This window comes from Cryptomeria japonica, chromosome 10, assembly GCF_030272615.1.
Source record: "Cryptomeria japonica chromosome 10, Sugi_1.0, whole genome shotgun sequence".
Lineage (NCBI taxonomy): Eukaryota > Viridiplantae > Streptophyta > Pinopsida > Cupressales > Cupressaceae > Cryptomeria > Cryptomeria japonica.
Genome location: NC_081414.1, coordinates 95,590,941 through 95,735,119, shown reverse-complemented (window position 1 = coordinate 95,735,119; position 144,179 = coordinate 95,590,941). Strand labels below are relative to the sequence as shown.

The following is a 144,179-nucleotide window of genomic DNA, read 5'->3' as shown; positions in this document are numbered from 1 at the left end:
CTATCTGAGAGTCCCTCTCTGCTAGTCAACTCTCTAGTTATTGAGCCTAACCCTATAAGTCTGTAATCTAAGTTTGTTGCTGATGAAATGACATCCTAATGAGGATTCATCAAGGTGCCTCTTCCTGTGGTTGCTCAACCTGTGATACTCCCGTAGGTACCTACTCAACCTGGGGAACCTCCTTCTCTAGGACCTGATGCTCTTGATCCACTGGACCTGATCTCCTCCATCTGACCACCCGGATCATCCAATCCATATATACATCTCTAGCAGATCTAGAACTACTCGCTCCTAGTGTGTCTACCATTGCCACTGCTCGGCCATCTCCCCCATCATCATCTCCCCCATCATCATCTCCTCCATCATCATCTCCAACACCATGATCTCCTGCATCTCCTCCATATCCATCTTTGTCATCCCCTACGTCTCCGCCATCATCTCCGCCCCCACCTCCTCTCCCCCACCATCCCTTGGTCGTCTAGGAGCTTTGCGTTGTAGCCTCTCATCATCCTCATCTAGAACTGGCTTTGGCTCATCCATACATGTCAACCTTGGAAACCTGTGTGCAATACAATATATGGCGTACTCATCTATCATACCTGAAAGATAATCCCAATCCAGTGGCCCCAATGATTGATACTTTGCACATGCTTGCTCATATGAAATAGAGGGCCCCCAAGTCGCCACATCGAGTCTCCTGCGAGCATAATGGGTTGTACCCTATGGTATCCCTTGTATCCTACCATACTGTCTCAACACCTTCATACAAAGGAATCACTCGATAACATAGGGTGTGGATTTGATCAAGTAGTGTGTCACAAATACATACGGCATCTCCACTGCATCCTTGGGCTAGATCTCGCAATCTCTGTACAGTCTCCAGATCACAGTATCTAGATCATCTAGTGTCCGTCACCAATACTCCAATTTGCCCATCTTTCACTGGACAATGATGCCTGGATACCCATCAGCATAAGGCCTGCCTACAGGTATATCTATGTTAGCTAATGGTCATGTGATAGGCAAGTTCTCCCAGGCCCATATTTGGAGAACGATCACCCCTGCTAATAATGCAGCCGATCTCTAGTACACAACTTAGTGTAGGTCATGATACAAGTGCACCAGCATGCATGACCCCCAAGCAAATGGGATCCCCTATGTCACCATCTTCTCAAGGAGACAACCCCATCCAACAAATAATCCCTTTGACCTGTGATCAGGACAAAGGAAACCTCCAATGAATCTAGCAAGAACAATGGGTAATGTGGCATAACCTAGCTCTAGCATCTCCTGCCATGCAATGGCATAACCGCATATCTCGTCATCCTCAAACACTTGACAAAGTGTAAATGTCCCACCTTGCTCAATGAGATCGTAATACACTAGCTCGCCCATCACAGGGATGCGCAGTATTCAGTATGCATCCTCGGGTGTCACTGTCATCTCGCCCGTCGGTAAGTGAAAAGTGTTGTTCTCACTATGCCAATGCTCTGCTAAGGCTATCAGTAATCCTCGATTAATCAAGAGTCAGGGCATGTCAAGAAGGGAAGATAAACCACACCTGTTAATGTGGTCTCGCTCCACCTGGCTAAGGCGGGGTATTAGCATCCATGTCTTCAGGAAGCGCTCTCGAGACTGGAGGACACTAAAGTGCTCCTGCAATCAAATCATCTCATCATATCAGTCTCTTGATTTATCTATCTATCAAATCAATCTATCTATCTGTGGTGCGCGCGGCATCCATTGCCCTCGTGATGGCGCTGCCATGGCACCACCACCCCCCCAATGCGGCAATTTTTTTTTAAATTGAAATTTTTCAAAAACCAAACGTTATAAATACATAACATTTTTTTTGGGATGCGAGTTAAAAAAAATCGAAAAACCCAGTTTATAATTCAAAAAACCCATGTCAAAAATGCAAAAAAAATTCAAACCCACATGGCAAAAATGCTAATAAAAAATGATTTTTTCTACAAATAGCTAAATTTATCAAAAATCAACTAAAATTTGACAAAGTTGTTTTTTCTCGAAGTACGTACTAGTGGACCGTAGGATGCTCGTGTCACCGAACTCGCTCGAACCTATGCTGGTGGTATGGGATCGCCATTCCTTCCTCTAGAGCAAATTTTTCAAACAACTAAAATGCACAAATGAAGAGTGGTAAAAGGAATTCACCTTTTTAACTCACAATGGGGCATTTAAGTGGGATTTTTATTCCACTAATTTTTAATCATCTAATCAACTTGGCAGGGTAGCGTTTTCAAATTTCTTATTGAGAAATCAATCGGATCGACTATGAAAATCTGTAAAAATCGGACAATCATTAAAAATCTAAAAATTGTAAAAAATTTCAAAAATATCAAAAAAAATTTAAAATTACGAAAAATTCAAAAACATTAAAAAAATTATCTAATTCATCTCCTGAGGGGGCATCCTCGCATCGATATCTATCAATCAACGTCTGGGGCAACATATCAAGATTTATCATCTCAAACATCGAAACTGCATCATATCGAGATTTATCATCTCAAAATCAAATCAGTATCATATCGAAATTGAATCCGCATCGAAATCAAGATCAAATCTGCATCCTATCAAAATCAATATCAGTAACATCATCAATTGAGTTTTCTTTGAACCAACTCATCGTCACACGTCGCTTCAAAGAGGGGCAAAATGTATACACCTTAAAATGGTCTAAAGATAGTTAATTAAATACGCAGTTATTTGATTAATCTCCCTTTCCGATTAATTGAATTCACAAGCAATTTGATTAATTTCTATATTCATCTACTAGTAAATAAATCTACATGATTTATTTACATACTTCATTTCATATCCTCCTTTGACTAATTAATTCTAAATTAATCAATTCCCCCATATAAATCAATTATAATCCCTAATTAAAATTAACAAACTCAAGTTTGTTGAGATTAATTATCATTTTTCCTAATTATTTGAATTTCTAAATTCAAATGAGCACATGGCTCCTAACTTTTAACCCCCTAACCTAATCCATTCCACTTAACCCTGGGTTTAACTAACCCTATCCTATCTTGCACATCCTAACCTCCTTATCCTAACCTCCTATGGTGTGGATATTCTCCCCTTGAGACACATGACACTTTTGCCACATGTCTCCTCACTTAGACACTTGCCCTCTTATGAGCAAGGCTCCTTGACACTTGTCACCATAGAGATGATAAGTGTCCCTTCCTCCAACCTCTTCTCCAACTTCCTCAATCTTGGCCCTTAATATCTTCATATCAAATCTGGACCGTCGATTCCTGCCACCTCAGCTTTGGCCTTGGAATTCCTATAAATATCCCCTATTTTGGAGCAATAAGGATCCCTTGCATTCATATTTTTAGCATCATTACTATAAGCATTTTCATTTGAATCATCTAGTAATTAATATTTTGGATTAATCATAGCATGTTAATCTAGTTTCTTAGATCATGCATTTCATATCATTTGCATAATCAATCATGATCAAGTAGCTACTCAACTCTTGAGTTGCCACTTTGGAGGTCATTGCTCCACTGAGAGCCAATCAATCCAACACCTTCAAGGTCCTCAAGAATAGAAGAAAATGGGACATTCCAAGGAAGGCTTATGGTTTGCATCTTTAATTTAGTTTTCAATTAAGTTTTCCATTATGTTTTATTGTCTCATTATATGTGTATTCCTTTCTATTTACCACATTTTTAGCATCACAACAGGAAGAGGTAAATAAAATGTCTAACATCTTGTATTCATCAGTTGTTGGTAGTTTGATGTATGTGATGGTATGCGCACAACCAGATATTGCACATGCAGTGGGAGTTGTGAGTAGGTATATGAGTAATCCGAGAATGGAACATTGGAATGTTGTCAAATGGATTCTTGGGTATTTGGGAGGTACTTCTAGCAAGGCATTATGTTTCAAAGGATCAAATGTTGCTCTACTCAGATATGTTGACTCCGATCTGGTAGGTGATATTAATACAAGGAGGAGTACAATAGGGTATGTTTTTACTATAGGGGGAACTATGGTTAGTTGGATTTCTAGACTGCAAAAGTTTGTTGCGCTTTCAACCACAGAGGCTGAGTATGTAGTTGCTACTAAAGCTAGAAAGGAGATGATTTGGTTACAACATTTTCTGGAGGAAATAGGCCAGATGCAGGAGGATAGCCCCTTGTATATAGATAGTCAGAGTGACATTCATCTTGCAAAGAATTATGCTCTTCATTCGAGGACAAAACACATGTAACTCGGGTACCACTTCATACGGTCTATTTTGGAGGATGGCCAATTACGTCTTGAGAAGATTCACAAAAGTGACAATCTTGTAGATATGTTCACGAAGGTTGTCCCATAGGAGAAGCTAATTTCCTCCTTAGTTTCTCTCAGCCTTCTTGACTGAAAATTGTGGAATTAAGGAACAGTTGGATCCAAGAGTTTTATCCAGTGGGAGTTACAAGTTTAGCAATGTCGTCCAAGATCAGTCTCCAAGTGGGAGATTGTGTTGGTGTGGAGCCTAATCAGTCTCTAAGTGAGAGATTGTTGATATGTGGTGAATGATCATGCAAGTACTGTACACTCATTATGTATCCTCGTGAGGGTTTGGGGTCAAGTTGGGCCCCGAGTGGGGGTTTGGGGGCGCAACCCCCGAGGAAAAAAATTCCCTTTTTTTGTTTAAAAAAAAACGGCTTTGAAAAAACCCTAAAAACAACCGACTTTGAGTGTTCACCTAAAAATTGCTTGTTATAAGCGATTGGAATGTAAAGGGCATGGTAATGGTGTTTTACTGATTTACTAGATAATAAGAAAAGATTGGATGGTTGTGTTCAATGGATGTAGCCCATCTTGGGTGAACCATGTTAAATTTTTGTGTTATCTGTGTTATGCATTTTTCTTCATCTTTTGTGTTTGTATCTGCATATAATTGTTAATTTTTATTTACTTTGATCTGCCTAAACCCTAACAACTATTGATGTAAGTGTAGGTTCCTTTTAGCAATTTATGGTAATTTATGTAAGTATTGTAATTCTTTACGTTTCTTAATTAAATCTTTTATGTAAGTATTGTAATTCTTCATGTTTCTCAATTAAGTCTTTTATTAGTTTTTAAGTGTTTTTGAATGAATTTTAATTTAGGTTCTTATCTATAATGCTTATATTTATCTTTTATGTTTTCTCAAGTTTCTGAGTTTTTATTTAGTTATTATGTCAATTCCTTTTTTTTTTTTACATTAGTCCTTCTTTTGTAGTTTTTACTTGTTAGTCTCATCTATCTATAGGCGGAGACTAATGTTTTCATCTCACTCATTAATTTACTTTGAAAAGTATGCCAAAAAATTTATTCTATGCTTTATCTTGAGTTTTTTATTAAAATCATTTTTCTCTCCATTTTTGTATTTTTTGATTGGTCGATTTTTTTTTCAGGTTTTTACTTAATGTGAGCAGGGAAAATATTGGGATGCTTTTCTAATGTTTTGAAGATTGTGATATTGATTTTTATTTTATATTCATTCTTATCCTTATCGTTGAGAAAAAAATGGATTTTACGTAGGGACATTTACATCATTATTATTATTATTATTATTATTCAATAAAAGTGGACAAGCCACTAAACTTTTTTTATTATTACTATATATAATAATTTTTACAATGGGTTCAAAGGGCATACCGGCAAGAAAGAACCCGCAAGAAAACCTCCGGTTGTCGCCTAAAATAAACCAATCTATTCTACCCTTACAAGATAGAAATTACATAGCCAATTGTTCATATAACCCGCCCAAACCCAATCTTTTGAATATACAATGAGGTCCCATAGGACTTTTCAGAATACATAGAACATCATGATTATATCCATCAAAACATAAGCTCAACTAGCTACAAAATGAAGAGCAGGATGCCAACAAAAATCTCCTCGTGAAAATCATGCCAAGACACCAAGAATCCCACATGCTTTAACTAATACTTCGGTCTGGCTTGACAAAAAGGAATGCAAAAACAAAATTGCCAATACATATATAAATGAAGACCCCATAGTCGATACCAACCAAAGGAAACAAAAAGCATTCCAAATAGCAGAAACCAAATATTATCCTTCGTTCTGCAAAAGAGAATATCAAAAAACCCATGGAGAAAAACACCAATATAACATTATACCAAATGCCAAGAGCTCGAGCTCTCCTCCGGAAGAATGCATGTACCTACATAAGGAACAATAACATGTAGTGGAGTTGCAGGAAGAGGAGGGGTAGACGTAACAAAACAAAAATTAACCAAAACATGTAATGCCTTTAGCACAACAAGAGCCTTGTTCACAATTTGAGAAGGAACAAACACTCTCAACCTTTCCAAAGCCTTCAAAGCATCGTCAATGTTGTCACAAATTAAACCCATTCTAATTTCAAAGAGCAACTCCCCACACCGCCCATTATCCAATAAATCTTGACCAGAAAGAAAAACACCATAAGGGAAAGAACCCATATCAAACATGTAATTGTCCAAAGCTGACTCAATAATATCCAAATTATGAAACGAAGGAGCTAAGAATTTAGCTGCCAGAAGGCGGACCAATACTTTATCCAATAACATATCAAAACATATAGTGAGAAATCTGGACACAACTTCAGAGAAAGAGATATAAGCATGAGAACACAACCAACGATTCCCCACCACCCTACAAATTTCAATAATTATTATTATTATTATATAATATAAAAATAACTTATATAATATAAGTTATTAAATATATGTTTGAAATAGTATTTTATAAATAAAATATATATTATTAAATTAAAAATATATATGTTTTTGCTAGGATTTGATAGAGCTTCATTTATTAATAATAATAGTGATTAATGTTAATATTATTTGATAGTAATTATATTTTAATATTTTTTTAATATTTCAATTCTTATCTATTCACTTAATAAGATTATTATATAGTAAGGTTATTGTTAATTATTATTAACTTTGTTTATTTTGATCTTATTATTATTTTTTTAATTTATATTTTTTATACTTTTATAATTTTATTTTTATTTTTAATTTAAATTTAAATTTGAAATCATTTGATTTATTTGTCTATTTATGAAATTATAGTAATAAAAAATAATAATTAGAAGTAGTTCAATCTGTCATTATTTATATTCTAAATTACAATTTGAATTATTGTAGAATCATTATATTTTGAACTTTTACCTCGATGTATATAATATTTATAAAAAAGATGATATTTTATCAACTATATTAACTATCTATGTTCTTTAGTTTTTTTACAAGATTATTATTATTATTATTTTATTAGTTATTTTATAGAAATGTCTCTTTTGTTTTATATCTCCCTCTCTATCTTCCTACCTCTCTATATATGTTTCTCCCTTTTTGTCTCACTCTATCTTCCTCCTACTCCCTCTACCTCTAGACATTTGTCCCTCTATTCATTTATGTCTCTCCCTCTCTATCCCTCTCACTATTCTTAGGCCTCTATATCTATATCTCATTGTCTCTGTATTGAGCTATCTCTCCATACTTCTTGTCCCAAATCTCTCTCTCTCTCTCTCTCTCTCTCTCTCTCTCTCTCTCTCTCTCTCTCTCTCTCTCTCCTTACCCCCTCTCTTACTCTTCCCCACTCCATCTCTCCCTCTCTCCCTATTAGGAACATAACATGAGCTTAATTATCTTCTCAATTCATAGGTTTTATTTCACTCATTGGATATTTGTAAAAGGATGCATAGTTGATTTGAAGATATCATTTCTTCATTAAGCACAAACAACATCACTTGCTAAATGGCCTACCAATTGACCTTATTTAATACATGAGAGTATGCAACTAATAGACCAAAAAAATCCCTAATTGACCTTCCACGCCTCTTTGGAATACATATTGCACACCAAGGTGCAATTGCTTGCTTTAGGCTAATGTGAGATTACTCCATCAATTGTCTTTTTTCACTTTCACTATTGAAATATCTGTATGTTTGTTTCAACATCAAAACAAAAATGGCGGCAAACAAATAGACAGTTTGACTTGAGGTACTAGACAAGACAAAAACCACATAACAACAATCACTAAGTTGCATATGAAATCTAAACAAGCAACACAAAAAACAATAACTCATCAGCTTTTAGCAAATAAGTAGGGACTCCAGCTGTATCATAGCTCTTGTTTAAGTTATTATGATTTATTATTCTTTCTTCTATTTTCAACATTATTATCATGTTTTAATTTTTTAGTATTTTGATTCTTCTTTTTGTATGAGTTTATAATATGTTATAATTATATATTATTAGTAACTTTCAGGTTTTTTAGGATTCTCTCACATGTAAGTTCTACTTTAAACAATACTCATAATAAAGCAATGCCTATAATAGTGAAGCAAATTTTCACTATTATAAGTATTACTTTATTAGTTGTATTGGTTCAACATTCTTTGTTATTAATTTTTTTGGGTATTTCTTTCTTCTTAGATTATTTCATTGTATTATTTAAGTTTTTAAGTTTTTATTTATTTGTATGTGTTTATTTCTTTATTCATTTATCTTAATGTTTTTTTAGAAAAAATAAAAAATTATTGTTTGTATTTATTTAGTATATATTGATTATATTTAATATTAGTAATTTTTCAGTTTTTTATCATATACTATTGATGCCTACCTAAATGGCACAAGGTTAGTCAATGATAAACAACACAAAAGACACGAAACCTATTAGTGTTAGTCAATCAAAAACTAATCTAAAAAGGCATACCAAGAGAGACACTAAAAACATGCAAACATATTTAACTATCAAAGCAAACATGATGAGGCATCTCCAAATACCTCCTAACATGCTCTTAGTTTCTTTCTCCCTTGTTCCTCTCCTCTCCAAGTTCCAAAATAGTGTAGCTCTCGGCAGCTTTTTGCACTATGGATGCTTATGGAGGATTGAGATTGTAGTATAGCTCTAAATGTGAAATGAAAAGCTGATACTAAACTATTGATACTAAAATGATTTATTTTATCCAAGATGACAATACATGAGTTAATTATGCTAAAATGCTCTCTAAAAATGTCTATAGCTTAAATGCATACAAGTTTTCAGGATCTGGATTATGAAGAAATGGGCTCTATTTATAGGAAAAATGGAGCAATGGATGGTTGAGATTGAGCAATCTCAACAAGGGTTAGGATTGAATGATTTCAAATCCATGTGAGGGCTTTCAACCCAATCCCAGGATGACAAGTGTCAATGTGAGATAGGTTGAGAGGGGAGGGAATAAGCATTAAATGCTTGATATGACCTTGGGAGCTAAAGTCAAGGTTGGTTGAATGAATAAACTCTTTATTCAAAGAATAAAACTTTTATCCAATGGATAAACTCTTGTGCAAATGTGAAATGGAGGAATATGGTCAAAACAATAAATGTTTGGGGAGACAAGTTTGAAATAACCATAAATGGTTATGTAAGAGCCATAAATGGTCATGTAAGAGCCATTAGTGGTCTTGGAAGACTTTGGGGGTTAATTTGTTGAACACACAAAGCATTAAATGCTTTTCAAAGACTTTGGAGTCCTTGAGAAGTGACTCCATTTTGCTTAGGAATGTGACAATAATTAGGGGATGGATTAGGCTAATTAGGAAGGGGTTAGAAGAATCTAGAAGAGGATTAGATTTTGCAAGTGGATTTGGTGGGTGAGGGAAAATAGGATTTTATTCATTTATTTCAATAAATGTGTGCAAGTTGCATTTGTAGGAAAATGCAAGTGGGGGGGGGATAATGATTTAAATAAATGTTTTATTTAATTTATTTAAAAGAGGAAAAGGGGTTTTTATTAAATAAATAGATTTTATTTATTTAATTGATTTGTATTTGGTTTAATGAATTAATTAAAATAAATTGAATAATTTATTTAATTAATAGAAGAATGTTTGGAGATGAATTAATTAAATATTTATTTAATTAACTAATGGCTAGTGGATTTTTAATCAAATAAATAGCGAATATTTATTTAATTAAGCTGGACATATTTGTGTGACTACATTTGCCCCTCTTTGAGACGGTGCAGTTTATCGCATCGTTTCAAAGAAAGAAAAACTGGCGTGAAGAAAATGCCCTATAAAATGTAAATTTAATGGGTGGTATGCCCCCTCGAGAGATGGGCCGAAAATTTTTGAAAAATCGGGCGATCTCTCGAAAAAGAATGAAAATTGGCGAGGTGGTAGAAGAGAAGAAATTAGAACTAATGATGAAATAATGGGAGAAAAGGGAGTGAATAGGAAGAAATGGGGGGCTGGGGAAGTTCACGGGGACCACGGCGATGAGCGGGGGGAAGTTACGGTGATGGCGAAGGGTATAAATGGGGTGAAAGGGGTGAAAACAGGATCATTTGTGACCGCGACTAGTTGAAAATGAGAGCTCTGATAGGGACATTTGGAGGAGCGAGTAGCAGCCAGGATGCCGATTCCGATTACCGAACATAGATTCGAGCGAGTCCGACGATTCCAGCACCCAGATGACTATGGACCAGCGGTACGCAAATTCGAAAACTTAATTTTTATGCATTTTTGATAGGTTTTTAGCTGAGTCCAAGTCAAGTCGGAGCAAGAGCGCTGGAACTTTGGTTTTGGCACTTTTGCTCCATGAATGAGCGCTATTGTGCCGCAATGGCGCTATTGTCCCCTTGTTTGAGCGCGTTTGATTTGCATTAGCGCTATTGTATGCAAGTTTTAGCGCTTGTGCACTTCTAGCGCTATTGAGGGCTTAATTGAGCACTATTGTTTTTAAGTAGCGCTACTAGGTGGTTGTTTTAGCGCTTTTGCAGTTTAAGCTCTTCTGCAGAGCTGATTGAGCACTGTTGTTAGGGTTGTAGCGCTATTGTTAGGAAACTAGCGTTGTTGATGGTAAAATAGCGCTTTTGTCTTAGGATAAAAAGATGCCCCAGTTTGGATGAAGAAAAATCTCCCGATGCCAAAGATTGATGGATGGCAAGGTGAAGTGGGAGTTGTTTTGAACCATAGCAGCCTGATGAGACTTAGGTCATTTGTTAAGATAAATGCCCGTTGAAGTCTAGGTGGCCATGATTGCTTACCTGTTGAGACTCGAAGATACTTGATCAAAGTATCTGTTGATAGTCTAGGTTTAAACTTAAGAAAGTTTGAAAACAAAACAACTGATAGTGATTGATGAATGTCCATGTGCAGGAGGATCTGCGCGTGTTGCAGTTACGCGAGCGCCATCCTGCGACACAGGGGTTGCGGGACCGATTGACTCAGGTAGAGATAGACTGCATTGCCGCAACTGGATTATACGAGGTGATGCACATGCCCGTGATTCATATGAATCACGGATTGATCACAGCACTAGCAGAGCGGTGGCACAATGAGACGTGCACCTTCCATTTGGCACAGGGGGAGATGATCGTGACGCTAGAGGATGTGTGGCGCATCCTACGGATTCTGATTCGAGGGGAGTTGGTCACCTATGATAGATCCTGGGGGACTGTGGCAGTGCAGAGGATATTTGATGAGGATGTATATATTCATGATGGCTCGATCGTGTGGGAGGATATGGCAGCACTATATGAGCCTCTTCCAGCAGTTTTGTCAGGGATTGTGGGAGGTTTGTTGTGTCCAGACAGGTGGTCACATGGGTTGGCGGTGGGATGGGGACAGGTTATCGAGATGATGATGACTGAGGGGACCCGATTTGCATGGGGGCCGTGCATGCTGGCGCACATGTATCAGGAGCTTCATGAGGTAGTGTACTGGGGGAGGGGTTCCTTAGCAGTGGGCATGACGCTGCTACATATTTGGGCTTGGGAGCACTTACCAGTGACTCGACCGGTGAGTCTCTGATTCCGTGTAGTAGATCAGCCGTACTTGTTTATGTACAGCGGCATGATGAGTCCGCCCCATTTGGGGAAGGTAGAGTGGTGGCGGCGAGCATGGGATGACCTAGATGTAGTGATATGGCGGCCATACTTGGAGTGTGAGCCATGGGATGATGATGCAGAGGCACTACCCTATGTCTTCATGACCCGATTCCTCATTGGGAGGACCTCCTACCATGTGGAGAGACAGGTGCCTAGGTGAGTGATGAGACAGTTCGGACGGCAGCAGGGACTGCCCAATGGATCTGGAGAGTATGCTCGAGTTATTCGGGAGCGGTATGCATGGGGTCCAGTGCTACCTTATGATCAAGCACTGGCAGAGTTTCGGACACTACAGGTGAGGCCATGGGACCTACGATCGAGGGTCGTTGATGTAGGGGTGATAAATGAGTACACACAGTATCAAGCAGCGCACCCGATCCTACGAATATCAGATCCAGCAAAGCTGATCCCAGCTTTTGAGGATGAGAGGGGACGGAGATGGAGGAGGGCAGGGGGTCGAGGAGATGGAGGAGGAAGAGGAGGAGGAGGAGGAGGTGGTGGAGGAGATGGAGGAGGTGGAGGAGGTGGTGGAGGAGGAGATGGAGGAGGTGGTGGAGGTGGAGGAGGTTTGGGGATGCAGAGTCAGCGGAGAGGGAGAGGTGGACTGCCTCTACAGATCTCACAGGGACCACTGATACCGAGAGGAGTTCAGCTGAGTGGGACGGGGATGGAGAGAGAGATCCCAATGGACAGAGGGGAGGGGACTACTGGAGAGGGTGGTGCAGGGGAGGCAGCTATGGACACCGGGGAGGGAGCCACTAGAGATCTACGGGATCATGTGATATTACGCTTGCAGACGCGGATAGAGGATTTGGAGGTGGAGGTGGCAACTAGGGATGTGTAGCTATTTGCACGGGAGTCAGAGCTGACAGTGGTGTTGCGGGAGAGAGATAGTGTCGTGGAGAGATTGGCGAAGCTGCAGGAGAGAGTGTGGATTGGAGTAGGAGCACAGGGGCCTACAAGGGAGGTGATGAGGGAGATGCGGCGAGCTCAGGCAGAGATAGAGTACTGGCGGGGGTTATATGAGCAGGTGGTGCCAGTGAGTCAGCGAGCTCTCAGTTATTCGCAGATGCGGCAGGCAAGATCAAAGCGATCACAGAGGATGCAGAGCAGTGGGGGTGTGATGGGTCCTTTGAGGAGGGAGAGATCAGGGGATGCAGGAGGGAGTGGTGGTTCGATGAGGCCTCCACGGAGAGATGGATCAGGTGGTGCAGGCACCAGTGGTGGAGCAGGGGGAGGTGTTGGGACAGCATCTAGCCAGAGTGGCATTTGAGAGAGCATTTTTGTAGGCATATATGTATTGTATCATTGTCTATTTTTTGGACTGTATCTTGGATGGCTCTTGGTAGCCGATTTTGTAGACTTCATTGTACTCTGATATATGAGATGATATATATGAGGAGATCCCATATTTTGATGATATGTAGTTGATTATGTATGGATGTTTATGCAAGATGATGAGTTTATTGCTTAGATGGATGTGTGTATATGTATGCATTGATGAGATGTTCCTTATATGCATGTTTTGATGATGATACTGACATATGAATGCAAGTTTATATATGTACGATTTGTTTGATTTTGGATGTAATGCTTTTATGTATGTAATGTCATGATGATGATGATGTATGCTTATGATGATTTATGAACAGGATTTTGGTGTTTCCTATTTTGATATAATGATGAGATGATGATGTTAATGCAATGGTCGAATGAATGATTTTATGTATGGATATACATCTAGATGTTTTTAGATGAATGTAATATGGATAAACAAAATGCAAAGTACAAATGTTTATATATGATAATGCCTAAATGTGTATATGTAATGGATATAAAATGCTATGAATCAATGTTTTGAAACAAATGGATTTTTGATTCTAAATACTTAAATATGTTTTTAAGTAAAAATGATAATGTGATGATACTATAACTAATGTTTTAATAACTGCACCTTAATGCAATTAAAAAGAGTATAATGAATGCAAGGTGAATGAATCTTAAAATGAGCATAATAAGATATTTAATGGATGAATGAATGCACTTTTTCACTAAATGGATAACTGAATGTATGCAATAATAAATGATAAAAGATGATAAAATGATAATGGATAATGGACACTAAATGAATGCCTAATAAATGATTTAAAATGATAAAAGACAATTTAATCCCATGAATGAATCTAATCATTGATGATTGATGCAATGATGCAAAATGATTTAATGAAACTAATGTCAAAAATGAACTATACGCAATGTTAAGTTAAAAATGACATGAATGTACTTAATGCAAGATGCAACTAAATGCGATGATGATATGACCATGAAGAATGCAAGGTTTATAAGACTTTGCATGATGCATTGATGATGTATCAGAGTACTCGGTCGTGATTGTATCCAAGACTAGCTTAATTTTCACATTTTGCATATAAATCCTATATATGAATGGATGAATAAATGGGTGATATGCAACGGTATGCAAGGTATAAACAGATGAGATGAAATGACAATCCATAGTGCTCTATTTTCATCATTGAGCTTTAAAATGTTGGAAGAGAATATAAGCATCTTGACATAATGATTCAAGATGACCTGAGTATTCCTTTCATGGATTGTATATAGCAAGTTAATACAAACGACTTGATATAAGGGTCAAGTCGACCAGAGCATTGCTTGCGGAACAGACAAGGATTATCTCCGTTCATGCATGACTTGGATCGTCCTCCTTGATCTTAGGCTAATCATATCCTGAGACAAGTGCATACCGTACTAAGAGATAAAAACCTTTATCCATTTTGGATGAGGTAGGAGGAACCAAAGGAAGAGCATTGTACCTGCAAACAAACAGTATATACATAAAGAATAAGGATCCTTGGTAATGGTTCATGCCCATATGGTCGAGGTATACGCTGTAGTCAGCAAGTCGTAATGATCCATGACTGCATTTGGCATAAGATCACGTAGCTTGGTGAACTTCCCATGTAGACACCATTAGTATATGCCCCAGAACTTCATCGGAAATAATGCGCAAATGATACAAAACAATGCTGAAAGATCCCGATACAGATAAACGAATGATTCTACTCACAAATCAACCAAGTATTTGATAGCTTAACATAGTTTTCTTGTCAAAGAAAACGTCACTTTTTGTCTTTGTTTTGGTAAGGAAGGATGCATCCTTGTTGAAGACAATTTTGAGTGTTGATGTTGATTGTGTGGTTTGATTGGTAAATGGTCATCATGTGAGTATTTTGTCAATGTTTGTTTTGGTATCTGCATGGATGAGTATGTACAAGGTGTTGCCATGTTTTTGTGTGATTTTCGATGTTTTGTCAATGTTTTTGGATTTTGAATTGTTTTGAATGTTTTTTTGGATTTTATGTTAAGACATTTATGAATGTTTTTGGTATTTTGATGATTGCTTGAATGAAGAACTTGAATGAATCATAATACAATGTAGAATCCACTTCCATCAATAGGTTAAGGGCATTGCCCCTAGTTTTAGACATGACTATGAAAAAGCGGGATGCTTAGATGCATGAAGTATTTATCATAATTGCAGAGAAATAACAAGCCATGGTTTTTGGATGGATGGATGTATGTATGAAGTAGATGTGATCGCAACAAGTTTGAAAGACAATGGAGCCATAGCCTTTACGAGTGGCACCTATTTTCCAGGTTTTCACCACCGTACTTACCCAAGGTGCCACCGGAGTGGTTGTTCACCGTTTGGATGCATGATTTTTCTTTACTTTTTTTGAATGTTTTTGTATTTTCTTCAAGACATTTTTCTGAATGTTTTTTGTATTTTCTGGTATGTAGGGGAGCCTGATGCTCTGTACAACTTAGGTATAAAACCGTTTGAGGTGCATGCTGTTGATTGGATCTGCAAGAAGTTCTCCTTCTGATGTAGCCAACTGATATGCCCTGGACCTGAACACAGCAGTGACAACATATGGGCCCAGCCAATTTGATTCAAACTTGCCCTGATGTTCTCAGTTTGGTTGGTTGTGAGGATTCTCTCGTAGAACAAGATCACCTACCTCAAATGTACAAGGCCTAACTCGGTGATTGTAGCTTCTGCTCATGCGCTGCTGATAGGCTTTGAGATGGTTGTATGCAGCTTGTCGCTTCTCATCTAGTAACTCTAAGTCTTGAAGACAGGATACTTTGTATGCTTCATCATCTATCAGATTATGCAAGGAAACCCGTAATGATGGTATCTCGACCTCAATAGGCAAGATAGCTTCTGCACCATAGACCAAAGAATAAGGAGTTGCACCTGTAGGGGTTCGAATGCTAGTTCGATATGCCCATAGCGTTGGATTTAGTTGAACATGCCAATCACGGTCGGCATCATTGACTGTCTTCTTGAGGATCCTCAATATGTTTTTATTAGATGCTTCGGCCTGACCATTGCCTTGTGGGTAATAGGGAGTGGAAAAGCGGTGTTGGATATGAAATTTCTCACAAAGTTCGCGGACATTCTGATTTTTGAAAGGAAGACCGTTATCTGTGATGATGGACATGGGTACACCATACCAGCAGATGATGTAGTTGAGGATGAATGAGGCGATCTGCTTGCCGGTGACTTGGGTAAGTGGAACAGCTTCGATCCACTTTGTGAAATATTTGGTGGCAGTAATAATGAATTTATGGCCATTGGATGAAGATGGATGAATCTTACCCACAAGGTCAAGGCCCCATTGACAGAAAGGCCATGGTGTCGTGATTGGTTGCAATTCTTGGGCCGGTGCATGTATCAGGTCGCCATGAACTTGACATTTCTTGCATTTTCTGACAAAGTAGTAGGAATCCTTTTCCATAGATGGCCAATAATATCCAACTCGCATGAGTTTCTTGGCTAGTGACGGACCACTTGAGTGAGTCCCGCAAATTCCTTCATGTAGCTCTTCCAAAGCCTTTGTTATCTCATCTTGTTCCAGACATCGAAGGAGAGTACCATCAAGACCGCGTCGGTATAGGGTTTTGGAAATAATGGTATATCGAGCAATTTGGCGAATGAAGGTTTTACGTTGGTTATTTGATTGGTTGGGAGGAAGGGTGTGATCGCGGAGATAGGTGTACAACTCACCGTACCATGGGGATTCAGAACCGACAAGGCGACATATCATCTCGGATTCAAGGATATCATAAGCGGGGATCCAAAGTTGTTCTACCAAGAACTCATAGCGTGTTGAATTTTGTGGAAGATCTAGGAGAGATGCGATGGTAGCCATAGCGTCAGCAGCTCGATTCTGATCTCTTGGTATCTGCTCAAAAGTGATAGTAGTAAATGATGTCTTTAGAGTGTCCACCATTTGCTTATATGGCATGAGTTTATCATCTTTGGTCTGATATTCATCTGTTGCTTGTCAAATGACTAGTTGGGAATCGCCATATACTTGCAGTTCTTGTAATTTCCATTGTACGGCTAACCTAAGTCCTATGATCAAGGCCTCATACTCTGCTATGTTGTTTGTGCATGGAAATGTGAGCCTATAAGACTTCGGGATGCTATCACCCTGAGGTGTGATAAACAGAATGCCTGCCCCCGAGCCGTGCCTAGTGTATGAACCATTAAAATATAGTTTCCATGGTTGTGTTGTTGTGATCATGAATATCTCTTCATCTGGAAAATTGGAAATGAGAGGATGATTGCCTCTGAGTGGTGCATCGGCCAACTAATCTGCAATAACTTGACCTTTGATAGCTTTACGGTCCACGTACTCAATGTCAAATTCACTTAGAATCATCACCCATTTGGCCAAGCGGCCTGTCAATGTTGCTTTGTTAAGTAAATACTTGAGTGGATCAACGTTTGCAATGAGTTGTACTTTGTGTGTTAACAGATAGTGCCTCGGTTTAGTGGCTGCTAAGATTACTGCTAAGCAAGCTCGCTCAATAGGTGTGTAATTGAGTTCATAGCCCACTAGTGTGCGAGAGATGTAGTATACAGCACACTCTTTGCCTTCTGCATTATGTTGTGCCAGTAATACACCCAATGTTGTACTTGTTGCTGAGATATAGAGTAACAATGGTCTACTTGGATCTGGTGGCATCAGCAATGGTGGATTCATGAGATAGTCTTTAAGCGTCTGAAATGCTTGCTAGCATCGGGCATCCCACTGAAAGCGGATGTTCTTGTGTAGCAGATGTGTAAATGGGTGACACTTATCAGCCAATTGTGCAATGAATCTTCGGATGGATTGAAGTCATCCTTGTAATGTCCTTAGCTGACTGATATTCTTTGGAGGTGGCATGTCCATGATTGCTTTTACCTTTGTTGGGTCGACCTCAATACCTTTGCTTGAGACAATGTATCCCAGAAGCTTCCCGGAGGTTACTCCAAAGACACATTTCTTGGGGTTGAGTTGAACATGGTATTGTTCCAGTCTATCAAAGATTTTATCTAAGATGTGGAGATGCCCTTCTCTAGTGAGTGATTTTGCTAGTAAGTCATCCACATAATCTTCCATCATAGTATGCATCATGTCATGGAAGATGGTGGTCATTTCTCTTTGATAGGTTGCTCCTGCATTCTTGAGACCGAAAGGCATCACATTCCAACAATATGTGCCCCATGGACATGTGAAGGCTCTCTTATGTTGATCTTCTCGTGCGATCTTTATTTGATTGTATCCTGAAAAGCCATCCATGAGTGAAAGCATGGCATGTCCTGTTGTCAGATCCACTATGATGTCGATATTTGGTAGGGGAAGTCATCCTTAGGACATGCCTTATTCAGATCTCTGAAGTCAGTACAAATGCGGATGCCCCCTTTTGGTTTGCCGACAGGCACAATATTGGAGATCCATTCGGCATAATCAATTGGTCTAATGAAACCAACGTCTAGGAGTTTCTTGAGTTCTGTTTTGACTAGCACTGCAATTTGGGGATGCATCTTACGAAGCTTCTGCTTGACAGGTTTGGCTCCTTCTACTACGGTGAGGTGATGCATGACTAAATCAAGATCAAGCCCAGGCATGTCTGCATATGACCATGCAAAGTTGATCTGACACTTCTAGAAGAACTCTATAAACTTAGGTTGTTCCTCTGGAGTGAGAAGAGATGCCAGATGTATGATATGAGGATTTTCAAGAGTCCCCACATTGTATTCTTTGGTTTCCTCAATGAGAATCGTTGATCGTTCCTGTTGTGTACTAGCGGGGAGGATGTCAAACCCTTCATCCTCAAGCGCCTCAGAGAGGTTTTCACTGTTGGATACGCTCTTTCTTTTTACTTTTGTCGGATCAAACAGTGCCACAGTGTGGTTTTCACTGGAAGATCCATGTTTTATTGTTATGTTTTTGCAGCTGAAAGGTTTGGGATCCGCCCCGAAGTATGCTGTGCTATTAAGTTCTATGGCGAATCTAGCTTTGTGATCCCCGCTTGGTAGGTTATCCCTTAATTCCAAAAAGTCAATGATAGCCTCATTGTTTTGGAATAAGTCAAGACATGGGGGATTTGGTTGGTTCCATTCGATGAGTTCAGGGTGGATAATGGGCATTACTTCATCGATTAGGTTAAGTTCGTTAGAGGTATCAGTGAGGGTTAAGATGTTATGGTGAAGGTCATTGATGGTACTTTCCCTGTCAGAATCAGGCGTAGGATGAGACGTAGGGTCTGTGGAAGACGTTTCCAGTTCAGAAACCCAAGTGGTCTTTATCTGTGCTTCTCCGTAAACAGGGATGTCTTTGCGTGGTGGAGGTGGTGATGTGTCTTCCTCATCTGAAGTGTTAAGTTGTACAGAATCAAATTCCCACTCATGTGAGTCAGTCTTTGAGTCACTTTCTAGCATCCGATTATTATACCATACTGGGATGTCCTTGGAGTTAAATACTGCAGGTGTGATTGGTCAATGTACCTTTGTAGTGATTGGTGCTGCAGGAAGGTTGATGGGGATTAAAGGATCCAATATGGGGAGTATCAGTAATATTGACTTGGTGGCTTTTGTTGGTACTGCTGGTGCCATGGATGCTACTGCGGGTTCTAATACAGTTGCTGCTGCTAATGGTGTTGCTGATGGGATTACGAGTTCGTTTGGTGGGATGAGTGGCATTGGTGATGGTTGTGTTAGGGTTTTGAGCCTCAGTGGGGCAGGCGGGATGGTGCTTGATGCCGCTTTGATAATGAAAGGTGGCCTTTTGGCAGTAGGCTGACATAATGGTTTGCTGGGTTTTCCTTTGAATTTTAATTTAGGAAAGATCTCTTTTTCAAAGCCTAGGCCTATATTACCTTTGGGCTTGAATTCCGGAAGTAGAGGTTCATGTCGTCCTTGTTTGCAATAGCCCAAAGCGCTCTGACCATCATACCCCATTCTTTGCATAATGAGGAGACCTCTGCCATACTGATCTGTAGGAAGTGTGACTCGCGGTACATCAGTGATGACGGGATCTTTATAGATCCAGTCTGCCAAGTCTTCATCTTGAGTTTCTTCTTCTTGACTCTTTCCAAGGATGAAAGGCGTCAAAGTACATGCTAGCATGACTATTGGTTGTTGGAGTAACTGTTGTGGTTTACCATGTGTTCGAGGAGAAGTGGGCATTTGTCCCACACAAAAGAGTTGACTCAAGTTGTATTCCCCAGGACCTTCCTCTGCTACTTTCATTTTAAGCTTTTCTTGCTTCAGTATAGTGGTGTTTGAACTGGCAAGAGAGGCGGGACTTATATATGATGTGGAGGAAATGGCTTCTCTGTTATTAGGAATGGTAATCTCTGGTTGATGGCTGATATTATGGCAATATGCAAAGGGATTTGCATCGCCCAGGATTGTGATCTCTACGCCGTTATGTGGGAACTTGATACATTGATGGTAGGTAGATGGAACGACTTGCATGGCATGTATCCAAGGTCTCCCTAATAATAGATTGTATGGCAGAGGAAGGTCCAGAACCTGACAAATGATGTATTTTACCACGGGGCCCACTTGGATTGGTAGTACCACAGCTCCTTTGGATGAACGTTTCGCATCGTCATAGGCTTTGATTGTGATCTTCTGACGAGGATCCACTGATTCTACTACATATCTCAATGTTGTGACCAACTGTAATGTACAAATATTTAGGCCTGCTCCATTATCGATCAAGACTCGCTTGATCCGATGCTGGTTAATAAATCCTTCGATGTGGAGTGAAGCGTTATGCGGTTGCTGGAAGGAAAAGTTGTCACTTTCGAAAAAAGTGAGACAAGGTGATGACTTTAGACTTCCAACCATGGCTTGAAATTGGTCTGTATTTAGATTTGCAGGGACCGACGCTTCTTGGAGTGCTTGATCCAAGATAGTTTTATGAGATGGCGATAGACGCAAAAGCTCTAAAATGGATATAAGCGCAGGGGTTTTTTCTAATTGTTCCACAAGATTGTACTGCTTTGGGATGGAGGGGGTGCCTTGTGGAGCTGCCTTGATGGTAACTTTGTCGCGACGCGTAACAACATTACAATTTGAGTTGGGATTTTTGAAGGTTATGGTTGCAACTTGTTCACTGGCATCATACAGATGATTTATAGTGTAATTATACGCAGCCTGTGTATAATCAGTAGTATCAGTGCCTCGCCTAGAAGTGGAAGGACCCCTTTGATCTTGTGATGGAAGTGGATTTTTGAACATCAGATGATCATTATTTGTTGTTTTTGGGTCATGTCCTTCAATTTCAATTTCTCCTCGATCGATAAGATCCTGAATGAGATCTTTTAATCGATGACAATTACTTGTCTTGTGCCCTCTTCCTTGATGGAATTCACAGTGTTCAGTATCTCTCCACCAGGCCGGTTTGACCTGAGGCTCATAGTTTGATAGTTTAGGTAGAGTGACCAAATTTTGAGAAATGAGTTGTCGCAATACTGTTTCAATGGGTTCCCCTAAGGGAGTGTATGTGTGTTTCTGTTTTTGCTGACGAGGTCTAGGTTCATCGTGAGATGTGATGCGACCTTGATTAGAAGGAACATTTATGTTGCTTTGAGGTGGAGGATTTTGTCCTGCAAACCGAACCACAAGTTGTGCATTTTGGATAGTCCAGGCATCAACAACCCCATCATTGACGATATTCTTGTTTTTATTCCAGAAGTTTGGTTTATCATTGTTGAAGCGTGGGCGAGGACCATCTTTTGGTTCATTAAAGATTTTGATGAGTCCTTTCTTGATGAGTGCCCGTTCACATTTTAAACCCTTGGTGATCATATCATTAAAAGAGTCTATGTCTTTGACATCCAGGTGAAATTCCATTTCTTCATTTAAGTTGGAAATGAATATTTCCACTAGTTCTCATTTAGGTAACTGAAGAGAACATCTGCTAGACATTTGACGCCATCGTTGTAGGAATACTGAGAATTGTTCACCTAGTTTTTGTTTGGTGTTGCACAGATCAGCCATGGTGATGTCGCGTTCAATGTTATGAGAGTAATGAGCTAGGAACTTCTGGATGAGTTCCTCAAATGTTCTAATGCCTCCTGGTAGTCGGGAAAACCATGATGTGGTTGTTCCTCCCAAGCTTTGGGGAAAAAGGCGCATTAGGTATGTGTCTTCATATGCTACTTCAAGACAAGTGGAATGAAATTCTCTGACATGATCACGAGGATCTCCCTTTCCTCTATATTTTTCAAATTTGGGTGTTTCGAATCCTCGAGGAAAGGGTGGCATATAAAGGTTCATATCAAAAGGATAGGGATAGATGTCATTGAGTGAGAATTGGTTAGTCTTGACACCACTATGAAGTTGTTGGGCGAGATTCTTGACTTGTTGCCCCAACATCTCCATTTCATTTGGAGGAGGAGGTGGTGGGTTACCTCGAGGAATGTTATATCTGATGGGATCTCTACCTCTTTCTTCTTCATGGCGAATTTGTCTTTCTAATGCTTGTCTTAATTGGGCAAGATCAAAGTCTGAGGGGAGTTTGGCTCCTTCTTGAGCGAGTTTTAAGAAGTGAGCATCCGCATTGCTCCTGAATATTTCATCAAACAATTTGTTAAAGAGAGGGTTATGCTGAGCCCTTTCTATTGTTGCAGGAGTAGGAGTACTTGGGTTTTCGTCATTCGCATTTCCTCCAAGTGCTTCTTGGAATTCATTGAGATTTTCCTCTTCTTCTTCTTCTATTTCTATTTCTCGTTGTCGCGACTGTGATCGGGTTTGAGCCATTTTGTTTATGAGTCTTTGTTGAAATTGCATGAAAATGATGAGGAGTTTTTGATGAAATGAGAGATTGATGATTGGTGAATTGTGTTGCATGTGGATCTCTAACACTTTTAAGGTAGATGTAACCGAAATTCCTTCTTTGAATTGCTTGTTTGTTTGATAAGATTTGATGTGATAAGGTGTAGAGAAATCTGAGATGTGTTACAGATTGAACTACCTAGTAATGAGAGGATTCACTCATGAACTAGTTTTAACCTGCGTAGATGTGCCTCTTAGGATGAGCTTATCCTAGATGTAGAATCAATCTAAAAAGTGATGTGATGTGTTTGATTTCAAGCAATATCTAAAAGAGAACTTGGGACAAGAACCTCTTAATGTTTTGAGAGTTGGGACGGATTGATGATGAAGTGATGATGTATGAGTGAGATGATGGATGAAAATATTTTCAACTTCAATAAAAATTTTGTGTTACAAATGGGACAAACTCTATCTCTTCCCTTTCGGGTGTTGGTGGTATTTCTCGAGTTGTGTTGTATGTGATACAGACGTTTGGGAAGAAGTTGGGATTAATCTTTCCTACTTGATTTTTGTGATAACTCAGAGCTCTATATTGCATAAAAGCTTTGTGGTTCAATGATTCTAAATCAAATTCGTTTGTTTTACCTTGAAGGTATAGACATATGCGATGTAGAAAGACTCTATGGGAGACAAAGATTTGTCGATTGATATAGAAGAATTTCCTCCTTTTGATCAAAGCCTTTGAGCTTAATGGTCTTCTTTTCAAGTTGATATTCTGATGACACTTCTTCTTTCTCAAGATGTGAAGAATGGTCATAAAATTTGATTCCTTGTTGTTTTGCACTTTGTTTTTGATGTGGTTGTTTGGATGAATACTTTTGTTTTTGAAAGTGATTTTTTGATTTGATGTTTCTTTGACAAGAAAACAAAGCAAGCACACAAACACAAGAATGTTGCCTCAAAGGCACAAATGAGTATGGGTCTAGATCAACCCAATCCTTGGACTTGTATATGACCCTTCCTTTAGATGTATTTTAAGGTGTATTTCCAAAGCCTAAAGTCGGCTCAATTTGCACTAGGTCTTTAAAACGAACACACTTCAAACACTTTTTATCCCTAAGGTCAAATGGCCAGTTGTGATAAATTTAGCCCACATCTTGATATTTCTTCGACTTTGGTACTACATACCTTATGAATCCTGCCGTGGCAAGTAAGGATGTGATATACTAAGTCTTGCACGAGCATAGCAAATAGATGATCCCTATGATGGGGGAGTCACCACTTTTATCAAGCCACAAGTGACTTTTCAAAAAGCTATGTTTCTACTCAAGGAAATATGTATGGTGAGTATCTTGGGAGCAAAACCATCTATGCTCTTGCACTAAATTATATTGCAAATATTCTCAATCAATAGAACGGGTGGGCTACTACTTAAAGGTGTTTAGTCATGTTCGATGTTTTTGGACATAAGTTCATTCTGCAGTGACTCACTTAAGAGCCTTGTAACTGGTGGTGGGGCCCATTTGTCCTTTCGGCCAGTTACACTGTAGGAACAACTATACCCAAGGCTACAGCTTTCACTCTCACCTGATTTCTATAGCGGCTCGAAGGATTTACCGCTCGAGGTCGTGCCCAAGAGTATCAATCCCTTGGCAGGCCTCTCTTAAAAAGATAAAAAAATTGAGTGTTACTAACACTTTTCTCTTGCACCTAGGACCACGAAAGCCAAGGGAGAGGATAGTGTGTGTTAGAGGTAGGACCACTCGACCGACTCTTTGCACAAGTGTACCAAACACAAAAGACACTTGTTCTTTTTAATCCATCATTTCAAAATGTGGTCTAACTATTTGTAGATGTTGCTCCAACAGCCATGGTGTTCTTTTTAACTTTCAAAGGCAATGTGTTTTGTAATCTAGAATTTGGAAATCCTAGTCAACTTAACAAAAAGCACGTTTTGCTTGAAGTAAATCGCTTGCAAGAATTGGAACAAGTGGATTGTAAGTTTTTATTTGCACCAAAATTTGAAGTGTGGCTTGTAAATTTTAGGTCCGAATTGATGCAAGGAAATCAAATTTGTGTTGTTGATTTTAAGCACCAAAAGACAAGTTATCCTAACTAGAAAGCAATACAATTTTGTGTTTGTCAAGTTTTTAAGCACCAAAAGACAAGTTTGTGATTTTTATGGTGAGTTTTTAACCTGCGCAAACAAAAAAAATGTGTTAGTAAAATCGATGTTCAAGGGGGGCTTCCACAAGCCTAAGAATTTCCATTTTTGTGGTTACAAGGCGATTTGGATGACACTCTGTTACAATAGCGCTATTCTGCGTTTAAACAGAAGCGCTATTTTACACAGAAGCGCTGAAAGAAGGGTAAAACCAGAGAGGCAAAAGTGCTGAAATATTTTCAATAGCGCCGAAAGAATGACAAAAGCGCTAAAACAAATCCAAAAGCGCTGAAACTTGGACCATAGCGCTATTGTAAGAACAATAGCGCTAAAAGAAAAAGTGTCGATAGCGCTAGAACGTGTTCAATAGCGCTAAAGCGCAACCTGTGTGACACTTTCAACAATCAAACATGTTAGTTAAAAAAAAAAATGATATGTTTTTGGTGCTTGGATTCACGTCGGGTTCACCAAATGATGCCTACCTAAATGGCACAAGGTTAGTCAATGATAAACAACACAAAAGACACGAAACCTATTAGTGTTAGTCAATCAAAAACTAATCTAAAAAGGCATACCAAGAGAGACACTAAAAACATGCAAACATATTTAACTATCAAAGCAAACATGATGAGGCATCTCCAAATACCTCCTAACATGCTCTTAGTTTCTTTCTCCCTTGTTCCTCTCCTCTCCAAGTTCCAAAATAGTGTAGCTCTCGGCAGCTTTTTGCACTATGGATGCTTATGGAGGATTGAGATTGTAGTATAGCTCTAAATGTGAAATGAAAAGCTGATACTAAACTATTGATACTAAAATGATTTATTTTATCCAAGATGACAATACATGAATTAATTATGCTAAAATGCTCTCTAAAAATGTTTATAGCTTAAATGCATACAAGTTTTCAGGATCTGGATTATGAAGAAATGGGCTCTATTTATAGGAAAAATGGAGCAATGGATGGTTGAGATTGAGCAATCTCAACAAGGGTCAGGATTGAATGATTTCAAATCCATGTGAGGGCTTTCAACCCAATCCCAGGATGACAAGTGTCAATGTGAGATAGGTTGAGAGGGGAGGGAATAAGCATTAAATGCTTGATATGACCTTGGGAGCTAAAGTCAAGGTTGGTTGAATGAATAAACTCTTTATTCAAAGAATAAAACTTTTATCCAACGGCTAAACTCTTGTGCAAATGTGAAATGGAGGAATATGGTCAAAACAATAAATGTTTGGGAAGACAAGTTTGAAATAACCATAAATGGTTATGTAAGAGCCATAAATGGTCATGTAAGAGCCATTAGTGGTCTTGGAAGACTTTGGGGGTTAATTTTTTGAACACACAAAGCATTAAATGTTTTTCAAAGACTTTGGAGTCCTTGAGAAGTGACTCCATTTTGCTTAGGAATGTGACAATAATTAGGGGATGGATTAGGCTAATTAGGAAGGGGTTAGAAGAATCTAGAAGAGGATTAGATTTTGCAAGTGGATTTGGTGGGTGAGGGAAAATAGGATTTTATTCATTTATTTCAATAAATGTGTGCAAGTTGCATTTGTAGGAAAATGCAAGTGGGGGGGATAATGATTTAAATAAATGTTTTATTTAATTTATTTAAAAGAGGAAAAGGGGTTTTTATTAAATAAATAGATTTTATTTATTTAATTGATTTGTATTTGGTTTAATGAATTAATTAAAATAAATTGAATAATTTATTTAATTAATAGAAGAATATTTGGAGATGAATTAATTAAATATTTATTTAATTAACTAATGGCTAGTGGATTTTTAATCAAATAAATAGCGAATATTTATTTAATTAAGCTGGACAGATTTGTGTGACTACAACTATTATATATTATTCTTAATTTTTAGTTTTTATATAATATTATACAATATGTTATTATTACACAATACTATACTTGTGTTATATTTGTAAGTATATATTTTTCTAACCTTATAGTATCGGCTATTTTTTTAGCCTTGTAAGTATATATAATATTATGTTTATATTTGTATGGATTGCTATATTTGTTTATTTATCATTAGTATGATTGTAAAATTCCTTATTTTATTTCTATCTTATTATTCTTTTTATCTTTTGTGTTCCTCTAATTTTTATTTTCTTATTTTTTATCATTCTTGTCATCCCTTTCACTTTCTCCTTTAGGTATTCCTCGATCCTTTGGCCACCCCCCACTCTCACCCTCCTCTCTTATTTTTTATATATCTTGGATTGAAACTTAATTTTTCTCTTCTAGCATTCTTCATCCCAATGATAGATCACAAAGTGTGATCCAAAATATTGATGTTAAAAATAATAACACAATCGATCTAGAAGCAAGAAAGAACATGATAAATTTTATTGATCATTTTCAATTTTAATGACTACAATTTTATTTTATTAGCAAGTTTTAAGGTTGTGTTTTTATGTACATAGATGCTTTGAACCCTATATGGTTGTAATTATACATTCTAAATAACTAGCACATATATCTTATAAATAATCTATATTTAAAAAGTTGATAGATATCTTTTAAAAAATCTATATTTCATTTTAATATTATTATTTTTAAAATATTTTTAATTCGTTGTTAAAGATGGAACATGTAACATGATTATACTAGGAGTTGCATGTTTTTTTCATGAAATGGATTGTTGATAGATTTTGTTTTGTAGAGTGGATGAAATTGACAAATAGTGAAATGATTGACAGATGGTTTCCATGTTTGGAAGTTTAGTCCTACTTCTAGATATTGATAGTTTAGATAATATGAATGGCTACCACAAAACAAAATTGAAAAACTATATCTCAATGAAAATCCAGATCTTGAAAATCAACCATATAGAACTAATCCAATGGACACCACAAATTCATAATCTTTAAGCCCATTGTAAATATTTGTTAGCTTTCTTAGTCGTTATGAATGATCATGAAATAAACAGGGGGATTGTAGCTTCCAAAGTTTTATATTATCCCTAGATAAAAGCCTTTTACCATGATCAAAATTAAAGTTGCATGTGTGTGCATGATAATTCTCTTCTCTGTAAACGTGTTTGATTGTAAAAGTCTTTTATTTGTTGAGCTAGGGATAACATTATTTCAATTTTGTTGATTTCTAATTGTCAATCCCTTTTTTCTTATTGCATTTATAATAGTATGAGAATCACCTTCTATTTCAACCTTCTCTATGCGTAGGTGTGAACAAGTTTGTAGCCCTAAAAGGAGTGTCATAGCCTCTACTTTTTTATTTATTCGTTATCTAAGACCTATCAAATGCTAGACCAATTACATGCTCCCTACCAAAATTTAACTTGCTTATTACTTATAAAACATTTAATTTATTACATAATATAATACAAATAATTTTTAATTGATAATTGATAATTATGTTATAGTATTTATATTATTTATTTTTATAGATATTGTAAAAATAAAAAATAAACATACTTTTCATTTTGCTTTAAAAAATTATCATTAATTAATTAAATAGTATTTCTATTTTTTTATTTTACTCTAATTTTAAAAATAATTTAATATAGTAAAAATTGTAATGCCCCCACTATGAGGCCCAGATGACTTAAACAAAATAAACAACCAAAATGTGAATAATTTTTTTTTAAATAAATTAAACCAAACAAATGCATAGAGTAACATAATCATACACTTGATAAAGATGATTAACATAAAATGTCTAACAAGAGTCCTCGAGGCTCCACAATGATGTTACTCAAGGTAACATAACCATACAAATAACATAAATGAAACTTCTATAAATATGGTATCACCGTCCAATACAAAGGAACATGAATCATAATACATTGCCATGAAAATATACATGTGATCTTTGTTTACATTGCAAGGTATCCATAAGGGTATAAATAACCATGAGTAAAACAATGAAATGAGTACAAAATTTGGAACATGATGTAGGTCTTCAATCTTCTCATGAGCCATCACGATCAAGATGCAAGTCAAACCAAAACCCAATGGGTACGAATAGCACTCCACACAACCATGTGGTACCATCAGGTCCACCCCCCATGCTAGGAGGTATCAGCCAGACCCAAGAGACGAAGGGAAGAACAAGATGATCCAAGGACTCGCACGAGGCTCACAAGGCTACAATCACAAGAAACCCACCAGACAATATCAAAGGAACTCACAAGTACAACAACCAACTTCTAGAGGCCCAAAGAATTCACAGAGGGGGAAACCAAATAAGCCACTAGGTATGTGATTGGGAAGAGTGTCATCACTAGGCTATCATGAGTTACCCTAGTAGGTCTTCACTAGGTACCGACCCCTTCCTGGGTTACCCTGGTGACCTCTCCCGACCCCCGACCCCATAAAAACTCTAGTGGACCACACCAACCTTTTGAGGGGACAAGATTGGTGGACCCCATTCCAAGCCTTCTCAACTTACCCTGAACCTATACAAGCATTTGAAAGTAAGAGAGGCAAAAAAGTTTATCTTTTTAATGTGAGCTAACTACCCACCCCAATTCATTATGTTATGTTTTCACTTGATTACAAACTTTCATTGAGTTACCCTAGTGACCACTTTCGGGTCTCGGCCCCCAATGAAAGCTACTCCCCCAAGATTTGCACCTAGGAATCCAAGCAACATCGAAGATCAACCAAAAAACACAAGATGGGAAATCACCAAGATACCATAGCAAGGCTTGACTCTCTTGCTAGAATAAGATAAGATACAGGGAGAATCCAAGGTAGGCTAGAGGAAACACCGTCTAGCTTCTAAAACATACAGAACTTGAATAAATTTCATCAAAAGAGAAGCATGACTTAATCAATAATGAATTCCATAAACTCCCTCCCAAAGCCTCCATAAACTAACAGCATAGAACAACTCAACCGAATATCCCCACAAGGACAAAAAGATCCAATAGCAAAAATAAGACCTCAAAATGCCAAGGATAGAAGAATTTAATACAGATTACTAAAACCACAATAACAATAATACAACAAAGTATTTCAAAACATCATTAACTTCATTTCTCCAAGGTTTTAAGAAGAGCACTATAACTTATTTTACTCTAAATAATTTGCTCAAATGATCTAACATTACATTATGCAATAATTAAAATAAAATATTCCATTATTCCTTTATGCTTAACAAGAACAATCAACATTTGATTAAATGATAGAACCAAAGTATACAATATATATATATATATATATATATAAAATCTAGTTCAAAAGAAATCTTTAATTTTTTTCAGTCAACAGCTGAATCTGAGAATTATAATACAAATACCATGAAATGAGAACTGAGATTCGTCTATACTTCACAAAATAAACTTCCATGAATATATATATATATATATATATATATATATATATATATATATATATCCTCCCACAGCCGTGGGAGAGACCCACGTTGTGGGTTCAGCTCCCCACAATGTGGGTAGAGCCGCCCACAGAGTGGGAGCTCCCCACATTGTGGGAGTTCCGCCCACAGCCGTGGGTCCTCCCACACTGTGGATCGGCCCCCATAGTCCCATGGGAAACATCCCACACAACAAAACATGCACAGAACCCAGTTAAAACAAAATATGATATTAATAATTCAGTATATATATATATATATATATATATATATATATATATATATATATATATATATATATATATATATATATATATATATATATATATATATATATATATATATATAATAAAAAACATCAACACAAACAAACAGAGATTTCAGAGAGAAATTCTACAGGGAGGAAATTTAAATTATTTTTTTAACATCATGAATTCATATGCACAATTGTCAGTAATTTTATATTCAAACTCCAAATTTTCTTTTGTTTTCTTTAAAACAAGAACAATCAACAATTACGATCAAGATCACTAAATGTAAATTTTTCTAGAGTTCCAATTTCACCCAAATACACAAATAAATTTCCAGTAACCCAATAATCCCCCTCTAACAGTCAATCCATGAGGATTTTCTCTTTCCAAAACAACCACAGACAAATTTCCTTCAATTAAAAAAATAATTACTACATGCAAGGTGTGGATCTGAAATCCCTACCTCAAAAATGTCGTTTGGGAAATCGTGTGTAGAAGCAAAAGCCACAATCTTCCAGATGATCCTCGGTAGCCGTACCTGAAAAGCCAAACACACAAACCAGAAACTTCACCCAATAATTTCAATCCCCGTTCACTATTTCTTAGCAAAATTCAATTAAAACTCCACTATTTCCCCAAATTCTTTTTTTTTAACCAAATTTTCCCCAAATCTGTTTCAAGTCATTTCCAAGAAAAAAAAACATGCACACATAGAAAACTTCACGGCAAGAACTTGTGCATATATTCCCCCAAAAAAGGAGAATGAAATAATTTCCCAAATGTAACTCCCCAATGCATGCGAGAACTCCCAATTAATTAAATTCATTAATTTCTTTTGCAACTCCCTTCATGCAAACATAATTTGGAAACAATTAAATATAAATTATTTTTTAAAAATAATTTTTTAGAGCACAATAAAATACCAAGTTAAATGTTCAGTTTAATTAATCATTTACAACAAGGGTAAAAATAAATTTAATTGATTTAATTTAATCTTGCACAATTTGAATTTTGTTAATTAAATCATTGATCAAAAATACTCAAGTACTACTTGTTTATAAAATTAATCTTTTTCGCAATATTATTTAATTAAACATTAACCAAACTATAAGATGACAAACTGCAACTAACATAACACAAAGTCACAAGGACATGACCAGCAAATACAAAGATAACTATGACCACAAGGATACCTGACAGGAAAAACTCATTCCAAAGGACGATGGTTATGACTAGGGTCTAACTGATACTCCCATTTCCACTTTACCATTGGGTTGTAGAGCACGCTCAGACTTGAAGATTCAGGTGGAGTCGATGCTTGGTACCTGCAACTGCATAAGCAAATTGTCGAGCATGTACATATAAACCATATAACAACATATCGTGAAAAGGAAATGGAAGCGACGTAAGTTGCCCATAGAGAGAAGTGTGGTGATTTTCCCCTTCACCCAAGCACATCAGAGATAAAATGTACTATATGGTCAGAACAAATAATCATCGGTAAACATAATGATTAAATCCTAACATCACATATATAAACCATCTCAATGATCATCTATCTAATATAGCATAGATAACATCAAATAATCATAACATAGACAACAGTATGAAAATTGTCATTATTCCAACAATCCACCTAGCATAGAGTATAAATGTCACATATTAATCCAAAAGACGTAGACAAACACCACATCCAAAACCAAAACCGATCAATACAAAAAGGGTCGAAACCACACAGAAAGCTCAAAACCACAAAGTTTGACAAGCCAAAAGAGAGAGGGCACTACAAAAATTATTTTAAGAATAAAATTCTTATAGAAAAAATAATAAGAATGAAAAATTCAATAAATAAAATATGCAAAAATAATTAATGAAATTAATATAAATTATGTACCATAAAAGAAATGTTCATTGAAACTTTTATATATCTTTTAATTTTACTTTGAAAAATTATTATTAATTAGTTAAATAGTCTTTATTTTACTTTAATTTTTAAAAATAATTTAATATATACAAAGTTAGAGTGTGGATTCTCCATGGTTAAGCTTGAATTGTAATATTACAATTTGATAGTAAAAGAGGACTAAATTTTAGTTCGCTTTTTTACTGTGCAAAACAGTGTCCCTTTATATATTCATTTAAATAATATGATGATAACCAATAAAAATATTAACCAAATTTTTCCTATAAATCCAGTTCCAGTTTGTTAGATAATAATATTATTTTATAATTAATTTTATGAGTTCTTACTATTACATAGTTTATGGAGATAATGTCGCTCAGTGAATGTGAAATATAAGAATTGGTTGGAAGTACATGGAAACTTGAAAATAGTTATTTGAATTCCACAAAACTGTCATCCGCATTCACGCCCTCAAACTTTCAAGTATTATTTTTTTTAAAAAAATTTGTTTATTGAAATGAACACCTAAGATTTAAATTTTGAGAAAGATTTAATCTTATATTTTTATGTATACAAAACAAGGGACGTAAAGCGTCATGTTCTTGTCAATAGTGTTAATAGAAGAGGCGAGAGAGATCAATATATAGAGAAAGATGTCCAAAAGGGGAGAGTAAGAGGGATATGGCAAAATAGAGATAGAAATGAGAGAATTAGAGAGGGGGAGATGGAGAGATAGAAAGGTAAAGATATGGGAGACGATTTATATAGAGAAGCAGAGAGAGGTAAATATATACATAGAGAGAGGGAGAGAGAAAGAGAGAAAGGGGAGAGATAGAGTGAATAAGAGAGAGATATCTAGATAATGAGATATAGATAGAGAGGGAGAGGGAAGATTTGAAGAAAGAGTTGGAGGGGTAAGAGTGAGAAATAAGGATAGAGATAGAGAGATAGATAGGGAGAGAGAAATAAAGACTTTGTGTGTGAGTGAGAGAGATATAGAGATAGAAATAGGGAGGGGGAAACATGGTGTGTACATGTGTGTGTGCACACGCACGCATGCATGTGTGTTTGGATGTGTGTGTGTTTGTGTGCGTGAGTATATGTATGTATGTGTGTGTGTGTGTGTGTGTATATATGTATGTATGTGTGTGTATATATATATATGTATATATCTATATGTATATGTGTGTGTGTATAGATATATGTGTATATGTATATGTATATGTATATGTATATATATATATATATATATATATATATGTATGTATATATATATATATATATATGTACATATATATACATATATATATATGTACATATATATATGTATATATATGTATGTATGTACATATATGTATATATACATATATATATATATATATATATATAGATACATACATATATGTACATACATACATATATATACATACATACATATATGTACATACATATATATATATATATATATATATATATATGATTTCAAAAGAGAAAGCATGCATCTTTAGAGTTTATTGTCCCATTCCTAATCTTACCCTATTTCAGGAAACCTTGCACAAAGCCAAAAGAAGATGCAAAGCTAGAGGAGAACCCATTTGGGCTTTCAAACCTACGATTGGTAGGGCCTCCCTTCCCAACCCCTCTAGAAGTAGCATTTTATCCAATCCAATATTCTCGAGGGAGACCATATTGGAGGTTTGTCCCATCTCCCACCATGCCCTGGCTCAAGAACTTCTATGTAGAACAAGAGGAAGATGTAAAGCCAGAGGACCGAAGTGGGCAATCAAGTTGATGGCTGGAAAGGAAGTCCATCCTATCCCTTCCAGAAACAGCATCCCTCCCAAACCACTGGTCCTGGACATGGCCATAATGGAGAACCTAGCTAAGGGCTTCGTCCCTGTAGGAAGAAACACCCCTCTATGCACCTACCCAAGCAAAAGTTTTGGTCTTCCCCAGCAAGCCACCCCGAAAAACAGACACCTAGTTGTTGCTCTTCCCCTTCTCCCCTACATCACCATGAAATGACAAAACTCTAGCAAAATTAGCAAGTCCCCGAAGCAACAGCATTTCAAATTCTCTTGACTTATTGATTTTTTATTTTTTATTTTAAATATATAGTTATTTATTATTTTGTAAATATCAAAAATCTTATTTAAAACTTAAAATGATAATTATTTATAAATATTAGTTACTATTTACTATTTTATTTATAAATTATATAATAAGTAATTTTAAAAATAACTCTTTCAATTAAAATAATAAAGAATGGAAAAAAAATGTTTAAAAAGAAAAAATACAATTAATATAGGTCTTCTATAAAGATATCTCTCGAATCTACTATTTCATAATTACAATGTACGAAAAATATTTTTTTTAATTATTATGTAGTTTATCTATCATTTTGGGTTTAATATAAAAATTTAACATTTAAGGTGTAATGTGTTGAAAAATATTATATTTCAATAAGATAGTAATATATTAGTGAACATTTTTAGATCTTTAGTTGGAACCAATGGTCAATAACTACACCATATCTTCCTTAAAAAATTACATCCTATAACCTAGAAAACTAAAACCATGTACTCTAATTTCCCAAGTTAAATGTACTATATAACATAACCATCGCCTACTCTTAAATAATTAAAATAATCATCAATTTCTCCTTAAATGAGATTCATATGGAGTTTTTATATTGTTACTAGGGGAAAAACTATATCACCAAGAATAATGATGACCGCCTAGACAAGAAAATCCATGTTGGCAATATAGATTTACAATTTTGTCCTTTGACAAGTGAATTAGTTTGCATCAATGGACTAAAACTACTAGTCTTAAAAACCCAAAGAATAACCTTACCTCTCCCCCCCCCAACCCCCACCCCCCCCCCCCCCCAACTCTCTCTCCCTCACTCTCACTCCTTACCTATTTTTTAAAATTTATATCCTAAAACCTACAAAATTGAAATTCTATACTCCAATTTCTCAAATTAAATGTAAAATATAATATAACCATCAACTATTCCTCATTAATTAAAATAATCAGTAATTTTTACCTTAAACGGGATTCTTAAGGAAGTGTTCAATAGTTGCAAGGGAAATAAACCTATGTCACCAAGAATAATGATGACCACCCTTTACAAGGAAACCCCATGTTGACATTTAGAATTACAATTTTATCCTTCAACAAGTGAATTGGTTTACATCAATGGATGAAAAAACTACTAGTTTTACAAATCCAAAGACTAACCATCTCTCTCTCTCTCTCTCTCTCTCTCTCTCTCTCTCTCTCTCTCTCTCTCTCTCTCTCTCTCTCTCTCTCTCTCTCTCTCTCTCTCTCTCTCTCTCTCTCTCTCTCTCTCTCTCTCTCTCTCTCTCTCTCTCTCTCTCTCTCTCTCTCTCTCTCTCTCTCTCTCTCTCTCTCTCTCCCCCTCTCCTTAACTTATATTTAAAAGAGTAACCTTAATTCACTCTTATACACCTTTAGATTTAACATTTAGAATTTAAAAAAAATTCTCATAGGTAAATCATTCAAGCATTAAATTAGAGCAATTCTTGCTACATTATTTATTCCAACATCATCTACGGCATCCCCTACATCTTTGCTTATTATATTTGATCATAACTTACAAACATTCATTAAAATCTAGCATCCTCAAGGGTTTGACAAAAGGGTGCATTCTTGGTCATTTCAAAACTCTCAACCACATAGCCACATCTTTATACAAAAATATATTCAAACATCCAAGAAAGCTTAAAGACATGAACATTCAAATATTTATAAAGATTAGATCCACATGTCTAGATCTCAAATATGTATTAATCTAGATGATATATGTAGGTTCATGATTGATCTCACAATTGTAAAACTATTCTATAATAAAAATAAAAAATAAATGACTATATGAATATTGAATCATTCATTCAAGAATTGGAATTTTCTTAGATATTGACAAATCATTTTCACAACTCCAATATATTTTCATTTAATTTAAGGCTAATTAGGTCCTTATTTATTTATTTCATATTTTTAATCATATATTTCATCATTTTATTTTATAAGGGTAAATGTTCAAGTTTATGATTATTTAATTAGTTTATAATCTATTAAAATGTGTGTATGCATATGTGAATAATGTATGCATGTATACATGTCTATGTGTGCATATATGTAAACAATGTAAACTTGATTTAAAGAAAATTAAGGTAGAAATAAAATTATTTATTTATAATAAATATTAAATAAATGACAAATATTTGTGATACATGTACATACATAATTAGTGAACACATTCTTGGAAGCAATGGTGGATGGTCTTTTATCATGTCCACCTATGCTAATTGTGAGGTGTCATTATATTTTTTGAGGAAATTGTGGGTATAAATTGAAATGGGTTTAAAACCCAATTATTTCGAAATGAGATCATTTCAAGGTGTTGGTGGGGGAATGCCACAACATAGTGTAGGGGCACATGTTGATCCAAATTGACCCATTCTTATTCCACCAATCATTGCTCTTGCTTTGCATAGTATTCCTATACCCATTCAACATCAAGATATGGTTTTGACATTAGGGACATTGAATGTGCTCTATCTAACCAAGATACCCACGACAATTGAAGTTAGTGGCATGGCTGGAGCTTGCAGACCACATTGGAGCTTTGTCCCATCTGCGACCCGCACCCCCGCGAGGCATGTGGTGGGTTTCGGTGAGATGTCGTGGGGTGGCAGGGTAAGGTTATAATGCAGATTTTATTCGATCTCAGCCATTGATCGAGATTATCAATAGCTATGTTTTAAATTGGAGCTTTGTCCCATCTACGACCCGCACCCCCACGAGGCATGTGGTGGGTCTCGGTGAGATGTCGTGGGGTGGCAGGGTAAGGTTATAATGCAGATTTTATTCGATCTCAGCCATTGATCTAGATTATCAATAGCTACGTTTTAAAGGGCTATTAGAGGAGATTGTTGATGTCATCCAACTGTCTGTTTGTGTGTGAGAATCAAGATTAACAACCGTTATTCAAACTTCATCAATTTGAACGTCAACGGCTAGGAGGTGGTTGCTGACAATAGGTCGATATTAATTGTTTGCCCTATCGATGACCCAAATTTGATTTGAATTAGATCCAACTACACTAGAATGACGCCATTACTGTGTCCAAACTCTGCAAACATGTTTCAAGGCTTCCCATGTACACATTTATGACCTACAAACGACTCTCCACTTCTGATAGAGAACAATCAGATGCCTGTGCAGGCCAGGGTCATCCTAATTTTAAGGGATTTCCAACCTGCTCAACTAAAGATAACATTTATTCTCTTCCAGGTGATCAAATGTACATGCACAAAATTAGATTTGGATCTGATCAACTTTTCACATCATCTCTGCAACTAAACCCTAGTCCGGTTAGGGTTTAAAACTCCAATGTAAAACAAAGCTGTGCCTAAACTATAAAGACAATCTTGTAACATAGTTTAGGGGTTCTTCCCTCGGTTCTCTTATAGAAATTCATGTTTTTATGTAACTGTAACCTTTTCCTTGACTTATATCAGTAAAATTCTCTATTTTTAGCTCCCTCCAGTGCAAAACAAATTTGTAAAGCATCTTACCTTCTTATTTGCATGCATTTTTCTTTGTATCTAGATTGTATGTTGTGTTAATCTCACTCATAAATTTCGCAATGTGAATATTTTTCTATCCTTTCAGCATTCTATTGAGTTCTAACCTTCATATAGGCTTGAGGAGACTAGTTAAGATAGGAAGTTGCATATTGGTTTATTGGTTTATTGTGCAGTCATAGGTAGGGAGAATCACATTGGTGTATCGTGCAGTCATGGGTAGGGAGAATCACATTCTAATCCTGGTGCATCATTCTCCTTTTTTTCATGTATTCATTATTTCATTTTCTTCTACAAGTCACTAGAATAGGTTTAGAGGTAGTCTTTAAAGTGTAGGGTTGGTTCAACACTACACCCTAATCAAAGAGGAAGTCGGCCTTCTCTGGAGATTCAACCTCACAATGCAATGTCCCACACTTGGAGGTTGTTTCCATGTTTTACAAGCTTGTTTGAGTTAATAGCTTAGACAAGGGTGCAAACTTTTGTGACAACGGGTCCACTGGTTCATTTTCCCGTCCACGTGGATTTTTCATTGAAACTTAAGTTTTGGTGCAACTTCTAGGAGCCATAATTTTTTACTTGGGTGTCCACTTTGCTATTATAACATATCATTGGAAACCTCGCAAAAAAAGGTGCAACACCAAACACATCTAAATATCTATTTGTCCAATTTTCAAACTTTTTTGGGGCTTCTAAGGTCCTCAATTTTGAGTTTGAAGTTTCATTTAAGAAATTTCTCAGGACAAAAACTTTAATATCTTCCAAACATTGCAAGAAATTAAGATGATTCTTTCACTAGTCATTTTATTTTTTTCAATTTCACTCCTTGGGGTCATTTTTCCTGTCCATGCAAACTCAAATAAGCCAACTTACTGAAAATAGCAGGTAAATATTTTCGATTGTTTCAAGCTTATAACTATCCTACACCTCGTAAGTGTCAACATGGACTCCAAAACAACTAAAAGAACTATAAAAAAAAGGAAAATACAATATTTTTGGGTGATGCAAGATTGTCCTTACACTATTGGATGCTCTTGCATCAAACACCTTGGGTCATTTGAAAAGTTACCTTGTCGGATCTCTAGTGTTCGAGGAAAAAAAAGATGGTCATTCTTTGTCCTAGACAACCATGATGAATCTTCAACAATCCATCCTTTCCACCTAACCAAATACTCCTCATATTGTTTGTTTCTTGTGCTTCTACCCGAAGGGCTATCCAAGATGTCTTCTATTTCTTCCTTTTTTGAAGTAGTTGTAACAATATTTCACTGTGCTTTTCCTAATTTATTTCCAATGCCTCCTTTATGATACTCTATCAAATTTGCAATATTAAACATAGGTGAAATGTTAAGTCCACTTAGCAACCCAACCTCATACACATTTCTTAAATCATACTTCTTCAGGATTCTACATGGCCCAAATTTATTCATTTGCAACTTATTATATGTTAATATGGGAAACCTCTCTTTTCTCAGATGAACCATGACTTCATCTCTAATCTGAAATTCCTTATATCTCCTCTTTTAAACTATCTTATCCTTGTACTAAATATTCATCTTATTAATATGCTTTCTCATATTTTCATGCAAATTTTTTTAGGTGTTCCGCAAAGTCTTCAAGTTTAGCTCTCTTCTTTTCTCCTTTATCCATCTCCCTTAACTTTGAATTAGTTCTTCGACTACTTCCACATACAATATAGAATGGTGATTTACTAGTTCTCTTGTTGACATAATTAATGTAGGAAAACTCTGTTTGTAGTAAATTCAAATCCCATCCTTTGGGTTTATCTCCTACTAAGCATCTTAGCAGGTTACCCAAAATCCTATTCACCACTTCTAGCTACCCATTGATTTGTGAATGACACACTAAATTAAACTTCAAATTTGTCTTCAAATTTTTCCACAATGTCCTCTAGAAATAATCAACAAACTTGGTATCTCTATCTAAAATGATGCTCTTTGGTCAACCATGAAGTCTCACCACCTCTCTAAAAAATAACTTTGCAACATGATCAACATCACTAGTCTTCTTACAAGGAATAAAATGTGTCATCTTTGAGAATTTTTCTACCACCACGAAAATGGAATCATTTCCCCCTTGAGTCCTTGGAAAATAATGATCAAAATCATTACTAATAGCCTCCAATAGCTTCTCTAGTGTAGGTAATGGTTGATATAGCTATATATTCTGCCTAGTTCCTTTTTCTCTCTAACATACTCTACAATTTTGGACAAATTTCTTCACATCTTGCTACAATTGTGGCCAATAATATTGTTCCCCAACAAGTGCAATAGTCTTATCACGACCAAAATGTCATGCTAGTCCTCCATTATGCTTTTCCTTAATCAAGTTCTCTCTCATGGAACTTCTTGAATGCACAATTAACTTCCTTAAACAACATACCATCTTGAATTATGTAATCCAACCAATTTGTTCTATCCAACGTAACTGGCTTCATACAAGCCTTCCAAGCTTCTACAAAATTAGGATCCTTGAATATAAACTCTTCAGTTTGTTGAACCCAACCACTTCAACATGCATTCTTGTCAATAAATTTTGTCTCCTACTTTAGGCATATACAACTCTGTTAGATCTTGCACTCTTATGTTTCAAAAAAATGTATTACTTTGCAAAGACACAACCCATTTCAAATGTCTTTGATTTAACTTTTCTTGACTATTCAAACATTGTAATGCTTGATAACCAATAAATAAAACAAACTCTTTTGGCAAAATATAATGTCTCTATTTTGTTTAATGTTTGAACTATTGCATAAATCTCCTGATCATAAATAGAATACTTCTTTGCATCATTTAACTTCTCAATGAAATAAGCAATGGGTTTAGCTTCTTGACTCAAAACAACCCCAATGGCATTGCCACTAGCATCGCTATCTACCTAAAAATACATTATTAAAATATCGAAGTACCAAAACAGGTTGCTTTGTAACTTTCTACTTCAACATATCAAAACTCTTTGTTTCTCTTATAGTCCTCTTAAACTCTATTTTATCCTCTCTAATTGTTTCAGTTAGGGGTGCAAAATATTACTAAAATTCTTGATTAACTTTCTATAAAAACTAGCCAAACCGTGAAAAGCTCTCACCTCAGTAGCGCTCCTTGGGGTAGCCCATTCAAGGATAGCCTTTACTTTCTCTAGGTGCATTTTAAGACCACCCAAAAACTCTTCTATTACTTTGTTCATGAACTGCATGATGTTATTGGTCCTTTGGTTAGTCCTAATGACATGCCTAACAACTCTTACAAGCCCTTCTTGGTTTTGAAGGTCATTTTCTATTTGTCTCCTTCCTTCATCCAGATTTGATGATATCCTCTCTTTAAGTCTATCTTTGTGAAGTACTCAACTCCACTCAAACAATCTATAATGTCATCCATCCTTGGCAAGGAAAATCTATAATTGATAGTAATCTTATTTATAGCTTGGGAGCCCATACACATTCTCCATTCTCCATTTATCTTCAATGCTAGTACTATAGGTACCGCACATGAACTCAAACTTTCTCAAATCAACCCTTTTCTGCAACAACTCTTGCACTTGTTTGTTCAATTCTTCACTCTCTACTGGAGTCATTCTATGGGTTACCTTATTTGACAAACTAGCTCTAGGAATCATGTTCATTTGATGATTAATCTTTCTCGTTGGTGGTAAGTTGCCAAGTACAATATCCTGAAATGCATCCAATAAATTTGCTACTTCTATGGATATATCTTCTACTTCTTTGTTAGCTTTAGGAATTAAAGCAAAACACAGATGCGCATGCTTCATGCCATCTATAAATTTTCTTCCATCAACTAAACATATTCTTGCACATTTTCCTCTATCTCCTTCAATGACTTTAGCTTCTATCGAACTCCATCCTTTATCAAAGAATAGATATTTGCATACCCACCATGTACTACATGATGATCGAATTTCCATGCTCTCCTTAACAACATATGATAGACATCCATAGGCATAATACCACATAATACCTCATCGTGCTAGTTTCCAATATTGAACTTTACCAAACATTGTTTGTTGACCAAAGCTTTGTGGTCCTTCTACAACCAAGCAATTTGATACATATTCAGATGCCTTCTTCTTCCTAATTTCAATTTGCTAACCATTTCTTCTAAACCAAGGTTATCAATACTATCACCATCTATAATAAGATTGCAAACTTTACCATTGGACTTAAATCTTGTGTGAAACAAAATCTTCCTTTGGGTTGGTTCTTTTTGATCATTTAGCAAGCCTCTTCTAGTAACAAGAACCTCTCCTCTCTCTACATCTTCAAAATGTGAAGGTTCGAAATCTTCATCTACATGGGAAACTTGTGCATTATCGTCAAATTTTCTATTTTTCCTCCCTTGATGTTGAGGGCACGCATAGGCTCTATGTCCTTCTCCACACTGGAAGCATGTTTCACAAAAGCTTCCTCTTCCCATCTCTCACTCTCTTCCCCTTCCTCTTTGATCTCCATTATTTTGATCACATGAATGGTAGGCATTATTTCCCTTCTGATTCTAACTACTACTAGATTCTTCACTCTTCTTTTGGTCTTAATTTTGGCCTCCATAAGACCATCCACTAGTCCTTCCACCACAACCTCTTCCATTTTGCTTGTTCTCAAATCTTCGGTTCCAATTCTCTTCAAACTTCAAAGCAAACTGATATGTATCCTCAATGGTCGACATTCTTGCCAAACTCAAATCTTCTTTAATGCTCAACTTCAACCCATTTATGTAAGGGGAAACTTTCTCCTTTTTAACCTCAAAATAGCCTATTCTGATAAGGACTCCATAAAACTATTAAGTATACTTTATGACAAATTTTCCTGCTTGCTTGTACCCTTGCATCTTCTTTAGCAAATCAAGCTCATATTCAAAAGGAATGAACCATCTCTTCAATTTTTCCACCATCCAATCCCATCTCGTTATTTTATCTTTACCTCTTCTATTTCTTTATAACTGAACTTTTGTCCACCAAATACTAGCATGACCCTTTAGCTTAGTCTTTGCAAACTTGACCCTTTTTGGATCTTCTACCTCTTTATACTCAAACCAATCCTCCATATCATTGATCCGATTGATTAATTCTTTTGGCTTTAGATTTCCAAAAAATGTAGAAACCTTGATCTTTGGCCTCTTCCCATCCTTGCAAATGGTGCTAAAAAATCTATCTTCTTCAGGATTTTTTGATACTTGTTCTTCTTTGAACTGTTCTTCAGATTCATCTGCACTTTCATCTCTTCCTCTAACATCAACTCCTCTACACAGATTCTCTTGTGGTGCTTAAACTTATTTTGGGGGGGCTCTAAAACCCTTGTTTGTCACAAAAAGATTTCTTCCACCACGGCTCCTTCGTGGGGGTATTTTTCTCACTTTTCTCACAAACCCACAACCACAATCTTGGTGCAAACTACCTCACGTTCGACAATGTAATATAATACCACTTGATGAAGGATAATCCCCTTACAAACCCAAACACCTAACAATAATAGAGAAACAAACATAAAATGCAATAAACAAACAATTGGTTTCTAGTACCTAATGAAATGAGAACTACAACATTCAAAAATTTACATGTTGTAGCCAAATGGGCTTAAATCATTACAAAGAAAATTAACTCTCTAAGAAAATCCTACAATCTAAAGCTACAATTTGTATTGATGGGTTTGTCCTATAAACCTCGTTTAACCTCTTTATTAGCACCAATAACCACCTTAGAAAGTGTGACTTTTCTTCTTTTTAGTGCCCAACAATCTAGTGGTTCATTTTCTTGCTCAAATGGTATTTTCATCAAAACTTGAGCTTTAGTGGCACAACTTCTGGGAGCCATAATTGTTGACTCAAGTGTCTGATTTTATATTATGATATATCATTGAAAATCTTACAAAGGGATCTACAATGTAATGCCCTCCACAAAAACCCTAGAGAAACTAACACATAATCTAGGAAAAGTAGGAATATTTTTTTTTAAAAAAGATAACAACATATTACACTACACTAATTCCATAATTACATAATGAATTACATGCATAAATTGATCATATCAATGAAATGCATAAATGAAAATAACTATACTAACAGATAACACTCTTAACTTCATTACATTTTTCCAACCTTTCAATTTCCAACTTTCCCTAGGGTGTCATAACTGTATGCTGAAAAGTGTGGAATCTGCAAAACATGACACAAACAAATCAAGCACACCAATGAAAAATTATGTTAGAGATAAATGAAACATAAAACATAAGTAAATGAGACAAATGCTATAAGCAAGTCTCATTGTTCTCTATCTCCAAGGATCCTTCAAATCAAGGTGGCTCTCAGCTTGGAAGAGCACTTGATCTCTAGGATGACTACCTAAAGAATGAGGGATATATGATAAAAGATCTAAATGCAAGTGCAACTAAGATCATAGCATGATATGGATATGAAAAGCTATGATATGGTGCAAGATGATGAAATTAAAATGAAGATTATCCTAGTATGATATGGTATCCTAACATGATAATGCTACAATAATACTAAGTTATGATAATGAAACTAACATGCTATGATAATGCTATTATACTATGCTAACATGATATTTCTAATACTAGAATGCTCCTAAATGATTAAACTTGAAAAGAGAGGCAAATGAGACTCCTTGATAACCTGCACACAAGAAAATAGAATAACCTGGATGCAAAAACCTCGGATGATGATAATGAAGGAAATGAGATCTATGTATAGAAGAAATAGGGAGTTGGATGGTTAAGATTGAGTAATCTTAACAAGCATTAGTGTTGAATGATCTTCAATCCATGTGACACTTTCAACCCAATCCTATGTTGACAAGTGTCACCATGAGGAGGCTTGAGAGGAGAGATAAGGAGCATTAAATACTTGAGGGGACATGATGGTTACCCTAGGGGGTTGGGTTAGGGTTAGGTTAATGGATATTCCTTTTATCCAATGGATAAATGAATGTGCAAGGGTTAAATGGTTACCTTAGTCAAAGAAATAAATTCTTTGAAGAGACCCATGAGTTAAAAGGATGGTTAAGTTAGAGGAAAGTCTCTAACAAACTTCAAAGGTGAGTTAACCATAAATGGTTATGTGAGAGCCTTTAATGGTTTGGAAGACTTTAGAGGTTAACCATTTGAAGACATAAAGCCTTTAATGGTTATTGAAGACTTTGGAGGCTTTTGAGAAGTGACTTCCTTTTATTTAGGAATGTGAAAATGATTAGGATAGGATTAGGCTAAATTGGAAGTGATTAGAAGAATCTAGAAGGGGTTTAGGCATGCAAGTGGATTTTGTACGAGAATGCAAGTGGGAGGAATTTTGGGATTTTCAATTAAAATAAAATCATTTATTTCAATTAAATGGTACAATTTGTATTTGGATAGATATTTAAATAAATATTAATTTATTTAAATGTGAATGTGAATTTTGGATTTTATTTAAATAAATCTTAATTTATTTAAATGAGAAAAAGGGGGATAAAGCATTAAATGCTTGAAGACATTGAGGGAAACCATTAAAGGCTTAAGAAGACTCTAAAAAGAAGCCATTAAAGGTTTGAAGACTTTAAGGGAAGCCATTAAGTTAGAAGACTTTAAGGGAAACCATTAAAGGCTTGAGAAGGCTCTTAGAAGGAAGCCATTAAAGGATTGAAGACTTTAAGGGAAGCCATTAAAGGTTTCAAGTGGGTGAGGATAAATAGGATTTTAAATAAATTATTTATTTATTTAAAATAGTGGTGGAACTTGCATTTGTAGGAAAATGCAAGTGGGTGGAGGATAAAGATGATTTAAATAAATGTTAATTTATTTAAATGTGAGAGATGGGATTTTGGGGGATTTAAATGTGAGAGAAGAATTAATTAAACAAATATGATTTATTTATTTAATTAATGGTCTGAATTTGGTTAAGTGAATTAAATCATATAAATTCAATAATTTATTTTATTAATAGGAGAAGTGGGTTGGGACGAATTAATTAAATATTAAATTAATTAATAGTTGAAAAAGGATGAAAGATTAAATTCATTGAATTTAATTAATAGTTGGATGAATGGTAATTAAACAAATATAAAATTCATTTAATTAGGTGGACAGAAAGAGGTGTCTACAATAACGCCATTACTGAATTACAAATATGATAATATACAACATTCATAAATGTGCAATGTCCATATATAATGTATAACAATGTTCCATTAACAACATTACATAAGTCATCATTAAGATTACATATTACATCATGTACAAGTATCCTATTACAAATATACATCATCTGTTGCAAATAGGTAATCACAAAATACAACTACTCCTTAATACAAGATCTGAAGAAATAAAAGTATCCAACATGCTCACGAACATCCAACACAGATAAAATATCCCAATGAAAAAAAAGGCATCAACCACCTGATCATGTGGAACCAAAAGGAACCACCCCTGTGCCTAGAGAATGATATAAGGCCCCACACACACTAAGCTTAGAATGACACCTAACTCCTAAAGGACACAACTAGAAAACATAACAATTATATGCCAACATAAAAACATAGGCTCAAATAAAACAAAGACTAATACAAGAGACTTCCATGAAACAAGGCTAAGACTCAAGACACACATGTAGGGGAAAGTGTCATCACATCTCGTCATCAAGGTTTCCCTAGCAATCTCTTTGGATCCTAGCGCCAAGTGACGCCCATGCAGAACCAACTCAACCTCTCGTGAAGACAAGGGAGTATAGTCTTGCCATCAAGGCCTTCTGAATCTCATCTTGAGCCTGTACTAGCACTCTAAGGCATGAGTGGGGCACCAAAAACATTTTATTATCTTCTTAATTTGAAAACTACCCAACCCCTAAATAAATTAATTGACGTTATCACTTGTTAACAAATATGAGATTTCCTAGTAGCCACATATAGGCCCTAGCACTCACTTGGAAGCCACTTCCCCTAAGATGCTCCTATGATCTAGGGTAGAAAACTAATTACCAAAATATCTCATAATCATCTATAATGCATGATCCAAACTGAACCATAATCTGATTTTCCAAACACAATATAATTTCCAAGAGAGTATATCATATGCAATATCACAAATTCCATCCAAATGACCAATAAATCATTCTAGAAAAACATCACAATAATCTCAAGTCCAAAAAATCAAGTCTCTAGTCTGACACAGAATGGCAAAAATTAAATCAAAATTCCCAAAAAGACCAAAATACCAAAATTACCCAATTTAGCACATCTGATAATTCTTTAAGCACATATGATAAATGAGTGTGGTGCATATAGTGCATAGATTAGTGCATACAAAACATAAATTAACACATCAAATAAATAAATTAGCGCATATAAAACATGGAAATCATGACACAGACAAATATTAAAATCAAAATCCAACACTTAGAAAGCCAAATCAAAAGTTCGGACTTAACTCCAAACGATACAAAAGGACATATAATATCAACAAAGAGCAAATAATCAATCTAAGTGATCATAAATAATCTCAAGAAACTATTTAAAGAATAATCCCAAAGCCAAACTTACAATACTAAAATTTTCTTACACAGAAAATACATAATTAAAATCTTTGAGAAACACAATACAAAACTCTTTCAACGAAATCATTCCCAACAAAATCCCAAAACTAAAATGTGTGCAAATATATTTTCCCTTAATATTATTTCCACATATTTTCCTAAAGTATTAGAATTCAATTTCCCATAAATAATAATGATTAAAATTCTGATTATACAATTATTAATTTCTCAATTTCCTCCCCAAAATTTTGGAAAACAATTTCAAACACGGAGAAGACAATCTTTCCTTTTTCAAAACAAAAGATACAAAATTAAAAATTCAGAAATAAATATCTCCAACCTAGAATTAGAAGAAAGGTCTAAAAATCTAAAAGAAGAATTGAAGTGCAAATCCGCAATCCAAAATACGCTAAAGAAAATCCATAACGAGCAAGCAATTCTCTAATACGCAAACCACAACAACCAATAACACAGAAATTTTCTTTGAAAGCCAATAAGAAAATCTCCTTCCAAAAACTCCCCGAATATTCTCGAAAATACAATAATGCAAAACTTCTCCCAAAACTTCCACACACCTTCTCTAAAATCCAGTCCATGCAAATAATAATGCAAAACTCCCTTAAAATTTCTCAAAAAGCCCTAAATAAAACATAAAGTAAAATCCTAAAAATAATAGTAATAATAATCACAAAAACCTTGCATGCATCAAACTCAAATAGAAATTCAATGCAAAGCATAAGGCTCACTCCAGTTCCACCTTCGAAAACGAAGAGAGAATAATTAAAAATAATAATTACTAAATAAGACTTCCAATCAGTCAATAAATCTAAATAAAATAAAATAAAAGAATAAATAATTAATTAGTAATTAAATAAAAGTCTCCAAATAAAATAATCAATTAAAATCCCAATTAAATATAAAAGCTCTAAATAAAATAAATAAATAAATAACAATGAAATTTCCAAAAGACTCCAACAAATAATTTCAATTATAATAATTTATTTAATAACATTAGACTAAAATGAATATTATTTATTAAATACATAATTAAACTTGTAACATTATTGATAAATTAATTACCACAATATAACCAACCAATATAATAATTAAATAAACAACACATGACAACTTAACCAAAATGGTAGAACTGACAAGGTATTTGCTAGGCCTAGAATGTGAAAAGACATTATATCATTCTTCGTTATCAACTTGCCATTGGGATTAGAGGCACGCTCAGACCTGTGAAGCCAAGTGCAGTTGATGTCTAGTACCTGCAATCTTGCATAACACCAAACATCTATGCACAACATATATATAATACAATCATGGAGTAGACACATTGGTGGTAAGAGAATTGCAATGTCACACCCTACTCGCAATGAGTGGTATGACATTGTCCCTCCATGTTGTAAAGCGGAAAATCAAACCCTAGGTGTTCCCCCACTCCAAAGAGAGAGAAAGGAGGTCACTAGGATTGACGGTTTTCACTTAGGAGAGACTTCACATTCAAAAGAGGGGTTGAAACTCACAGGATCCAATCCCACACAATGCAAGATTGAATTCTAAATGAGTTTCAAGGGTTGAGACAGCAAGGATACCCTCTTTTGTAAAGAATGTAGATAGAAGGATTGAACTAGGAGTGTATGTAAAAGTAAGAAAGATGCGCTTGTAGACGGAGATAGGGACACAGAATGAAGCTACGGACCTGAAATTAGCAATAAAATGTTGAGATGATGCTGTCCTACAAGTTTGAGCAAAATTTGACGGGACGATGGCGCCCGGAGTGCACACGGTCCTCCGAAAAATCCGCGAAACGAAGGGGGATTTGTTCGTTTCTGCACAAGGATTCTAGAACTTCAATTACAGCCGCGTACCTACAACCTACACACAAAAAAGAGAGGACGATTGGGGGGTTAGGGATTAGGGGTTTGCCTTCAGGTCAAACCCCGATTTTTGGAATTAACCAAGAAATGAGAATGTTGTAAATGTAAATGTTTGTAATGTAATCAAGTATTGATACCTTGTTGTAAGAATGTTTGTATTCTTACATGCGAAGGTGTAATGATGTTGTATGTTGTATGTGATCTCCTCTTCAATGGTTGAATCCTTGTCTTGAATGCAACACCTAGCCTTGAATGGAGACTTAGAATGCTCAATTGCTTGAAGGAATGATTGAATGTTTGAATGTTTGAATGTTTGAATATCACTTCCGCCTCTTGCATACATATTATTTCTTCTCCTTTTTTCTTTCCCTCTCAAATGGGAGGGGAAATGTAGTTTATATACTTGTCAATTAGGGTTAGGAGACTGATTTTTCCGACCTTAGGCCGACCTAGGAGCATTATTTTCCAAATTGCAAACTTGAAGACCCGATGCCCAATAAGAGACCGGGCCCAAAATAGGGCCAGGGACCAAGGCGCTAGGCGCCATGGTCCCACCTCCCGGGACAGCAAGGTGCAAGAAGGATCAGGCCAAGGTGCAGAAAGATGCAGTTTTTGATGTCGTAAACAGGTTTCAGGGTCTCCATTCAGGTTCAACGTTGCGCCGCCATCGTGAAGACCCAAATGCAGTCGAAATTGCAAGTGTCACAATTTTACGATGCTACACATGTACATACAATACATCATAATGAAGACACATCATCAAGAACATCAAGATCATCAATATATCCAATATAATCATGAGGTAAAGTTAACACATAACATGATAACATCATAAGTCAACATAAACCACTAAATACACATAAATATCCAAACATAAATCCTAACATAGTTTAGAGTATATCATCATCCATATAAAGCATAATGTATCATCTGTCAACATGTAATAACTATCATCTACCATTAACATGATCAAAATCATAAGCATCTACTAAGAATATCATAAATGTATCTCAACAAGTCCATAAATGTCTAACAATGTATCAAAATAAAAGTGTATCAAGGAGGGGCACTACATCCTACCCCCCTAGGCCTAGGCTTACTCCTGGAAACCTTAGAAAAAATAGGGGAAGAGCTCTCTCATCCACACTGCATCCTCCCATGTCATTGAAGACTCATCATTTGGGTCGCATTGGTCCCTTATCTACTCTATGTCTCGATCCCTGAGGGTTAGCCCCCAACATTGTAGAATGTGCACAGGTTCTAAAGAAAGTTGCATGTCCTCTACTTGCAAAGAATTCCATTCCAATACATGTGTCACATATGGGAAATAAGGCCTCAAAACTGATACTTGAAATACATCATGGATGTGTGACAAGCTAGGCGGCAATGCTAAATGGTAAGCTACAGGACCAATCCTCTCTAAAACCTCAAACGGACCAACAAAACATGACACCAGCTTAGAGCCTTTTCCATAATGGATAGGACTCTTTCGTGAGTGTACTCTCAAAACATCTTATCTCCTATAGAAAACTGTCGATCCACACAATGAGCATCTGCATATTTCTTCTGTCTATCTTGTGCTACCACTAAAGGCTCCTCAATATGAGTCACTTGTTGCTCCATCTCCTATAACATCTCAGGTCCTAAAATAACTCAATCCTCTAATCGATCCCAACACAAAGGCGTATGACAAGGTCTACCATACAAAGCCTGAAAAAGGGGCATATCAATGGAGCTATGATATCCATTATTATAAGAAAAATCCACTGAATACAGGTGATTCTCCCATCGAGATTATTGATCCATGACATACATTTGAAGCATATCCTCAAGAACCTGATTAACTCTCTCTATCTGCCCATCTGTCTCAGGATGATATGCTGAACAAAAGTTCAACTGAGTGCCTAAGGCATGCTGAAGAGAATTCAACAATGCTAACGTAAATACAAAATCTTGGTCAGATATGATTCGACAGGGAATCCCATGCAATCTCACTATACCTTCCATGAAAACTTGAGCCACTATCGCTGCTATATAGGAAGGACAAATCGGTGAGAAGTGTGCCACTTTGGTCAACCTATCAACAGTAACCATAACGGCATCATGTCTATGAGAAGAAACTGGCAAGCCAACAATGAAATCCATCGAGATAATATCCCATTTCCAATATGGAACCAAGTTAGACTGCAACAATCTGACGAGATCTTGAGGTTCAACCTTCACCCTCTGACATTCCAAACAACAAGACACAAAATCGGCTATATCACGTCTCATTTCGGACCAATGGTACAACTGTCGAAGGTCTGTGTGCATCTTCTTGACACTTGGATGTGCCAAATAAGGTGCATGATGTGCCTCTGTCAAAATCAAAGTTTGAAGTCCTTCTACAGATGGGACGTAAATACAACCTAGATAGCATAAAAGACCATCTGACTCCAAATAACATCCTACATAACTCCCTTCCAATGCTCTCCCAGAGTCCACTTCTGCTTCCACCTCCTAATACCAAGCATCCGAAGGAAGTGCTCTAAGAATCTGGCTCCTCAAATCCATACTGAGAGTCATCTCTGATAGCTCATGTCTCATATGGCTCAATGCTTCTGCTACAATATTCTCCTTCCCCTTAATGTACTTAACCTCAAAATTATACTCACATGGGAACTCAATCCATCATTGCTGCATGGCATTCAAGTTCAGCTACGTAAAGATATACTGCAAACTTTGATGATCGTTATGCAACTTGAACCCATGACCAAGAAGAAAATGTCTCCATCTCGTCAATGCATGAACAATTGCCACCAACTCCATGATGGTATGATGAATCAATAAGGATCTGATCGATTACTGAGAGGGGGGGTGAATCAGTAGATAGAAAACTGACATAAACTTTTCACCAAACTCAAAAACCTCTCAAGACAAACTCAGAACTGACAGGTTCAAACACTGAACTACAAACAACAATATCACTATCAAGTAAACCGGTTTGACTGTCATAACAGAATAACAGTAAAACAACTTTGAAACTCTTCAAACCTTTTAATCAAAACATCAAAATACTTTATTGACAAAAGTAAAAGCACATTTTAGATTGTTGTCGATCATCATATCATATCTAAGTGGATTTAGCAGTTAAGAAAATTAACCATAGCAAACATAACCACAAAAACATTCACCACTTGACACAATGATTTTGACGTGGAAACCCAAATGGGAAAAACCACGGTGGGGATGAATACCCACAAGTATTCTGAACTCTTCTGAAGTTCGCCCTGTTAGGAGCCAAGCCTGTTAAAGCTTTACAATAAGTCTTGTTAAGAATAGATCATGTTAGGGACCAACCAGTTAAGGGATTGATAATTCCCTATTAGAAGAAATACCCTATTAGGAGTAACCTTGGTAGAGGATTTTAAATCCAAGCTAATGGATCACCTGGTTAGAGGATTTAGATAACACTAAGCTTGTTATAGCTTACCCAGTTAAGGGATTTGACTGTTGTAATTGTTAGAGAACAACAGGGGTTTGTTGATCTGGTGAATAGCACTACTCTACTTGATCATATCCTTTTCATCCTCCTATATGCCTTTACACATACTGCAAATACATCTCCTGGTTCGGCAACCAATCACTCTTACATTCAACAAAAATTGCCAACACTACAACAAAACAACTCATCGACCTTATAAGAAAAACAATAGGTTGGTAACACATCACAAACCTAAGATCTCATAGAGATTACAAACAAATTAGTTCAATTATGACCATTGGATTACATAGCAATCATTGCACATTATTCAAGACAACCTCGACCACTCCTTGATCACTGCTTCATCGATCCCTATAACTCATCACACGGTTTCCATTACATGTAATGTACTTGCTAATTCCCAAGATAAAACTATTGTCTCTACGTGCCAAAAACCATTTGAAACTCTTCTCATACAACATGCATATGTGGCATAATCATTACCGCTCATTATTTGATCATAAACCAATACAACTGATTCACCAAGATCCATCGGTTAGGGTTTAGAACATCAACAGGTAGGGTTGCCGGTTGATCTCACTTCTTCTCTAGTAATATCGGTTTCCTTCACAAGCTCACCTACCGGTTGCAAAACAGCATTATTACAACATCATTACCGGTTACAATTGACATCAATGACAACATAATAGTTCATCAATGCAATCTTCAAGCAAATGCCAACAATCTCCCCCTTTGGCATCAATGGCAATACAAGTATCAATACCCTTGATTGTTATGATTGTGAATAAGAATCATGGTTTACATTTTACCATGTACTCTCCTTCAACTGAGTCACCATGTCTTCAGCTGGTACAATTCTTTTCCCCATACTCATATAGTTCTTCTCCCCCTTTGACAATAATGCCAAAGTGAAAGTAAAACATGCAGTGTCATACTTCATTGTTTTGCATCAATAATCTGCAACTTGATTCTCCCCCTATGGAATAACTCCAGTCTACACCAATCTTACTACAAGGTTCTGCAATTATCTTTGGGACTGATGTAATCCACATCTTGCTCAATTGACCTCATGTAGGGGCACAACCCCTAGTTGACCTCTAAGATACTGAAAAGTAGTTTTAGGCAAAGGTTTAGTAAAGATATCTTCTAGTTTCTTCTTGGTAGATACATGCTCCAATAACACATCTTTACTTTGCACTTTCTCCCTTAGGAAATGATATTTCATCTCAATATGCTTTGTTCTAGCATGCAACACCGGGTTCTTTGAAATATTTATTGCATTGGTGTTGTCATATAAAATCTTTACAGGTTCTGTAATCTTCTGCTTAAATCCTTCCAGAATGTGTTTCATCCAGATTGCCTGGGTACAATTCATATACCCTACAACATATTCAGCTTCAGCAATGGACTGTGATATACAGCTCTGCTTGTTGCTCCATGATATGTAAGTCTTCCTCCAAGAAAGAATGCACCATCGGTTGTACTCTTCCTATCATCAACATTACATGCCCAATCTGCATCTGTATAAACCTTCAAATCAAAGTTACCTACATATGGATACCATAATCCATAGTCAGTAGTACCTTTCAAATATCTAAATATCCTTTTGGTTGCTATCAAGTGTGTCTCCTTTGGATTCTTCAAAAATCTAGCAACTAAACCAACTGCATGAGCAATATCCGGTCTGTTGTGAACAACATAATGTAGTTTCCCTATCATCGACCTATACTCCTTTTCAACAACAAATGCGGCATCATCCTCCTTAGACAGTTTACAACCTATAACCATTGGTGTCCCAACCGGTTTATAGTCACTCATTCCAAATGTCTTCAATACCTCTTTCACATACTTAGACTGTGTGATTAAAAAATCACTCTTCATCTGCTGAATTTGCAAACCTATGAAGAATTTTATCTCTCCTAATAGGGACATTTCAAATTCACTTTTCATCTCATTTACAAAGTCATCACTCATGTCATCATTGCCTCCAGATATGATATCATCCACAAACACTTCACTAACCAGTATCTTATCTCCTTTAGATTTGAGATATATATTGTTGTCTTCACTAGTTCTCTAAAAAACTTATCTTTATTAGGTGTGAATGTAGCCTTTCATACCATGCTCTCGGTGCTTTCTTCAAATCATATAGTGCCTTATGTAGTTTACACACCATATCCTTTGCATCAATCAAAGCATAACCATCTTGCTTCTCAATGGATACTTCTTCTTCCAGTATTCCATTTAGAAATGTTGACTTCACATCCATTTGATATACTTTGAATCCCTTATATGTTGCAAATGCAAGTAGAGTCCTAACACCTTCCAATCTAGCAACTAGTGCAAATGTCTCACCATAGTCTTCTCCTTCTTATTGTGCATAGCCTTTGCATACCAATCTAGCTCTGTTTCTGACTACTACTCCATCTTCATTCAATTTATTCCTGAATACCCATTTAGTACCTATCACATTTCTATTCACCGGTCTGGGTACTAGGGTCCATGTATTGTTCTTCTCAATCTAGTCAAACTCCTCTTCCATAGCTTTAATCCAGTGATCATCTCCAAATGCTTCCTTAGCATTTGTAGGCTCAATAGTGGAGATAATGCAAGAATTCTCTCTAATTATTCTTCTGCTTAACAATCCAGCATCTTTATCTCCGATAGTCTGGTTAGGATTATGATTGAGTCTCACATACCTTGGAATGACATGATCATTATCTTTAGATTCTTCTTCCTCACTTTCATCATCTTCTTCTGAATCTACCTGTTCCGGCTGAACTAGTACTACAGCATTCACTTCATCAGCTTCTGGCTTTGTCGGTTCTAGTTCCAAAATTAGAATGCAAGGTTCATCTTCCTTCTTTTCCTTACAGGTTTCTCTTGGAACTTCAGGATACTCATCCACTCGAACATCAACACTTTCAATGATTCTTTGTGTTCAGTTGTTGTAACATTTGTAGGCCTTACTCTTGGTGGAGTAACCAAGAAATATGCCTTCATCACTCTTAGCCTCAAACTTACTAACATAGTCACCTCTCTTGATAAAACATTTACTACCAAAAATCTTAAAATAACTGACATTAGGTGATCTACCATACCAATATTCATAAGGAGTTTTATCCTTTCCTCTCTTTACCAATATCCTGTTCATAGTGTAGACAGTTGTGATGACATCTTTTCTCCAGAAAATTTTTGCTACTCCTTGTATAAGCATCGTTCTAGCGGCTTCAACAACTGACCAGTTGTTTCTCTACAATACCATTCTGTTGTGGTGTTCTCAGTGCTGAAAGTTGCCTCTTGATTCCATTGTCTTCACAATATCTAGTGAATTCCTCTGAAGTAAATTTATCTCCTTGATTAGTCCTCAGACACTTTATCTTCTTACCACTTTCCTTTTCAGCTAAGGCCTTGAATGCCTTGAACTTACTAAAGTCTTTTGTTTTATCCTTCAAGAGTGTGACCCACATCATTCTTGAGCAATCATCTGTGAAGATCATAAAATATCTATCACCTTGAATACTTTTAGTCCTTATTGGTCCACAGAGGTCTGTATGAACCAAATCTAACAAATGTTCTACATAGAAGGATTTTCTCTTAAAAGTTGAGGATGTCATCTTTCCTAATTGACATTCCTTACATATAGCATTCATTGGTTTGTCCAACTGAGGAAAACCTCTTACCGACTTGGACTTACTAACCTCAACAATGTTATCAAAATTTATATTACAAAATCTTTGATGCCAAAGCCAACTATCATCTACTTTAGCAATTAAATAATTGTTGACTTTAGGATTCAAGTGAAACAGGTTACCTTTTGTCTGCTTGTCGGTTGCAATCATTTCACCTTTGCTCCCATAGATTTTGCACATTCCATTCTTGAATTCCAATGGATAACCTCTGTCATTGAGTTGAGCTACACCTAAAAGATTGTGCTTTAATCCTTCAACCCAGTAGACATCATTTGCACTGATCTTTCCATTAAGAGAAATGGTTCCCTTTCCTTTTACCATACAGGGTAAGTCATTTCCAAATCTAACAACTCCTCCATCAAATTCCTTCAAAGTAAGAAATTTACTTCAATCACCGGTCATGTGGTGTGAACAACCACTATCTATGATCTAATCATCAAAACTATCCATGCGAGAAAGTAATGCCTTCTAATCAGATGTCTCCTCTTTAATGGCTACAAAGACAATGTCTTCATTAGCATCTCCCTCAGATTCCTTGTCTGTGATACCACCATCAACTGCAATGAGACAATCCCTTTTGCCTTTTCATTTGTACTTCTTGTACTCTCATGCTTATTCTCATTGTCACCATTAGGACAATTAGCTGCAATGTGTTCAATCTTGTTACATGCAAAACAATTCAAAGGTAATTTACCTTTGTACTTACCGTTACCTCTGGGTAACCGCTTGGTCAACAATGCTTCAAGCTTGATCAGACTGTCTTCATCATCAACTTCTCTACTGGATCTAGACTCGTAACTGTGACTAACATCTATGCTTTTCCTCATAGGAGGGTTAGACACTGAAGCTCTAAATGAACATTTGGATTTCTCAGCACTACCATCATAATCATTTAATTCAAATGCAGTAAGCTTACCAACGATGGAGTCAAGAGTTACCTTAGTTTTATCAATAGACTTTAGCTCCTGAATGGCTACAACTCAGATAGCATAGACCGGTAAAAGGGTTCTCAACACCTTACTAACCATTATAGCATCTTCCACTTTACCACCAGCACTCTTGATCTCACCAACTATCTCTTTGATCCTCTGACCATACTATTGTATATTCTCTCCTTCAACCATCCACATGTCATCAAATTTACCTCAGACTCTCATCTTTGGCAATCTTCACATGCTAATCACCGCTATAGATTTCCTCAAGTTTCTTCCACACCTCATAAGTAGTCTCCAGACCATGGACATCAACATACTCTGAATCGGATAAAGAACTGATAATGGCCTCCAATGCTTGATTATTTTCTTGTTGCTCTTTCTTTTGATCATCAGACAGTCCCACTAGGTGCAACATATTGAGTAACAACATGTTCCCAGTATTGACTTCCTAGACTCTTGATATAGATTTTCATTCGATCACTCCATATTTTGTATTTTTCCCTATTAAACTTTAGACCTTCTTTCTTCATCATGTTCTTCAAGATCTTTACCTCAAGTTGTTAGGATTAGAAACTAGAGGACCTGAAATGCTCTGATACCAATTGATGGTATAATGAATCAATAAGGATCTGGTCAATTACTGAGAGGGGGGGTGAATCAGTAAATAGAAAACTGACATAAAATTTTCACCAAACTCAAAAACAACCTTCATAACTGACTGGTTCAAACACTGAACTACAACCAGCAATATCATTGTCAAGTAAACCAGTTTGATTGTCATAACAGAATAACAATAAAACAACTCTAAAACTCTTAAAACCTTTTAATAAAAACATCAAAATACTTTATTGACAAAAGTAAAAGCACATTTTAGATTTTTGCCAGTCATCATATCATATCTAAGTAGATTTAGCAGTTAAGCAAATTAACCATAGCAAACATAACCACAAAAACATTCACCACTTGACACGATGATTTTGACATGGAAACCCAAATGGGAAAAACCACAGTGGGGATGAAAACCCACAAGTATTCTGAACTCTTTTGAAGTTCGCCTTGTTAGGAGCGAAGCCTGTTAAAGCTTTACAATAAGTCTTGTTAAGAATAGATGTTAAGAACAGATCTTGTTAGGGACCACCCGATTAAGGGATTGACTATAATTCCCTATTAGAAGCAATACCCTATTAGGAGTAACCTCAGTAGAGTATTTGAAATCCAATCTAATGGATCACCTAGTTAGAGGATTTAGATAACACTAAGCTTGTTAGAGCTTACCCAGTTAAGGGATTTGATTGTTGTAATTGTTAGAGAACAATAGGAGTTTGCTGATCTGGTGAATAGCACTACTCTGCTTGATCAGATCCTTTTCATGCTCTATCTTCCTTTACACATATTGCAGATACATCTCCTAGTTCAGCAACCAATCACTCTTACATTCAACAAAAATTGCCAACAAAACAACTCATCGACCTTATAAGCAAAACAATAGATCGGTAACACATCACAAACCTAAGATCTCATAGAAATTACAAACAAATTGGTTCAAGTATGACCATTGGATTACATAGAAATCATTGCACATCATTCAAGACAACCTCGACCACTCCTTGACACTGCTTCATCGATCCTTGTACTCATCATGCGATTTTCATTACATGCAATGTACATGCTCATTCCCAAGATAAAATTGTTATCTCTACGTGCCAAAAACTATTTGAAACTCTTCTCACACAATGTGCATACGTGGCATAATCATTACCACTCATCATTTGATCATAAACCAATACAACTAATTCACCAAGCTCCATCGGTTAGGGTTTAGAACATCAACAGGTAGGGTTACCGGTTGATCTCACTTCTTCTCTAATAATACTAGTTTCCTTCACAAGCTCACCTACCGGTTGCAAAACAACATTATTACAACATCATTACCTCTTACAATTGACATCAATGACAACATAATAGTTCATCAATGCAATCTTCATGCAAATGCCAACACTCCAAGTCATGAGTAGGATAATTCAACTTGTAATACTTGAGTTTGTGAGGCTCATAGGCAATCACATGTCCATCATGCATAAGAACTACTCCCAATCCTTTCAAAGAAGCATCAATGCACACAACAAAATTACCCAATGGATCAGGCACAACCAAAATTGGTGCGCTAGTCAATCGCTCCTTAAGAGTTTGGAAATATGTCTCACACTGCTCTATCCAAACTAACTTCTTCCCTTTCCTCTGAAGAGAAGTGATGGGATAGCCTATCTTTGAGAATCCTTGAACAAACCAACGATAATATCCTACAAGGTCCATAAAGCTATGAACGTCTACCACATTAGTGGGCACTAGCCAATCCACAATTGCCTGAATCTTAGAAGGATCCATAGCAATACCCTCCAAAGATAACATGACCTAAATACTTCAACTCAATCTAGAAAAACCCGCACTTCGCTAAATTGGCATACGATTGATTATCTCTGAGACACTGCAACACATGTCTCAAATGCTCCTCGTGCTCCTCCATAGTTCGCAAATAAATCAATATATCATCCAGGAATACAAGAAAAAATCTATCAAGGTAGGTTTTGAACACCCCATTCATCAGACTCATGAAAACTGATGGCACATGGGTAAGTCCAAATGGAACCACCGTGAACTCGTAGTGGCCATAACGAGTATAAAAGGTTGTCCGATGAATGCCCACTTCATGAATCTGAAGCTGGTGGTACCCTAACTTAAGATCTATCTTAGACAAGATCTTCGCATCCTTAATCTAATCGAAAAGATCATCAATCCTTGGCAAGGGATATCAGTTCTTCACCGTCACCTGATTCAACTGTCAGTAATCTATGCACAAGCAAAGGGATCTGTCTTTCTTCTTCACAAATAAAATGGGTGCTCCCCACGGGGAAACACTAGGACAAATGAAACCCTTAGCTAACATATCCTCCAACTACAGCCACAAATCACTCAATTCCTAAGTAGTCATCTGGTACGGTGCCTTGGAAATTGACTCTACTCTAGGAACCAAGTCAATCTGAAAGTCAATGTCATGCTTAGGTGGCATACCCGAAATCTCACTAGGAAAGACATTTGGAAACTCCTAAAGAATAGGGTGCTTAAAAAGAGGTTCTTCTTGCCTCTCTCCCTCATCCAAGTCATTCACTGTTACTGCAAACAGTTGACACCATTGTCACACACACTGCTTCAATTGCATAGCGGAGATCATGCAAAGAGAGATGGGTCGTTGGATACCTACAATCTCCACACTCTCCCCATGGTCTCCAATACATTGAACAGTCTTCCGCTAGCAAACTATACTAGCCTAATGTGCCTCAAGCTAGTCCATACCTAAGACAACACCATAAGATCCCAACGAAAGGATGCAAAGATCAACTATGGTGGTAAGAACTCCTAAATCCTACTTACAGCCACGAACAAGGGAATCTACAGCCACCTAAGAACTAGTAGATAACTCAACCTGTCACCTATCATTCTTCTTTGCCATCGTAAGCCCACATCACTCCACTAAAGAGGGTTAAATAAAGGAATCAAAAGATCCTGAATCAAATAATACAGAAAATGTAACACCTCCTATCTCACCTGAAGTCTCGACAAAGGTACCCTGATGCTCAGCCTGACGATTATCAACCATCGTGAATAGTCGATGTGATCTCCCTGCATCACCTATAGTGGGTTCTAAAGTTGTTGGCCTTTGTCCAAACATCTATATTGTCCTCTGTGGGCATTGTATTGAAATGTGACCCTACTGACCACATGTGTAGAAACCACCTTTGATGAAGCCTCTGCCTACAGACGATACACTGGACTGTTGGAAACTACCTCTACTAGTACTCTGCTGAAAACTGTGTGGGATAAGTATTCTAAAAATTCCTAATACGTTGTCAGCTACGATCCCTGGCAATCTGAGCACCACCACTACAAGCAGAAAGCCAACCTTGAAAGTTCTTCTACTAACTCTGTCCACTCTTAAACTATGGAGGGTGAATCCTAGTGGAACCTGCTCCCTATAAGTGAGTACCTCTCACACCAGAACCTGAAGTTGGAGCACTGCCAATCTACACTCTTGTTTGTCCACCCAGAGCCATAGACAAATTCTTCTCAACTATCTAGGCTTTCTCTACTGCTACGTCCATAGTCTTGGGTTTGAAAACCCGAACACCTACACCGATACAAGCATTAAGGCCTCTGATAAAGTGTTGCACAAGCATGGCCTCAACATCTGCTATCCCAGCATATTGCTTAAGTTCAAAGAACTTATGCTCGTACTGCTCTACTGACATAGACATTTATCGCAACCTATGGAACTCATTGGCCTTCCTCTATCTCCAGTGATCAGATAGAAAGCGAGCACAAAACCTCTCCAAGAACATCTCCCATGAGACTAATGCAATATCTAAATGAAGCTTATGTTCCTCAAGGTACCACCAAGTGGATGCAAACTGATGTAGATGCATGATGGTGCACCTAGCCTTGGTGTTACTACTATACGGATGCATAGCAAAACACCTTCCCATATCCAACAACCATGTTTCTACCTCTAGTGCACTACCAGATTCATCAAATGTAGGGGGCTTGGACCTGAGGAGATCTCTCATGTGCCCTGCTAAAATAGTATCCGAATCCGGAATGGTTATTTCCCTTTTGCAAGGTAATCTCTCTCTCTCCATGTCCTAATGCTTGACTCTCTCCTGATGAATGGAATGGTGATATTATTCCCGCTAATTATATTCCTACCTCGGTTCTAACCATGCAATAATCTCATGGAGAACAATAACCAACTAAGGGATTCCATCATTGCCTTACTAGTTCTCTCCTTGTACTTCATCCTCCTGATTGTCAAGTTGTTGATCCTCCTAATGCACCTCTTCAAATACCCCAAGATTAGGATTCTATCAAGTGCCCATATGGTTACCTTGCCCATGACCTCTACCTCTAGTGGGCATCTTATCTACGGAACGCACAAAGTAGTTATAAGATAAGGTCTAGGGCTACCTACTACAAGATGACGATGATAAGGTAATCCCAATTTTTTACTCAAGTTATTATATTGTTAATCGTAATGTGCTCAACTAAAACCAAAGTATCCAGTGTATAAACATGGGCTCTAATACCAGATGTAATGCCCGCCACGAAAACCCTAAAGAAACTAACACATAATCTAGGAAAAGTGGGAATATTTTTTTTTAAAAAGATAACAACACATTACACTACACTTATTCCATAATTAAATAATGAATTACATGCATAAATTGATCATATCAATGAAGTGCATAAATGGAAATAACTATACTAACAGATAACATTCTTAACTTCATTACATTTTTCCAACCTTACAATTTCCAATTTTCCCTAGGGTATTGTAACATCATTATTGAATTACAAATATGATAATATACAACATTCATAAATGTTCAATATTCATATATAATGTATACCAATGTTCCACTAACAACATTACATAAGTCATCATTAAGATTACATGTCACATACAAGTACCATGTTGCAAATATACATCATCTATTGCAAAGAGGTAATCACAAAATACAACTAATCCTTAGTACAAGATCTACAAAAATAGAAGAATCCAACATGCTCACGAACATCCAATGTAGAGAAAATGTCCCAATGGAAGAAAGACATTAACCACCCGACCATGTAGAACCAAAAGAAACCACCCCCTCGTGCCCAGAGAATGATATAAGGCCCCACACACAGTGCGCTTAGACTAGCACCTAACTCCCAAAGGACACAACCAAGAAACATAACAAATATATGACAACACAAAAACATAGGCTCAAATAAAACAAAGACTAATGCCAGAGACCTCCATGAAACAAGGCTAAGACCCAAGACACGCATGTAGGGGAAAGTGTCATCGCATGTCGTCATCAAGATTTCCCTAGCAATCTCTTTGGATCCTCGCGCCAAGTGACACCCATGCAGAACCAACTCAACCTCTCGTGAAGACAAGGGAGTATAGTATTGTCATCAAGACCTTCCCAATCTCATCCTAAGCCAGTTTTAGCACTCTAAGGCATGAGTGGGGCACCAAAAACATTTAATTATCTTCTTAATGTGAAAACTACCCAACCTCTAAATAAATTAATTAAGTTTACGACTTGTTAACAAATAACTTCCAACGAGATTTCCTAGCAGCCACATATAGGCCTTGGCACGCACTTGGAAGCCACTTCCCCTAATATGCTCCTATGATCTAGGGTAGAAAACCAATTACCAAAATATCTCATAATCATCTATAATGCATGATCCAAACTTAACCATAATTTGATTTTCCAAACACAATATAATTTCAAAGAGAGCATATCATATACAATATCACAAATTCCATCCAAAAGACCAATAAATCATTCTAGAAAAAACATCACAATAATCTCAAGTCCAAAAAATCAAGTCTCTGGTCTAACACAAACTGGCAAAAATTAAATCAAAATTCCCTAAAGACCAAAATACCAAAATTACCCAGTTTAGCGCATATGATAATTCTTTTACTGCATATGATAATTCTTTTAGTGCATATGATAAATCACTGTGGCGTATATAATACACAGATTAGCGCATATAAAGCATAAAGTAGCACATCAAATAAATAAATGAGAGCATATAAAACACAGAAATCACGACACAGACAACTATTAAAACAAAATCCGACACTTAGAAAGACAAATTGAAAGTTCGAACTTAACTCCAAACAATACAAAAAGACATATAATATCAACAAAGAGCAAATAATCAATCTAAGTGACCATAAATAATCTCAAGAAAAGATTCACAAAATAATCCCAAAGCCAAATTTAGAATACTAAAATTTTCTTACACAAAAAATACATAATTAAAATCCTTGAGAAACACAATACAAAACTCTTTCAACAAAATCGTTCCCAGCAAAATCTCAAACAAAACCCCTATGTGTGCAAATAATTTTTCCCTTAATATTATTTCCACATATTTCCCTAAAATATTAGAATTCAATTTCCCATAAATAATAATGAATAAAATTTTGATTATACAAATTAATTTCCAAATTTCCTCCCCAAAATTCTGAAAAACAATGTCAAACACTGAGAAGACAATCTTTCATTTTTCAAAACAAAAGATATAAAATAAAAAATTCAAAAAATAAATATCTCCAACCTGGAATTAGAAGAAAGGTCTAAAAATTTAAAAGAAGAATTGAAGCGCAAATGCACAATCCAAAATATGCCAAAGCAAATCCACAACGAGCAAGCAAATTTCCAATACCCAAACCACAACAACCAATAACACATAAATTTTCTTTGAAAGCCAATAAGCAAATCTCCTTCCAAAAATTCCCCAAAAATTCCCCAAATATTCTCCAAAATACAATAATGAAAAACTTCTCCCAAAACTTCCATACACCTCCAAAATTCAGTCCATCCAAATAATAATGCAAAACTCCCTTTAAATTTCTCAAAAAGCCCTAAATAAAACATAAAACAAAATCCTAAAAATAATAGTAATAATAATCACAAAAATCTTGCATGCATCAAACTCAAACAGAAATTCAATGCAAAGCATAAGGCTCGCTCTAGTTCCACCTTTGAAAACAAAGAGAGAATAGTTAAAAATAATAATTACTAAATAAAACTTTCAATTAGTCAATAAAGCTAAATAAAATAAAATAAAAGAATAAATAATTCATTAGTAATTAAATAAAAGGCTCCAAATAAAATAATCAATTAAAATCTCAATAAAATATAAAAGCTCTAAATAAAATAAATAAATAGCAATTAAATTTCCAAAAGACTCCAACGAATAATTTTAATTATAATAATTTATTTAATAACATTAGACTCACAATGAATATTATTTATTAATTACACAGTTAAACTTATAACATTATTAATAAATTAATTACCACAATATAACCAACCCATATAATAATTAAATAAATGGCACATGACAACTTAACCAAAATACTAGAACTAACAAGGTATCTGCTAGGCCTAGAATGTGACGGGTCATTATATCATTTTTCGTTATCAACTTGCCATTGGGATTAGAGACACGTTCGGACCTATGAAGCCAGGTGGAGTCGATGTCTAGTACTTGCAATCCTGCATAACACCAAACGTCTATGCACAATATATATATATATATATATATATATATATATATATATATATATATATATATATATATATATATATATATATATATATATATATATATATATATATATAGTCACGGAGTAGACACACTAGTGGTAAGAGAATCGCAACATCACACCTTGCTCGCAATGAGTGGTATGACAGCATCCCTTCCATGTACATAGAATACATCATAATGAAGACACATCATCAATAACATCAAGATCATCACCATATCCAATATAATCATGAGGTAAAGTTAACACATAACATGATAACATCATAAGTAAACATAAACATTGAATACACATAAATATCCAAACATAAATCCCAACATAGTTCACAGTATATCATCATTCATATAAAGCATAATGTATCATTTGTCAATATGCAATAACTATCATCTACCAATAACATTATCAAAACCATAAGTATCTACTAGGAATATCATAAATGTATCTCAACAAGTCCATAAATGTCTAACAATGTATCAAAATAAAAGTGTATCGAGGAGGGACACTACATACAACACCAAATGCATTTGAAGATCTATTTGTCCATCTTTCAAACTTTTCTAGGGCTTCTAATGTCCTCAATTTTTAGTTTGAAGCTTCATTGAAGAAATTTTTCAAGACAAAAATGTTAATAATTTCAAATGGTGCAGGATATTGAAATGATTCTTTTACCAATCATTCTATTTCTCAATTTTGCTCCTTGGGGTTAGTTTTCATGTCCATACGAACCCAAATAGGCTAAATTACTAAAAATAGCAAGTAAATATGTTTTGTTATTTCAAGCTTCTAAATGTCCAACACCTCATAAGTGTCATTATGAACTCCAAAAAAAAGGAAAATACCATATTTTTGGATGATGCAAGATTGCCCTACACTGCTAGATGCTCCTGTATAAAGTGATTTAAAGAAGCAAGCCATAAGTGAGGAAACAACTTCCTTCAATTCATCACATTCAGACTCCAAAGAAAAATGGATAGATAAGAATGATTTGGATTCGATAGAGCCAAATGATGGAGGGATTCTAGAACTACAATCATGCTCGGAGGATAAAACAAATTCTTTACATGACCTATTTCACTAGCAAACGGAGGACTATAAGGTATTTCATCGACTTGTAGTTTGCTCGAAGCTATGACCCTCACTAAAGAGAAACCAACAAAAAATAATTTTGAAAAGTTTGATTGTTTGTGTACAAGACACAATCCATGTTTTGTAAAATATGACACTCACAACAAAGGCATTTGACTTGCAAAAGTGCAAAATTATTGAGTAGTAAAAGTAAAATATTCAATGTGGAGTGTACATACTTGTCAAATCAAATCATCTTCACAAAAAAAAAATTAAAAAATAAAATAAGGGAAAATTAGAAAACAAAAAGGGATAATGCTATATTGAAAAATTAAATTCAACAATTGAAGGAGAAAAATAGAAAAATGCACAACTAGAAGGCTCAACTATTAAAATGTTTGGCTAAATTAAAAAAATTGACTACATAAAAGGATCGACCATATTAAAAAACTCAACTACATTAAAAGGCACGACTATATCATACAACTTTAAAAACATGTTTTATGGCTAGCAAATTCATTTGCATGACAACCAAAGAATATTATACAACTACATTATCCCTCAATCTACATTGTATGGCTACCAATCTACAAGGTATGGCCAACAAACTCTCACATTATATGACAAAAAAAGGTCTCCATTGCACAGCTTCTATGAAATTACATTATACAAACATATCATTTATTTGGCAACATCATATGGCCTCGACCACTGGTTTGTGTTGCATGGTCATACCACTTCCTTGGAAATATAGAACAATTGTCATTTTCCCATAATATCATTATCATATGACCATCTCACTTGTTTGACTACATTACTTGGCCCTATAAATCACTTGTCAATATTGTGTGGCCCGGTCAATTACTTATTTGTGTTGTACAACCTTTTCAATTCATCTCCAACTGCATTGTATGGTTTTTCATTTTGTCCACACTGTATGGTTGTTTTATTCCATTAATTGTTTTATACATTCTACATCATACAACTATTTCATCATATCTACATCATATGACTATTTCTGCATCAATCCACATTGTACTACTACAGTTTGAACAATGTACTACTACTAGTCGCATAAGTGCATGATCATCAAGGGGCACTTTAATGATACATGATAACATTTTAATTGTATAGTGACCAAGCTCTATCTTCATTATACAATCAATTTCATTTGTTGTGAGTGAACTTTTTAAGTGTATGGATTTATGATCAATATCCTTAGAATTGTATGGCCTTTCAATTATCTCAACAAAAGCCTATTCTCGAAAGCATTCTTAACAACAGTCTATTCTTAGGAATTTCATTATGCAATCGAATGAGGTCCCTTGGTTAGTTGGTCTGAAGCAATATTCACACATTGGCCTACGTTGATTAAACACTCCAAAATCTTTATTCTTTGGCTTTGTCAGCATTGTTTTTGCCTCTATGAAAATGATGTGCACTATGAAGATCTGTGGTTTTGAAGGTCTTAACTTGGGCCTCATGGGTTGGGCTTTGCCCTTCCACCCCACATGTATTGCAACACTGAGCACATCAAGGGCACTACTCTCGGACCCCACTAAGTGCATTGCCCCCAAACCCCCACAAGAGGTGCCACAATATAACTAATAATAAAATATCTCAAGATATTCAATGTCAAATTATGATATTGCTATCAATATTCAACTATGTAGTTTTCAAGTCAAACTCATTAACCCATGTTTCATGAGTAGTGGTTCACAAGAACCCATCTCTCATGAAAGTGAATGGTACACTTAGCACTCATTGCATCTAGTTATGCTCATAGCATTGGGTCTTCCCCAAAGGTCACCCATCCCAATACTACTCCAACTCAAGCACGCTTAACCATGGATTTTCCCCCAAGGTTAAGCCCACTTACTTGTTACCCCATTTGCAAAACCTTCAACAATTGTTGTCTTATGAACCATTCATTATAGATCCTCTTTAGCTCATCAATTGATAAGTAAAAGATATTTTCCACAAAAAGTCAAATTATGATTGCTATCAAAATTCAATTGTGAAGTTTTCAAGTCAAACTCATTGACCCATGTTTCATTAGTAGTGGTTCCCAAGAATCCATCTCATGAGAATGAAAGGTAATCTTAGCACTGATTGGATTTAGGTGATGCTCACTGAGGTGAAGCATTGGGCCTTCCCTAGAGGTCACCCATCCTAGTACTACTGCAACTCATGCCTACTTAACCATGGAGTTTCACCTAAAGGTTAAGCCTACTTAGCTTGCCATCCCATTTGCAAAACCTTCAGCAAGTGTTGGGTTCTTGTGAACCACTACTCATGAAATAGGGTAAATCAATTTGACTCAAAAACTACACAATTGAATACTAATAGCAATATCATAATTTGACTTGATGTGGAAAATGTCTCCTACGTATATCAATTCAATATCAAGTTTGGTTGACATTAGAACCCTCAATTTCAAGTGCAAAATGGTATATCTAGTTTTTCTCTATTTGCAAAGCTTCACCCAAAGAATTCAAAGCATGAGATTAGACCATAATTGAGGGACAATAAAAATTCCTATCCATCAAGAGACCTAAAGATGGCTTTGAAGATAGTGTCCATATTCCAAAAGGTCAGCTTCAAAATTGTCATTTGCAATAAAAAACCCAATATGAATTACACCATGAATTAAGGAGACATAATCAACTGCTAACTAGGCATTGCTAAATAAATTAACAATTGTTAAGTATCAAGTAGATTGTCACCATAAGATTTCAAGTAAAAAGTGTTTATTCGACTATGAGTAAATTTGTAAGATGAGTAGTTAACAAGTTTGAGTCTAAATGACAAAGAAATTATTCAATCAAGGCTTCCCTTGGTAGATTGAATGGCCCATATTCCAAAAGATTCTTTCCAAAACTATCTTTTGCATATTAGGCTTCTCAAAATATAGCCATAACAAACCCAACATGAATTATTCTAAAAAGGGAACTAAAGGTCCTTAGTTTTTCATCCCACATAGAGGCCACGCAATCATCAAAGTAATTCTTAGAGGGGAGCGACTCCTTGTTTTAAATAAAAAAACACTTCAACATTTTTAAACCTTTTAAACCACAACAATCATTTCAGAATTAAGTGAAATAACTAGCAGGTTCTCAAGGCAATGATGTTGCTTACCATGTTCCTCTCTTCCTTTGGCAAATTTTTCACCCTCAAACAAGCCATAGTTCTCTCCTACATTGTAGCTTCTTGTAGAGAAATGTGTAGATTTCTATAGCACTTGTATAATCCTCTACTCACACCGCTTGAATTAAAGATTTCTTGAGCCCCTCAACTTTACCAAACTCAAACCAAAAAATATTTTATCCTTGTTTCATCTCTTCCATTTAAAACTGCATTTCCAGTTGATTCATGTGCCAAGAGATTAACCAGATGCATTGAAACAATCATTAAGAAATAAATCACAACGAGCACCAATTCCAAACAGGGATTGAGACTCATTTTCGAGAGCAAGAAAGAACAAAGGAAATTCAAAGTCTCACCCAACCAATGCCACCAAACAAGACATAAACATAAAGTTCATATTTATAATTTAAATCACACTATTGTCTATTACAAAGGCAAATTTGGAGAGACTACAAAAAGGAGTTACCAAGATGACAAAAATTGTCAATCTGACTAATTCAAATGAAGGAGGAGCTCCAAGAGCGTTCATGGAGGATGACTATTTATCTTCCTAACAAACACTAGGGCCTTCCTCACCTTTCATTCCACAATAATCCAATGTCCACAATTTAACAAAGATGGAATATACCCCTCTTTAAACAATAAAAAGTACCCATATTTCAGGAAAACAAATTCAAAACGTTCTGTACTTATATCATCAAGGTCAGTGTCCAAAAAGATTGCCCTATTTACAGAAATAAATCAATTGTCAAATGAAATACAATATTCATCAATGATTTAAATTTACATAAGAAACCTCCACAGATCATTCACCATAAGGATTGAACAATATGGATAAAAGGCCTTGCTGCCTTTATCTCAAGAGAATCTACATTTAGTTCTTCACTTGTTTAAGTTTACAAAATATACTCCTCTTCTACTAAACAGCCCACATGGAATGCCTTTTCTACATCCGTACTGGGATCTTTAGCATTTGTTGTCAACACACTTGAAGGATTCTTGTGTAGAAGCAAATCTTGATGTGGACGAATCACAGGCGGCAACAATAAAGCTGAAACTTGATCCATTGCTAAAATTCGCTCACATTTACTGCAGTTGCATAACATTAAAGCATCAAAGTTCAACTTTCCTTATTTTTTGTTGACTATACTTAACTGCAAAATGAATAATTCTTACACAAACTTACCTGCAAGGTTTTGTAAACAGTGATTGATATGTATTTAACCAGCGCTGTAAATATAGATCCATTGAACCCCAGGGCCACAAATCAGTAAAATTTTGAGAACCCTTTCTCATCTGAGCAATATTAATATCAAAATCATACCATGCATTTTGTTTTTCAATATATTTATCAGCAAAAGGAGATTTGTATAAATTAAATTATAAAAGAGTAGCTACAATAAGACCAGATCAGACTTCCTGCTACGTCAGATTACAAAATGTCCTGAGACAAAAAGTGCAAAAGTAATAGATACATTACAGAAAGCTGAAAGTGACTCTAAGTTCAATTCAAAAGATGGTAGTGGAATTGTCAATTATCATCCTTCTTCAGGTTTGTCCATGCAATTTCAATCATAGATGGCATACTCACCAAGTAAAATACAAAACGATTTTTTCCCATGTTTAGTCGCCAGAAAATTCACCGAGTTTTTGACGAATACTCGCTGATTTTTTGGCAAGTACTCGTCAAAAAAAGGTTAGTTTGACAAAAAAACCCAGCAGACACATTAAAATGTGAAACACAAAAAAATAATGCCAAAAAACTGGAAACAATAGTCAAAAAAGTCAGGATTTTGCAATATAAATGCATGAACGCTTCTCACGCTTCCTCACATAACACTTGAGAGCAAATATTCTTCATAAAAAGGTGCCAAATACCTAGTTTCTCTCTTAAGTGATTAAATTGTGAAATGGTGCGAAATAATTTCAGCTTGGTGGCAGGGGTGCTGCCCCTCAACCCCATTGGAGGAGTTGCCCCCATACCCCCAAGAGGTGCGCTGCCCCTCAACCCTGCTGAGGGCATTGCCCCCAAACCCCCATAAGGGGTGTCACCCCTCGGCTTCTTTTGAATCTCCACTCCTAGACCCCCACTAGTCATTGGGATCTACTCATATAAGAAATTTGATTACGATGAGGGCATTTGGAAGTGGAGACCAAAAACGACAACTTAGACAATTATCTTTATCACTATCATAATATCATCGATCGATGATGAAGTATCATACTATGAATATCAAAAATTCAAATGCCATTATAATTATTGGGGTTAGGCCCACTTTCTGGCTCAAATTGGAATTGGAGTAGAAAGATTGGGGTTAGGCCTACTTTCTGGCTTGAAATGGATTAGGAGTAGAAGGATTGTGGTTAGGCCCACTTTCTAACTCGAAATGGATTAGGAGTAGAATAATTGAGGTTAGGCCCACTTTTTGACTCAAAATGGATTGGGAGCAAAAAGAAGGGAGCAAAGGAATTAAGGAATGATTAATGGGAAGAAGATAAGGAAATGACTCTTTCAAAGGGGCAGCAATGATGAAAGGTTGTGACCCTTTTGAAGGTTGGTAATTGTGAAAGGTTGTGACCCTTAAGAAGAGGTGTGACTCTCCCTCACATTGGAGGATATAAAGTGGAGAAGTTTTCATTTGAGAAGGAAGGATTCATGATACAGAACAAAATATCCGAAGCATTAGAAGCAGATTAGGAGCAGGCCTAAATCAGAATTATTAGAAAATCTGGAAGAATGATATGAACATTTATCAAAGAGATCAGAACACAAATACAAATCTGCAAACAATAATAAAGCAGGCATCAAAGGAAAAGAAAAGGAAACATTAAATGAATAACCAGAGAATCAGACCTGATGGAATAGAAAGGATTCTCACACACATATATATATCTGAGTATAGGCAGCAGATCAGATTGATATAAACAGCAGACCTGTACATTTAAAGAGGGAAACAACATTGAATTGACTCTGTCCAAATTACCACAGCAGACTGAAAATACATAACCTGCAATAATTCTACAAGTATACTGGGCAGATATAGTGTCCTCCCAAAAGGGGACATTACAGTAGAGGTGTGTTGAGGCAAACCCACCTGTAGCAGATCTCTTCCTGAATATGCTTGTAATATTTACATCCCATCCATCTAAATATAGTTTCATACATTTTCCCCGGGAGAAATTGTAATTGATTTCAGTGTCTCTGAATTTCCAAGAAAGGGAGGACATGGAGACACCATTCCAGAGATGGCAAAAAACTTCCCAAATTTTTGGGATGCAAAAGGGGGCAATTATTAAAAAACTAAATGAATTAGAGTCATGTAAATTCCACAGTCCATAATGCTTAATGCTAGATTTGATAAACTTCTAAATTAAACTGTGTGCAGTATTTTTTTATCATCAACATTTCAGATCATAGTTCACAATCTATCATTAAGATAAAATAGCTAGAGAGCAAAAATGAGAAAATGGTAGCATCCTCTCATTTCTGGTCTCACTATTTCATCCTAATGATGGATCATGAAGTATGATCCAAAATATTGATGACGAAAAATATTGCAAACAGTTTAATCCAGAAGTTTGTCAAATCTAAACTAAATTAGACTGAAATTTTCACAAGTACAATGTGATAAATTTGCAATTACAACCCTCCCCGTTTTGGATTTTTTGGGGCTTATAGCTTTGTTTTCCTCAAAAAAAATTTATTTGTCATGCACCAAATGGTGCAAGCTGACCAGTCTTGGGTCATCAAGATGCTAGGGACAACATTTGGACCCTAAGAATGACATCTAACAATTAGTGACATGGCCTTACAAATTAATTTCAAATCACACCAAAATGCATATTCCAAAAAGAATTCTCAAACCTTCAAAGCAATCTCACCATACAAACAGATTCAAACTGCTCCATATGTGATCCATAACCATATAAATTAGTGTGCCATACACCTCCATCAACCTATATAACAGAATATAGAAACTGGCAAAACATGTTTCAAAAGGTTCCAGAAGCCCTAGCTTTGTACAAGTTTATTTAATTATTCATTGATAATTTGATAAATGAGCTCTAGCTTACCATAAAAAGTATTAAAAAGTTTGAAAAATGACTCCCATGATAAATCCAACATATAATAGTATGGTAAAAAGTAACACAGTGAACAGCTATATAGGCCTAGAATAGTACATTTTGAAAATCAACTAAAATATGGTACTATAAAACATGTCTTCAATTATATCTTTTGAATTACAACATTTTGATAGCAATGAATTAGTTTTAATATATGGAAAGGCTAGATGACAGTGTCGTTAAGAAAACTCAAAATAGTAATTGTTCAATATATGGAAAATAGAGGCCTAAAGTTTTTTCATAGTTCTACAGAGTTTCATAATGCAGAGATGGAAGAATGGGTTTTGGGGATGGGAGTATCAAGGGCCTTGATTTGGGGATGGCCAAGAGCAGCATGTGGAAGAGGTCTGGATGTAGAGCAATCGAGGAGCAGCAATCCTTATAGAGGCATAGGGGCAATGCCCTAGCAAGTTCAAGGGGCAGCACTCGTTGCGAGGTCTAGGGATATTTCTCCAACACCAAGTCCTCAATTTTTCAATGTTTCTCACCAAATCTTCATTCTTCAGAGAACTAACAGTGAAGCTGAAAAAAAATGACTAGTCTAAATGATGAGGAATATGCAGTTTTTATATACTTTTTGAGTGTTTGGGATGTAGGTGAGTCCCATGTGACTATTACGATTAGAGTTAGTAGCCCAAATTTTCTAAAAATCTTCTTTTTCTAAATTACTTTTTGAAGTGCCAAATACGGGAGATATCTGCAAGTTTCTTGATCATTCAAGAGACATAGCTAGGTTTCCTGAGGGTCCTAGAGATAACCAAAAAACGTCCCATTTGAGGGAGGTATGTCAAGGACAAATCTTTCTTGGTGATGGTAGTGGGGTACAAAGGAGTGATGTTTCCTTGGATTCTTGCAGTCTCATGGACATCCCCATCTTCGGAATGCCTTTTTTAAGGGAGATGTGTCCCTGTGAACATTGCATTTTATAACATTGAAGCTAAAAAAAAAACAAATCCAACAGGTCTTATTTTGGGAAGCCTAATTGGAGACAAATGGCAAACGCGAAAACAAGCAAGCAGATTTCAGTGGAGAAAAAAGAAAATTGAACAAACACTATTTCTTTCTTGTGATTAAAGAAAATGGTAAAGAAAGAATGCCATCTAAAGGAGTAAGCACGGATACTAGTGCAATACAGTGGAGGCACCTGTGCAAGGAACCAAGGAGGTTTCATGTGTGTTGAGCCACAAAGGTTTTGTCAAGGAAGTAAAACCCTCTACCACCACCCGATAGCAGTAAAGGAGAAACACCACCACTAACAATCAGAGACAGAAACATGCGACTTCTTGAACCACATGGTGGAGCACCACATTGTTGCTGCCTTTGGCACTGTCAAGAACAATGCCACTAGATACCACTGGATATTGAATCCAATGAGCAAACGCAAATTGCTTAACAAGGAACATATTGTGCATTGGAAAAAGGATAAGCCTGCCTCCATAACAACCACTACACATTAGGTTATGGATTTGTCGGTGGAGAATCACTTTAGAGGGTGTTCACTATGACATTCAATTGATTTATTCAAATGTTGCACTCTTTTGGGGTATGCAATGCCTTAACATCCCAAGGAAGAAAAGGCATCCACTGTTAAAATAATAGGGGATATCCCACATTCATAAAAAAGCAGGGAAAGGGAAAACTTGACGGTATAAGGGGGGGTGTGGAGGACAAGAATGCCCCATCCTCAAAACATACCAAACATGTGCTTTAACACTAGGGACCATTCCCAAAGAACACTAGTAAAATAAAGGAAAACTTATAATCAGTTGAAATTACCCTATGTCGTTTAAATCTACTAGGATTTCATCCTATAGAATGTAAAGAATAACATAAATTGATTACCAAAAGAAGATCCAAAGATGATTGTGGGCGAACACGAACAAAATATTGCAAAACCTTTTCTCCATATTTCTGCATCCATATCAAAAACAAAACATGATGGGCATTTTAAAGAAACAAAACCTACAATATGAGTACTTCATCATAAGATGAAATAGCATGAAGAGAAATAAATTCTTCCAAAATCCATTAAACAAATCTGTATTTACATACCGACATTTGTTGGTAAATATTATGAATTGACACTCCTCTTGCATGCATATAGCTTCCAACCTTGACAAAATGTTTCAAAAGATTAGATAACTCTAAAAATACATTTTAGCTGAGATCTTTAACAAGTAACACCTAACAAAAATTAAAGGGGAATAAATTACCACCAAGTTGTATATGATGGTCCAATTAAACATCACTCCCATTAATCATTTACATCAATATAATAAAAAAAAGCAACCTGACTGAAATTTTAAAGCTACTGTGTAAAAGCACTGCTTGAATTAATTGGTCAGTGTTCCATATACCCAAAATTGACTAATCAGGGATGGAGTGACTAGTTGAAATTTTTCTAAGAGTTCATCTAACATTATCTCAGCTCAAAGACATAATGCCAATCAGGCTATGACTTGTGAGCCAAATGGGCATCTTTCCAACAAGCCACTCTCTCTTGTGCATGTGGCAATTAGAGGATGAATATCAAATGTCAATTCATCATTAAACCAAACTGTCATTGGCATCATCCTCAGCTAGGTTATTATTAATTAAATTATGATTAGAAAACCTAAAATGAACCCTAGAAAAGTTATCATGGGCAGGGTGATAAAAGGTACGATAGGCCTAATGCAGGAGCTTCCCAAAGTGTAAGAGCAATGTTGTATTCAACCAAAAATATATCCTCGTTTGTTTTGTTTGCAGGTTTCTTTCTCATCTGACAGTCATCAAAGATCTTACCACTTTCACTGCATCTATATATTTCACCTTGTGATTGGAAACATGTGTTCATCCGGGATGCTTCAACAACATATTCAAATCTCAAGAGATTCTGATCACCGCAGAGGCATGCATGAATTTTTGGCCATTCACCAAGCACAACAAAATAGCAAATTGATATCCAATTGCATTGTTCAAAGTTTGCGCCAACTTCTCATAGCTCGCAACAACTAATGAATGCATTACAAGGTACATTTGGCGCAGAAGACCTTATGGTATGGATCACACCAAGATGCATTGATCTAGCATTGTTGCATTCATCCCAAAAGATGCACCTATGTGTTTCCTAGGGAATTGAACTTTGCACAACCTTTTGACTAACTAAAAGCCAATATAAACAGCCTTGGAGATCATTAGAAAGCAGCAAAGAAAGTAGAAGCAAATAGAACATGGCTTTGTATTGCAATATCTTTTGAATTGAGTAATTTGCAGAGTGTAATTAAATAGTTGGGGCCAAGCATGTTGGGAGCCCATTGTGGCAGATTGTAATTTTGTTGTAACTATAATGAAATAAGAATTGTTTCTTATTAATCCATTGAGTTGTTACGAGTTTTTTTGTTTGGTTACATGGTTAGATTATCCTTCATTGGACCCTAATTAGAAGGTATCAGAGCATGGTTTATCTAAGCAATTTTATAGATGAGTTTGATGAGGAAGGATAACATCATGTAGAGTGGTTGGAAGATCCCCATCACAACTTGAATGCTGACCTAGCCAAAGATTCAAGAGTCATGAGGTAGGATTCATAAATAAAGCTTACTAAGGAAGGGATCCCATGGGAGGGGCTTAAGCTCTAATTTTAAGGAAGAGGTGGTCCCATGGAGTTTTTTTTTGGGCTACAGGATTATTTGGAATCTGCTCCTAAAAAATAGAAGCTCCTACTTTTTAGGCTTCCATTTTTAAGCGGGTGAAAATGGGGTGGGGCTAGAAATTGCCCCACCAACTTAGGAATTTTATTTGGCACTTGGCAATCAGAAAAAAGTTGAGATGAGTTCCACCAAAAATTTTAGAGGGAAAATAGAAAAAACAAATTATTTCATTTTTCACTGCTGCTCATGGGACCACTAGCTTCCTTCAATTTAGGGGCTTAAATTTTTAAGCAGAATTGTGCTACACATTTCATGGGACCACCCGCTTTAAAAAAATTCCTAAAAAATCTCTGCAGCACCCGCTCTAGTTTTTAGAAAGCCCCCCTCCATGGGACCCCAGCCTAAGAGAAAGGAGTGTTGTGTACAAACCATCAAAGTTGAGGTGATGCACATCAAAATATTAGTGTTTTGTTTGTACTTTGGAGTAGTTAGATAAGGTATCTCCAATAGGAAGGTATTGGTTGCAAACAATCGCCAAACTAAGGCAGCCCACAAGAAGCTTGTAATAAGGTGTCTACAATGAGGCAATTTGCAAGAGTAATTGTGGACAAACTATCTAAATTTAAACCAAACCCAAGATGTCACCATAGAGAGTGTAGTTAGCGTACAATGACTATTATTATGTTTCAATAAAGAGTTATCTGACTATGTATTAATTGTTTGTCAACTTTGGGTAGCTATAAGCATCGGTTGGTCAACAGTTGTGTTTCTCTTGGCAATCATCAAGTCCTTTAAATAGATTGTGTATTGTCAAGGAAAGCAGTATGATCTGATTGAATCAACTTTGATCCTTGGCTGACCATCTCATCTTTTTCTACAATAATTTCATGTGCGAATAAAGATATACATTACTCTTGTATCTGGTATGCATTGCCGTCTCTATTATCAATTCATGTATTCATTTTATCACATAGAGAAGTAAACATTTGGCATCGTTGCCAAAAAAAAAATCAAGACCAAAACAAGAGATGCATGCCCTTAGACCCCAATAAAGGCGAGAAGAGACCACAAAGTGGTCAAGACCAAGAGGTCAAGCAATCTTTAGGGATCATAGAGAAAAGGGAATGAAGAAAATGATTACAAGAAACAGCTGAAGAAAATGTAGTTGTACGATTCCTAACTCAGAGCCCTCTGGAGAACAAAGTAAAAGTTGAAGCATAAATCAGAGTCATGGTTGGGAAGAGAAAAATATTTCCACAACAAGGAGATACAAAAAGGCAAGGTGGGAAGAACTAGAAAGGCACTTGCCACTCCTAGACAAACAAATGTGGACCTTTCTAATCAATTCAAGAAATCATCAGTACAATCACCACCAAAGAAAGAAGAGTGGGAAGGAGAGCCCACAGACTCACCATCAAAAACATATGAAAACATCTGACACATTGAAAAATTACTACTTACCAAAGAGTTGGTAGTTGGAGCATCTAAGCATCAAACTTCGGGACAAAGCAAGCACAAGAAAGATTTTGAGGGCAAATTGAGCATGTAAAACGTTGAGACAAGACAAATAGAGGATACTTATGTGGTCAAGAGTGCAAGAGAAGCACCAAAACATACAAGTCAAAACTGCCCAACCAAGTTGCAATCATGAAATTTGCATCAAGGAAGAAAAATGATGACTCCCCTAGCAAAACCAAACATGGAGAGGTGGAAACTCCAAAAAATCACAAGTAACGAATCAGAAGATCCTATACTAATTGTAGAACTTGTGAAACAATACAGATAATCAATCGCCAAGATGATAGATCCTACTGGTTGAGATAATTTCCAGCAACCTTGAGGGGTATAGTGATAGATAGGTACACAAAACTCAAAGCAGACTTAAAAACTATATGGGACGTGTTAGGGGAAGCATTCTAAAAAGAATTCAAACTTCTCTAACGTGACAATGAGAATGTACAAAAAATCTACGACACAAAGCAAGAGAAGCATGAAAACATGAGAGCTTGCAATCACAGATTTAAAGAATTGCTTGTATAGTTAGAAAAAGAATCAGCGGATGGTCTCAAGAAAACATGGTTCATCGAAGGTCTACTTCTATCATTAAGAAAAAAGGTGAAGGTAGTACCAACCTCTTCCTATTTAGAAGCGTACAATTGGACAAAGGACATAGAAAGTGAAGATAAAATGTCCTCACATAGTAAAAGAAAAAATGAGGAAGATGGAAGTTCAAGTGACAATAGTGACAATGAATCAAGAATATGGTACAAATGCATCAAAGAGACATGCTTTGAATAATGAAAGAATTGAAGGCGGAGAAAGTAACCATTAGAGAAACTAGTGAATTAATTCAGTGTTCCACGGGCGTTGGGGACGGGGGGACGGGGGGACGGGGGGGACGCGTTTCCGGGACAGGGGGACCAAGGGCATAAATTTGGGGACGGCGGGGGGACGGCGGGGGGACGGCGGCGGGGGGGTGGCGGGGTGGTGGTGCTCATATACTTGTACATATACATATAGTACTTGAAAAACTAGTTTTGAAAAGATGTATGACAGTATTACAGTGTAAGAATTACATTTGAAATGAGACTATAGGAAATTTGAAATACTAAATCTAAATACCAAGATTTCTAAGTTGTGTTGTTATATGGAGCCTAATCAAACTCGAAGGTTAGATTTTCCCTACTTCTATCGGCGCGGTTTCCCCCTATATTTTTCAACGGGGGTTTGGGGGCAGCGCCCCCAAGTTGGGGTCAAGGGGCATCGCCCCTTGCGGGGTCAAGGGGCAGCGCCCCTTGCGCGTTCCCTGTCGCGATACAGGGCGGGGTCGAGGGGCAGCACCCCACGAGGCCAAAAATACTTTTATTATTTTCTAAAGGCGTCGGGTGTTATTTTTCTATTGGCCCACATCCAATTAGAGTTACCCCTTAACCCTCCAAAAACTTATAAACTCACTTTTTTTTAAAATTTTAATTTTAAACATTGCATATAAGTGGGGGCGACAGGAGACGTCTGGGCGTCTCCCCGTCCTTGGAGAGACGTCTGCACGTCTCTTGAAGGACGGGGAGACGCCCAAACGTCTCCCAAGGAGACGTGGAGGCGTCTCCATGTCTCTTTGGGAGACGCCCAAACGTCTCCCAAGGAGACGTCTCCACGTCTCCACATCTCCCTGGGAGACGCGGGGACGCGGGGACGTCTCCGCATCCCGGCGGCGTTTGGGTGGCGGTGGCGGGACGGCGGGGGACGTCGCGTCCCCGTCCCCCCGTCCCTGAGACGTTTCTGACGGGGGGACGCGCCCAAAAAGGGGGGGGACGCGTCCCCGTGGTTCACTGTGAATTATTGTGTATTGAGTGCAAATGTGAAGGTCACAATAAAGGTAACTGTCCTAGAAAAATGTTTTGTGAGATTTGCCCAGTTATGGGTCATTCAATAAAAGACTGCCCGTATAATTTGAAAACCAGGAGTACACAAGTACTCTTCACACCGAGAGAGCAGTCCACTTCATTGAAGCCACAAAATGCATCTCTAGGCGATTACCAAAGACAAAGAGGTCTAAATAAATATAGTACAAGCCCAAAGAACATCCGATCATACAATGTTGACACTATAATGAATGGGGACACTTTGCATGAGACTACGAGAACAAGCAAGTCAGTGCAATTATTGTGCAAATGGTATGGACCTAGAGACCATGAAGACATTGGATGTTTGAAGCAAAAGGCCAATGTCAACATGATTGATGTATGGCATAATAAAGTATTGGTTGTTATTCAATCCTAAGCAAAGAAGGCTGTGCACCCAGACCCATGTACAAAAAAAGAAAAGTTGTGCAAAGAAAGGCTGAAGTGGAGAATGCTATGGCTAACAAACAGCACCACTCAAATGCAAATGCAAGTATGGTAACACATCAATTCTGAGCTTTGGCATTTGAGTTTTGGCATCCAAGGAAGGAAACCCAAAGTACGACTTTCAAAACAACACAAACTTTCATGGTGCACATCATTTTAATGATTTTTTTAAGAGGCAAATATCGATGTTAACAAAGCCAAAAAATAGAGAATTATGCCAACATGTGAATGATGTTTTGAACCAAGATCTTATTTTTCATTGTGTGCTTTGGCATTTGAATTTTGGCATCCAAGGACGAAAACCCTTGATTTGTTTGGGGTTTGAGAGGATAAAAATCTTCTTGGATTCCACAGTTGAGATCAAAGCTGAAAACCCTTGTTTCCCATTTTGGAAGATTCCAATCATTGATCACAAATGTGCTAATGTATGAAGATTTGAGGACATTTCTCAAGTTTGCATGTTGCTGCAACAGTGTCGCTATAGTGATTTGTTTAAGATTTCATCCTTTGACAGGTTATATGTTGCTGTTACAGTGTCACTGTAGTGTTGTCCATCATATTTGAAGGTTTCAGGTTTTCTTGACTTTGGAGAGTTAATGTGCATTTGAAAGTGTCAGATCTGAATTGCTTATGACAATTACATTCAACCATAGCTGAGCACTATCTTTGGAGGAGAATCAGCAAATCCGAACACTGCAATCTATAGCTGCTGGTTTACATAATTTCCAGCCACCAACGATTATCCAGTGTTACATCAGTCATATAAGGAATTGTACCAGTCATCAGAAGGTTATACCAATTGTATAAGGTGTCGTTCAAACATTTTGGACGACTACATCAGTCACATAAGGTGCTATACAAGTCTTCAAAAGGTTATACCAGTCATATAAGTTGCTGTTCCAGCATTCTAAGTGGTGTTGTTCCAGATATTAATAATGTTGTACCTGGCTTTAAAAGCATTAGTAGATCATTTAGAGTGCCTTATCAGTGGCCATATTGCACAACATCCATCATTGTTCACTTGCAAGTTGACTAGGGAAAGTGGTAATTCTGAAAATCATTTTCCAGTTTGTATATTAGTGTTGCTATCATTTTCCCTATCTGACAAACACATAAGAACAATGTTGCTGCTTCTGTCATAGTGAATTCTAAATAGATTTGCATGTAAGATTTTTTTGCAAAGTTTCCAACTTGGTAGTCACGATCAGCATTTATATTACAAGTTTTATTTGCAGTTCCCATAGTTTCAAGACTCGACAAGTATTCTACAAGACTTGCCAAACTCGCAAGTCCTAGAGCTGACCATGCCAAGTCAACCAGACTTGCGTGTTGAATTTGGCTTAGTCTTGGAGAGCATTTGGCCAAGTCTTGCTCCAAGGCTCAGCAAGTCTCAAGCTTGAACTCTTCCTAAACTTGGACTCTTCCAACACTTGGACATAACAGCTGCACATTTTTATGTGAAATTTCAACTTTTGTTTGTCATTTTTAATCTTATTTTCCCACTTCACCCAACAGAGCATCAACATAGCATGAAGACAATTTGAGAAGAGAATTTTTAAGGATTCAAAGTTGATCAAATCATCAAAGAAGTATCATCATATGAAGAAGAGAAATAGGTTGACCCAAGAAAACTCGATGATCTTGTCTTTGTTCAGTACAACCGTTGCCTTCGAACTAGAAAAGTGTAAGGCATTTCACATAGTTCCATCAACTTGGATGAGATCGATCCTTACAGTGAATGGATTGTCAATTAACAAGATATCCTCCTTGCTGACGAAGATATTGCATAATTGGAGAGAGGAGCAACTGAAGCAGCATAAATGGATGCAATGGAGTAAAACAAAGACACTTATGAAGAATCATTTTGATACTAACTTACCTTCTACTTAAAAGGCTTGAAAAATTTACACTAGTTATGAAAAGAAGAATTTGTGGATTGTATTTGGTTGTTTTTTTCATTTTGACATATCATCATATGTAAATAGCTATAATACAGTTATACATTTATTATTCTGTCATCGGTCATGCTATGGCATGTTAGGTAAAGAGAAACCTGGACAAATGGAAGGCAATGAAACTGTTTAAATAATAAATTTCAATTCATAGTTTTCATGTGAAACGAAACGGCGAAACAAGGCAAGGTTCTTATTTGGAATGGTTTTTATTTTTCGGGAATGAAGAATTCAAGGTTTCTCAAAGGTCAAAAGGTCAGCAAAACCTAAGGACAAAAATTCCAAACCCTAATCGATTCCACACCAAATCCATGCAGACTCTGATTCTGGGATGTTTTGTACCCAGAATCAACCTAGTTTTCCAGCGATTCAGTAACTTAGATTTGCACCTATAAAGTTACACAGTGGTCTTTCTGCCATGGCACAAGCCCTGCAGACTGTGCAGATTGGATTGCACCAGTCTCAGATGCCTACCTATGGCATAGAAGTCTTCACACAGACTTCTGACTGCCACAAAACATTTGTGCCATTTTTTGTTGCCATGCCAGGTGTGCTCTAGGTTCCCAATCGCCTGCACAAGCATGAACATAAGTCTCTGGGGCACACAACAGTTACTGGTAGCGAAGCACACTTATTTCTAACTTCTACACACTTCAACTGTGTTTCACTCTCAACACAAATCTTCAGCAGAAGTTGGTTGACTGCTCACTCCAAGCAAAACTATTTAGTATGTCTTGTGCACACCTGCTTGTGCAAGTGCAAGCCTATCCAGTGGGCTGGTTACCTCATCTGACAGAATCCATGCATTGCACATCTGTTCAGATTGGTTGGTGCACCCTGCTGAAAGGAGTTTCAATCGTGCAGCACCACAACACTTGGCAAGATAACTGTTATTTTCATGAGGATAAAGCCAAGAGTCACCGTGATCCTGATTGTAACACCCTAGTTTCATTTTAGAAATGCACAAGTCATGGAATGGGAACTGCCAGGTGTTTATGACTGATCAAAACCATTATTTTATTGGTTTTGAGATTATTGTAAGGTGGGCTGGTCAGCTGGTTGGTTGGTGGTGTAGGCATCTGTAAGAGGGAGACCTCTACATTTCTGTAACATGTTCTGAAATAATAGAGTAATGCTTCCATCTTTCAATGCTGTGTATGTGTAGTGTAACTAGGTTACAGGATTAGGCTGCCCTTCAGTGGGTCTCCTGCCCCTGAAGGCATCAGTAAACGAATATCATAGTTATCTTCATTATGCATTTAGAAAGAAGACATTTACACTTTGTTCAAAACAGATCATGGGACCACATAATAATCACAGTATAAAAAGGATGGTTAGAGAGCATGCAGCTTATAGTGATTCAGAACTTAGTAACTGCTGTGTTCCCAAATTTGCTCCACAATCCTTTGTATATGGCTGTTCTTAAAAAATTATACATGGCAAAAACACCTTTTCTTTAATAGCATAGAAACATGCAGCCAATGCATTTACAAATTTTGCTTAACAATTTGATATACATCTCAATTAGGGAGGAAAAAAAGTACGGTGTGTAAAAATTCGCCGCAAACGATGATTAATAAAGAACAATAGTACACTTAATTAAAATATACAACACACAGTAAAGAACCTTCAAAAAGCATAACCATCTGGCCATCTACTTGTCCATATTTACTTTTACCCCACCTTCACCAAGTTTGACCTCATATTTTACATGCTAACAACGGAAAAAAATTAAAAACCATTTAAATTTCAAAATACAGTTTAAAAGCTATACAATAAGGTTCAAACTAATTACCTCATCTGGAGAGAAGAAAGCTACAGCATCAGGAATGGTAGAACCTGCAGGTGTAAGTGATATGATAGCTCTGAAAACTGAGGGAACGTACACATCCAAAACTGAAATCTGATCTAGGGGCACTGAACCTGAAATTGTTTGCCCTCCTGTTTGTGTGCCTAGTTTAGCCAATGGTTGACTCTGTTCTTGCTTGCTCAACTCTAAAAAACTATTACCCTTTAATGCAAGTGAAGAAGCTTTTTTGAACCATTCCAACCGTTGATATATGGATATTTTCATGGCAGGTGCATCGGCATCAACACACTTTAACACATCAGAAAGACTCAGTTCCTGATCTGATTCATTAACTATATCTTGTTTTCTATTCCTTATTCCCAGTAGAGAAGTGCAAGGCCTCTTCGTAGAATGGATTTCACCATCTGAATCATTCCCTAGTGTATGTTCTTCAAGGTGAGGAAAGAAACGTCTCTTCTGATCTGTAAAAGCTTTAAGAGCTAATCTGTAAAAGCATTGGCACTTTTTCAGCATTGTAAATGGTACAGTGAATTCTAGCTAGAAAACCATGAAAGTAAAAAACTAATTTAAAAAAAGAAACCTAAAAGTATAGAGAAGTTTAAATAGGTATTAGATTTATGTTTTTTTGACCTTTCAACCATCAATATTTAGTGTCGACTGTGATGTCCCCAAACAAGACTATCAAAAATTGACTCCGACGATATTGCATTAGCTTACCGAGAAAGCTTGCAGTTTGATGAATTGAAGAAAAGGTTTCTGAAGCACAAGACTGTGGTAATGGTATCAAACGAAATTACCTTAGTTGTAGAAGATGGAGAAATCATAAACCAATACCAATTATTGAAGGCGTTCTATGTGGGTGCTCAAATGAGTATCGAAATATAACATTAGAAGACACGACAATGATATTTATTGATCAGGGGAAGAAGTATCGTACTAATAAAAGAATAGATTCATTATGTGTGTGCTGTTGTAACCATAGAAATCGTGTGATATACTCAGTGGTAATGATTTAGGCATAATATACCCTGAAGCTTCCGTAGTAACCATCACACAGCTTGGAATTCATTACTTGTGTCGATGTGTGAAGCTAGTTGTTTCTGATTACAAAGAACAAGGTTATACAATCAATGCAAGGACAGAACCAACCAATTTGGCATTATATTAATCCAGCAACTATAGTGTTGATCAAACAAAATATCCTCTCTTTGATATTTGATACGCAGTCCAGTTCTGAAGACCAAAACAGCATATCTATGGAGCAACGAAATTACAAGCTAAACAATGACTAGGAATAGAGGAAGGAATTACGGTAAAATCGACAAGGGTTTCTTTCGAGCATCATGACACTTGTGTATGGAGCCATTAACGAAGAACAACAATCTTTGCAGAGGAGGCAATTAGGATTAAATGGTCGATAAGGATGATTAAGATAAAGTAAAGAGAAATAAGAAATAACGATTTAAGTGTATTAAGGAATGTGGTACGATCCATAAAATAATAGTTATACATTCATTAAGGATATCAAGGAAAAACACATCAGCTTGATTAAAAGGTGATTAGGAAGGGATAAAGCCTGATCTGCATTAGTTAATCAGCTAATTAAGACATAATGAAGAGGCATGAATCAGTTAGTGCAAGGAGGATATTTAAAGGCAATCACAACTTCTCACATCATGCCTCATCGTGGGGATGTTTAAAGGCAATCACTACTTCTTCAAAAGCATAGGAGTTATTTCTTTATACCCCACATTGGTAGCGCTCAAGGACCCTAAAAGCAGAGGAAGAAGGAAGGAATCTTCCCATCTAGTACAAGGTGAGTACGCAGGAGTTAGGAGCAGAAATATCAGACACAACCTCTAGATTGCAGAAGTCAAAAAGAAGACATAAAGACAACAATTAGAATTCTGATCGCAGATCAGAACTTTGGGTTATATCACATGTAACCAAAGGTTTTTCAGGCACAGTAACATATTGAAGCATAGACTCTCCTTCAACCTTCGTATGGTATAATAAGAACAGATCAGGCACTGTGAAACTTAAGAATAAAAGGATCAAGAACACAATTGTGTCAAAGTGAACATAGTATTCATAAATATCACCATATACCATTGATTCAGCAGTCAATTCTCTCTGGAATATTATAATCAGACATAGGTGTGATACCAAAGGTTTGTTGAAATTAATCAGGTTCAAGGCAAATTTGCAAACTATAGGAAACATAAGAATAATTATAAGACAGAGTTGGAAAAAACATAATAAGGGACATTACATCAACTTTCAACTCTTTGTTCTTTTCTAAATACATAAAAGTGCCTGGAGGAGGATGCAGCACAAGATGATCTACCAATATAGTTGAAGAAAGACTTGCCTGGTCCTATCTACAGCTGATGCAGCAGCTTGACCTGCAAGCTGACGCTTCCAGGCATATGCAACAACAGCACCATCAGGGCAAACAAGAGGCATATGCAAACCCCAAGAAGGACTTTCTTGCAGCCTTTGTAAGGCTCCAATCATAACTCCTGAAGCCTCCAACGTCCTTCCTACCACAAAAATGGAAAAAGAAATTATCACCACATACTTTGAGCAATGAACAAAATACATAAAATATAAACTTAAATTACTTTCAAACAGCTCACAAACTGATTTTTTTTGGAAAACAGTGAGCATGAACAATGGTATACTGCAAAATGGGAACAATTTTAGTACCAAAAGTTAAGAATATTGATAGAAACAATATCCATCACTGAAAACAACATCCAATTGCAGTTCACACAAAACCCATTGCTCCTGAGAAATAGGATGAACTACTTGAATACTCCAAAACAGATCACTATCGAGAAAGTATTTCGATTACAAATCATCCATTAGGAGCACCAAACCCAGTTCACGCATGAGAAAAAATATAATTTCCATCTAGATTACTAACTATTATTTGTCATCTTACTTCAAGGCCATTTGTATATATACCCCTATAAATGGGATCAGATAAACTAGCCCTTAAACAGTCAAAACCCATGCTGGTATCATAAAACTAAATTTTAAAGAGGCAGATAAGTAATTCATAATTGGCAACGATATTTATCATATTTCATATGTAACACATCAGCACATATCTTAACACGTTTGCTAACTGTCTCAGTAAATTGTGGTTACTGTCCTCAGAAAACAATAAATTGTCTTCAAATCATGATGCTTGAGTGCTGTAATTGTTGTAGGTAATTTCATGTATGAATTGAAAGCAAGAAATGAAGCATGTAAGAGAAGCAAAACTAATGCATGGGATAACCCTGGAGAAACCCAAGTGGGAAAACTGGAGAAGAGTGATGCTGGATTTCCTCATGCCACTATCTCTATGCAGGATTTACCAGCCAGTTTTGCTTCCCAAGGCCTCTAGAGTATTGTGAGACTTGATAGCATGTGTACAACACTCTCATGCGCCTTCCTCACTCTGCCTCTTGCTTCTACAACTTAGTCTCCTACTCTACAAAGCCATGCATGCTACAACTTCAAACACTGAAGTAAGATGAACTACATTGTCCTCCATGGGAGTATTCCGGTGTACCTAAGGCATGTGTCCCTAGGCTTTTGTAATGTTTCCCCATCCAGAAAGGCATCCCTGGCATTTTTGTAATGTTCACCCATCCAAGGATGATGGGGAGCCAGGAGATGGAGACAGAACATCACCTCCCTGTCCCAATCTCTTTTTTGGGTGGGGTGGTGTCTCCCCAAAGTGGGGAACACTTCCCAAGGCATCCCCTTTTATAGAGCCCCCATGGGGGAAATGTAATGTCCCCTACTAGGAGGCTGCCAATTCCTGTAACTTAATAATAGTTCTGATCTAATCTGATGATCATGTCATTGGATGCTTTTGACTCGTTTCCTTTATATCTCTCAATGTGAGGGAGAGGTCACACCTCTTCATTATGGATGCCCTTTGGCAAGAGACACACCCTTTCACCATTAGCACCCTTTGAAAGAGTGCAACTCTTCATTACTTCTGCCCTTTGAAAGGGACACAACCTTTCACAATCAGATCTGCACATCTTATTTAAATCAGATTTGCACTTCTGATTCCCAAATTATCCCCTTCAAAATGAGGTTCTCTTCTCCATTTTATATCCCATGTTTGAGGGAGTCACAACTTTTCCTTCCATGTCTTTTGACCATTCATTAACTTAATTAAATTTTAATTATATTTAATTATATTATTTTATATTTTAATTTAGATTTTATTTTTTATTCTTTTCTATTTTAATATTATTATTTATTATTAAATTCTATTCCAAAATGGGGACATTACAGTCCGCCCCACTCAAGATAGATTGTCCTCAAGCAATGATTATGGAATGTTCAAAATGATTCCCAATATGAAATGACTTTCGAAACACTCATAGAATAAACATGCTGCTACTTTTTTTGTAAAAACCAGTGTTCCACGGAAATGTGTTTCCCCCCCTCCAAGCCCAAGTCCCCCTCGTCCCCAAAACCCATCCCCGAAACTTTTTCCCTTTGTCCCCCGTCCCCGAAGCTCGTCCCCAACGACCATGGAACAATGGTAAAAACCCTAGTTCTTGCCCTAAATCACCATTTTATGTAAAACTACAAATGGAACAAGATGCGTACCTGATTGAGATCCTACAATAGGTTAGGAAACCATTGAAATGTATATAAATCATAATATAAATCTTCTAAAAAGGATATTAAACATAAATTCTCTATACCTAGGATCAAGAACATTAACTTAACCATAGTTATATCTAATTCCTTATTGGAACTCAACCATAAGAGAGGGGGAGTAAGGAGAAACAATAAGGTGTCCAAGAAATCCTCTATGCTAGGCCCAAGAGCAGAGTGAAAGCTAGAGCCCTCTTGGCCTCATGGGACCACCGATCAAACTACCATGAGGTGGTCTACCTAGTGAGGTATCACATCACCATTCTCCTTCATCACTTCCATCCTTATCCTTCTCTTGTGATTGAAATTCCCTCGATAATCAACCATGATGGAGTTTGGAAAGATACAATAGGGTGTCCTGAACACCCTTCCCCTCTAAGTCCAAGTGTCGTGGACTCTGTCTACACCCCCTTGGCCTCATGGGACCATCAGTCAACTACCATGAGGTGGGTTACCTAGAGGAGGACCTCATCACTATTCTCCCTTATTGTACTTCCTTATATCACTACCATGGCAATTCGCACAACATATGCATCATAGGGTATTCTTCATACAAATGATAATATGAATTACATATACATTTCATTATTATGTAATTTTCAGACAAAATTTTCTCTCATCCTTGTCTCACATCACTTCTTAAATGGTTTGCACAATATCATAGATATCACTTAATGTTAAGAACTTATGATTAGAAGCATGAACACATCTATGACCTCAAATACAATGTTCCTAAATAAATATGTCTATATAAATCATAGACACTCATGGAGCAAACAAACACATCAGATATGAATCAAACACGGAGCATACACTTGAAATCACGAAGTATACACATGGATATCTGCAAACATGGAGCATACATGTGAATACAAATATTGTTAGATTATTTTTCCTTAACTAGAATGATTCATTGATTCATCTTTAGATTCTTTACCCTGCAGGATGGCACGATCATTGCTCTGATACCACTGTAATGTCCCCTACTAGGAGGCTGCCAATTCCTGTAACTTAATAATAGTTCTGATCTAATCTGATTGATGATCATGTCACTGGATGCTTTTGACTCCTTTCCTTTATATCTCTCAATGTGAGGGAGAGGTCACACCTCTTCATTATGGATGCCCTTTGGCAAGAGACGCACCCTTTCACCATTAGCACCCTTTGAAAGAGTGCAACTCTTCATTACTTCTGCCCTTTGAAAAGGACACAACCTTTCACAATCAGATCTGCACTTCTTATTTAAATCAGATTTGCACTTCTGATTCCCAAATAATCCCCTTCTCAAAATGAGGTTCTCTTCTCCATTTTATATCCCATGTTTGAGGGAGACGCAACTTTTCCTTCCATGTCTTTTGACCATTCATTAACTAAATTAAATTTTAATTATATTTAATTATATTTAATTATATTATTTTATATTTTAATTTAAATTTTATTTTTTATTCTTTTCTATTTTAATATTATTATTATTATTTATTATTAAATTCTATTCCAAAGTGGGGACATTACAGGAAACCTTCCATCCCCAACATCCTATGACATCTTGGGGGCATCAAGACATCCCCCACAGCCATCAAATTTAAACCTTACAAAAATTTAAAAAACCTAACCCTCCATTGGGCCCCCCCCAACATAAAGAATGTTATTTCACTCCCAAAAACACTAGCCCACTTTCATTTTTTGTTTTCATCATTTGTCATTTGCATTGTTACAATTGACTTTTGCCCCCAGGCCCTGCGAGTGGCACTGCCCCTCGACTCCATTGTGGGCTGTCCCAAGCCCCCACTCTATTTTTGAAAAACAAAAAATTAAGTTTGTTTGATGCTGCACCTTGACGGAAATGTTGTTCTTTTGTAAGAGTTTTTCACAAGCAATTAGATTACATTTAAAAATTTGGTTCGCCAAGTCAATCCCACTTTCGCATAATGCTACTATGATAGACAATGATGACTAGACAATCGACATTGAATTTTCAATTATCAGCCATATATTCAATTCTGTATTTAATTTACATTGTGTGCAAATTATGGGATTTTTAACATAAATACATTCATACATAAAACATTTGATTTATCATAATTTATAACTGGACAATTGACATTGAATTTTCAATTATCAGCCATGCACTCAATTCACATACATACACGCATGCACGCATGTGCATACATGCATGCGCATACATGCATGCATACGTACATACATACATACATACATACATACATGCACGCATATATACATGCACGCATGCATACAGACATTTGATTTATCATTGTCCATTGACTTTTCAATTATCAGCCATGTACTCAATTCTCTATTTAATTTACATTCTGTGCAAATTATGGTTTTTTTAACATATAACAGGACAATTGACATTGACTTTTCAATTATCAGCAATGTACTCAATTCTGCATTTAATTTACATTCTGTGCAATTTATGGTTTCTTACACACACACACATACATATATAAACCATGTTCTGCTTGAAACGAAGCTGTACTATTCAGATCAAAACATGCAGACACGTTCATACCCAGCCACACCCTTCCATATAAGACAAAATACTAGGCACAAACATATCCAAGGAAAGCTCAAATGAGTGGATTTCAACCTTTATGAAAGCTTTTGTAATTTTGAAGTTTGGGATCTCTGCTTGGTCCAGTTTATTATATATTAGCTGTATTGGAAAAGGTAACATCCCAAGCCAAATATTACTAGAAATATTAATTAAAACCATTGAAAAAGGCACTCTTCACATCTATTCTATTTGATGAACTTTCTAGCCATATTGTGTTGCAACAGCTAGAACTAGCCAGATGGTGCTCATCTTTGTTGTAGGAGCAAAGGTCTCCTCATGGTTGATGCCTTCTCTCTGCGAGAGCCCTTTAGCCACCAACCAAGCTTTGTATGTATCAAGAGTTCCATTAGCTTTGTATTTCACTTTGTAGACCCATTTGTAGCCAATGGGTTTCTTCCCTAGTGGAAGATCTGATAGAAGAACCCAAGTATTGTTCTTCAAAAGACTATGATGCTCAACTTCCATAGCCTTTTCCCATTCAAGTTTACCTTTAGACTCTGAATAATCTTGGGGCTCAAAAAACATCCTAAATGTTAGCCATAAGAGCAAAGTTAACTCTACTCTTCTTGCTCTTGCCTCTAGATGATCTACCCTCAACAAGCTCATCATCCCAAACATCACCAATGACCTTTTCCCACCACTTCAGCTAGCGAGTAGAAGCATCTTCTTCCAAATTAGGACGATCATCATGACTTGGGTTGCCTGGAATCAAATCATCTGGATGCTGATCTAGGTTGTCCTGAGGGAAATCTGTTGGAATAGGATCGTCCCTAGGAGATTCCACAAGTTCAAAATCATCCAATGAACCATGGGGACGTGTCCCCCCCACCTTGAGCCCCACGTCTCCGGGACGTAGAGACGAGGATGTGGTGTCCCCCGCTATCGGTGTGCCGCCGGAGATGTCCAATTGTCCTCAAGGGTTGGGGAGATGTGAAGGAGTCTCCCATCGGACAACATTGAATAGTGCTTTAAATTTATTAAAATAAATATATTTTAAACAATTTTTGGGGGTTTGTGGGTAACCCTAATTTGACGTGGGCCCCACCCATGCCCCCTATGTATTACAAAACCCCCTAAAATTATTGATTTTACTCACATTTATATTTCTGATTTTTTTTAACCAGCTAGGTGAAGAGGAGAAAAAACTCAAAAAAGAGTGATTGAAGGAGTGAAAAGAGTGAGTGCGAGTGTAAGAGGAGTGACAAGGAGCAAGAAGAAGAGGAGGAAGAGGATTCTACAACATTTTCGAGAGATTTTTCAAGCACAAGGTAGGTTATTTCTTGTTTTTTGTTTGTTTCATTTTTTTATTTTCAATTTTTTTGTTGTTTAAAGTTTAAACTTTGTTTTTTCTCTATTTCATTTCAAAATCAGATTTGATGTTTGAATCTTGAGGGCAAAATGATGAATGATTCATTCATCATTTTGCCCTCAAGATTCAACATCAAATTTTAAGATTAAAATTTTGTTTTCAAATTTGAAATTTGTTAAACTAGGTTGAAACTACATGTTTATTGAATTTATTTTTATTTTTATTTTGTGAAATACTGTGTCACTATCACAATGAGCTCTCATGACATGAGTCGGACTGAGATGGAAATCCATTCTCATAGTGGAGATGATTCAAAATATGAACCTAAGGCTGAAGGGGGTAACCATGGGGCTGATCCTAGAGCCCAATCTTGTTCCATGCCAAATGCAACAGCTAGTACAAATTGCCTAATTCCGAGTTATTGGCACAATATACAAAGGGTCCTTATGATCCTAAATCTCCTCTCAAACAATTTTCATCAAAAATAGCAGGCACATCAGAGATAGGTGGTGGCACAAGCAAGTGGCAATGCAACATTTGTGGTCTTGCATCGTTTGGTAGCATAACTAGAGTCAATGCACTTCCTTTTTTGGAGAGGAAAAGGTGTGGATCTGTGTTGCTTTTTGGAAGATCCTAAAAACATTCAATATAGAATTGAGATCAACAAGCTTTGGGGCATTCTTGATGACAGTGCAGTTACAATCCTTACTACTTTGTTTGGTAGGGCACAACTTCAGCAAGGCCAGCAACATACTTCTACTCATACATTGCAAACAAGAGGAGTGATGTCAAGACTTTCATCCACTTCTAGTGTTGTGGCCCAATCACGAGAGGTTGAGGGGATAAGGAAACGCAGGTTGCAAAGTAATCCCGTAGCTGATTTGTTCAATGTGTTGCTAAAGGATGAGATAGATGATGCCATTGGCAAGTTCTTCTTTGCCAATGGCATCCCTTTTCATGTAGCTTGGTCTCCTTATTATAAGGAGATGATGTCAATGGTGGCAAAGGGAGGACCATCATATGTGCCACCAAGTGAGACCAAATTAAGGACCACGATCTTGGATAAGACCTATTCCAAGATCAATGTTTTAATGGAGAAGATGAAGGCATGTTGGGTGGACTCTTGATGCAGCATAGTTATGGATGGGTGGACAGACATTAGCCATTGTCCACTCATCAACATCATGGTTACATGTGCAGAGGGCCCATACTTCCTCAGAGCAATTGATTGTACAAGTCATCACAAAGATGTTGATTTTCAATTTGGGGTCCTTAGGGAAACTAATGAGGAGTCTGGGCCATGAAATGTGGTCCAAGTAGTGACATATGCAGCACATGCGTGCAAAGCTGCAAGGAAACTTATTGAGGCAGCCTACAGACATATTTGGTGGACTCCATGTTGTGGGCATGCCATGAACAATGCACTCAAGGACATGGGGAAGATTGACTGGAATAGAGGAGTGGTCAGCGATGTGAGAGATGTGCAGATGTTTATATACAACAACACACGTCACATGCACTCTTCAGAACGTTCTCGAAGGAGTTCTTGAAACCAATTGAGACCAAAAATGCATCCTACTTCATTCTCTTGGAGAGAATGATTGAGATGCAAGAAGCACTGCAACTCATGGTTATGACAGCAAAGTGGAATAGGTGGGTTGAGGCCAAAACAAAGTAGGAGAGGAGGGTGAAGGAGATAGTGAAGAGTGATGTGTTTTCGACTAATGCAAAATATATAGTCTCCATCATTGCTCCAGTTTTCGAGGTCATCAAATATGGGAATGGGGATGCACCTAACCTTGGAGAGGTGTATGAGTGCATCGATTCTATGCTTGACCAGATGAGGGTTGTTGTGCGAGTGAAGGACCCCACTTTAGCATTCTACAATGAGCACATTCAGCCAATCATTCAATGCAGATGGGACAAGCTCAACACTCCCTTGCATATGGCTGCCTATGCCTTGAATCCTAAGTGGTACAAGACTAGGCCTGATAGAGTTACACCGATTCAAGATGATGAGATGAAGGTAGGGTTCTTTACGTGCATTGAGATGTATGATGCTAGAGATGCCAACACAATTCGCGCTAAGTGGACCAAATTTGCCACTCTTAGGGGTTATTCAGACGTGGCAAAGATGGATATAGCAACTATGGCATAGGAGGACCCACTTTTGTGGTGGAATTGTCATGGTCAAAAATTCTTGACTACCACTCTAGCAATTTGTTTGCTATCTCAAGTTTCTAGTTCTTCAATTGTTGAGAGGAACAAGTCTACATATAGCTTCATCCACTCTCTTAAGAGGAACAAACTTACCTCTAAGAGAGCAATGAAGCTTGTGACTATACATAGTGCTTTGCATCTCATTGACTACAAGACGCTTGTGTACAAAGAGAGTCCAACAGCACGATTGGATGAAGGGCCAAAGGAGCCATCACATGTTGATGAGTATGCTACCACTTCAGATGGAGGGTTGGTTGGTGTTAGTTTGGGGGATCTTGACAGTGAGGAGTCTAGCAGTTCCAATGATGAGGAGTTTGCAAATGATTAGAGGCCTCAACTACATTTTGACATTTTGATATTTGTACTTAAGTCTTATTTTCATATCATACTAGTAATTGTTATGCCATTGCTACTCATTGTAATGATGTAATCATCTTTATGATATTCATATTTTCGATATAATAGAAATCTCCAATTTGACAATTTCATTTGCCAAATTTTATCTAGCATTCAAGAAATCTTCGTATTTAATATTTGCAATTTTGCTATTTTATAATTTTCCATAGTTTCATTTGAAACGTAATTCTTATGCATCTTTTCACAACTAGTTTTTCAAGCACTATATGTATATCAGCACCATCACCCTGCAACCGCCCCCCCCACCATCCCCAAACTTAGGCCCCAACAGCCATAGAACATTGAAATCATCAAAATCCCTCCCTTCAAGTGGAGCTAATGGAAGCCTAACACCCAAATTTGTAGCTTGCAGAGGCTGATCTTCAAGACTCTTGATGGGAGAAGATAGCTCAAAGGGCCCACCTTCTTCATCAAAGACAACATCTCTACCGAGAGTGAGACAATCAGTGTCCACATCAATCAACCAATAGGCTTTATGATTGTCACTATAGCCTACAAGCATCAACTTCTGACTTTTGGAATCCCGTTTGGTTTTCTTGGCATCTCAAATCCAAATATATTGGCTTTCGAAAACAAAAACTTTGAGAAGTCTGATTTTTGGTTTACTCCCAAACTAAGCTTCCTCTGGGGTTATCTTCTTGACATCCTGTGTGGGAAACCAGTTAAGAAGGTATACTGCATTATACACTGCCTCAATCCAAAACTTCTTAGGAACATTTATATTCTCCAACATACAACAGGTGATTTCTGTAATACTATGGTTCCTCTTCTCAAAAAAACTATTCTGCTGAGGGGTATAGAGTGTGGTAAGTTGATGCTTAATACCATGTTTAGGACAGAAGTTGGTGAATTTGTTGGAACAAAATTCACCCCCATTATCTAACCTAAGAGTTATGATCTGACATCCTAACTCTTTTTCAACCAATACTTTAAAGTTTAAACTTCTAGAATTCATTAAACACATCTAATTTTGCCTTTCGGAAAAACACCCACATTTTCCTACCGAAATCATCAACAAACAAGAGAAAATACCTAGCACTAGTGACCGATGCGGTGTTCATTGGTCCATAAACATATGCATGAACCAACTGCAGGACCTTGGATGCTCTCCAAGCTTGTCCATCTGAGAATGGAGTTCGATGCTGCTTCCCTACTTGGCAAGCTTTGCACACACCATGCATTTGTTGTTGAATCTCAAGTAAGCCTTGTACCAAATTCTCTCGACCCAACTGAGATGCCAAAGAGTACTAATGGATGAACTCTTCACAACCATTGCATACTCCTAAGACTCTCCAATATCAACTAGCCTATACAATCCATGATCTTCGAGGCCAATTGCAGTTGTCCTCTTGGCCTCCTTATCAACAATGTGGCACTTATGTGCATTGAAGGTGACATCCAACTTCGAACAATGTTGCATAATCTAACTCACAAAGAGTAGATTGAGCTTCATGCTAGGAACATAGTATACATTGAGAAAGATGAGATTTCTCCCACTGGATGTAATATGAACATTGCCCTTACCGACAACTGTATACTCTTCACTTCTGCTGAAGATCACTAAATTGAAGCAAGCCATATACTCTGTGAACCAATTTATCTTGTCTGTGAAATGTTGAGAAGCTCCAAAATCAATGTACCGTGCAAAAGATTTGACATTATCTGCTGATCTTTTGGCCACAAATGCATAAAAGGCAGACTCCTTCTCAGTATGCTATGCAACATGGGCCTTCTACTAAGACCCTCCCTGGTTGGATTTATGATCAACCAACTGCTTCTCGCCGTGTTTTTTCATGTGGCCAAGCTTACCACAATAATGAAATGTCATAGCCTTCTTGAAATTCTCCTCAGATTTGCCTTATCCTTATTGCTAAGTGGACTTGCCTTTGCCTTTGTCTTTGGTAGTAAACACCTATTCCACTTGTCCTATTGCAAGACCTTGTTGCACAGTTCATCAAACTCCATCTTAACATTGGTGGATGTAATTTTACGAATTTTGATGAGGTTCTCATAGGATCGTGGTAAGCTTTTTCAGCATCATGACCACCATATCCTCTTCTTCCATCTTGCAACCAATGGCCTCTAATTGATTGCAAATGTCTTTGATCTCATGAAATGATCCCGCAAATACATCTTGTCGTCCATCATAATCAAGAACAACATATCCTTCGAGAAGAAAGATTTGCCTTTATCTAACGTCTCATGCAAATCCTTCAAGTGAGTCCAATTTTGTGCAACAGTCTTGCCAAACGGCACTTTTGGAAGCATCTCATCAGTGACTAATAATAACTTGATGAGCATGACAACTTCTCAATTCCGTTCATCAAACTTGTCCTGATCTTTGCTCGTCACTATGGGACAAGCGATATTACCCAAAACAATCTGATCTAAGCATTGGTACTCAAAAATTGTCAACATCCGCTACTTCCAAGTGTTATAATTCTTGCAGTTGAAGCATTGATTGCCTTCCAACATGATGTTGTTCAACAATTGCATCCCTCCCGTCTTCTCATGACACAAAAAAAGAGATCAAAACCAGCTATAGCAACAAGATTTTTGAAAAGTCTGATATTTTTGGTCAAATTCAGTCAAACCCTTCAGCGACCAACTAGCACAAATCCCTAGGCAATCAACCCAAAAAACAAAACCCCCTATTTTATTGCAAAAAATTGATAAAAAAAGAAAATCTTAACCTTGGCATGTTGGAAAAAAAAACACTAATTTTTTTGTTAAAAACCAGCTCAGAAAAACCCTAGTCGTAGATGAAAAATTCCCACAATTTTAAACACCACAGTTTTATCCAAAAATTGGTAAAAAAATCTGCAGAAATAAAAAGGCCAGGTCTGAAACCCTAGCTAAACTTTGTAGAAAAAAATCGAGTTGGGCGCGTAGAAACCCTGCACATGGAAAAGAATCCACCTATCGTGCGATCCTCACATGCGGAAACAAGCCCTAGACAAGGCCATTGCATGCCTAGAAAAACCTTAATCAAGATGGGAAAAGACGGAAATCAACCTTGAGCGAGAACAAATAGTGAGTTGTTGCAGAAAGAAAATTACAGAGGCGTCACACAAAAAGAAAAGACCACAATTTACAAAGAAACCCACGCGATTTTCCTTTGTTTTTCAAACACCAACAAAAAATGGTGATTTCCTTCGTTTTCAAACAACAACAAAAAATGGCAATTTAGCACCCCCAGTAACACACAATTTTTCACCTAAAACTTGTTGTGATGTTTTCACACATCGCCCCATTGCAAATGGGGACCCCCACTTTTCACTTGTTAGCATAGGTCTTTTGCTTAGTTTGCATAGCTTGGAAATAGCTTTGTCTCCTAGCTCTTAAGGAAGGTGATGTCTTGTCACTTTGGAAAGAACAATTGATCAATTCTAGAAGTGAATAAGAGTGTGAAACCTCGTCCTTGGAGTTGGATAGATAGAGTCAAGGCATTCACCAATTCTTTTTTCAGGAATGGGTAAGTCAAGTCAAGAATTCCAAGCCCGAGATAGGAACTGAATATAATCCACTGTCTAGACTAGGAAAATTCCTTGTTTTGAGATTAGAAATGTGCAATTGTTCCAAGGAATGAAAATGGAAGTTCGTCCTTAAGGCTGAGTCAAGTCAAGAATTCCTAGGTTGAGATGTGGAGTGAGGAAATTTTCCAAGAATTGATTCTCAAGGGCAAAATCCATGTTTGAGGTATGGAAATCTGGAATTGGAATGTGGAAATCCTTGTCAAAACAACCTTCAAAGATGAGAAATGGGGTGGATCATGGAAATTCAATTGATAGATAATGGAATTTAAAAATGTTGTCAAGTTGTCAAAAAAATGAAGATATTTCCAAGGTTTGAGAGAAAAATGAAAGATGAAAGTGGGATTTTATCTATGTTACACCGAGTTTCCGGGACGGGGACGGCAGGGAACGGGGGTACGTGTTTCCGAGACTGATTTTTTTTGCCAATTTTGGGGACGGCTATTAAAAAATAGGGAAAATTAAAATATATAGGGAAATTTAAAATATTCATATGAAAACATGGATAAAACATGCACATATACATTATAGAACCTTAACATATAAGAACTAGCAGCAAATTTGTGTTAAATTGAGAGTCAAAGTCAAACTGCTTATAGAATTCATTGTCAAAATTCACTGTCTATATGCAGAAATTATGGTGATGTCCCCAGGACAGGGAAGCCTGCAAAAAAACCGAGGACGCATCCCCAAGTAATGTAGGATTTTATCTATGATAAGGAAATGAAATTTGAAAATAATAAGTGTGGATTAGAAGGGGCAAAATGAAGGAAAATCCTAACATTGAGATGAGGAATTTCAAAATCCACAACCAAGGAAAATCCGCAACCAAGCAAAATCAGCGACCAAGGAAAATCTGTAACCAAGCAAAATCCACGACAAAGCAAAATCTGCGACAAAGCAAAATCCATGACAAAGAAAAATCCGCAACAATGCAAAATCCGCGACCAAGGGAAATCTGCGACCAAGGGAAATCTGCGACCAAGGGAAATCTGCAACCAAGGGAAATCCACAACCAAGGAAAATCCGGAACAAATCAAAATCCACAAAAAAGTGATGAGATGAAACTTTTTCCTTGTAATAGCAAAATCAGAAAATTATCTGAATATTCAATTTTTTCCATGTCATTGAAAAATCCACGAAAAAATGAAAGGTTTTGGATTTTTCCATGACTAGGGAAAACTCCCAAAAATCTTTGAGCAAGTAAATTTTTCCTTGAGTCAAGGACATCCACGAAATTCCATCCACAAGTCATTAAAATCCACAAAATAATTTTGGCATATCAACATATCACATCATATACACCGAGTCTATCCAACGTTAAGTAAATTGTTTGCATTGTAAACCTTGGAGTTGCCTTATTTGATCACATTGTTTAGCATATGAAGTTTTTTTGTTCAAGAGAGGATAGAATACTTAGTATTTTATTCTGTGTTTGAGGTGACCTAAAAAAACACATCAACAAAATCCTTCACGATTTTTTATACTCAAATGCAAGCAATTTCTCTTTGTAGAAATCCGCAATTTTTCTAAACAAAACTGTCATGTCCCCTTCTGTTAAAAATTGGATTCTGGTCACTATTAACCCATTTTATTCTTTCGTGGGTTAATTGGACAAGCTTAGGCAGAAAAAGTAATTTAATATTTATGAATGTCCAAATATTCTCAATATCAAAAGGACATTTAAATATTAAATTAAATATTTGGGAACACTTAGCAGGGCATTGGATTTTGTGCCATAATGAGAAGTTTGAAATATTTCTAATCAATGACTTTCCCACCAAGAGTGGAGTGGGAAATTGAAATATTTCTAATTAAAGGGGAGGGGGAAGTTGTTGCATTATGAATGTTAGAAAGTTTCCACCGTTACAAGTGGAGAAGAATCTTGGACAATTCAATGATGACTTTTGACAATTGCCATAACCAAATTAGCAAGAATTCCCAAGAAGGAAGTTGAATTTGGGTGCCAAAATCTTGCATGCAGGATGGATACAAATATTGTAATTTTGGTCATTTGGAGGGCATTCTTGATATCCCTTTTTCTCTCATATTTGCAGATTTGCAAGAAGATTCTTCAATGGATGAAACTCCGTTGGGGTAGAAGGCTTGTGGACGAAAACCCATGAGCAGCAGTTGGTCAGAGGATGGAAACCCTTTGTTCACAGCAGGCAATCTCAACCAGAGTTTGCATTTGGGCTAAGGAAGATAGGAGATTGTTAGTTTCTTTATTGCAGTTTGCAGGACTTAATGGAGTTGTTTGGAGTGGTTTAATGAGCATAATTGTGTGTTTGTTGTTGTTGTGAGTTATTTGTGGGTGCAATTACAACAGTATGCTGCTGTTATAATGTTTGTAACAAACTATATATTCTGTATTTCACATTTGGAAGTAAAACAATGACATTTGTGATGTTTTAAGTGATTTGGGTAAATTGTGGGAGCGATAGTTTGTGGGTTTTGTTTTATACTTTGTTGTTTGGGAGATTTTATGTTGCTGCTGTTATTAATCAGTTTCAGACCTGATTTTATGATGCTCATATCAGAAAAATCAGTTTCAATAACATTCTCTAAGGTTTCATTTAAATTGGCCTTTTCAGTGCAAGACTAGCTATCTAGTTTAGATAGTTTTCAGAGTTATTTGCAGAATATATTGTTAGTTTATTTTCAGATCTGAAATTATTGATAAATATTTGGTTGAGGACATTACAAAAACAACCCGCAATTTTTAACAAACAGCTCCTTCGAATTTTATTAAAAAATCGAACAAAAAACTTCTGAAAAAAAAACTTGCAGGTTACCCATGAATTTTATTAGAGAAAAAAATTGGCAAAAAATTACTTAGCTTTGATATCATGAAATGGTAATTGATTGAATTACAAAGGAGATGAAAGCTCCTTAATAAACAATGACAAACGATGTTTCTAAAACAGAAACAATCATGAACGAAAGCAACAATAGAAAGTTACTAAAACTAACTGAACTAACTAAAATACATAAATGACCATTATATGCTAAATATTAATAATATTACTTCAATAAAAATTGGCGTGTAAACAGCAGTCATGCTTGCTTTTTTTCACTATTGCTTTCAATTTGAATGGCCTCTTCTTTTTCATTTGGATGGTCCCCTTGTAGATATTCTTGCAAGCTATCTAAAGCTTCTTTTACCATGTTCATATTTGGCCAATGTGAATACTGAAAGCCAATATCTCTCAAGATGACTCTTCAAAATCTTTTCTAGAACTTTGTTATGTAAGGGCGGTTGCTGTTCAAAAACATCAAACATGATCTTTATTTTTAATCAGCTCATCAATAGTGGCTTCAGTAGGGCTGGCTTTGACTATTTCTAACAATTCTTTGATGATAAATTTGTTTGAATTCACAAGTTCTTCATTAAAAGAGCACAGAATCACTTTGATCAAGGATTGAATATCAATCTCCATGCTATTGCCAAGCTCTTTAACTTTGGTGAATTTCTTCTTACTTTCCTTTAGGAATTTGATTATCCATCTGGTAGCTTTGTACCATTCCACAGGGACTCCTAGATCAGCCCAGTCAAGGATGCCATCTGTAACAAGGATGCAAATTTTCATGTTTGTCATCTCTTGCAATCGGGACAAGTTATCATCCAAGACAAGCAATTCCTCATTGATTTTTCCTTCCAAATCTTCTAATGTACTGAGATTATTAGTAATTTTATGATATAGTAGATTCTTTATAATTTTAGAACCATGAGAGAGAAGAAAATCCTTCCAAGCTCTAGTTGCCTAAATGATTCCTCCAATCTTGCTTATGGCTAGCAAACTCTTAGCTAGGGCAGCAAAAGACGATGATGTAGGAGTAGAAGCGTCAACTAGACTGACTAAGTATTGAAGATAGGAGTCAGTAGTCCTACTTGAGCTTTTAATTGTTCTTTGATTTGCTCATCTTTACCCATCCTCTTCAAACTGGTTGATATAGTTGTTTATAATTTTTTCTTTTCCATTTCACTTGTTTGGTGCCCAAGAACTTCTCCTTGGTGAGATGATTCTGACCGATCAATTATGCTCTCAGGTGCATGTTGAATTGAAGGACTGGAAGAGGAAATGTGTGTTGTAGCAAAGACTTCAAATGAGGTGAGGACTCATTATAAAGAGACTCTTGGTATGTAGGAGAAATTTCTTAAGTGTGAGCCTTTTGGGGAGAAGGAATCTTCTCATGAGAAGTGGATCCTTCAGGGATAGGATTCTCCTTTTGAGGAGGAATCTCATCATGAATGGGGGATTTCCCAACATTCAATTCTTCTTCAAGAACAAGACCCTCTTTTTGATATGATTCCTTTTGAGGAGGCTCATGGGTTAAATCTTGTAGAGGTTGCTCAGAAGTATCTTGTAGAATGGGAGTAGGATTTGTTAAAGGTGGTGGCGATGGTTGATGAGGAGAATGCATATGAGGTGTAGCTTTAGAAGTGGTACTAGTAGCAGCTTCATTTGTTTGGCCCTCTGCACTATCATCTTTGAAAACAATTTTAGCCTTTTTCCTTACCAAAGGCACATAATCTTCTAGGAATTCTTCTTCTTCTTCTTCGACAAGTACCCTTTTGGCAATAGCAGCCTATGTAGGAGCAGTCTCTTTTCCCTTTAGAGGCAATCTGGAAGTCTTGTCTTTCTTCGAGACTTCCTTGGGAACTTGCTCCAACCATTTTAAGCTCCTTGCAATCACAGCTCTTGATTGAAGTAACTTCAATGATAGACCAATTCATCTTGGGTATTGGTTCAGCATAAACTTTCTCTGAATTGTAAGAAGGATTCAATACTTTCCCCGTCATCAGAAATACACTTGGGTACTTTTCCAACTCCAAATGATTTGATCTGGAAAGTAGTTGATCAAGAATAATCCTTCTATCTCACTTCATGCCCATCCATGCAATCTGCCCAAAATTCTTCAAGATCTTATTGATGTTTGTATAGGGGCTCAAATAAATTGTCAATACTTCCCCTAGGATCACAGTTGTTCCTCTTTTCATATAGATGTAAGTTGATTTCAGCCATTTCCTTCTTGACATGTTTGGCATGAAGATGGGAAGAACAAGTATAAGCACGATTAGAAATGGGAAAGTGAACATGTGTCTAGTGCTTTCCTGACAGCAATTATTTTACATCACATAACTGCCTGCACAACTCTAATATAATGATCCCATTGCTAGGATAATTCAGCAAGTTCTATGGGCTCCAGCAAATCTCCTGCATCTGATGTAAGTGTTAGAAAATTGGATAAACCAATTTCCCCAACCAGTAATTGCAACAGTAGCTTCCAATGAAATTTATCAAAATCACTTTCCATGAGCATGATCAGATAGCGGATAAAGTCATCATTTACCTTGTCATAATGTTGTTGGCTCTCCTTGAGCTCTAGTTGAGGATAATGTTCATATACCTTCTGCTCCTTTGAGCCCATACCCCTATTTTTCTAAGTCCTAGGAGGGTTTCCCTTCTTGCTAATAGATATACCAAATAGGAGGTCATGAAGAAGCACTTGCTTTCCTGTAATTCACAGAGCTGATCATGCCGGTGGTCAGTAATTAATGTTCCCCGATCAATTATGTTCTTATTTTCCATAATAGTAAGCCTGAAGTAGCACATCCATAGATGAAACTCCTTGGCCACTGGGTTTCCAACTGTCTTATTCATCAAGACAATTAAATTACTTGTCTTCAATCAACTCACTTTTGTAAGGATCTTGGCCATCCTTGTGACTGTTGCTCTCCTCTTGACCAACCAGTTATCATTCAAGCACTAAAGACAAGTCGCTGTATTCTTGTCATAGTATTCACTGGCAGATTTGATCACAACTAGGGCAAAGTTGATGTAAGTAGAAAGACCAAAGGTTTCCAAAATTGCTTCAAGAGTGACATCAAGGATAACTTCATTTGATAGTCCATAGTTTCTCTTCTTATCAGGATCATTGCTGAGCACATACCAATACTAACGCAGGAGATTGTACTGAAACTGGGAATGTTGCAGTTTGTAATGACTATACAATAACCCTATGTGCAGTGTAAATGGTCAAGTGTGACCTATCATCTTCCTTGTTGGTTCTTTGAATAAATTCTTTAACGTAAACATGCCTCAAAAATGTATCGCCAATGTCTCACAGTCTGGAAGTGATCTTCGAGGCAGGTGAATAGCCTTAAAACTTGTACTTCAATTCTTTACACTGCTTAGCCTTTTATGATGATGTCATGAAGACTGAATTCAATGCCCAAGGTTGTGATTTGCTATTGACGTCAGCAGAGGTTCACAAAAACCCAGCTGCCCTCAAAGAGAGTACTTCGAACCCTATAGGATCTTGCTCATGAGATGGAAGCAGAAGATCAATCAAAGTGAGTGGCTGCAACACATGTGAGCGAATGCTTGCAATTGCAGGTCACAAAAGAGAACTGAAAGCGTCCAATCAATAAAGCAAGTGGTGAAATGATTCTACAACGGGAAATGTAGGCACTTACACATGCACAGGTACAGTTGCATTAAATGTTGAGTCATTGGAAGTGCAGAGGTCAAACACAAATTTTTAGTTTTGATGTGTTGCACAACTGTAAGTAAGTTCAACTTTGGGGTGGAATCAAGGTGCAGAACTGATATGTACTTTTGCAAAATACCTCTGAAATCTCGCTTTGTTAAACTGGCAGGAACCAGAAATTAGGAAGAAATTGGCAATAATTGCAAAGATGCCTTATAGCTCCAAAAGCCTGCATCACATTTCAGGCAGAGAAATGGACTCCGAAATGAATGAATGAATGAATGATTGATATTAATGACATCCACGAGACTGAACAGTCTAAGGGACCAACAAATAGCAGCCCTAAATTATCTTCAAAATTGTCAAAATTGCTTTGTTAATAGCCCTGAGGTTCTGCTTTAAGATGTGATTGGAAAGTCGAGGTTGCCAAGCGATTGACAAGGATTTCTTTAATGTTGCCTAGTCCGGCTTTCCCACTTAATAAAGCTAGCGGAAAACAGAGGAGTTCAAACAATTTGCAAAAATTACAGAACAGCGGGAGAACTCCGCAGTGTATTTTATCTGATGCAAGGAGTTTGAGATGCAATTTGCATGATTGGGTGTAAACTCCAACTCCGATACAATCTTCCTAAAATGTGATACAGTCTTCCTAAAATGTCTTCCCAAAAGGTTGCATTACATTTCAAGCAGAGAAATAGACTCCGAAAACAATTTGTCAAAATTGCTTGTTTGCTCAATGGCCCTGAGTTTCTCCTTTGGGATGTGATAAAAAAGTCGAGGTTGCCAAGCAACTGACTCGAGCTAGCGGAAAACACAAGAATTCAAACAATCTGCAGAAATTACAGAACGGTGGGAGAACTCCGCACTGTATTTTATGGGGATCCGGAGTTGGAAATGCAATTTGTATGATTGTGTGTAAAGTCCGACACTCCGATATAATCTTCCATCATGTGATACAGTCTTCCTAAATGTTGATTGTATTTTACTACAGAAATGCATAAATACGACCATACAGATATCATATTTAAGCCCCGATTCCAACAAAGGAAAGAAAAGGTAATCCTTGGCTTAGAATCTAAGGCAAGGGTTAAAGGGCAAGAGAAATTTACCCAATATTAGCATTGAGAAAAGGTGAAACTTACTAATACAATAAAATTAAACTTATCGATAACAAAATGGAAGTTTACCAAGATTGAAAAAATATGGTATAGATGCATACATACCTAAGGTTCTAAGCTCCTCCAAGCAGTTGCGCATAGAAGCTTCTTCCGAAGCAATGAGCTGGACAGTGACCTTATCAGTATCCGGATCCCTTTGTTTCAAGGAAAGACCAGTAAAGAGAGCCTCTGTAAAGCGGTCTCCGCCCATTCTGAATTGAGCTACCAGACGACCCGCTTGTGCGAGGCGTTCCATCGCCTGTGCTACCTGTTTCGGTGGCGCCTGCTTCTCATTCTCTTTCTCCTCACTTTCCTGTTGATACTGCACATAATTATTATTATTGTCTCCTGGTTTGTATTCGTAAGGAGTGTTAGGATTTTCTTGATCGAGTGACGCAGCGAAGAGAGGGGAGGAGCGAGGGCTTAGAAAGGACGTGGAGGGAGAAGCTATGTTAGGGCTTGGCTGCTGTTGCATCATATTCCCTGCTCTCTCTGTAACTTCCTTCTGCGTCTGCTACTGTATCTTTTAAATCCTTACGAGTATTTGGGTTTTGCAGCTACAACTCGGACATGCTTTTCCACGCTAATTTCTTCTGAGCAGGAATCCGTTTGAAACCTAGTCTCGTTTTTTGAATCGTACTTGAAGCAGGAACATTTTCGTTGGACGCATCAGCAATAATCAGCACACTAAGTTATAAATAAGGTTGAAAACATGGTTATCTATTATTGCTTTTAAAATAGTTATGGAAGAGAGTTAAGAGAAACTAGCAATAGTATTTTGGTGTGTTATAGGTACACTAAAGAGGTGTGGAAGGTCAATTATGGAAAATTTTAGTGTATTTTATATACATTTATACATACATTTATTTAGTGCATAAGTTCAATCGGTAGGTCATTTAAGAATTGATGTTGTTTGTGCAATCAAGGTCTCAATCGAGAAGTGATAGCTTAAAATGAACTATGCATCTAGTTATAGAGATCCAAACATAACTTAAAAAAATCTCTGAATCAAGTAGCTAACTAGATTCCATTACCAACAGGATCATGTTATGTTTGCAAAAGGTCGAGAGGGGGATAGATATATCAATAGATAAAGAGGGAGGGAGAGGAAAGGAGAGAAATAAAGAGAGGAGAGAGAGGCAGAGAGATATAAAAGTAGGGAGTGATAGAGAGAGAAAGATGGAAGGAGAGAGGAAGAGTGAGAAGGAGAAATAGAGATAGAAAGAGGGAGACAATGAGAGGGGGAGTTGGAAACACAGAAAGATAAAGATACGAGAAGTGATATATAGAGAGAGCTAGAAGGATATATAGAGAGAATAGGAGAGATGGAATGAATAAAATAAAGATGGAGATAATGAGATATAGATAGAGGCAAAGAGGAAGTGATGGGAATATAGAGCTAGAGGGAGCAAGAGAGGCATAAAGGAGGCAATAGAGAGAAGAAGAGAGAGGGGGAGAGATAGAGATAGAGGATAGGGAGGGAGAAACAAGGAGTGTGTGTGAAAGTGTGAGAGAATTGAGATAGGGATGAGGAGGAGTAACAAGGAGTGTGTGAGTAAGATTTAGAGAGATAGACAGATAGAGGAGAGGGAAATAAAGAGATATAGAAAGAGGGAGTAACATAGAGAGGAGAGAGAGGGAGAGGTATAGATAGGGAGAGATAAGGATAGAAAGAGGGAGTGATAGAGATAGGCATTGTGTGTGTGTGTGTGTGTGTGTGTGTGTGTGTGTGTGTGAGAGAGAGAGAGAGAGAGAGACGCATGGAGAGGTAAGGAGATAGATATAGGAGAGAGAGATAGAGAGAGAAATGTGGAGATAGAGAAGGAGACAAAGAGGAAGAGGGAGAGGGTAAGATAAAGAGATAGAGAGTGATGGGGAGATACATTAAATGTATTATATAAATAAAAATAAAAATTCAAAATATAACTATTTACAATAAACTAAAATTTTACTAAGATAAATAATTATAAATAAAATTAATTCTAATAACTTTAATTATTTGTAATTTTGTAAAAGGACATAAATATTTTTTTTTAAAATACAAACTTGAATCTAGAATAAATTTTAAAATAGAATAGACTAAATGCAAAGTCAAAATATATGAAAATATGAATATTAATAAATAAATAAAAATTGAAAAAAAATATAATAAATAATAAATATTTAAATAAAAAATAAAACTATTTTTTTTAATTAATTAGAACTAAAATATTAATAAAGCATGCACCTAAAAAAATATAATTAATAGATTACAAACAACATAAAAATTAATTGAATTACAATTCAAATCATAACCTTAAGATTTATCATATCTTGAATGATGGATTATGTAGTTAGTTAGGGTATGTTCTCGCTATATTTAGATCGAATCTTTAGATATTGTGTCTAATAAATTAACTATAATTGTGTTTTTTTCTTTTTCAATAATTTTGTGTGCACCTTGGGCTACAAATTAACCATAATTAAGTATTATAAGGGTTATGGTTAGGATTATAATAAATTTGGTATTAATAATAAATATTTTAAGTGGTTTTAAGTACAATTCTATTTCTATGTGGGGTTAAGTATTATTGGATCTAAAATTATTAATCAAATCACCACAATATTTTTCAAGCTTACAATTAACTCTAAAATGATAATAAATTGTAAGTTTTAAAATTCATAAACATTTATTATCTAATAAAAATAAATAAAATAACATTAATTTTTTTATTTAAAAATAAATCAACATGTACTAATTATAATTTTAGAATAAGTTAAAGACTAAAATATAGATTTAAAACTTAACGTTTAATTCTATTCAATTCCTTTTTGCATGCAAATCATTCCATATTACAATTTTAAATGATTAATAAATTAAATAAAATTAAACATATCAAATAGTATATATATATATATATATATATATATATATATATATATATATATATATATATATATATATATATATATATATATATATATATATATATATATATATATATATATAAAAACTAGAAAAAAATTATTTTATTTTAAAAATCATTTTTAACAAGAAAGTTAACTTAAAATAAAAAAGAATTTATATATCTAATTCTAAAAAACATTGTATTTTATCAAATGAAATTGTTTTTATACAAAATTCTAACATTTAATCTATTTGGCGAATTTAAATAAATTTTTGTTGGATTTTGGTTGCTTTTCCATCTAATGGTTGTAAACATTTCAAATGTCTTGCACGTCTCTAGGATGATATCAACCAAGGAATGTCTAGTTGATCTTGTCAAGCTCACGTACGAGGGAATGCCTTCGATGTAATTAGCACTTTATTTAAAGAAAGGTTAAGGGATATGTTCATACGATATCAAAGATAAAATTTAAATGTATTTTAACATTGTATAATAAATAATATAATAATTAAAATTTATGTTAAACACTCTTTTAGAGTTATTAGATTTGTTTTATTATATTTGTTTAAGTGAAAGAATCAATCATCCTTTATTCATATTTTTTATAGTGTGAAGTTTGTAGTTATATGAAATCATGAAAAGGCATCTCTTATATACAATTTGTAAATGTGTGTCAGCTTCTTCACTCGTGACACCAGTTTCCAAAGCTGAGACCTAGGTTCATATTCCCAAGAGACATAATGAAGATTTAAAAACATGTAGACTATATTATCCCCTCTAATGACAATCACAAAATTGAGCATAAGAAAATCCTTTAAGGGACTTTTACCAAACCAATGAAATTGAATATTCGAGCATTAATTATGTCTACGTTAGAAAAAGAATCGAGGGAACTTAAACATAGCAATGAGCAAAATTAAAAATTAGGGCAATAGTATAATGATGATACACATATTAAATGACCAAGAGCATTGTTTAAGTTCTCCAACAAACAAATAGGCATTAAATTAGAGAGGTGAGAATTTGTAGATGCAAATTGCAAAAGTGCAATGTGTATTTGTGCATGGCCTATGATATATGTTTTTGTTTGAATGCATAGATTATAGAGCAAACGATGAAGTTGAGGAAAGATGAATGTTACAAAATGTGTATGATTGATTGAGGGATCAAGCTAATTAACATCACCAAACATTAAATTTGAGATCGCTACAAAGTGAATTGAAAGCTATTAATAGGAAGAGCCAACAAATCTAAAATGTATATAGCAGATTCACTACTTTGCAGACATTCACCTTTTCACAAAGCATATTTGCCTAATTGATCACATATTTAATGAAGCCCCAAAAATATGTATTAAGTACAAAGCATATTCACCTAATAATCATGTATTTTCCTAAGCCCCAAATCCTTACATCTGCCAAAGTGTAGGGTGTATTCACTTATTAGTAGATGTATCAGTGAAATTGCTCTCTAGGTTTTCATCCAATGTATTCACCTTATTTTTCACATGTCTATCAAAGTGCAAATCTCTTTCACTTATTCCAAGGTGGATTCACTGAAGCAGTGTGTTGAAAGTATATGAGTGTACATTCACCTAACTTATTACGATTTTATTAATTAACAAGATAATTCCACCTAAACAACAATGCATTGACTGAAACTGGTGAGCTCGAGCTTTGTTTCTTATACTTGGTCATCAAGAAGATGAGGAAATTGATGTGGATCAATTGATACATTTTTTGTTAGTAGAGGGCCCAGTGAAACGTAGAGAGGAGGGTTGCCACGCTTTTCTCAAGATGTTGGTAGATCTATGTTTAGTTGAGATTGAGATCAAAGAGGAAAGTGTCCTTGATATCTAGAAAGTGAGATTCCATGGTGTGGTTAGAGATATGGTAGTACACATCGCTAAGATCGAACTTGAACATCATATTCCATGCAAATTAGAGTTTAACTAAGATTCATTGATTATGACATTTTGTAGATGTTTAATAGTAATCAAGAAAGATGTTTTCAGGTAGATGGAAAGATGTTTCCAAGCACGAGATAGGTTTACCATTAAATTGTGGATTCACAGGTCCATTTATAAAGCTTGTGGGCTAACAAGTTTCAGGTACTACTTGTAATTATATTTGTAATAGAAAGTGAATATTATATTTTGCAAACAAATATCAAGTATAAGAGATAATATATTGTAAATAGTAATCTAATGAAATGAAGAGAACTAATAATACATTTCAAACTATTTTCAAGTATAAGTTTAGATTTACTATGAAAGATAGACGACTCTAATCACATTCGCTCACTGGTAGTATTACTTTCTCCAGCCAATGTTTTTTCAATAATATATAAAATAAATTTTATATATTATTAATGATTTGTAAATGCTAAGTAGACATAGGATCACTGATGGAAGCATTGCTAACAATAGAAATTACGGGAATTTACAATGACAAAATAAGAGTAAATAATGATAGTAAGTTCAGGTTATAAGAAAAGATTAATCAAATCAAACAATCCTGCACCAGATGGAACAGGAAACAGAATTTGGGTCTCAAATAAGAACAAACACACAATTTACATATTCAATTTCAATAATGTACCGCCGCAATGATTTCTAACACATTACAAAGGTATTTTGATCCCCTACATGAACCAATCAACAATGGTTACATTACAAATTAAAAACTTTCAAACTTCGCTTCATCCTTGCTTCATGTATTCCTTGTCAGGCTTCTCTTTTCTTTGGTACCCTTTTGTACACTGACCAACCAACCCCAAAACACCAAACAGTCACCCCTTATATAGGTCGAGCAATTGGTTGATAACCAACTAGTTGCCTTCACTTTGCAATATTCGGGTCTTCATGTCTTTGTTGTGGTAGGAAGTTTGTAACTTACACATAGTGATAGGAAGTTTATTACACACAAAAAATAGGAGGCACATAGCCTAAAACTATTAAAAAAAAACCAAAATTGAGAGAAGAAATACAACAGAAAAGAGAGGGAGGGAGATGCCCCTGCATCAGACTCCCTAGGCACGAAAAGAAGTCATGAGCTCCTACTCATGAGATCTACAATAGTATGACCAAGCTTAGTGATCTCTGATTCAATTAACTAAGAGGAATCTTCCAATGGGTGATGTTTCTAGTTGATCATAAACTTGAAATATTCACTTTTTGGGTTCTTCTTTAACAACTATCTATCAAGAATACATTCAATTTGCAGCGGATTGGATGTGGTTCCCTATTGTTCCTAGATGGAAAGTGACTTACCCTCTACGACATCTCCATCCTCGTCTCCTTTGTAAGGATATAGGTATGTAACACATTTTAAAGATAGGAGAGATGCCCAAATCTGAAGGCAAAAGCTATTTCATATGCATTGGTAGAAAAATTTCTGAGAACTCTACAAGGACCAACTTTCTTCATATGGAGTTTGTTGTAAATACTAGTACGAAACCTCTCCTTTCTAAGGTGAGCCAATACAAGGTCTCCAACCTGAAAATGAAGTTCCATTTGCTTCTTATCAGCATCCCACTTTGATATAGGAGCATCCCTTGTTCTTGGCAATCTTGCATCAACCAAAAAAAAACATCTTCTTTCAGTTTGTTTCCTATTTTCTAGTTGCAACATTTCTTTATGTGTTTCTTTTCATTTGCTCACCGAATCTTGCAGAGATGGATTTTGATTGTGGATGTGTTTATTTACCTTATCCTAGGTCCGCGGGACATTTGGATTCTTTTCTAGCAAGTTATTGCTTCCGGAATCTAAGACAGTTTTTTGGCTTAGAACACCGGAACCATGTGAACCTCTTTGCTATTAGCCAATCTTGTGGATCCTTTACGTAGCTTGTGGATCTTCAATTCATTGTTTACAATTCTCCTTGGCATGTGGCCAACCTTCCCTTAGGTATGCACTTCATTCTATGGATTTTTCGAAAGGATCTCTTTGGCGGAGGCCGACTTGGTTGTTTTACACATTTCATCTTGTTCATCGGCTATTGTTTAATCTTGGGCCGACACAGATCAATCTTGATCTTATAAATCAATATAATTGAGCATGTAGAGATGATCATTAGACCAAAGAAGATAAATCTTAAGGATAGGACGTCCGGAGTTGGCTCACATTCTTGCTTGAGCTCGGATACTGTGTTTGAGCATGTATATAATCATGCCTGTGTGTCGAATCTTGTAAGCCCACATGTTGTCGACAATTTGTAATTGATTTTTATGATATAATAAAGTATGTTTTGCATTTGCCTCCATCCCATTGTGTCATTTCTATTGTGTAACTTTTGCTACACAATCCAGACTATTCTATTTTGAGGACCCTCTTGTCGTGACTGCACCAAGTGGTATCAATGCGAGATTTCATTCTAGAGATTGTGTTGTCCTATAAGATTTTATTATAGGGTGGTGGATTAAGGATCCGACCTATAGTTGCAGAGGACTGGCATAAGGATGACCCGAAGAGGAAATGCTAGAGGTGTTGGAGCGCGTAGAAATGCAGAACCTGTTGTGATGGAAATGTTGAGAGGAATTGTAGCCCAATTAGAAGTTGTTGAAATGACCTAGAGAAGAGGTTGACGTGTTGAAGATGTGAGCAATGATGAGGAAGAAGAGGTAGCTGGAGAACAAGGACAAATCCATCGACGAATGATCTGAATGAAGAGAGATTTATTAGAGCATTGTCAAGAGCAAATACCAGACGCATTTCAGTCCACTAGATTACGATGGCAAGTTGGATTTAGATGAATTGTTGGATTGGATCATGGAGATGGAAAAGTATTTTGATCTTGAAGGCACTATGGAAGATAAGAAGGTAAGATATGCTTTCACTAAGTTGAAAGGACATGCGTCTCTTTGGTGGGAACATTTGAATGTTGACAGACAAAGAAGAGGTAAAGAGAAGATCAAATCTTGGGAGTGGATGGTCAACAAGTTGAAATCGAAGTTTATGCTTGTTGATTATCAAGTGAATATATACTAGAAGTTGTAGAACCTGAAGCAGAAGGAATCTAGTGTGAAGGAGTACACCAAAGCATTCTATAAGTTGAATATCAGATCCGGACATACTGATGATGAGATCGAACAAGTTGCTAAGTATTTGAATGGGTTGCAGATGTCTATACAAGATGAACTTAGTCTAATCAAGTTGTAGAGTGTTGAAGAAGCTTATCAATATGCCCTAAAAGCAGAGGAGAAGCTAAACAAAAGAAATGAGTAGAAGCAAAGAGGAAGAGGTGGAAGATTTCAGGGAGGAAGATTTCATGGAGAAAGAAGCTATTCTAGAGGAAGAGGACCCTATGTAGATCAAGAGAAAGACAAGGAAGTTAGCAGAGATGGTAGTTCATACCAGAAGGATGATAGAAATTTCTACCAGAGAAGAGAACCCGATGGATATCAGAATGAGGGTTGTGGAAAAGAAGACATGAGATAGGATAAAAGAGTGTTTAGAGGAACCTTCTTTAAGTGCGGAGGAGAAGGACATCATGCTTTTGAATGTAGGAAGGCAGAGAGCACTGGAAGAACAACATTGGTAGAAGAAGACTATACCATATTAGCTAATAAGCTGGAAGATGGAGAAATATTGGTGATGAGGAGAGCATTGTGTCATACCAGAGATGATGAAGAGCCCTTGCAGAGGAGGAATTTGTTCAAGACCAGATGTAAGATATCCGGTAGTGTTGTAAGGTCATTATTGATAGTGGTAGTTTAGACAATCTTGTTTTAGAGGAGATGGTGAATAAGTTTAATTTGGAGAGATTGAAGCAACCCAAGCCTTATCAAATAGAATGGATTAAGGATGATCATAAGATACTAGTAAGTGAACAATGTTTGGTAAAATTAAAAATTGGAATTATCATGATGAAGTTTTGTGTGATATTATGCCTATGGATATTTGTCATATCTTGTTGGGTAGACCTTGATAGTTTGATAGACAGGCAATACATAATGGGAGGAAGAACATATACACTATTGTTGTAAATGAGATGAAGCAGACCTTGTTGCCCTTGGAGGAGCCTCTTAGGAGTGAAGTTTGTACAAGTGCTAAAATTGTTTTGGTGGATGGAAGGAAATTATTGGATGGGATGAGACATGAGAATGTGTGTTTTACCTTAATTCCTAAGAGGATTGACAATCCAGAGCATGAAGGAGAACATCTGGAAGAAATAAAGGAGTTGTTGACATAGTATGAAGACGTCATTTCAAATAATGTACCTGATGGATCACCCCCTGTGAGGAGTATAAATCATTGCATGGACCTCATTCCCGGAGCTAGTTTGCCTAATAAAGCATCACACCGGACGACACGAACAAAGAATCAGGAGTTGAATAGACGAGTGCAGGAATTGTTGAGGAAAGGTTTGATCAGAGAAAGCTTGAGTCCTTGTGCAGTACTAGAAGTGTTAGCACCTAAGAAGAATGGAGAATGGAGAATGTGTACTGATTCCAGAGCAATAAACAATATCATAGTGAAGTACAAATTTCCCTTTCTTGGGATGGATGACATAATGGATTGTTTAAGTGAAGCCAAATACTACACCAAGATTGACTTGAAGAGTGGATACCATCATATCAAAATCAGAGAAGGGGATGAGTGGAAGACAACATTCAAGACAAATGAAGGACTGTATGAATGGTTGGTGATGCCTTTTGGATTGACTAATGCATCAAGTACTTTCATGAGGTTGATGAATGAGGTATTGAAGAAATTATTGGGTAAGTTTGTTATTGTGTATTTGGATGACATTTTGATTTTCATTAAGAGCAAGGAAGAACATATGTTGCATTTGTGACAAGTTTTGCAGAGGTTGAGAGAAGAAATGTTGTTGATAAATATTAAGAAGTGCAATTTCATGAAGGAAGAGTTATTCTATTTGGGATTAGTGATATATGTGGATGGATTGAAGATTGACCCTAAGAAGATAAGAGCAATCATTGAATGGCCTACATTGGAAAGCATTGGGGAGGTAAAATCATTTCATGGATTGGCTAGTTTCTATTGAAAGTTTATTAGAAATTTTAGTTTAGTTTATAGCCCTATGACAGAAGCAATGGGAGGAGATAGGAAGGATTTTAAGTGGACAACCGAAGCAAATAGGAGCTTTGAATTGTTGAAGCAGAAGGTGACAGAGCAACCTACGTTGGCTTTATCGGATTTTATCAAAGTATTTCAAGTGGATTGTGATGCAAGTGGAAATGCAATTGGAGCAGTGTTAAGTCAAGAGGGAAGACTAGTAGCATATTTCAGTGAAAAGTTGAATGATGAAAGGAGGAGATATTTAGTGTATGATCAAGAATTTTATGCCATAATTCAAGCATTGAAGAAGTGGAGACATTATTTTTTGCCTAAGGAGTTTGTGTTGTATACCAATCATCAAGCTTTGCAGTATTTGAACAATCAAAGTAAGTTGAATCAGAGACATATGAGATGGGTAGAGTTCTTGCAGAGTTATACCTTTGTTTTGAAGCATAGAAGTGGAAAGTTAAATAGAGTTGTTGATGCATTGGGTAGAAGAAGGAATATGCTGATAGAGATGAGAGTGGAGGTATTAGGTTTTGAAGAATTGAAGAACTTGTATAAGGAAGACATGGATTTTGCGAAACCTTGGAAAGCATGTAAGGAACTAGTTATCATGGACAAAAGTAAGTGGTTAGATTATTTTATTCATGATGAGATGTTATTCAAAGGAGTTTGGTTGTGTATACCTAGGAGTTCTATGAGAGAGAGCTTGATAAAGGAGAAGTATAGTGGAGGATTGATCAGACACTTTGGTGTTGATAAGACAATGACACTATTGAGTGAGAATTACTTTTGGCCTCAGATTCATAAGGATGTCAGGAAATTTGTGCAGAACTATAGAATTTGTCAGCTTGCAAAAGGTAGTAGTCAGAATGTTGGATTGTATAAGCCTTTGACAGTTTTGAAAAGACCTTGGGAGGACATAAGCATGGATTTTATACTTGGACTGCCTAAGACACGGAGAGGAAATGATTCTATATTTGTGGTGGTGGATAGATTCTCAAAGATGACACCCTGTAAGAAGACAACATATGCAGTACATATTGTTGACCTATTTTTCAAGGAAGTGGTGAGATTACATGGATTACCTAAGAGAATAGTTTTAGATAGAGACACTAAATTTGTTGGATATTTTTAGAGAACACTTTGGAAGAAGATGATGACAGATTTGAAGTTCAGTTCTACTTTTCACCCACAAATTGATGGACAAATAGAAGTAGTAAATAGGAGTTTGGGAAATTTGTTGAGATGCCTAGTTGAGAGAAAATCAAAAGTTGGGACTTGATTTTTGCACAAGCAGAATTTGCCTACAATAATTCAGTGAATAGGAGTACCGGAAGAACACCTTTTGAGATTGTTACCAGAGCATACCCTAGAGGCATATCATAATTGAGAGACATCAGTAATGAAGATAAAAGGAGTGCAGATGCAAAAGAATTTGTAGAGCATATGAAGACAGTACATACTCAGGTCAAACAATATTTGGAAGATATGAACAACAAGTATAAGGAAAAAGCACATCAAAAGAGGAGACATAAGGAATTTGAAGTTGGAGATGAAGTGATGGTGTATCTAAGAAAAGAGAGATTTCCAGTTGGAACCTATAACAAGTTGCAGATGAGAAAGTTTGGACCTTGTAAGATCTTGAAGAAATTCAATTTCAGAAATGCATATGAAGTGGAGTTACCAAATAGATTGGGTATTTCACCTATATTCAACATTGCAAATCTACGTCAGTATCATGAGGCAGAATTCAGTGAAGAAAATTTTGTAGACTTGGAGAAGCATATACCCTAGAAAGAACTGAATCAGAATGAAGACATTTTGGATAGTAGGATTAGGTGTAGCACTCAGAGCAACCAGTATAAAGAGTATCTTGTGATGTGGAAAGGTAGACTAGTTGAAGATTCATCATGGATTTCTCAAGCATAGGTAGACCGTCTTGGTTTTCCTCTAACCCCAATGAAGTGAGTGACTCAATTTTCAACAACCCTAGATGTCTGATGTAGGAGCATCCCTGGTTCTTGGCAATCTTACATCAACCAAAAAAAAAAGACATCTTCTTTCAGTTTGTTTCATGTTTTGCAGTTTCAACATTTCTTTGCATTTGCTCACCTAATCTTGCAGAGATGGATTTTGATTGTGGACATGTTCATTTACCTTATCCCAGGTCCATGGGATGTTTGGATTCTTTTCCAACAAGTTATCACTTTCGAAATCTGAGACAGTTTTCTAGCTTAGAACACCGAAACCGCTTGAACCTATTTGCTATTGGTGAATCTTGCAAATCGTTTTCGTAGCCTGCAGATCTTCAATTCATTATTTCCAATGATCCTTGGCATGTGGCCAACCTTCCCTTAGGTCTATACTTCATTCTATGGATTTTTTGGAAGGATCTCTTTGGTAGAGGTTGACCTAGTTGTTTTACATGTTTCATCTTGTTCATCAGCTATTGTTTCATCTTGGGCCAATGCGGATCAATCTTGATCATATAAATCAATGTAGTTGACCATGTAGAGATGATCATTAGAATGGAGAAGATAAATCTTAAGGATAGGAGGTCTAGAGTTGGCTCCCATTCTTGCGCGAGCTCAGATACTATGTTTGAGCATGTATATAATCAGGCATGTGTGTCGAATCTTGTAAGCCTACATGTTGTCGGTAGTTTGTAATTGATTTTCATGATATAATAAAGTATGTTATGTGTTTTCCTCCATCTCATTGTGTCATTTCTATTGTGTAACTCTTGCTACACGGTCCAAACGGTTCTCTTTTGAGGACCCTCCTGTCATGACTGCACCATGCTTGTTTTGCTAATTGTGCCCTTTGATATTCATCTTTACCTGTTCGTGGAGATCATGGATGACTTTAGCAAAGTCTTCTCCCATAGCACTAAGATTTTCCATATTACTAAGATCTCTTAATTCAAATACCCCCCTTGGATGAAAACCATATACTTCATAGAATGGACTAAATGTAGTAATCCTATTAGGAGAGTAATTATAGGCAAATTCAGCCTATGCCAAAGCTAGATCCCAATTGTCTAGTGTGTTTCTAGTAATGCACCTTAACATGTTAGCAAGAATCCTATCGATTTAACCTCTATTTGACCATCCGTTTGGGGGTGGTAAGCATAACTCAAACTCATATTTGTGCCCAATTTCTTCCATAGGGTCCTCCAAAAATGACCCACAAATTTAGTATGCCTGTCAGATATTATACTTTTTAGGATTCCGTGTAATCTCACTACTTCGTTAAAGAACAAGTTTGCAATGTTAGTGGCATCGCTAGTTTTCTTGCAAGGTATGAAATGCACCATTTTGGAAAATCTATCTATGACTACAAAAATTGAATCATTTCCCCTTTGAGTATGAGGCAAACCCAACACAAAATCCATACTCACTGAGTCCCAAGGCCGAGTTGGAACTGGTAACTTGGTTGACATAATCCAATATTTTGGCTTCTTCCCTTAGCGTGTCGACAAATTCTACACCTTCAGGTACATACCTCTTGACATCTTCTTGCATATTAGGCCAATAGTAATGAGTGCTTAACTTCAGATAGGTTTTGTCCTATCAAAAGTGACCAGCAAGTCTGGGCCACAATGTTTCTCCTTCAACAAATTATCTCTCATGGACCCTCTAGGGATGCATAACTTGTTCCCCTTGAACAATAAACCCTCCTATCTCATATAGTCCACCATTGGTTCTCCATTCCTGGAAATATGACCATTGCAAGCTTCAAATGCTTCACTAAAATCCGCATCCTTTGTATACAACTCCTTCAAGCTTTCAAAACCCACATTGTTAGTTTGTATTTCATGTAACAATAAAAAATTTCTACTCAAAGCATCAACAACCTTATTCAGTAAATAATGTCTCCATTTCTTTACTGACTAAACCAAAGCATAAAATTCCAAATCATAAGTTGAATACTTATTTTTGCATCATTTAGCTTCTCACTAAAATATGCTATTGGTTTACCTTCCTGACTTAAATTAACCCCAACAGCCAATCCACTAGCATCACATTCGACTTAAAACACTTTCTCAAAATTAGGCAAAGATAAAATAGGCTACTCACTCACTTCTTGTTTAAGAAATCTGAAACTTTCTTTAGCCTTTCTAGTCCATTCAAATTGGCTCTTATTCTCTTTGCTGGTCTCAAGAATGGGTGCAACCACATGACTGAAATTCCTAATAAATTTTCTATAAAAAATTGCAAGTTCATGTAAGCTCCTTACCTCCAATACACTCTTTGGTGTTGGCTAATTAAGTATGGCTTGAACGTTTTATGTATCCATCTTTAGCCCATCCTAAGATACCACAAAACCCAAGTAGATAAGTTTAGGCTGCAAAACACACATTTCTTGAGATTGATCTGCAACTTTTCCTCATGTAACCTTCTCATCACTTTTCTCAAATGCTCCATATGCTCTTCTTTGGACTTGTTGAATACCAAAATGTCATCAAGATATACAATTACAAATTTCCTTGGTAATGGTTTTAAAACCTCATTCACGAGTCTCATAAAAGTGTTGGGTGGATTAGACAACCCAAAAGGCATAACCAACCATTTGTATAAACCATCATTAGTCTTAAATGTTGTTTTCCATTCATCCCCTAGTCTGATTTTTATTTTGATGGTATCCACTTTTCAAATCTATCTTAGAAAAATAATTTGAGCCACTTAAACAATCCATTAAATCTTCAATCCTAGGAATTGGAATCTATATCTGATGGTTATTTTATCGATAGCCCTAGAATTCACGCACATACAACACTCTCCCTTTTTCTTTGGTACTAGTACTTTTGGAACAATAGAAGGGCTTAAGCACTCCCTTATTAAACCCTTCTTTAAAAGATCTTCCACTTGTTTCCTAATCTCTTCATTTTCCATAGGTGTCATCCTATGGGCAGCCTTGTTTGGAAGGCTAGCCCTTGGAATCAAATCCATATGGTGGCTAATGCTCCTCATAGGAGTCAATTCACCAGGTAATTCAGATGAAACAATATCCATGTGTTCATCCAAAATATTTTATACTTTTTGAGGTAAATTATCAAGTTTTGTTGAAGTAAACACACACTTAGGTTTAAGGACCAAAGAAAATCCTACTTCCTCATTCTTCATTTCATGTATAAACTCCTTACCACTTACCAACATTACCTTACTATTGTTACCACTACTATTGTCTGCTTCTTCCTCTTGGATAGGCATCAATATATTCTTGACTCCATCTTTCTCAATTTTATTAGTGTTCTCCCTTCCATTATGCACCACTTTTCGGTCAAACTGCCATGGTCTTCCAAGAAATACATGGCACACATCCATGGGAATTGCATCACATAATACACTATCTTTATAACCACTAATCTAAAAGTCAACTTGAGCTTTCTCATTTACCAACAATTGGTGTCCTTTTTGCAACCAAGAGACCTTATAAGGAGATAAATGCTTAGTTGTTACAAGGCCTAACTTATCTACCATCTCTGCTAGAACAATATTATCCATACTACCACTATCAATGATCTGTTTGCAACATTTACCTTTTGACTTACACTTGGTTTTGAATAATGCTATCCATTGGACTGGTTCTTGACTTTCTTTTTGGGGCTTCAACATTAATACCCTCTTTAGTAACAAAGGTTCTCCCGATTCGGGCTCTTCCTTGTGGTGGACAGGTGACCCCCAAACTCTCTTGATTAGCATGAATAATTTGATTACTCCTTTCAAACTTTATATGCCCTCCTTGAGAAGATTCAGGACATTCCCAACTTCTGTGTCCAACATATTGGTTGCACTTAAAGCATTTTCTAGTGAACCCTCTTCCTCTACCTCGAGAACCACCTCTTCCATATGATATTCCCCCTTTATTTTGTTATCCTCCTCTATTATTAATGGTTGTACCACTAGAACTTTAGCCCCTTCTTGATAAAACTGCTATCCTCTTCAAGTTTGTTGTCCCATCCTCTAAATCCTCTTCTACTCTTTCTCTCTCGTTGACTTTGCTTCCTTTGCAACTTCTCTTCTGCCTTGATGGCAAGTTGATATGCCTCTTCAAGACTTTTTTGGGATACCAGACTCAATTCATCTTGCAAACTATACTTTAGAACATTCATATATCTTGCCACTTTCTCCATGTCATCCTCACTATGCCCTGATCAGATCACCAACTTATAAACTTCCTCAGTATAGTCTTTCATAGGCATATCTTTTTGTTTTAGGTTTTGCAATATTTTAAAGAAATAAGTTTGATAATTTCTTTCGAAAGGAACTTAGCCTTCAACTCTGTAACCATCCAATCCCTAGAGTTAATCTTGTCTTTATTGTTCTTCCTTCTCTTAGATTGAAGAAAGTCCCACCACATAGCAGTGTTGCCCTTCATTTTGGTGCACACAAATTTCACTCTCCTTTCTTCTGCAACTCCCTCATATTCAAAATATTTATCTTAATCATTGATCTAGTCAATGAGATTGTCTCCATTGAGGATTCTCAGTTAAGTAGGAACCTCTATTTTGGGTTTGCAACCTGCAATCATCACTATCCTCAATAATATTTTTTCAAACCTTGCAGGTTCTCCTTTCTCTTCTTCATCACCCTCTTGTGGTCGTTCTTCTTCTTCATTATCACTTACATCATCATAAGGGGTTCCTCTTCTCTAAGCCATCTCCATAGCATCCATCTGGGCAATCAAGTGTTGCAACATTTCTTGGACTCCTTCACCATGTTATCTTCTACCTCACCCTCGGGTACCTCCTCTGCCCATTCTCCTTGGAGGCATTCTGTCCACACCACTAAATATCACTCTCTTAAGGATCTGATAGCACTATGATGGCAGCCTCGATGACAACACAAATTATAGGAATTTACAATGACATAATAAGAGAAAATAATGATAGGAAGTTCAATTTATAAACAAAGATTAATCAAATCAAACAATCCTACACCAAATGGAACATGAAATTGAATTCGGGTCTCAAACAAGAACAAACACACAATGTACAAGTGTGATTTCAATAATGTACCATCACAATGATTTCTAACACATTATGAAGGTATTTTCATCCCCTATAGGAGCCGATCAACAATGGTTACATTACAAATCAAAAACTTTCAAACTTCACTTCGACCTTGCTTTGTGTGTTCCTTGTCAGGCTTCTCTTTTCTTCGGTACCCTATTGTACTTCAACCAACCAAACCCAAAAAACTAGATAGTCACCCCTTATATAGGTCAAGAAGTTAGTTGATAATCGACTTTAAATGCCCACCTTTACCTTGCAACAGTCAGGTCTTTCTATCTTTGTTGTGGCAGGAAGTTTGTAACTTACACATAGTGACAGGAAATTTATTACATACCAAAAATTGGAGGTGCATAGCCTACTTATTCAACCAAAATAAAACTAAAGAAAACAAACCAAAATTGGGAGAAGAAATACTATAGAAAAGAGAGGGAGAGAGATGCCCCTGCATTAATCACAAATGTCCTAGTGTCTTCTTATTAATGACTTGTAAATGCTAATATAGTTCCACTCCAATATTTTGATTGAGGTTGTAAATGGCATTAAGGAGATTGATTTTAGTGTAAAGATTGTAACAATTTGCTGCATTTTTTTTTTTTTACACTATAATTAAGGTCTATAATGTAAATCTATACCAATGACAATAGTTTTGTTTAAAAAACAAGTGCTTGTGTTTACTAATATTAATTAGTTGTTCTAAAAAAAGCTAATGGTATATGTAGTCACATAAATCTATCCAGTTTAATTAAATGAATATTTGCTATTTATTTGATTAAAAATCCACTAGCCATCAGTTAATTAAATTAATATTTAATTAATTCATCTTCAAACATTCTCCTATTAATTAAATAAATTATTCAATTTATTTTAATTTATTTATTATACCAAATTCACAATCAATTAAATGAATAAATCCTATTTATTTAATTTAACCCCCTTTTCCTCTTTTAAATAAATTAAATTAAACATTTATTTAAATCATAAACCCCCCCCCACTTGCATTTTCCTACAAATGCAACTTGCACCTATTAATTGAAATAAATGAATTTTTATTTTAATTCAATCCTATTTTCCCTCACCCACCAAATCCACTTGCAATCCTAACCCCCTTCTAGATTCTTCTAAGCCCTTCCTAATTAGCCTAATCCATCCCCTAATTATTGTCACATTCCCAAGCAACTTGGAGTCACTTCTCAAAGACTTCAAAGTCTTTGAAAAGCATTTAATGCTTTGTGTGTTCAACAATTTAACCTCCAAAGTCTTACATGACCATTAATGGCTCTTACATAACCATTTATGGTTAATTCAACTTGCACTCATGGGTTTCCTCAAGCATTTATTGCTTTGACCATGGTTATCCCTTTTTGCCTTTGCACAAGAGTTTATCCATTGGATAAAAGCTTTATTCTTTGAATAAAAAATTTATCCATTCAACCCAACTTTGACTTTAACCCCCAAGTTAACCTTCAAGTCATGTCAATCATTTAATGTTTATTCCCTCTCCTCTCAACCTATCTCATATTGACACTTGTCATCCTGGGATTGGGTTGAAAGCCATCACATGGATTTAATATCATTCAATCCTGACCCTTGTTGAGATTACTCAATCTCAACCATCCATTGCTTCATTTTCCCTATAAATAGAGCCCATTTCTTCATAATCCAGATCTTGAAAACTTGTATGCATTTAATCTATAGTGAATTCTAGAGAGCATTTAACATTTACATTTACTCTTTTGGATTAAAATTAACACTAGACTAGATAATAATCTCATTTCTAGTTTGTTCACATTTGCATAGTATTTTAGAGTAATCATCTACAATCTTGAACCTCCATAAGCATCCATAGTGCAAAAAGCTGCTGAGAGCTACACTAATTTGGAACTTGGAGAGGAGAGGAACAAGGGAGAAGGAGCTAAGAGCATGTTAGAAGGTATTTGGATATGCCTCATTATATTTACCACCTTAGTTAAATATTCTTTCATGTTTTTAGTGTCTCTTTTGATATGCCTACTTAGGTTAATCTTTGGTTGAATAGCACTAACTTTAACCCTTGTTTCTTGTTGTTTGTGTGTGTTATACTACCATAGGTTTTTAATCTAACTTGTCCTTTTTGCAGAGCATCAGTATATATAATTAAGCTTAGAGAATAATGCTATATGTGCAAAGTTATTATTTATAGCTTATTACTGTTAGAGTGAAATTGTTGGGAAATACGGTTAATCATATTCTAGGCTTGTTTTAATGACAATCTCTTTAGATTTGTTTTTTTATTGTGACTACTTGCATTTTCTTCAATGAGTTCCTACCAGCATGACAATAGTTTTGCAGAAAAAACAAGTCCTTGTGTTTACTAATATTATTTCCATGATTTCTTCTTGGATTGCATACACTAACTATTTGGTCAATAGTTAAATAGTCGTTCTCAAAAAAGCTAACGATCTATATATATACAGAGAGAGAGAGAGAGAGAGAGAGAGAGAGAGAGAGAGAGAGAGAGAGAGAGAGAGAGAGAGAGAGAGAGAGAGAGAGAGAGAGAGGAATCTATATATGCAAAGTTATTATTTAAAGCTTATTATTGTTAGAGTGAAATTGTTGGGAAATATGGTTCTTAATCATATTCTAAGTTTGATGTGTTGGAGATCCAAACAATATCATTGTGCTTGTGTGCAGGTGATTGTGAACTTGTCAAATGCATATCCAAAGGATTATGAAGCATTGTTAGGTGGAGTGGATGATATCACAAATATTTATTTTAGCTATTAATCTAGTTATTACTTCTACACAATATGTGTTCCTTCAATAATACATATGATTCTTCAATCTTAGGCTTGTCTTTCATTATTATCAAATTAATAATATATTTCTTGTTAATAGAGGGCTATTGATTGTGGGCTTCTAGTTCAACAAGTAAAATAATGGGCAAGGATTTTTTTAAGAGTTTAGTCAGGGATCCCAAAGGAATAACGGGGAAAGCATAAAAGGTTTAACATAAAGAAGTTAAACACAACATGGGATAAGTTGGAAATAATCCTACATGTTCACTTGTAGAAAAATACAATGCTAAATATTATAAATGAAAATCCAGCTTAGACAAGGTTAGGAATGTGAAATACAAAATGTTAGTACCACCCTTTTGTAATTTGAGCCAAGGAAACATATATAATAAATAAGGTAAAGTTCAGACAATGATAGAGACTAATCATTGCTCCATTCATGAATCAAGTTACCTCAATGGAAAGTCTCAAGCATTTGAGTTATCCTTTTTCGTCATGTCAACTATAAGAGTCACACAACAAAATTGAGTATTTGCTAGGATCACTAAAAAACCAAAAACAACCTTCACAAGGGAGTAGCAAGAAATGAATATTAGATTATACAATGCATAAATGATGCTACAAGATACAAATATAACAAGATACATAATGTACAAAAGGAAACCTTGCCTATATAGGTAAGGTGGAAGATGTGACAACATAGGATTATGAAAACTGTCACAATCATATTACATGAGACACAAAAACTAAATGACTTAAAGTGCCCTAAGTAAACTTAAATAACAAAATGTGAATAGGACCTAGATGGAAACTAATCAAGTATTATACCATTTTAGCATCAACACTCCTTTTAAGTGCACCATACAGGAACAAACAAATGTACAAGAAAGCAACTATGGATCTTTACAACAATAGATTACTAGGTACCCATAAACAAAATATCTCTCACAAATAGAGTAAAAGAGAAAAAAACACAGGAAAAAACTCTCTTCAAAAGAGAGAAAACATGAAAAAATGTACAAGTGATGAAAAAAGGTATTGGTGTAATTAAGAAATCTTACCTTGGCTTATCCTTTCCTAGGTCCTAATTACACTTAAGCTTAAACTTAGGGATTTGCATAGGAATAGTTGAAGCATTTCCACTTTAGGCGGGCTTATCATATTATTACTTTATTATATTCACCTTTCGTTGTTGCACTTTTCTACCTTTGGTGGGTGATCCACCTTTAGTGGTGTTATCATTTGATCACTTTTCCATTTTAGGTGGGTTGATAGCTTTTCACGTAGGTTATCATGTAATGAGACAATGACACTTGTCATTATCTCATTCACTCCTTTGTACTCGCCTTGGCTATATAACCAAGGAGTTTCTTATTTAAATTTTTTATTTATCTTATGGAATCCAGTTGATCCATTTTGTATTTAAGCATTGATAGGAATATTTTTTAATCTTGTCACATATTATTCCTCTCTTGTTCTTGTGCTTTCAATTGCCTCTAGATCTTTGGTGGCTACCTTCATAGCCAATTATTACATGGTGTCAAATCCTATAAGGTGCCTTTGATAGTATTTTTTGGAGAGACCTTGGTCCATTTAAAGGTTGGCATCTTGGGAGATTTGTGACACAATACATTTTTGGAGCTTCCTAGGTCAAATATGACTTCACCATCTCATTTGATAGGCTATTTCCATGAATTTTTGGTACAAATATGCCTATATTTTGAGTAAAATTGTTTCAAAAGAAAAAGAATCTTAGTCGGAGGGCCATTAGATCCCCTCCCAAACAACATATTGCAGAAATTATTTTATGTCAATATCTAATTTTCTGCACATTTATTTCATATTTGGAAAATATATTTGTTCTGGGTAAAAAATTTATTTTTCTTAAAGAAGTTTTTTTAGTTAGAGGACCTTTAGGTCCCCTACCCAACAAAAAATTACATTTTTTTTCTATCACCATTCCATTTTTGCAAATTATTATCAGATATGAGCAACTTTCTTATTCTCAGCAAAATTTTCTATAGTCTGCATACATTTTTTTGGAGGAATCCAATCGAATTTACATTTTATATTGTTTGTATATCCCTTACATATTTGTGGCTGGGCACATTTTCTGATAATTGGCATTTCAGAGCCCATTTTTTGTTTCAGGCATTTACCCTATGTGGAAAGATCTATCTTTGTGGTCAACATTGTTGTTGTGAATGGTCTGTGGTATTTACCAACTACAGTGTTTTGGCTGATTAACCACATCTCAGATCTAATGAGTTGGCATATTTTCCTTATCAATTAGATGCACATTGGATCCCTTGGCCGTTGAACCAATTATTGATTGGTCAAGGTGTTCATTATCTTCAGCCCATGTGATTGCTCGTAGGTGGTTCAGTCTTTAACCTCATGCAGGTATTTCCATGGTGGTTTCATAAGTGATTGAGTATAGTTTGCATATCCATCAACATTTCATGCTTAGCATTGTTTACATTTTCCCTGGAGGCCCGTGTCTATCTTCTTTGCTAGTGGCTTATTTCTCTGTCATAATTACATGGTGAACCAATTTTGTGTGATCCAAAGGTTTCTAGTCAAGGGTGTTGCACTTCAATAGGCCTCTACTTTTTTGTCGTGTCATGGATAGGAGCAGTGTTCTTCAGCCACATTGCATGCTTTGACCTGATTTGACATTCCTTAGCTTGTGTTTGGCCTGCGTATTGTGTTGTAGCTCATGCATGTTGCCTATAATCATTAATCTTTGCATTGAGTGGTTCATATAGTGGAGCCTTGTTGAACTCCGTCACATCTTTTGATCGGTGGTAGCAGATCATCTTTCCACAAGTGGTTTTGCATCTTTTGATCAGAGGTAGTAGATCATCTTTTGGATCTGTCATATTTGCAAATCCAAGTGGATTTCCTTACAATAGTTTGTGATTGGATTGGTACAAACTTTCTATATGTGCAATCCTTTTCTCATGACTCAAAGATAGCAATAGGACCTATGAATTTATGTTTTGTGACCACAATTTTGACTATCTTTTGGATTGATCCGACTTATGGTGAGTTGTCTTGATCTAGTATTTGGAGGGACCATATATGAAACTGAAGCTTTATTTGTTGTTTGGAGGAGCAACAACTTTTGGAGTTTGGCTTTTCAAGTATCGTAGCTTGATCTTATGATTTGGGTCTATTTTGTTGTTTAGAGCCTTGAGAGTCATGATAGTTTTGGCTCATAGTGGGTTGGCATTTATTTCTATTGGTTATGTTGCATTGGCATGCCATCAGACTTTATATTTATTGGTTCTTGCAAGCCTTTGAGATCTATTGTTTGTAGCACACTATCTAGTGGTTCTTGAGTGCTTCCATTTGCATTGGTAATCTTAATGCAATTTGCTAGACAATTTTGACCTTGTGACTTCTCAACACATTTCAAGCAAAAAAACACATCATCATCTGATTAATTTTGATTAATCAACTATTAACTGTCACACAAGGATACAATCACATGTATAGTCACCAGTTGCCACAACATCCCACCACATCCACAACCATCTTTGTAGATCAAAAGTTGTCACAACATGCTACCACATCAACAACTATCTTTGTAGATCCACATTAGTAGTGTCCAAACCTATCACATGTGCATATGATTAGCACATGCATTAGTGAAAATATCACCATGCCTCAATTATTGCATAACTCTTTACAATGCTTCAACTTGGGGAGGTGCATTTTAGTATTTAAAGAGTAGAATATCATGCACATAGTGAATGTGGGATAAATCTTTTTTTTGCCTCCCTTCATAGTTGACTATTTTGAATTTGATCAAAGAACTTCAAATGGTGTTATCTTAGGCATATGATCTCCTTTTTCAATACAATTTTTTTATTTATTTGGGCTATAATTTTGTGCTCTACACATTGGTACATTTATTTTTTAATTTTGATGTATGCATTTTTTTAGAAAAATCAATGTTTCACAACTATAGTTGAGCAATCCCCATTTTTGTAGCTTTGGAGACTTCATTCGTGCTCATACAAACTCATTTTCAGGTTCTATTTTATTTTGAAAGTATGATTTTTTTTCTATTTCACATTTATGATATTAGTTTGTCATGACTGTGATTAGAAATTATACTTTCAGCATATGGTCATTTTTGGCCTATTTTGATGTTTGTAATGCTTAGATCTCAATTAAGGTTTATGCATTATTTGTTTGAGTCTACTATAGCCTAATTGGGTTAGTTTTAAAAATCAAAATCAAAGGTCCACTTTTGCCTTATTTTACATGCACTAAATATAAAGTGCCAAATCATTAGTTTTTTTGGGGTTCTTTGATTGAGTGAATTTGGGAGGTGTATTGTGTTCTTGCACATGCCCCAACCACCCCCCCCCCCCCCGCCTCTCTTTCTTTGGTGCTCTTTTTATTTTCAGTTACGTGTTCTCCTAAATTTCCACTTTTAGCTCCACATAATTATGCAACTTGGAAAGTTAATGCATGGAGTAAGTTAATGGAAAAAAGGATCAACTCATTACATTGAAGGAATCATTTTAGAACCATCAAATGCTAATTTGAAAAAGGATTTTCTCATTAAAATTACTATGGCTCTTGGAACATTAAAGAAATATGTATCAACTAATATTATCTTTCATATTGATAAGTGCAAGACAATTAAGGATGCTTGGAAAACTTACTCAATTATATGGAAAAGTTGATGAGATTAGGGATTACAAGCTTTATAGTGATCTCACCAATTTAGATTCTAAGTATTTTGATTCAATCCAAGACTATTTAACTAAGGTGAATGATCTAATAGCACAACTAAAAGATAAGGCGGCGGTAGATCTGGGCGGGCCCTCTCAATGTTGAATTGATAAATCAATGTGCCAGATGGCATTGATAAGAAGGATGCACAATTGCTATTTAATTTATTGGGCAATATTCCTTTTAAGTATGCAACTTTTATTTCTAGTTTCCACACTCATTGGTCAACAATAGGGAGTGCCTAGACTACACCATCCTTTGATTCATTCATGAAGATGTTGACGCTTGAACAAGCAAAATTGAACACAATGGGTATTCTCAAGTCACCCAAGTCACATGCCTTGGTGGCTAATCATGAGAAAGGTTCCAAGAAGAAGAAGAAGAAGAAGAAGCAAGCAAAATGAAATCCACATAGATCACAATCTTCTTCACCTCAACAAAAGGATTCTACATCCTCTCCCAAGGGGAAATCATATAAGAAGGAAAAGCTTACTTGTGTATATTGCAAGAAGTTAGGACATGATGAACACCATTGTTACAAGAAGGATGTTGATGAATTGAAGCATATTCTTAAGAAGAATATAATTGGTTTGCCTTCTAGAATGTATACTTCGGCTTCTTCTTCCAAAGAAACAAAATTTGATAAGGGAAAGAGTCACACTTTTGGGATAAGAAAAGGACATTTTCTCTTTGTGGTACTACAAGTCATGATTCAGGGAGGTGGCTTCTAGATTTAGGAGCATCTCATCATATGGCATCTTCACAATCTATGTTGTCTTCATTTGAGCCTTACAATATGTTACCGATTTTGATGGGAAATCATACATATATGAATGCAATTAGGAAGGTCGCTATTGATATTAGGGATGGTACCTTCAATGATGTGTTGTGTGTCCCTCACTTGACAAACAATATTATTTCCATCTATCAAATCACTCATGGTGTAGCAAGGAATACTATCAAATTCCCTCCTGATTTAGTTATCATTAGAGACTTGGAGAGTAGAGCTATCATTCCTATTGGGGTGGTGGATCATGCATCTTAGTTGTACTCCTTTTCAAAATTTGTTCCAATTGATGACTTTGATTTTTCAGATGATAGTATTATTTCAAGTGTGAATTTTGATATTGAGAACTTTGGTTACTTGAACTTGGGTGTTTTGACACGTGATCTAGTTCTTGAGCCTTCATTTCATCTCCTCCTATTGATATCACATCTATTGTTGTTCTTGATGATACTTGTGCTACTAAAATTTTGGCTTCTTGTGATTAGGTGCAGCGAGATATACCTTGTCTTCTAGATACAGTTCCTAGGGATGGTCACTTGACATATAATGTAGGTTTGTTTGTAGAGTCCTACATTGCAGATTTTGGAGACATCAATGATCATATTCATCTTCTCTTTGATGGAGATGATCCTTCTTCAGTTGTTGTGAGGGAGTACTCTAACCCTCTTGTTCATTCTCTAAATGATTATTTTTACAAGTTTGATGTGATTGTGGATACTTATGTACAACATTTGGAGGAGGTAACTTTATCTTTAGAGGAGACTCTTGAGTCTTTGGAACATGTTCTTCATTCATCTTCATTAGATCTTAGATTGTCCTTTTCAACAGTGAGGCCTAGTGCACCTGATTTGGAAGGGGAAACTTCAGCATCGACATGGCAACACTTGAGCAACTTTCAAAGACTCCATACATTTTGAGAATTCTTCCTACATATTCCTTTCAAGATTGGGGAGACTTCATACATACACCTTTGGTTTTGTTTCTTCCTAAGAGGATAAATGTTGTTCGATGACCGTGGAGTAGCTTCTTCATTCAATTTCAAGCTATTACCATTAGTGCACATTCTACATTGAGGGGGGGATAAAAAATCCTACCCTCAACCAAGAAAGCCCAATGCTAAAAAATGTAACAGTGTAGATTTTGGAGGGAAGGCTAAAAATGGCTAAACATACAAATCAAACCCCTACTCAAAAAGTAAGACTCAAAATCAAGCACATCTTGCCCCAATGACACAATAGGAGAAGCACAAGCACAAGCGAGATGATTCCTATGAGAAAGAAAAGGGGAATCGAGCCTACAAGCCATACCCAAAACATGACTTTAGTAATAGGACCTTTCACAATAGTAAAAAGGAACTAGAAGGAGAATAGGCACTTATTAGAGCCCTAACTACTAGAGAAATAGAAGAAACCCTAACACCATCATGGAACATAAAAGGGTCCCCCAAATAAACCATAGAATAATGGGGGAAAGCAGCATCCTTAGTAGCAGGTGAAGAAATGTCAACAACTAACTCCAAAGGAGAGGAACTCTTAACCATAGAGAATTTGAATAGAAAATAGAACCTTGTCCAAATAGAAAACCAAGGGTTGTCACAATAAGAGGGTCATGCAAGGAGGGAGACACTAAAATAGGTGGAGCAGTAGGAGGCACCGCATCAAGTGGTTTAAGGAATACATTCAGAGACATTATAGAAGATGGGCTAGAGACCAAAGCACAATCTCCAACATGAGACGATAGGGATGGAAATTCAAATTTTGAGCTAAATGAGAGTGAGTAAGAGGACAACATGATGTTGTCAAATTATAAATCAATTATAGTTAGTTTTACCTATCCATTTATGTTGGCGAGATCAATATTTCTTATATGTTTGCGATACCCCTTGAATTATCACAAACCTATTTAATAAGTTTATTTAAAACCATTTTTCTCTTGTAAGATTTAATAGATAAATAATGTATTAATTAATTTTAATCTTATTTACTCTAGTTAAAATTATTTAAAACAAAACTAATTTATGAATTAGTAATTCCTCATATTAATCGTGATAAGAAAATTAGAAGTAAATAATTATATATGAGTTAGTAATTCTTCATATTAACCTTTAGTAGAAAATTATAAGTAAATAATTGAATATAAATTAGTAATTCTTTATATCAATTGTGAGTTGAAAATTGGAAGTAAATATTTATATCTAGAGTGAAATAGATAGTAATTAATTTAAATGAGTTTTAAATCAAATAGTTTTTTATATTCACTATCATGGAATCTAGAGGTGTCCTCGCCGAAGCGAGACTAATCCCCCAGTGTGTACGACCCGCTCACAAGGTAGCAACACACATAGAGTTAACACAGCCGGGGACTCGAACTCAAGACCATGGGGAGCATACCCACGCCTTAAGTTGCGATCCACGACCGAGCGAGCTAAATCAAATAGTTACTAAAAATTGAAATGAATATATTTAATTTAGACTTTTTTTTTTGTTTATTTAAATTACTTAGTAGAATTAAGTGACTTCCTAGTTAGGAATGTAAAAATCATTAGCAATTAACAATACTATAAAGAAAGTATAATTGTGTTACATTACTATGAATAACGTTAAAAAGATATATAAATATGCAAGAGAAAATGCATATAAATATTTAGATCCTTTACCATAATATATTAGTAAAATTAATATCACAAAAAACTAAGCTAGTTAATCCACAATACTACCTTAGACCCTTATTTAAATATGAGCTGGACCGAGCAGATGAATCAACATGTATCGAGGCCGCTGGCAGTTGTGTAATATTCTGGCTGGGTGTTCTTGCAGAGTCGTTGGTGACATGGCTGAAGCCGTTACTATATGCTTGTAATAATTCCTAAGGTAGGCATGAGAATTTTGACAGCGAATCATACTCCTGGGCCTTGACACACCTAACGACAGGGGAAGATATAATCGATTTTGGTAGGAATACTATGATTGTTCCAAAACTAGAAATTTAAAGGTAGGAAATCTATTCTCATATGGTGTATTAGGCATCCCCATGTATTTTTTGTAACCTTAAATAGCAATGAGTCGATTTAATTTATATTTGCTTGAGGTTAGGGGAATACAGTTTGTTCTTGTCATTCTATTGTCTCTTTTTTTATGCTTTTCATTGTGCCCTTGATCTTGGCAAAATCTCACAAGTGGGTTAGTGGTTTTTCTCTTCTTTTTGTTAGTTACATATTACATGACGACTTTCTGTCGCATTTACATCATGGGACCTCATAGGTCCTTTACATAGCTTTTTACATGAGACCATTCTGATCATTTACAATAAAGATACAATACAATATACATCTTTCAATTATTACATATATTTTCTCTGATTATTTGTCTCTGGATGTATCGTCTCCATTGCCATTAGACTCACCTCCAACTGCAATTCTGGAAGACAAATATATGACCTAGGTGTTTTATCCGTCCAACCAAATGAAGCTTACGCTTCCTGGATGCTCATGATAAGCTCTCGTCCCTCACGATAGAGTATCCTAGAACTAACAACCAAACCGTTGAACTAACTACATGTGTTATGGCAGGGAGAAAAATAATAATTTACTGGCCAATTTAACCCTATTGTAGTAGGTGAAAGAAAACACCCTTCCCTGGTTAACCCATAATCAAGCACACTTTTCCAGTCATCCATCATAGACAAAAGTATTAAATTAACCCCTCCCGAATTAATAACATTTATCTTTTTATATTTTATTTTGTTTATTTCTAAGTAATCAAATCCCTTTTTGTATATATATGATTGAATGGCTAATTTGAATGGTTATAAAAAGAGAATCAAATCTAAAAGCTAATCGAACCGGAAATACTATTATCAAGGCAAAATAAATAAATCTGATTGAAGTTGTTAATTTAAATTAAGAACAATCGGTAAAACCGTCTGAATTAAAAGAAGACATTATTGTCTTATTATTGGAATCCTAGAGGAAATTTTTAATGACTATAGCTCCCTAAAAGAAATTCTATACAATACCAAATTTGCAAATGAAAGTAGCAATGATGAAGTTTACAACATGCAGACGAGGGAGGAGAAAGAGATCGATTTTCCTTTGTTTGGTAGACCAAGGGATTTGCTATGAGAGAAACCACACGGATTTGTGTGCCTAATCGATTTCCCAAGGAAATCGTTTTCCAGCCTAATATATTGGAAGGAAAGAGCATGGAAGTCAAGGCAACAGAGAAAAATAAATATAGCAAAACAATTCCTTTCCCCCCTGCAAGGTGTAGTATGTGGAGTGATTGGATCTTCACCTGTGCACTAAGCCCTCTATTTTTTCCCACACAGCGGATTTGGGTCTGCTGAAAATTACGGAGAGAGAGAAAGGAAGACGTTTTCACTAATTGTAACAAATAAAAAAAAAACTTCAAATCGCCCCCTATGCTAATACATGCAATTCGATTTTGGTGAAGAAAAATTGGAAAGGAGGGAGAAAGTCGATCTAGGATAGGGCGATAGTTATCAGCCGGGCATACAGACCAAACATCATCCCCTGTAGTTAGCTACAAGTCGCTGAATATGGAAGAGGGAAGGGCCAAATTACCTTGCAGAGCAACTAAACTAACCCAAAAGAAATCAACATATATATCAAATTGTATACAAGAGATTGAAAGGGATATCAAACTATATTTCCAAGTTACCTCAGCCAAGTCGATTTAATTTATATTTGCACAAGGTCTCATTCCGTGAGTTGCTACCAACGAGCTAGAAGACCCCTCCTCGGTCATATGTCCACCTTCGACGGTCAACCTTGCAACTACCTCTCACTCGACAAATAAAACGTCAGATCATGATAAAAACTCATTATATTCATCATTACATTTAAATAACTAAAAAATCATTAATAGTATTAAATATTATCATTATCATTTAACATCATTAATCACATAAAAAAAAAACAATGTCATTACGCACATTTATTAGCATAATAATGTCAACAATATCAATGTCTGGCAAATAAAAGTAATCTAAAGCTATTTAGTCTAAATTGGGTCGTGACATCTTTGTTATCGCCATTAGCATATTTTCATTGTTCTTTACTTTCTATTTCATTATCGGTTTATCTATCAATCTATCTTGGCTATTCGTGGAGGCGGAAACACTAAAATGAGGGTTTGACAATGGTAAACCTCTAAAAACAGCCCTAACATTTTTCCTTCTTGCTTGTGTGTAGGTTTGGTTGGCAAAGAACGCATTATTGGAGGTTTCAATCGTGGACCAGTTGTAAGTTGTTCATTCTCTTTCTTTTTTTATTTATCCTTTTACATTTTCATTATCATTTTATTCTTTTTGTTAGACATCTACTTAGATTTATTATATTTGGAGCACATATCCGTCATTCTAGGTGCTCTCTATACAGAACTCCATACTCTATCTGTACGTGATGCCTGTGCATTGCACTATCATCTAAGATTTGTGCATGCATCCTCTGACAAAGAGTTAGTGAAGGGCATCAGAAAGCCTCTGCGACATGTTCAGTGTTATCTACAAGGTACTTGATAGCCTTAGGCTTTGTACGCATCCTGAGTGGAGAGGTAGACTAGTGTGCCCCTATGAGGCTATTATCTGCCTGTCCATGCGGTTCATTTCTACCCCTCTACAAATATGTATCTAATTGTCTTCCTAATTGGGATTCCTATTTATCATAAATTGCATCTTTTTATGAAGTCTCACATATAAGATTTGGAGGACAAATTTGAAGGTTTTTCTCTCCTATTTGATGATATTCATGGCACAACTGTTATCACATCTTCTTTGTCTTTGGAGAAAGATCAATACTATTTTCCATTTTTTCTTGATTTGTCACCTTCAATTGTAATTGAGCCTATACCTGATTGGATTATGGCATATTCATCATCTACCAAGGACTTGGCAACACATGAGAATATTTTAGAGATATCTTCATGCATTAAATGGATTTCTCTTCCTACCAATTCCTATCCATAACGGGAAGCATTTTTATATTTACTTGTTCTATGTTCCTTCCAAGGGGATAAATGTTGTTTGTACATATTGGAATATGTTTTGTCTTTAGACACACCATTTTTGTACAAGATATTTACATTGTGGGGGGCTATATATTCTTTCTCTTTCCCTCTTATGAGGGATCCTTGATTATTTTCATGATGGATGTAGTACTTGTGGGGTATCATTGAGTCCTCCATACATCATCCTTGTTTGTATCTCTTCTCTCTTTTAGAGAGGATTTTTGTCCCAATGGGTTTTATCATTTTCTCTATTTGTGAGATATTTTGATTGTACATTAGTATTTATCATGGTCTAGTAGACGAGACCCATAATTATCTTTGCATAATTGTAATAATAATTACTTCTCCCTAAGTTTCACTTAAGAAGGGCACCTATTGGTGTGAATTTGAGGTATTTTACCCAATTAGTTCATTGGTTGGTTCTATTCACATACTTAAGTTTACTTAGGTCCTAGATTTCCTTCTAGAAGTCTTAGTTGTCTAGATAATATCTTATCATATCTTATCATTATGACTTCTATTTAATTCTAGTTACCTAGGTAATTTAATATTAGTTTGACATAGTTGTCACATAACATAAGATTAAGACACATGTCATAATATTGTTTGGTCTTGTCTTTATAAGTGAGGTCATCTCATTGTATCTTTGATATTCAACAAATCAATCTTGCATTGTTGAAGCAAGCTATTCTTGCCATTTTCTCTCTCATGGAAGATATTTTATTCTAGCAACTCATTCAAAGGTGTTGGGAGTTCACCATTAACTCCTACAAACATGACTTAATTTTTAGAACTCATTTTACATTTCACATTTCTCCTAGGTTGTACTTAAAGGGGGGTGTTAGTGCAATTATTTAATTGCACTCGATTATATTTACTTAGGTAATTAGTTTTATTTATTTAGGCATATTTAATAGTAATGAGCACTTTACATCAAAATGAGCTCACGTGATATTTAAGTTGAGTTAACTTGACCTAATATCTCTTCACATTGAGTCCACCACTTGTTCACTTCAAGTTCACTTATAACTAACTCAACTCCTTTTGGGGGAATTGCTTTTTCAACTTTTTCTCTTAAAGTCTACATATTGTATGCAGTTTCCTTCATTTTATGAAATCAATTTTATTTTTAATCTCTCTATATTCTCAATATTTCATTTTGTTGATATTTGCATGCTACAACATTTGTTTGTTTGCATTTAATTTTTGTAATCTTTTGTAGTCAACTATATTTAGGCTTATGTTCATATTCTATTTGAATCCTACACCCACAACATAAGGTTTCTAATCTAGAAAAGAAAAACAATAAATTTGCAAGGGATTCTTCAATTTTGTTTGCAAAAAATTAGGTAACAAATTAAGTATGATTATGGTGATAATGACTTTTTTTATCACTAGAATCCCTCTAGGGTGAAATGAGAGTGTAAGGTGGAAATGTATAGATGACCATAAATTGGTAAAACTACTTGCAAAAATGGCTTTGTAAAGAGCTTTGATATTACTTGTGATGAACTTGCAATATAAAATAAGTTGAATACACTAAAATATATAAAATTTAGAGAACTGTAATTCTTTTATGATCTTTTTAGCACCTCTTTGAAAGAGAAATCTTCAATTAGAGCGTACATTATAATTACAAATATCCGAGATGCCTTCCATTTGGAAAGTTATTAAAATTTATAGAGTTTTGTGAAAGGCAACTATTACCATCCCATTTGTCTAGGATAATTAGTTTTCCTCTAACTAGTGGGATTATGTATCATCCTTTATGAAAACTTACAAAGCATTTGCATCCAACTTCCTTTATGTGCGTTTGGAATCTTAATCCTTTATGTCAAACTTCCTTTGAAAGAATGTATGCATTTGGAATCATCTATCTTACACTTTATGAATGATTAAGATATTACAGTCTTCAGCATCTCAACTTTACAGAACGCATGCCACGATCATATTCTTTTCTTTCATCGTCAATAATGTCATGGCTGTAACTTCATTTGATTCCATCTTCTTTCTCTTTGCTATGAAAAGAAGCTTTATTCCATCTTTCTGATATTCGTTAAGTGTAGAGCAAAGAAAGGCTATAAAAAGGGTGTTATGGGCTTCAACTCGTTACTGCAAGGAAGGAGAGCGCATACAACTGTTGATCGACCTCATTATTATACTGCTCAAGATCTTGTTCTGCCATTGTCACAGGTTAGTCACTCAACTTTCAGATTTAATAGTTTTCTGTTTAGTATATTAAACAGTCCTCTTTTTTCCCTCTTTCTTTTTGGCTTTAGATTTAAAAGATGAGATTGAACATCTTTCATTATTCAAATGTAAATAAATATATACCACTTTTTGATATGAATGAGTTGTAAAATTGCTATTGATTATTTTTATTTATAATAAAATAATTTAAAAAAACGTATTTAAAATAGAATATGAACTCCTCAATCGATTAAAGATATGTAAAGGCTCTCAACCTTCAGTTTTTTCTAGGTATCCCCTCCCATCGCCCCTACTCCTGAACAATTTGACAGGAGAAATCTGATCTGATCTATCTAAGAACACTTCTTTATCGCATTCCATTGACCAAGGGTAGAGAGAGTGTATTTATTCAGCGTTAGATGCATGTTTACTACCATCTAACTGTCTTCTTGTCATATTCTTCCCAGTTGTAAATTACTTCTAGTGCTTGTTTCACAAGTAAAGGTTCTAGAGATGGGTCACCTCTAAAGTCACTTTGTTTTCTTGTACGCTTAAATATACTAGAGCTAGAGTAAGTAGAGAAATGACTATCAAATGAATTATTAACAAATAAAGAATAATTTTTATCTTTTCAATTAGGTAAAAATCTCAACTCAAAAAATATGCTTGATTTGGATCAATGTTTCTAGAAGCACAAACCCATCTCCCAAAATAATATATTTCAAAAAAAAGATTTACATAAAAAAAATTGCCTGAAAATGTCATGAATCTATGATCAAGCCAATTGAACTCTAGTGCAAAACCAAAAAGCTTAAGAGCATCAAACTAACCATAGAAGAGATACCTAAGGTTTGAAAATCCTAGATGAACAAGTAATTTTCCAATAAGTAAGTAAGCCTTGCTATAAAATACATTAGGAAAAATGGTGAAGTTTGGGTTGAAAAAAGTCACTCTAAACAATGTGAAATCTCATACTCCAAGTTTGACTAGATGAATGAAGTGGTCATTTCTTGTTTAATTTAAGAATCATATATAACTAAATAGGGAGCCAATTGTATCCTTTATTAATAGAGTTTATAATGATGAGTCTCCATAAACCAGTTCTAATCTTTCCACCACGACTATTGCTTGCATATCCATTTTATGCTATGGAAAGGTACAACCTTCATGATCTCTTAAAAGTATTCCCAATATTGATCGCTCAAGTTGACATTGGCCTTGGCCTCAAGACAAGAGAATCTTGACAAGTATTGGAATTAAACAAGAGATCTTGAATAGTTTTTAAATCTCATCTACAAATCTTTAGGTGGTTAATTCATGGAATCTTGAATAGTGGGACAACTTTTGAGATAACTAGAGACCGCACAAGAAATTGTTAATTGATATAAAGCCCACCATGGAAAAAAATTACATCCAAAATAGTCTACGGTTTAATGGATACCAAAGTTTCGGAAAAACTTTTATCTTTAAAATCACCAATTTTTTTTTACCAACACAAAAGCATTTTGAAGGGTATGAAAGCTTAGGTTCTTAAAGCTTAGGTTCTTGCATGTGAAACCATGAATTCCAAGGAAATTTAGTTTCTAAATAAATATTCCATGATTTATTATATTTGATAGCCCCTAATCCACTTGGTATAATTATATTTATTTGAACATTAATCAAGTCCAAGCCTCCAAACTCTTTGAGAAAGCAACATAAGTCACAAAACACATGGTGAATTTTTCAACTTAAATTAAGAAGTATTGAAAAGTTCCAAACAAGATAGTTCGTGACAGTTCAAAATTGTGTCACATTTTTATAAAAGACATGATCAAGATTGATTTAACTTTTTTAGATGAAACAATTGAAAGCAACATATTTTTCAAATCTTGAGATGATGTGAATTAATAAAATGTAGTTTTTTATTATACTTTATGATTATATTTATGAATTATTTGAATGCAAATAGAAATTATAATTTATTTTTTGATATAATATAAAAAAATGGAGATAATTGGGCTTCCACTTTTTTAATAGCTTTTTTTTTCTTAATTTTTTAATTGATAACTTGAAACTTTAGCTCAATAGATTTTTTTATTTCAATAAATATATATTTTAATAGATGATTAGATCTTATGTACTAAGAACATAACTTTTTTAAAGGGCTTAGATTTTATGTATTATTTTATCTTAACTATTTATCCAAAATAGAAAATTATTATATTATCTTGATGTAGAATCCTTCCTTTTAGTACATCATATTTATTCATTTATTACAAACTTTAATGATATTTCTATTTAGAAAATAATTGACCTTATATTTGAGTGTTAATGACCTACTATTAATGGAAAAAAATATAGATAGTAAAAAATATTTGATTTTTTTAACTTATTATTTTTAGGTATACAATATTTTTATATTAACAAAAGCATTATTTGTATATGAATTGAAATATGTGATTGGTTTTACATGTTACACACCAAGCTAGGCCACTGGAAATTCAACTACACATTTTCATACTTGAATTAAAATTAATTTTTTTTTTTTTAATAAAATATTAATATCTATATAAAAAAATGGGTCTCTAATGCAATTTTTATAATTGAATTAAACTATCTAATTTAAAATTTATATTAACATTAAGCAGAAAATTCAAATAAGGTCAAATTTTCTAACATAGGAAGTGAATATTTAATTTAACAAAAAAT

General features: G+C 35.9%; 1 protein-coding gene and 1 long non-coding RNA gene across 3 annotated transcripts in view; one reads left to right on the top strand and one right to left on the bottom strand.

Annotated features, from left to right (window-relative positions):
- Positions 1–70,930: 70,930 nt before the first annotated feature.
- LOC131052596 (mediator of RNA polymerase II transcription subunit 27) lies at positions 70,931–108,725 on the bottom strand. 2 transcript variants are annotated; one of them, XM_059212096.1, is made up of 7 exons: positions 108,089–108,725; positions 88,012–88,179; positions 85,626–86,124; positions 76,451–76,510; positions 76,241–76,309; positions 71,460–71,503; positions 70,931–71,362 (listed from the first exon to the last, which is right to left on the bottom strand). In XM_059212096.1, the coding sequence occupies exons 1-7, from the start codon at positions 108,502–108,504 to the stop codon at positions 71,170–71,172; spliced, it is 1,449 nt and encodes a 482-aa protein (XP_059068079.1). In that variant the 5' UTR covers positions 108,505–108,725; the 3' UTR covers positions 70,931–71,169. The 2 variants fall into 2 exon arrangements, with proteins under 2 accessions (XP_059068079.1, XP_057843166.2); XM_057987183.2 differs by having other exon boundaries at positions 88,012–88,183; positions 108,093–108,724.
- A 32,595-nt stretch (positions 108,726–141,320) lies between these two features.
- LOC131052619 (uncharacterized) overlaps positions 141,321–144,179 on the top strand; it is a 3,813-nt gene continuing 954 nt past the window's right edge. The window contains exon 1 of the long non-coding RNA XR_009107446.2: positions 141,321–141,491. This is a non-coding gene — a long non-coding RNA (uncharacterized LOC131052619). The remainder of the gene's footprint in view (positions 141,492–144,179) is intronic.

Coding starts and splice junctions, on each gene's coding strand:
- LOC131052596 (XM_059212096.1), bottom strand. CDS start 108,504: ATGATGCAACAGCAGCCAAGCCCTAACATAGCTTCTCCCTCCACGTCC. Junction 88,180..108,088: donor GAGCTTAGAACCTTAGGTAT/GTATGCATCTAT, acceptor TGTGGTAGGAAG/GACGTTGGAGGCTTCAGGAG. Junction 86,125..88,011: donor TCAGCTGTAGATAGGACCAG/GCAAGTCTTTCT, acceptor ATGCTTTTACAG/ATTAGCTCTTAAAGCTTTTA.